This window comes from Canis lupus, chromosome 17 (genome assembly GCF_003254725.2).
Source record: "Canis lupus dingo isolate Sandy chromosome 17, ASM325472v2, whole genome shotgun sequence".
Taxonomy (NCBI): domain Eukaryota; kingdom Metazoa; phylum Chordata; class Mammalia; order Carnivora; family Canidae; genus Canis; species Canis lupus.
Genome location: NC_064259.1, coordinates 27,239,760 through 27,383,938, shown reverse-complemented (window position 1 = coordinate 27,383,938; position 144,179 = coordinate 27,239,760). Strand labels below are relative to the sequence as shown.

Below are 144,179 nucleotides of genomic sequence, written 5' to 3'. Positions count from 1 at the left end.
ATTATGGGGATATTATGGAAGCCTCCTTACATAAATGTGATCAATTATTAATTCCTTTCCAGCCTCTCTCCCCGCTCTGAAAGACAGGGAATGAAGATGAAAATTCCAAGCTTCTAATCATGGCTTATACTCTCTAGTGACCAGCACTCACCCAGGAGCCATTCAGGAGCCCACCTAGAGTCATCACATTAGATTAAAAGATATTCCTGGTTCTCTTATCACTTAGGAACTTACAAGGTTTATATGAGCTCTTCTCAGGGATAGAGTCAAAAACAAATAGAACAAGAGATGTTCCCTGTGTTTTTATCACTTAGGAAATTACAAGGATTTTATAGGAGCTCTGTGCCAGAAACTGAGGTCAGAGATCCATGGATATTTTTTATTATTTCACAGGGCTATGCAAATGATTTACTAATTTCAAGAGGCAACAGGCAGGCGGAAAAATAGGATTTATAGAACACAGACTTGGGCTTAATTCTTGGGTCAATCCCTACCAGTTTTGTGACATTGACAGTTTATTAACCTCTTTAAGCACTTGATCTCTCATCTATAAAATGGAGATTTTAATACATACTCTGCAAGGTATTTAAAAAATACAATGAAATGACCTAAGTACATAATACAATTCTTGGAACATAAAAGATTTTCAAAAATATGTTTAGTTCCCTATTCCCACTAATCATTTTATACATGATGCTTACAGTTTGTATGCTTCATCATCACGCAGTACAAGAATATCTCAGAATACCTTCAGTACTCTCACTGGGCTAAGTTAGATTATTTTGTTCATAATATGCCTGGAATTCTTTTCACATATGTAAAGATTTTAGAGTTGGCTGCTAACATGCTGTTAATGCTAGATCATAACTTTAAACTACTTAAAGAGAGAGTTTATGGACATGAAAGGAAAACTCATGGCAGGGCAATGGCAGAAGGTACCTGGAGGCTCAAAAACTCTGTGACAGCTTCCCCAACCCCCACCAAGCTGGGCAGCGAAGGCCTAATTCATCCATGCTTTGGGTCAGCTCTGGCACTAAGTATCCATGAAAAGGGACAGATACCAATGAGCAAAACTATCAATTGAATGTGAAGTCTCATGTTTCAGAACACAGACTGTTTTTAAGGCTTTGTTAGAAGGATGCTTCCTTAAATTTATGAAATGGCAAGAGAATTTGCTTCTTCTTAGCTTACTTAGTAAGAGTGTCCAAAATTTCTCTCCCTTAAACAACTATGAAGAATTTGTTGTTCTACTCTGTAGGTAAGAGAATTAGTAGCAAGCTGAGTGATTTAGATTCTAATGTAGAAAATTCAAGATTCAATTGTCAATCATAGTATTTGTTGAAACGCCAGCTGTTGCGAGATGGAAATGCTTAGTACTCTGTGACAGTGAATGCACTCCTAATATCACCAATGCTTTCTCTATCCTTCTCTTTCCTTCCCATCCTTCTGCTTTCCTTCTTTCCCTCAAACATGAGAGGAAACCATTGAGCAGATTCTGGAACACGGCAATAGTTCATGACCACCACTCCTCTCTTTCCACTTCAGCAGGATGGCTACACAGTCTTCATTCTCCCCACTTTCTTTTTTGTGCCTTCGTATTTTTTTCTGATACAGAAGGAACATAAATAAGAGTTTGCTTGACCCAGGAGAGAAATGCTCTGATTCCTACCATCCAGGGAGATTCCAAGAGATGTCCAGAAGAGAAGAGCTGCTTGATGCTACTAGATAGATGAGGCCATAGATAGCCTCAGAATTGCCAGAGTATAGTGAAGAGAACTTAGGGAGGTCCTGTGACCCCCATACATGCTATTTATGCCTTCTGACCCTCTTCCTTTGAGTGGGGCCAGGGAGTATGACTTGCTTCTGGCCATTGATACAGCAAAGGTGATGGAATGTCACTTTCATAATAACATAAGATTAAAACTAACATCTTGTTAAGAGACTCTTTGCCTTGCTGGCTGTGAAGAAGCAAGGGGCCATGTCTAAAGGCCTACTTTCAGTTGCTACAAGTAGCCTCCAAGATGACAGTCAGTAAAACTGTCCAACAGTCACAAGGACATGAATGCTATTAACAACCAAGTAAGCTTGGAAGTGGCTCCTTTTCTAGCTGAGCCTTGGCTTAGATTACAGCCCTGGCTGACAAATTGTGAGACTGGTAAACCCAAATAATGGGGCAAAACTCCTGATTTATGATGGAAAACTTGACATAATAAACATGTGTTGTTGTTTTAAGCCACAAATTTGTAGCAACACTACAGCAATATAATATAGAGAACGCAAATAGGAGGAAGTACTAAGACAGGGAGAAGAGACAAAAACGTCAGCTACAACTGGCTACCGAGAAGTAAGTAGGACCGAAGATATTTTGCAGGCAGTGATCCCTTGCAAGGCTCTGAAATGGAGTTTAGTGTGCAGGAAGTTCATTAGGAAGCACCCTTGGGATCAACACCTGTAGAAGGGAGGCAGAAGAACCAGTTAGTACAGAGGGAGAGATGGATTTGGGACACGGGAATAATCAACCAACCTGAGACACACTGGAACTGGAAAGGCCTTTCAGAGTTACCATTCACTGGATGAGATGTCTGAGGCTTTATATCCCCACAGTGAACTGTCACTGAATATGTGTAGCCCTAGGAAGGTCATAACCTTGAGTAATGTGGTATCATGTGAAAGCTATCTTCTGTAATCTCAGCAAGTGAGGCTACATGCCCTTCATTAAAGAGAGATCTGGGGCTGGCATCACCATATCCATTACAGATGTGCAACTGGATAGACTAGACTGGTGACCAAAGCCTAGGTTACTCTGTACCTTGCCAGAACCACAGAAGCTCCCTGTAAATCTGACACTGCTTTGAGAGTGGAGTGATCTCAAATTGATCATTAACTGTCTGTCACCAAGTTAGAATACAAAAATCAAAATAAAAACCAAATTGAGTTATAGAAAAATTGTCATATTCTCTGTTGTAAGAGCTATTATAATTATACCAAGAGCATAAGAATAGAGGTATGTTTCAAGTAGAAAAACCAAGGAAGATTTCATATATGAGAAGAAACTGATGGTACTCTCAAAAAAAATAGAGATTGAAAAAAAAATCTAATGAACAGACTAGTGCAAATGTACAGGCAGGGTTAGAGGGATAAATAAGGGATGGTAAAGCATTCTGGGGCCAACAAGAGCATGATGTCCCTACCTTTCTTAGATTGTTAGGGTCAAGGTCAGAGAAACATAACTGTAACTCAAACAAAGGGTTATTACAGTAGGGAACTTGTGGTTTTAGAAAGAGGATCATAGACACTGCCAAAACAAAACTCTTTATCTTTCCCTCTGCAGTCTCAGATCTGCCAATACCTCCCACTGGCTAACCCCGTGGGAAGCCAGAGGGCGGGATCCCTGAGTGGCTCAGTGGTTTAGTGCCTGCCTTCAGCCCAGGGCATGATCCTGGAGACCCGCGATCGAGTCCCATGTCCGCTCCCTGCGTGGAGCCTGCTTCTCCCTCTTCCTGTGTCTCTACCTCTCTCTCTCTCTCTCTCATTGTGTGTGTGTGTGTGTCTCATGAATAAATGAATAAAATCTTAAAAAAAAAAAAAAAGAAGAAGAAGAAGCCAGAGGGCAAGGAGTCCAGGAGATGCAGCCCAAAGTAGTTAGCCACCCAGCTCATTGAGCAGAAGAAAAGGTAGGTCTGGGAGTGCTAGAAAATTCCATCATGGGTGGGAAGTGAAGGTGAAAACCTTAAACTAAGGAAATAGGATGAATAAGGGAGAGAAATAGAAAATTCCAAAACCTGTTTAAACAACACTCAGTAGTCCAATGTGTTCAGAGTATAAGCACCCTAAGGTGGTAGTTTGAGATGGAACAGACTTGGTTCAGAAAGGAAGAATGGGGAAGGGATTGAAAGTATTCTGTCCAGAGGTTCTCATCAGGAAATTCAGCAGATCCTGGTTTTCCAGTAGACCCTGGCAAAATAGGAGAGCATTGATTCTGTGTTATAATCCAACAGTTTTATCCCCTGTATTTACTTTAAGGAGTCAGACTGGAGAATGTGTTTATGGGCTGGTGGTTTTTCTGGCTATGTAATAGTGAGTCATGTTATAACAAGTTTGTATTTATTTTCATCTGGCTATACCCATCAAGGTCTAGTTACTCAGTTGCTTCATTTTTTTCATTAGAGAACAGCCTGCTAAGATCCTTAATCATTGTTCTTGATCACTCTGATTTTCCCTCAGTGTTGAGGGACTGAAGAAGCCCTGTTAAATGGAATATGCCAGGTGCATTCACATCACTGTCACGTGGGAAAAATCTCTTGTGTGGTGTAAAATCACACAGGCATGTGTTGCAGCTAATTAATTGGATGACAACCAATCTCTCAAGTCTTTTCCAACATTATTGCTTTCCCGGCTTTTCACACCCATCATGTCAACACATGTTTCCCCAGTCTGTTAGCTTATCCTTTTGCTAGCAATCTAACACTAATTTACCAACAGATTGTTTAACCTTTCTTCATTCTTTTTGGTTGTTTTGCCTTCTTCGATATTTGTAACATCTCTTGGGGAAATATCTCCTTGGAATTCTATTGACATATAACTTCCTCCATCATCTGGAAGAATTTACCATTGCACAGCAAGTTACATTTTAAAATGGTTATATTTTTCTCCAGAAACATGCCATTTCATTTTTTTATAGTTTCCTCTCTTCAAGTTGGGAAATTACCTATATTGAGCAATTATTTGGTGCCAAGTACTCTACCAAACATAATGCTATGTGATTTCATTTGTTAAATTGCTCCTCATGATGACAGCATCTTATCACTCCTTTTCATGCAACATATGGTTCAAAGTGATCACGTAATTTGTACATCACATAACCAAAATGTTTCAGAGCTAGGTTTAGAGACTCAAGTCTCCTTGACACCAGAAACTATAACCTTTCCCTGTGCTCAAAGTACAAAGCCCTCTACCATTCTCCTTTGTTCTCAACAGGTGGCCAATATGGTTATTCTTAGAAAAATATAAAATCATATGAGCCACTAACTTTTCAATGTGGCTAAATTAGTGTTAACTCTTCCAAAAGTATTTACATTTTATGAGAAGTATTACGAAGAGAATTCCAAGAAATGACTCTAAGAATGGTTTTCAGGATTGCAATTGGCTGTAGCGGTTACTTTTGGATAAAGAAGTCTTTGGCAGCATTCAAAATTTAGTAGGCAGCTCTCTCAATCTCCCCTATTAGGCTAATTTGTTTCATCAGTAAGAGTTGACAAAGACTGATCATTTTGTTTTACACAGCAAGGTAACATTTTTACCTTCCTGAACAGGATATCATTCAGCTCTCAATTTTTCACCATTGTATTGATTGAATGCTGAAATTCAGTGCCGTGACCTACCAGCAGCAGCAGCAGCAGCCACAGTCCCATCTCCTTATACACACAGCAACATTTAACTTGAGAGGTTCTATATTGTAAAAATGCTTGGTTGTCTTCATGGAACCTTCAGAGGCTCAAGATTAAGACTGTGATTCTTAGCATCTTTGGCCTGGAAGAAACTCCCATTTACTGTAGAGATTTCTTTTCATATACCTCTAGCCAGGAACATCTCTACACTGGATAATGGTGCCTCATTGACCCTTTAGGGTCATCTGAACATCTGAAGATGTCCTTGGAGGGGACATATTTATTGGGAATCCCTTAGAAATTTTTTTTCTTTTTCTTTTGAGCTTCAGAACTTAAGTGATCCACTATGAAAGGAAAAAAAAAAAAAAAAGCCTCTCCATAGTGGATTCAAGGGAGAGTAGCTATCTATAATCAATCCATGAGACCAGCAGCCTATTCTATCCTGATCATTGGTTTCAACATCAACAATAGTAGAAAAGTGCTCAGTACATAGAAGGTGATGAAAATATATGAGCTAGATAAGCGAATTCTTAACATCTGTTGACTCTACTAGGATATATGAGATACTTTGCTAAAGGTTAAGGATGCGCATATCAAATAAGACAGCCTAACTGTTAAAACAGAGCTCATAGCTTAAAAGGGAAATACATAACTGAGTGAAGTACAAGGTTTATATCCATTAAGCATTCTAACAAACTTCATACTCTAAACACAATATGCATATTATAAAGCATATAAGGTCAGACTCTATCCATTAGTTGGCAACTGCTATGTGAAAGCATAGGCTTCATTTTCTATGAAAAAGAAATCAACAACAGAAGAGTGGAAAAAGATGAGGAAGAGAACTTTAGAAAGCACTGAGTAAGCTTATTATTAAAAAAAAAAAAAAACAAACCTCTGCGTTCTGTTTGGTCTGCTATATTTAAAACAAATTTGTTTGGAGTGTAACACACACACACACACACACACAAAACAGCAAGGGAAAATTACAATTGTACACTCTATGAATGATCGATCATAAAAAGAACAAAGCCAAGGACGCCTGGGTGGCTCAGGGGTTGAGCATCTGCCTTCCACTCAGGTTGTGATCCCAGAGTCCTGGGATCGAGTCCCACATCAGGCTCCCTGCATGGAGCCTGCTTCCCCCTCTGCCTGTGTCTCTGCCTCTCTCTCTCTGTGTCTCTCATGAATAAATAAATGAAGTCTTAAAAAAAAAAATCAAAGAAGAAAGCCATGTAACCATCACCCAGGTTAAGAATTAGAATATGACAAGCCCTGCAGAAGCACCCACTAATTCCTCCATCAGTATACACTCACTCTTTCTCAAAGGTAACCATTACCCTCACTGTGAATTAATTGTACCTCTTTTTGATCTTTATAGAAAGGACTTATGATCATGTACCCCTTTTTACCTGGCTTATTTTTTCCAACTTTTTTTTTTTGGTTTATGTTCATGTTGTTCATGTTGTTGCATTTATTGTTTTTGTTCCATACTATTCCAATGCATGAATATCCTATAATTTAGTTTTATTCTTCACTTGAAGAAGCATTTTTTTCCACTATTTTGGTTAATGCTATTATGAACATCCTCATATATGTCTTTTGGTGCATGAATGTGTGAAGTTTGTGTATACATGAGTGCATATATATAAAATATACTTAATAGTAAAAATGTTGGGTATTTAAATTTGTTTATCTACCTACTGATCTTTCCAAATTTAGTAGATAATAGCTAAGTTTTCCAAAATGTTTATAGCAACTGTCACTTTAAATAGCAATACTTAAAACTTTCTCATCATTTTTTCTATTGGGTAGAAATTCTCTTTAATATTACAGAATTATAAATAAAATATAAATTCCTTGTCAGTTATATGTGTAACAAATATATTCTCCATTTTGTGGTTTACATTTATATTATTTTAATGATGTTCTTTGATGAACAAAAGCTACTAATAGGAGTTATTTCAACTTATCTATCTTTTCTTCTATTATTAATGCCATATTGTTATTTATCACATCATTCTTATGTTTTTATGTTTAAGATGTGTTTTTTTTTTAATTTTTATTTATTTATGATAGTCACAGAGAGAGAGAGAGAGAGGCAGAGACACAGGCAGAGGGAGAAGCAGGCTCCATGCACCGGGAGCCCGACGTGGGATTCGATCCCGGGTCTCCAGGATCGTGCCCCGGGCCAAAGGCAGGCGCCAAACCGCTGCGCCACCCAGGGATCCCTAAGATGTGTTTTATATGAAGCACATTGGTATTTTTTCCACCAATATGCTTCATGATATTTCATAAGGATAAAATATAATCATTCTTATTATTATACTATTTAAATGGAGTTCCTAGCTCATTTATGTTAATGCAATTACCTATATAGATACATAGAACTTTCGTGTTGTTTACTTCCTTTCTGTCTCATGTATTTTGTTTTTGTCTATTTTTGCCTCTTTGCTTTTTAAAGTAATTTTGTTGTTTTATTTTTTCCTTCCATTAACTCATTAGTTACACATTTCATTTAGTGTTTGCCCTAGAGATTACCACTAATATCTATGATTTATTAACCTCTAATGAAATATACTATTGACACTCTCTACATTATACAAGGAACTTTGACTCTATTAATTATCATCTTGATTCTATGTTCCTACTGTCAAGTAATTTGTCTTATTATAAGCCTTAAAGAGTTTATTACTACTTTATACAATCAATATTCTTTTATATACTTACCATTTCAATTGCTCTTCATTAACTCATAAATGTCTAAGCATTCTTCATCTAAGATTATGTTCATTCTATTTGAAAAACATCTTCTCTGTTCTTTAGTGCAGGCAGGACATTTAAAAAATCTTTTTTTTTCTTTTGATCTAACAAATGTCTTTATCCTAACCTGCATTTTTGGAAGGATAATTTTTCTTGGCATAGAATTTTTTCTTCTACAGTTATTATATTGCCATCTTTTCAAAATATCATTAAAATATAATAATTGTTTTTCCTCTGATTGCCATTGTTTCTGCTGAAAAGTCATCTGTCAACCTTATTGTTGTTTCTTTGAAGAAAATGTGTTGTTTTTTTCCCCAACTGTTTTTGAAATTTTATTTTAGCAGTTTTTCTGTAATTAAATTTAGGATTGTTGTTGCTGTTTTGCAATCTTTTTTTTTTTTAAGATTTTATTTATTTATTCAGGAGAGACACACCCACAGAGAGAGAGAGAGAGAGAGGGAGGGAGGGAGAAAGAGAGAGAGAGAGAGAGAGGCAGAGACACAGGCAGAGGGAGAAGCAGGCTCCATGCAGGGAGCCAGATGTGGGACTCGATCCTGAGTCTCCAGGATCAGGCCCTGGGCTGAAGGCTGCACTAAACCGCTGAGCCACCCGGGCTGCCTGTTGTTTCGCAATATTGCTGTTTTGAAATTTGTTGGTAACTATCTCGTCGCTTCAACTCTACTCTCTCTTACTTTTTCATCATATACAAGGTATTTTCACTATAGTCCAAATATTATTTTGGGGGGCAGCCCCGGTGGCACAGCGGTTTAGCTCCGCCTGCAGCCCAGGGCGTGATCCTGGAGACCCAGGATCGAGTCCCACGTCGGGCTCTGTGCATGGAGCCTGCTTCTCCCTCTGCCTGTGTCTCTGCCTCTCATTCTCTCTCTGTGTCTCTCTGAATAAATAAATAAAATCTTAAAAAAAAAACAAATATTATTTTGGTAACTGTTTACTCTTTTTTTTCTAATAATGTTTTTAGCATTTATATATCTACCCCTTCTTCTGACCAACTAATTATCACTTTAGAAGTATCTAATATGGTATCAATCCTATGCATTATTATTTGTTTCAGTTATTGTATTATTTAGTTCTTGATTGTTGATTTTACATTTTCCAGCTTTATTGACATAAAAAACATATTGTATAAGTTTAAGGAATAAATGTGATTATTTGACTTTTTAATAGTTTCCATTTAGGTGATAAAAATCTAATTCTCAATTTTATTTAATTACTCAAGTATATTAATCATATAAAATCTTAAAGATGCTATAAATACCTCTATTATCTGGCTTTCTAGGTGTCAGTTTCTATAGTCTTTTTAAAATTTCCAGTTTAGAACCAGGCTGGTGTTCAATTGTATGCTTGATTACTTCTGACTAAGTACTAACTAAGCATTATACATGAAATATTATAGAACTATGTTAAGGCTCTCTACGATATTATCTTCTAAGTGGAGAATTTCGTTTTCTCCATGATATACAACTAAGTTAGAGAAAACCATCTCAATACAGAGACTACTAAGATTCAAAGTTTAGTTTCATCCCATAAGTGAAATGAGGGTTACTACTCCTACTCTTCCTCAATAGGTCTTAAACCTCACTTTCTATTCTCCTAATCCTGTACATATATAGAAAGTTCTGGTCAGTTCTTCAGGTTCTTAACCATCTTCAGTCAGCTCAAGGAAAGGAGTGGTACACGCTCTTCTTTCCCAGATATCTTCCAAACATATTCTCATGATCTTAGTATCACTATAATTCCCTCCACAATTTATTTACACTCAATCCAGGTTTTCTAGTTGTTCTCAGTAGGAGATTTGGTCTAAAACCCTATATTCCACCACTGCCAGAAGTGGAGTTCCATTGCCTTTGTTTTAGATTAATGAGAGGTTTATATTTATTTATTTTTATTTTATTTTATTTTTTTGAGAGGTTTATATTTAAATCACCTTTTTTACTTGTATCATTGTGAATATGTAACTCACCTGTGGTATGGATGGCCTGGTCGAACCTGGGGTGGCTAAAATAGAAAATCTCAACTCTTAGTCACCAGAGCCCAGATTTATGAAGCACAACATGCAGCAAGTAACTACCATCAAAGAAGTTTCTCAGTAAGAGTATGCTATTATAAAATATCTGAATAGTACACAGCCCAAAAGTTATACTTCATTTGATCTATGCCAAAATAATTCATAAACTTATAAAGTTGCAAAAGTTTTCCTGGTCAATCTTAGGAATTTCTCAGTATCAGATTCTTTCTAGGTCTTTTCAGAGCATATAGGCACTGGAGAAAGCCATGCCTTCAGTATGCTGTGTGTTTGTAAAACAGCAAAAGGAAACAAAAACAGACATAGCAGGAAGTTAAATGGATTAAACATTTGCCAACAGAACTCATCTTTGAACAGATAACAAAGAGAATGACACTTTCTATAAATAAATAATAGCAACAACAAATACTACAGTAATAACACACATTCATGGAGTGCTTCCTGTAAGCCGGAAACTTTAAGAACTTATGAATACCCCACATAATCTTCACAATGAGTTTATGAAAGAGCTGTTATTTATTTTACAAATAAAGGATGATGAAACCCAAATATTCCAAGTCCTTTGCCGAAAGTTCTACAGCTCATGAACTGCAGGCCCATGAGACCCTAGAGCTATGTTCCAAACTGCTATGCTCTAGAGTCTATTTTAATAAAGCAACAAGGCCACCAGAAGGTCATGTGGCAAATCATGAGACATTAGACAATGGAGACACAGAGCAGAAGAGTATTTGGATCAAATCCAGATTTTCACGGTCTTAGTGTCTCTTAATTAGAGCCAGACTTACCAGTAACTGCCTCTTACAGGCATATCACTTGTGTGTATGTGTTTGTGTGTATGTTTACCACTGATAAAGTGTTCATAGGCCATTTACTTATACAAATTCAGTTACTTTTCAGATAATACTTTTGTAGTTAAATATAGTGCTGTATGATGCAGACAATTTTTTCTGGTTCTACAGTTTATTAATAGGCAATCTCAGTTGAGTTATTTAACTTTTTCACTAAAAGTTAGTTTCCTCAGCTAAAACTATGAAGAGGATAATACTATTATTTCATGGATGTGATTATACTAAGATAAATCTTTCTATATCTGGCATATTGCAGGTACTCAATTAATATCCTGGGTATTGTTTTGCTTTTGAAACACATAGTTAAATTAATACCCCCATGTATAAATTAAGAAAGACATGGACTTTATGGACTCCACTTGTCTGTTTCCATTTCTTAGGTTCAAGACAAGTACCCAAGGCTGGGTACTTATGTAAATGATGGGGGGAGGTAGGACAGGCTGGTCGTTCAACTGAAAAAGCAGAGCCATGGGAGGAAGCACTTAAACAGTGTGGGAATCCAAAGTTTTAGCTAAGAAAATAATGTTAAGCACTTAGACCAAAGATCGCATACTGAATTTTGAAATGAGAAAAAAAAATTAGATCAGAAACTAAAGAACTGATATTAGAATGGGCTGTCAATCATGATAGCAATTGAAGCTGTTAAGAACTTGAAGTATGATCAAAAATATAATGTATATGTTTCTGTTTATTTGGCTCCAGGGAAATGAAATGAGGACAAGGCCTGGGAACTTCTACAGGCTTCTACAAGCAATTGTAAAGAACTTTATATCGAGACTGGGTAACCAGTGTTAAGCACTACCCCTTCCTGAGAGCTGTGAAATAGTGTCTATTTTTTTATTAATATACAGGTCATCAGCATTATTCTGTCTTTCCAAATTCCATGGTATTTTCCTTGTGAGATAACAACAATCTACACACTTTCCTGAATATTGGAAATCATCTAAATAGTTCTGTTTGACATAAGTAATCTGAATTTTAAATGTCTTATTTTTAAAATGAGTTAGGAATTTAATTAATATAATGTTCTACTTTAAAACACTCCTAGATATATGCTGAAATGTTTTGGAGATGTTCCCAATGACTTTCTCCCTGTAATACAGAACACACTAAACATCAGGATTCACGCCCTATAACTTCTACAACAGGATTTCAGCACCAGGGAGAGTTGTGTATTTCAGTAACTGTGTTCATGTTACTTTGGCATTTTGTTTTTTAGAAGCATGCTTTGGCCAGGAATGTAAACCCAACTGTTAATGTCTTAACCCAATTAGGTTTATTAATAAGGCATGTGACTTAATAACCAGCCATTAATAAAAGGAATCTAAAATAAGCAATATTTCCAATAAGAACAACAAAACTCTAGTGAACTGTCTAAACATTCTATGTGAGAGTATTTTTCACGGGATGGACCTTTTGGTTTGCCCCTATGTTTGGCATCTCTCCTTCTACTCACTAATGCTCTTATGTGCTCCACAGTTGTCTTTAGGAGCCTTAGCTAACATTTTATTTTTAGCTATTTTTTACACTGGATTGTTTTCAGTCAAGCTGGTTTGTTTTCAGTCAAACCAAGATATTCATGGTTTTCTGAAACCCTCTCAGTTCCTCTGCAGATACTTATTATCTATGTAAGCAACTGCTATGCTTCTTATTTGTCCATTTGACTTTTTGTTCCAATTAAGAGAATTTTGAAGTAGATCCGGCTATAGTTTTAACCCTAGTAAATATTCATGGTCTTGGCAAGATGTAGGCAATTTTTGGTATTCCATTCATAGTATAATGGGTCACTTCTTTGGATGCCTTAGCTTTTCTATAATCTGACAGGAAAAAATAATGGCTGTCAGGCAAGAATGATTTCTTATAACCAATACATATAATAAAAAGTGACATAAACTGATATAATGTAATCTATCTTGTATTTATTTTTTTTCTCATTGCTGTAAAGCCTCTATAATGAATGCCTGAACATGTAATATGTGTAATTTCCATTATAATGTATTGGCACCATATTATAGGTGACATTTTTAAAAAATAGTTTCTCTGCTTTTAGTTTGTGTTCAGTTCAAATAGTAAAAAGTCATTCCTTGATGTTTACTGCCATAGAGAGTTAAAGCAAGCGAAACATGTCATAAAAGATGTATACAATGTAAGCCTAGCTGTATATCATCATTGTGTCATTTGGTTTTCATGTTTAAGCCATTTACATGGATTACCAGGAACACATTTTAAAATGATGAAAACACTTGGAATATGGTACATGATTCACAATACATCTTTTGTGACCTAAACAAAAATTTTCTAATAGAAAAAAAAAAGGTTGACTTACAATATTAAGAAATAGTGTATGCTTTTATTTCTAGAATAAACTATTTTGTACTTTAACATATATTGACTTACTATCATGTGAATGTCAAAGCTGGGGTTCTATTTTTAATTTGCCAGACTATAGGCTTACATTTTGAGATGTTATATGTATTTAATATATTTTAGCTCATGTACATTGCTCCTCTTATTAATAATATTGGAATAACCCCCAGGATGTGGTTTCTGTGAGATGATTGTGCAACACTGGATAACAAGTGTTAGATACGATGCTATTCATGAGTTCTCATCTAGTGTTTAGTCCTTTTCAATGCAAACCCAGCAGCCTTTAGCAAGATACATTTCTGGCAATTTCCCAGAAGATGTCTCCCTATACCTCTGACTTTCCATTATAGACTTGCTGCTCTGGGCTGTCTTCCTAATTCTTACTCTCTCTGGCTTCCAGTTATTCTATTAGGCACTTGATTTGGGATTTTATAACACTCCTTATCTTTGATACCATCATATTCTTGTATTTCTATATCCTCCCTAGGAAATATTTCCTAAATGTCTACCAAGACTTTTAATGTCAGTCATGTTCTTCCAGTGTCTTACCGCTTAGACTAACTGCTGGCTAGAAAAAATGACTTAGCTATTTGACACTTAGAGCCATGCTACACAAAATATATGATTTCATAAGCTACAATCACCTAGGTATCCTTGAACAATGTTTTCATAGTCATTATACAGTGTAGGCTGGCTGTCTATGCCTACCTGTAGGGTCAGAATGTACCCATATGGGTTGCCATGGAGTGGAGAAAGACAACCAGAACAAAGGATATGGTCATTACTAATAAATGAAGGGTCATTACTAATAAATTTATGTCCAGAATTAATGTTCCAGATGGAAAGACCTAAGATTTAGAAATAAGGATTGCTTAGCAGGACCTACTAAAATAGGCTTCAAACCTGGAGGCTTTGAAGCTTAGAATCAGGAACAGCAAGTGGATAAGTATGGCCAATGAGGGAGTGAATCAAGTGTGAAATGAATCATGGGGTGAAGAAAGCAGATTCAGCCACATGCCTACAAATGGGGTAGCCCCTTTTGGGAAATTTATTTATAAGGCTCTAAAGGGCATGGGTAAGCTGTGTTTTTATAGAAGCAAAGATAAATCAAACCTTTGTTAAGCCTTTTCACAAGCTATACATCAGAACAACTGGGTACATGTCTCCTATCAGCTCTTTATCAGTATGCACAGGCCAGTTACTTAACGTCTTTAAGTTTTCATTTCCTCCTGGGTAATTGGAAACAACAAAATTTTTCCTATGTTCCTTGCAGTACCATTGTGAGGATCAAATAAAACAACAGAAGTCTAGGGCTTTGGGAGGGATCAAGAGGTTTTGTAAATATAAGCCACTATCATTACTCAAGCAAGATTATGACATCAAGAATTCCTTTTTGAGTTTACCCACCTTTGGAAGATATTGAGAGGCTGATACATGACTCCGCAGAATACAGCAATAACTTCTGAGAAATGTAAAGACCAACCTCAGGAAACAAAATCATTACTGTTCATTTACCTTTGCCAGTGTGGACAGAAAATCAATAAAGCTATGCATATAAAAGCCAAGTTTCCTGCTAATACTCCCAAGCAATGAGGAAATTGGGTTGAACAAATGACTATGTATGTCTTTTTCTTGTTCACAGTCTAATAATTAAGTTTTACTTTGATATTATGCAATATAGGTATATATATTATGTAATATATGTAATATAAGTATATATATTATATAATATAGGTATATATATAATCTATATACAAATTATGTTAAATGCATTTAAATTTCTTTTTTTAAATGATTTTATTTATTCATGAGAGACACAGAAGGGGAGAGAGAGAGAGAGAGGCAGAGACACAGGCAGAGGGAGAAGCATGCTCTAGGCAGGAAGCCCAATGTGGGACTCGATCTTGGGACTCCAGGATCATGCCCTGGGACGAAGGCAGGCACTAAACCGCTGAGCCACCCAGGCGTCCCATAAATTTATCTTTCAAATATTATCTGTCATATTTATATACAAAGTTTGGGTGTTATTTCATAAAACATAGTATCTTTTAAAAATATTTTTACTAACATTTATATATATATCGATAGAGTTTGAAAAATTTTCAAACCCCTTGTTAATATTTTCAAGTGCATTTAAGATCCAAGTGTTGGGAATTCCCTGGGTGGCTCAGCGGTTTGGCATCTGCCTTTGGCCCAGGGCATGACCCTGGAGTCCCGGGATCAAGTCCCACATCAGGCTTCCTGCATGGAGCCTGCTTCTCCTCTCTCTGTCTCTGCCTCTCTCTCTGTGTGTCTCTCATGAATAAATAAATAAAATCTTAAAAAAAAATCCAAGTATTATTTTTGGTATAGATGTGCAATATATCTTCAGTTGATATCAGTGTGTGGAGATATGTGTATGTATTAAGAAGTTTTAATTCAAGAGTACTTCAGCGCTTCATCTCCAGAGAGAAACAACGTACTTCAGCCCTTTCTTAGTTTCTTAATATAAAAAACAGAGATAATAATTGTTTACTTTTAAAGAATGAAAATCTCAGGTATGTTGTGGGTTAGAATAACTCATATCTTAGAAGACCTGAAACACCTGAGATCATGCCTAACTCTACCCCTGTTAAGGAACTTCCTGAAAGATAGAGCGGAGGTTTCATTTTTGTCTGTCCTAAGGTCTTGGTCTCAATGAGGAGGGATAAACAAGTTTGGGCCATATCTGAAATATACTTGGGGGAGCAGTGGGGCCCTGATGACAATCTAGGAGAATCAGTTTGGATAGCAGGTATGATTTGGAACCTTGTCTGAGCAGGGGAGCAGGTGAAGCCGATTGTGAGTCAACAGGCAGGGCCAAGCTGCAGACTTGGACAATATGATGTAAGAACTTTTTAGCTTTTCACTTGTGTCTCTCTATGTAGTCAATAGTATTAGTTCCTCTTTCTCACTTGCTAATTTTCCACTTATGTATTACCAAACCTTTGTCTTTAACTATGCATTGTTGAAAGATTACTCCTCTAGTAAGCTCTGCATTAGGAAACTACATTCCCTGTGTCCAGCTGTGTTTGTAAATACTGACTGGCAAGTGCCACTTGGAACTGATGAATACATTTACTGACTTTTCTTTAAACCACTGCTACTTTAACGGTATCTTTGAGGTTTTGCCAGAATGTCTCAAACCATGTGTCTACTTTTTGGACAATAGAAATCTATATGATATTACTTGTCTGACAGCTGATTCTTCATATACAAAACTGAAAATTGAGCCCTTTAAATATGCCACAAGATGCACTTCATTTATTTTATTCTATTGATTTTTAATCATTTTGTCTCTTTCATCTTTTTTGAAAATTTGGTTCCTCATAGCTAGCAGAGAAATAAAAGTAATAAGCATTCTTACTCACTAAAAACAAAATAATAGGCATTTTTTAAGCATTAAAACTTGAGACAGTGACAGAAGTAATGATTAAAGGGAGGTGTGTGTATGAGTGTGTGTGTATGTGTGTGTGATATTCCTAGAAATCTAGTTGGAGATTGTTAGAAGATTAGAAATTAAAGGAGGAATCGTTAGCATTATGTTTTGCTGCAAATAGCTCTTTTCCAATATAGGTTTTTTACCAGGCAATTTGGTTAGAGAGACTGTCCTATAGAGGTTAAATGCCCTTTTAAGTGAGAAAGAACTATCAGATAATCAAAATTAGTTGCTTCTCACTAAAATTACGTTGAAATTGTCATGGTTTTTGCCCAAATTGGTTCTTTTTTTCAAGCCCAAGATGTCTCATTTTAGGCATGTTATTTAGCCTCTCTGGGTTACATTGTCCTGAAAATAGGATATTAAGATTATCTAAGAGGACTAGATAATTTCTAATAACCTCTGTAGCTCTAAAATGTTACATTCTTTTACTGTTTATTAACCATTTTTTTACTGTGTTGTTAATGTGTGTAATAGATACTCACATGCACTCACACACACAGTGAGAAGGGATAGTGAGCTTGCAAGAATCAGTCCAATGAGGTAGGCATCAATGAGACTCACTTCCTGCTGAACTTCTATTAACTGCTTCTAATTATTTTACTTTTCTGTTAACTTGAACTTGTTTTTCCCTTTATTTATCTTTCTCTAGTGACTATATAAACTTGTATATAATTCTAAGATTTTCAGTTTGGTTATTCTTTATCTTTCATTAAAACAGTGAACATGAATAGTGTGAACTATAAACGACATTCACTTAGGTCAGTATCTTTTTCTCAAATATTTAGCATATAAAATAGTGATAGAGTTTATTTTTGTTCAAATTAATTTATTCTAAAATGACATTCCTATGATTTTGTTTGGCAGGATAAAACATTAATTATGATTTTGGACACTCTTACTTCAAATAGGATCTTGAGCCACAGTCTAGGTCAGAGGCAAAAAAAAAAAAAAAAAAAACCCTAGAAAAAAGGAAAAAAAATTATAGCACCCTTGCTGTCAGCACTTGATTTTTAGAAACAGTGAGAAAACACAGAGCAGGGGGTAGTTGGGACTGGGAAGGCAATAATCTGTCACTTCCTAGCTGAAAGGTGACTCTTTTAATGATGTATTTGTTAACTTACGTGACAGAGGCCATGGAGCCAAATCTGGTTGTAATGACATATTAGGCAGACTAATGGTCCACCTGGCTCCTTGCCCCTTGCTCCTTTTAAACCTGGCAGATGTGACTACTAAACCACTCTTTATGCTCAACCTCTACCCCATACATTGAAAAAATCTACTTGGGAAGCAGAGAATATTAAAAGCTTTACTGAAGTATTTATCCAAATTAGTGTCAAGTCAAACTTACTGTATTCTTGGTCTTGTAGTTGTTAGGTTCCTACTTTCTTGCCTCAGCAGCCCATTCTTAGATCCTACCTCCATTTCTAAGATTTTGACATTATTAGTGAATTTCATTGATAAGACCTCCTGGTGCCCTTTTTTTTTTTTTTTCCTGTATGTGCCTCTTTCCTGTTTAGATATATGTGCACATACCTCCACTAATTCTTTCCCTTTTGTACACGTTAAGCCTGTCAACTCAGAATTTACTACATCCTCAGCCCATGCTCGGATTGACAAGCCTGCATTGACTTTAGCTTATGATACTTCATTCATCGGTGTTCCTCTCTAGTCTCTAAAGAACTTTGGCTGTATTTATATCCCCAGAGTTCCAATTGACCCAACATCTCTGACAGGTCCCTGATTGGCTGATTCTTTCAACACTAAAGGAAACTAGCTATGTTACCAAAAAGTTGGACACTTGCAAGATATTAAAAAGGGATGAATAAATAAATAAATAAATAAATAAATAAATAAATAAATAAATAAAATGGGTAAAGAAACAGTAATCTCTCTTGAACGCTGGAAGTTTCCAAGAGCTGATATTTTCAGGATCTCCCTTCTTTTCTCTGTTGTCCCTTTCCTCTTCCATGATCTTTATGAACAGTCATGTCCTGATTTTCTTTCCTGATTTCAATGACTCCAACTCTTCTACTTACTCACTATATGCTTAAGCATGTTTCTCAAGCTCTGTGTGCTTCATGAGCTATAAAATACAATAAAATTCATTTCTGCCTTGTAAGGTTTCTGTGAGAGTTCAATAAATGAATTCAGGTAAAGTGTTTAGAAAGGTGCCTGGAACACGGCAATGCCTGGTGAGTGTTCAGCTGTTAATATAGGAGGGAGGCACACTTGCTTTTGCCATAGTAAAATATTTGGGTTTCAAATTCATTGAAACTCTTGGACACATTGTCTCTAATCATTGTTTAAGACAAGTCCCTGATTTAAATCTATTGTAATGTGGAAGCTCATAAAGACTAGATTTACATAGTTCAGTTTCAGAGTGGTATCACAATTAAAGAAACAGAATGGCTTAACCTCCCAAAGAGGTGGACAAGCCAATAGAGAATACCTAAAACAATGTGTCAAATGCACATTTTAAAATATTTTATGCTAATGCCTAGGCTGGAAGAAAAACAAAAGAAAATCTTTGAACTCTAGAAATGACTAGAAAGTCTGAATTCATAGAGGTAAGTAGGCCTTGAGTGCCATATCTGTCCATTTGTACTTGCTGATCCCCAGTGTTTCAAAGTTTGGGTCTTGACAGGTGTCACAGGAGATAGGAATAAAGCCAGTGTCCTTGAAAGGTGGGAATCACAAAAAGGGATATAAATGTATAACTTATAAAAAAAAATTCCTCACTGGCAGTCTAACCCTGCTACTAATTTTCATGAAAAATGCAAAATACAAAAGAATACTAATTACTATAAAGCTATTTATTTAAAGTAACTAAGCTCAATTTTGTAGGGATACATAAATATGCAGTAAAACTGTAAAGTAAACAAGGAAAAGATTAATTATTCAGGATGGTGGTTTCCTGCAAAGTATATGTATGTGGAATGTGATACAGGCAGGGCATATACTGAGTCTCAGTAGAATAGATACATCAAATGTTCTAGTTCTTAAACTGAGTAATCACTACACAGGTATTTGTTTCAATATCAGTGTTAACAATTTTTATTTTCACATGTTATACTTGTTCTCTTTATAAAATGATAATAAAAGAGCAAAATAAAGACCTATGTCCTAAAAACATAAAAAAATGTCAATATTGCTCAAATCCTTTCAATGGTTTTCAAAATTCTTAAAAGTAATAGTCCACAGCAACATGAACCCCACCTGCATGCCTGCATGAAATCACATTAATAATGGACAAAAAGCGGAAGAGGGATCAAAGATGTAGGGAGTTCCATTGGAAGCTGACCCAAAACTCACATCTATATTGTACTGCTCACTCTCCCATCTCTGATACCTAGATTCTCCCTGAACACCTATTTTGAAGATTATTTAAACTGATTTCAGAAAAAAAAAAAAAAAAAGAAGAACAATACTCTTGCTCTTTCCAAGGTGGAAGGTGGAGAGAGAATTGTCCTTGCAAATATAGGACTTATCATTTTAGCTTATGGGGGCTGTGATAAGACCATGAACATTCCCAGATAAATGACCATTTCATTCACCCAATATGGTCATTCATTCATGTATTTAATAAATGTTTACTAACCACCTGCCACATGTCAGATACTGTTATATATGCTAGAGATGAATTGGTAAACAAGACACAGTGCTGTCTATACATATTTTATAATCTAGTGGCTAAGATGGGCGAAAAGTAACAAGGGAAAACAAATCTATGAATACATATGTGTTTTTGGATGAAAAATAACCAGAGTAAGGGGATGCACACCACAGGGGAGAGCTATTGTAGATTTGCTGGCAAGGAAATTTTTTTTTTCCCTAAGGAAGAGATTTTTATACTGAAGCTTGAATTAAATGAGGGGACAATTTATATGTTCTAGACTGAATGAATACAAGTTATACATGCCCTAGGAGAGGAACTTGTTTAGCCTGTTCAAAAAGTAGTAAGAAAGCCAGTATTTCTGTAGGTGTATGGGCCAAGGGCAGAAAACCAGGCATAAGAAGTCATCATGGTCCTAGGGGCCAGATCCTGCAGGGCATTTTAGCATAAGGAAAGAACCCTAAAGTTTATTACATGTGTGATGAGAAGCCACTCAATAATTCTGAACAAGGAAGTTACAGATCATGTTCTCTATTTTGGAGGCTGATGTGTGGGGACTAACCTGAAGTTGTCTTGGTGAAGCAGCAGGGAGACTACTTTAGCAGCTACAGCAGAAGTCTAGGCAAGAAAGAACATACCTTGGGCAATGATGTAGCAATGGACTTGTCAGACTTATTCTGGTTTGGGATCTATTTTGCAGTTGGCACATATAAGATGTATTGCTATGGGATACAAGAAAAAGAGAGGAGGCAAGGACAATGGTGAGGTTCTGTCATGAGTATCAGGGTTAGTACTGGTGCAATTTGCTGAGAAAAGGAACATTCAAGGAGAAACAGGCTGAGCAGTAGGGGCGGGAGACCAGTTGTGACATGCAAATTCTGAGCTAGTGGAGCTATCACTACACAAGCCTGAAGTTCAGGGTAGAATCTGGGCTAGAGAGAGAATTGGGTGCATCCTGACAACTGAATTGTCCCACGAACCGGATCAGACCTGAGTGAGATCATCTAAAGAGGGAATATGAACACATAAGGGCACTGCTACATGCACAGGTCAGGAGAATGAGAGTGATACCACAGGAGAGACTAGAAATGAGTATATGTAGGTCAGACAAAAGCCAAGAGGGGGTAGGAGGCTGAAGCCAAGTGAAGAAGTCTCCAGATAATTCTATCATGTGAAAAACATCTTAACACTTAAGGGAGGTAAAGGCTGAGAATTGACCCCCAACTGTGACAAAGATAAAATCACTGGTGACCTGACAAATGGGTTTATGTTTCATACATGGACAAACACTTGAGTGGAACAAGATAGAGAAAAAGTGAGTTGGGAAAGTGAAGGCTGTGCTCTCTCAGTGAGCTCAGTGCAGCTGCTGCTGCTGCTGACCTGTGAGTGACTTGGGGCTAATGATGCATAGAAGGAAGAACTGCAGGAGCAACAGCTTGAATTAAGAAAAAGGGGCTGGGTACCAGGCACACGTGGAAGGGCTGGCCTTATACAGGAGTAGAAGTGTTCATCCACTGTGAAAGAAGGAATTTAGAGTCTTTGGGTACAGACATGGGCAGAGGTGTGATAGAGTGATGCAGAAATGTCTGATTGCTGCTATATTCTCAAATGAAAGAAAAATCACCTGGAAGAGAGACTAGATGAATAGGATGATGGGATTTGAAAGGAGAGGATAAGATATAAAATATATAGAGGGAGAAACACTAAATAGGGAAATACAGTACGATGGCTGGACTGTCTAAAAGTTCCACTTATGAATCATGGGCATACATTTAGAGTGAGATCAGTCAGCATGGCTCTGTGTTGTTCTTTTTGTCAGAGCTCTTAAGGGGCCAACTAAAGAGCTGAAACCGAATTTAACTAGAACCAGTATTTGCCAGGCAAGTGTGATGGAGAAAGAAAGGCAAGAGAGTTGAGTGACAACACAAAGAAAGGATTCCAGTGATGGAAAATGGGGCTTAATCTGGGAAAGGAAAGAAGTAAGGATGCTAAAGGAGCAGCAGATACTCAAAGGAAAGCCAAAAATCAGAGTGCCTTATTACTGCACTTACTGATAACTCACATTTGCAATTTTTATTTTGCACCTTTTGGAAATTTTTCACTCACGTAAGTGTCTTTTCTTCGAAAAAGAAAAAAAATGCCTTTAATTACTTCTCTTCATGTTTCCATATTCATTACATGTGTCTTCCCCCAAACTGGAAAGTAGCATAGTTTAAGCTTGTCAAGGAGTTTAGTGAAATCAGCCATGGCATTTGGGATAATATAAAGATTAAAATGGGATATTTGTATAGGGTACATGTGAAACTAAATGAGATTCTGACAATCCCAAATATGCATGAAAAATTGATGGTTAAGGTCATCCAAAAGGTAATTTTCATGAAGCTTTGAGGACCTGCTGGGAAATGATTTTTCTCAGGGAATAAGAAGCCAAGCAATGATAATTTGACTTACCTCCTGGAGTGCACAAAAAAATAAACTCTATGGCATGGCGTCTATATTTACTTATTTGGATTTGTCACTCAATTCATCCCTTTTGGACTGTTATCTGACAGTGAGGCATTGTAGACAAATATAATACCAAGAAATAAACAAAAGGGAAAATATCTGATAGAGCAGAACTACTTGTATATCACTGATACACTACCAACAGTGTATTACAACAGAGCCACAATGAACACCAGGGAATAAACAACACCTAGAAAGTGAGCACATACAAGATTTCCCTATAGGACTGCTAGAAATAATTGTTGGGTGTTGACTTTAAGGGAGCCTGAGGTAGGGGCATGAACTGGTACACCTGGGAAGAATTCAGATCTGCTGAAAAAAGCCTAATCAAGCTAGAGTGATGGTATGGGTGAAAGAGTGCTAGTTTACTTAAAAACAGGTATATCCATTCATTTGTATGTCATATGCTTTTTTGACCTGATAAAATGATTTACAAAGGAATAATCAGGGAAAGGAGGCCCTTAAGAGGTAGTAAGACACTGCTAATCTGTGAGATGGGCATCTATGCAAACATCCTCAGTAAGTGCCTCTGGTTTATAGATTCCATTCTAGAAAATGTCTGGTGAACTAAAAAGCCTTTAAAAAAAAGTCTGAAGTGAATTACAGAATTAGAATAAACTTCTAAGTGCACACTGTATCAATCTCATTTTTAAACAATTGTGGCTGATAAATATTCTTTTAATAATTTCTTTGGTGTGATTTCCTTTTTACAGGGCAGTCGGGTTATAGCAAAAGGAGACTTCTAAGGGAAGAAAGCACTGTTCTTTATGGTTTCCATGAACTATAAAGAGTTAATATAAGCAAAACGTGTTCTGGAGCTCACTTTTAGTACACGGACACATCACACATACACGCAAATGTATACATACTTCAAGCAAAACACATTGATTAAATAGGTGAACACAAATTTCATATTGCAATACCCAAAAATGACTCAGAAATAGTGTTCTTTACTATCATGTTCATGATGAGCATCTACAGGACCTCTCCCAACTCAGTAATTGCTCCAAACCATAGCTCCTTGAAGGCCAGTGAAACGACTCTCCATGTGTCAGCATACGATCCTTCCCAGGTTACATAAGATCCCGTAACAATGTATGGATGGCCTTTTTCAATATGATGGAATCAGGCAAAAGCTTCCAACCTGGCTGTGCTGAAGAGGAGGGTTGCCAGGCATATACAGAATGCCCAATTATATTCAAAGTTCACATAAATAATTTTTAGTACAAGTGTGTCCTGTACAATATTTGGGATATAATTATATTTTTAAAAATCTGATTCAAATGTAGCTGTGCAGACTGTATTTTTATTTGCTACATCTGTCAACTCTACCAAGAAGAGTTCGGGCAAATCCATACCTAAGAACCAACCAACCAAATGAGGGACATAAAGGAGGAAAACCCAAGACTTAGCCCACACTTAGGTCCATTCTCTACCAGCTACAAGTGGAAGTGGAACTTAAAGCTAAGCTTTTGCTAAGTACGTGTGGTTTGGTAGAACACCTTTCTCATGTGCATTTACTATTTTTTTGGCAAATTGGAGGGAGTAAAGAGTTGAACTGTCCACTGGAGTTTCATCTTTCCCAAGGCAGAAATCTTCAAAACAGATCAAGGATTGTCACCAATCAATATTGGTGAAAAATTTGGAGAGAGATTTGCAATACTGCTAAATATCTGATAATTTTATGATTAATAAAAAGGATAAAAAAAATAAAAAAATAAAAAAATAAAAAGGATGATGGAGGTTTTATGGAATTTGTATTTGTGTCCTCAGAATTCAACCAAATTACTGGTAGGCACTAAGAAATACCTGAATAATATAGGCATATTAATATCAATATCTCTTTAAGTTTTTAAACATTTAAATTTGTGTTTTATTTTTAACATTTTGCTATGTCTTCTAGCATCATTTAGGAGGTGAAAAAATAGCAAGAAGAAAACAATTTTCCCCCTTAGGAGTTCTTGATTTTTATGATTTTTTTTTATTATGATAGGAACAGAAAGAAAAGAACATGATTTTAACAAGCCAACCCAGTAACATACAAATGAGTGTCATTTCCTTCAAATAAAGGAAAAATGTAATGCATTTTAATAGTGTTCTCATTATTCAAAGCATTTTAGAACTCATGTAGAATCACCATAGGACCCCATCTGAAGTTCTTTTGATTAGTCTCAGCATTTTCTCCATTTAAGATTATAGTTCATTTAAGGAATGACTAGGTCATTTAGAATTATGTCTAGAAAATGGAGTGTTTAATCTAGCTTTGTTTGGTAAAAATAGTTTAAAAGAAATTATATTGACTAGGAATCTGACTTGAAGCAGCAATGTCAAGATACAGGTATATGATATCATTATTTTAAATGTGATACTAGTCAATGACCAACTTGAAGAAATGTGCATATATGATTTTCAAGGTGTTTCATACATAAATTAGTCTATAACTGTAAAAACAGATTTTGGCTGTCACTGAAGCAAGCACTTAAGTCAGAAATCACCTGGGAATCTTGAAAATCATCAGTGGAGGGCCACAGTGAGAGGGAGGCAATAAGATAGTTGACATGATACCTGTGTAGAAATAGCTCTTTATAAAAGAAATGTCACCTTCTCCCTGGCCTAGTGTCCCTGGTCTTTGGAGGTAAATGGTACTGGATGCCATGGTAACATCTAGAAGTGCCAACTGCTTATGATAGGCATAACAAATGTTTGCAATGTTTTCACAATAGAACTACAGGGTCTGAGGAGGAGAAACCTAACTACAGTTTTGCAAATCTAAAGAATTCATTAGTTGGGAGGAAAATCCCAAAGTGACAGATAGTGATTTATTAGCCAAACTCTGCAGAGTATTATTCTTAATCTGATGAGAAATATTGAACTAAACTATGAAGCTCAGTAGAGTTTCTGTTCTTGTTTAAAAAAAAAAAAAGGAAAAGGAAAGTTAGGAGATCTGTTTAAGAACAGTTTATGTGTTGAGGAGCCTGTAACCAAAGACTTTCCAATTTGAATAAAAATATTTCTATGAACTACTATTATTCTGACCTGATTTATTCGGAGGAGAGAACTTTTTCCCTAATAGACTATATTTTAAAGCAGTTTTGGTTTGCAGAAAAATCGCACAGGGAAAACACATACAGTTTCTCCATCATTAACATCTTGCATTAGTATATTTGTTACAACTGATGAATCCATAGTGATACATTATTACTAACTAACGTCCATAGTTTGCTTTAAGGTTTACTTTCTGTGTTGTGTAATTCTATGGATTTTGACAAACTCATAATGCCATGTATCAATCATTACAGTATACAGAATAGTTTCACTGTCCCCAAAATATACTGTGCTCCCTCTGTTCTCTCTCCCTCTCCCTCTGAACCCCTGGAAACCAGTGATCTTTTTACTGTCTCCATCCTTTTACCTTTTGCAGAATGTCATGTAGTTGGAATCATATAGTCTATGGACTTCACAAACTGGCTTCTTTCACTTAGCAGTATGCATTTAAGTCTCCTTTGCATCTTTGCATAGGCTTCCAGTTCACTCTCTTTTATTGCTGAGTAATATGCCATTCTCTGGATGTACTACAGTTTATCAATTTACCTACTGAAGGACATCATGGTTGCTCAAGAGGATGAACTACAAAATAATAATGATCTCTTTAGAACCATCATCTCAATAAATTATCTCTTGTTCTCTAACTTTTAATGTATTTCTTTCCTTGGATATCATCTTTTTTGTTAAGATTTTCATTTATATTTATTCATGAAAGACAGAGAAAGAGAGGCAGAGACATAGGCAGAGGGAGAAGCAGGCTCCCTGTGGGGAGCCTGATGCGGAACTCGATCCCAGGACCCCAGGATCACAACCTGAGCCAAAGGCAGACCCTCAACCACTAAGCCATCCAGGCATCCCTCTTGGATATCATCTTCATCTGGCTATACTTTGTAAGGAACTTTAATGGTCCAGAATATAAGTCTGAAACTTATTATAGTGTTGAGAAATTTTATTACATTCAGTTTCTGCCACACTCCCAGCATCTACCAAACTCAAAAACATAGTCGGCAAAGAAATGTTTCCCTGTTTCCTTCTTTATTTCTTAAATCAGCCTGACTTCCTCATCCTTGCCATTTCTCAGTTGGACTATCACTGATGTATTCTAATTGGTATTCTCACTCTGGCTTTGCCTTCTCCAAGCTATTCACCACACCTCTACTAGGACCTACCGAACATGATAATTATGACACTTCCTGGTGTAAAATTCTACAGAGATTTCCACTGCTTTCAGGATAAAATCTCAAGTTATAAACACAACATCATAGTCCTTTCTGACAGGGCCAATGACTCTTCACCATCTTATTATCCTTTGCTTCTGTAATTCCAAACTATATTTGGTTCTTCAACTAAGCTTCTTGTTTCTTTCACTTACTACTTCTGTTCTCTGAATATTTTCCCTCTCCCTTATCTCTTTACTTTCCAGCACTTATTACAAACACATATGTCTCCTCCACGAAGCACTCCTTGAAGCTCTCAGTGTTTTACACTGTACTGTAAAATTGTCTTTAACTTAGCTGTCATAGATCTAATTCCTTGAGAGAAGAATCTGTAAAATGTTTATACTTCCAGTGCCTGTCTATAAATTTGATCCCCATGCACAATCTTTCAAATACAGTTTCATGCTCCTGAAATTCTGTGTGGGAGCACAAGAGTTCACCAAAGCAACAAAGACAATAATTAGATACCTAATCAATGCAAACTATTTTACAGTTACAATACATTATAACTCAATGGAATTTATCCCAGAAACATAAACAGTCATGCACAGTTCACATTTATTTTTTCATTCAACTCTCACAACACCACCAGTCAAGTATGCATTGGCTGCCTGCGTCTTAAGTAAATTTTTACCTTTTGTCCCATAACAAGAAGCCCAAATGTCAGTTGTTTTACAATACCATAGTGACTTAAGCCATTAACAATACTATTGCTAAAATTTTTGGAACAGAAGAATTTACTCTACAGTCAATTCAGTATCCCCTTCCACTCAGAAAAATCTTTCTCAACTTGTTTTTCAACTTAATACACTGATCTCAGGATATATAATGAAAAGAGCTGAAATGCCTCAAAGTTAATGAAGAATACAGTAAGCATACTGCAGAATGAACATTTTTATGACTCATGCACAAAGCACTTGAGGCTAATTACTTTCAGACCAGCCAGTGAATGAAAAGTTGTCCTGAGAGAATACTTAGTTCTATGACCTATGGTGATCCCTCCTTATTCAGAATCTGTGGAGCTACCTCAGAGCTAGTTCTCTTAGGCTTTTCAACCATTGTGGCTCAGAGAGGAATCTAATGAATTAATTTTAAGTTTTCACTGAACCGTGTCCTTTCACTACCTGATCTTACAACATCCAAGGCCAGGACAGGGATGATATGAAAGTTAATTTTCTAGAACTGCCTGGTATGGTTTTTCACAGAGCTAAGGGCAGTCCCAGACCTGAACACTTTGGACCAATCAAAGAAAGCTAAGGGATTTCAAGTTCAGCTTCAGTCTAAAATCTCTGTTGTGGGGCCAACAGAAGACAAGAGAGTTAAGTGATTGACTTAATATCTTCTACAAGTGATGTTTGACTTCCCCTAACACACTCACATGCCTATATAAAGCTTTGTCTTTTTTTCTCCCTCAAAACTTGTTATGCACTGGCTGGCATTTTCTGTAAAGAGATAGCAAATTTGCAGGGCTAGCCTTTTCTTGACGTTTAATCACATTAATTTTCCAAGGAAAAAAATAAATGTGAGTTTGAGATTATAGCCTTATGTAATGATGGTACAAATTCATTTGTATCTTAATTTAATAGAGGTCATTAGTGTTAAAAACACCCATTTTTCCTTCTGTGTGGCAATTTTGTTGGTAAAAACTGCCTCAGATATTTTAAGTTTTGATTCTTGGTTTTAGAATACAGATAGGATCTGATGACAATGTTCATTAGCCATTACTGGGCAACTAATTTGTCTGATTACAATCCCTTCACCTCTATGAGCCCACTGAGGACATGTTTTGTTCTTTTTTCTGTCTACAGAAATCAATATGCTTGGCCTACAGTATGATAATAACATTAAATGTCATCAAAAAATGCCGCTAGAATTCAATTTCTGTGAAAGAGTATATATGAAAAGTGGAGAGTAGTGGCATCATAGTTAGACAAATGTTTGTTCTAACTCTTTGTGTGACTCAAACAGGAATTTAATCACTCTGAGCCTCAGATCCTTATCTGTGGAATGGGACTAATAATAGCTCACAGGGCTATTATGAATATTAAAGAACCTAATGTCCATACCCTCACCACTCAGTAACTCACAGGAGTTTTATATGTAAAGTTTCATTATAATGTTTATTTTTATGTTTTATGATCATTATTTACTATTCAGTAAATCAAATTCTGTGTGCATGTGAAAATTTATTTAAGGAAAGATTTTCCCTACAAAATACATAAATCAAAGTAAATAAATAAATAAATTTATTTATTTAGTGGTTTTCCTTACAAAATAAATAAATCAAAGTAAATAAATAAATACAGTATTTATTCAATGAAGGGTTTTCCCCACAATAAAACAAATCAAGTACAGTAATAATCTACATGTTGCAATAATCCAACTGGACATTTTATTGGACATTGATCAAATTACCCTCTTGAAAAAATTATCCTCTTTATATCTTAAAGGCTTACCTAGATCTTGTATGACTTTTTTGTCCCATGAGAAAAACTGAGTTTAATAAAAATAGTCCCAAATCTATATATACTTTTTGAAGAAATAAATGTCACATATTAGCACAAATAGAATTTAATGCTTACAGAACTTTGTCATGGTAACTCTGTAGTTGTGCCTCCTGGATATTAATACTGTTATTAAGAGTTTAAGAGGCATCTGATTATTAACCTTCTTCAAGTAAGGTTCTTCAATAAGAAACTTATCATTGTAGGTCAGCCCTACCCATCATTTCTACCACAAGAGATCATTAAAAAGACTGTAACATCTCCCTCTTTAAAGCTTATGCCAAATCATAGGTACAACACTTACTCTGTCCTAACTTCAATATGGTATCCACCCCAGCTCTTCTTAACCAATTGAATAAAAGAAAAACACAGACACACATAGACAAAGATACAGACACACAAACACAGTTATAAGAACAAAGTTGTAATACACAGGTTTGGTAATACTGCCTCGAGAAGGGGATAAAACAGCAATTAAAAAAATGCTTTTGAAACATGTCAAAATTTGTGTTGTCTTACTTGGAGAAGTAAACAGGAGGAAATTTAAGGTATCAAATGCTTATGTTAGAAAAAAAGGAAAGGTCTCAGTGACTTTAGTATCTAGTTAAGAAACTTGAGAGAAAGAGCTAATAAAATTCAAAGTGGAAGAAAGGAAATAATGCATAAAGAATATAAATTGATGAAAGAAAAAACTAGAAAATCCAAAAATATATAATATGAATAATACATTATAACTCAGTGGAATTTATCACAGAAACATAAATTTTTAGAAATCAATCATTGTCAGGGTCCCTGGGGTGGCACAGTCAGTTGAGTGGCTGACTCTTCAGCTCAGTTTGTGATCTTGGGGTCCTATAATCGAAGCCCGTGTCAGGCTCCACACTCATTGGAGAGTCTACTTGAGGATTTTTCTACCTCTCCCTCTGCCCCTCCCCACCCTCTCTCAAATAAATAAATCAATCTTTAAAAAAAATCAATCATTGTCATTTACCATATTAACAAATGAAAATTATAAAAACTATACAAACACCTCAATCAATGCATAAAAGGCATTTCAAAAAAGTCCAACATCTTTGTTTGAAAAAAAGTCTATCCATATTCTATCCTATCAAAAAAAAAACTATATTTATAGAATTTGGATAGACAAGGGAAAAATGCAGCAAAAGTGAGGGTGTTCTAAGGAAAGATATTCAAAGGAGCTAGGGAAGAGAATGTGCTAAGTAGAATATAGCTTATGTAGAAAAGAAAGATGTTTGGGTAAACTAACCCTGGAATGTGGCATGTCTAGCTACTTAACCAGAGGGCTTTCAATATAAGAGGCATCTCTTGGGGATCCCTGGGTGGCTCAGCGGTTTAGCACCTGCCTTTGGCCCAGGATGTGATCTTGGAGTCCCAGGATCGAGTCCCACATCAGGCTCCCTGCATAGAGCCTGCTTCTCCCTCGGCCTGTGTCTCTGCCTCTCTCTCTCTCTCTCTCTCTCTGTGTGTGTGTGTGTCTCTCATGAATAAATAAATAAAATCTTAAAAAAAAAAAAGAGGCATCTCTTGATGTATCTAAGCTCTAGTTGAATGATGAAAATACTGGATCAAAAGGCCCAGCCAGGAAATTGCTATTACAATGCAGTCATGTGGAGATGAGGAGGCAGAGCCTTCAAACTCTTTTCTTTAGACCTAAGACTCACTCTTTTCTGGATTAGTTAATGCTTTTATAATGTTTCATATTATCTCTATCCCTCCCAGCCAGACACAACCTAAAAGAAACTGGCTTCCTATGGGAAGAAGCAGATTTTGCTCAACAGAATCTCTAAAGCCATCCAGCTCACCTTCTCACCTAACTTTCCCTCAGACTTTGGGTTTTAGGCAATCTTTCAGTGAGATGCAAGTTCACATCTCTCTTTTTTCTTTTTTGATAAACAGTCCTGGCTAATTCCAGTCATCTAGTGGTTACAATAATACAATGATAAAATAATAACAACCCAGTCGATCAGACACTCTAGTTTGCCCAGGGTAGTCCTACTTTATCCTTCCTGGTCTAGCATTTGGTGGAGTCAAGCTTTTGTCCTGGATTTTTGCATTGTTTAATTAAGTATTACTGTCAATGGCTTTAAAATAAGCCAGGACAGGTTCGGGGTGGTGTCAGCTAGAGGTGTTTGAGGTAGAATTTTTATTTTAATGTGGTTAAATTTGAAATACAAATAGCAATGATTTGTCACTTTCACTGATCCCTTCAGATGAAATGTAACTTAGACTCCTTTCAAATGGTGCATGCAGAGAAATGACTGATAAAACTGAGTGCCCTGGGACAGAAGAGCTGTGGACAGTTAGCTCCTTCAATCTCAATGGTGGTAGGAGAGGCATTCACCTCTGCTACATCTGCTAGCTCCTTGGTTCACTAGCTAGAGATGCCATGGGCCATGCTACAGCTTGTGAAGTGCACAAAGCTGATTGGCCACAGATAGGCAAGATCAGGAGGCAACATGGGAAACAGGAGGTTAGAAGTATGTAAAATATGTGTAGAAAGTAGAGGCAGAGCAGTTTCAATAGAGCTCAGACAATAGCCTAAATGTTCTTGTTACTATATGAGACTATGTTTCATAATCTACAACATTAATTTTATTGTTTTGGAGATGCTTTTTATTTTGCAACAAATCCTTTCAGCAACAAAAAATATATACTTAGTAAAAATTTAGGTACTGAATTCCCTTTCTGATGAAAACTGATCATCATGTAATATGCGCAAGGCGTTTCTAGACCTCTATGTTCAGTGGAACGTATAGATCTGTATAGGGATTGTAGCAATATTATCGGCCACGTAAAAACCAGAAAATATTAACCTGCTTCAGAGCCATCAGCACCTATTTCAAAAGTTAGTGGATAATTTTAGAGGACTATATCCAAAGTTGACTTCTAAACATATGTGGCTACAGAAAGTGTGTTTATATAAAAGTCTGTGAAGTATGAATATACCAAATAATTGCTCTTCCAAATTAATGTTGTTCTTCAAGTTATTCTATGGACATGCAAAACGTAATAGTTTTCAATATGTTGATTCTATTAGCAAAAAACAATTTCACAGTTAAATTATGCCAGTTTTGTATCATTATCATCAGATACATGATAGAAAATTTATTAAAATATTTTATTCAATATATGAAATTAAAATTTTCTAAATTCATCCTCTTGAAGGTAAGACATCTGTAATTATGGTGGATGCTATAATTCAGTTTGAAAGCTCAACATTACAGATAAATCAATTTTCTTATAGTACCACATATAAATATTTTGGTGAATCAGAATATCATGGTGAAACAATGTTTTTACTATATTAAGAAATCCTTAACGCAGAAATTTATTTGGAACTTATTATGGTGCACACAATTATTATCATGTCCACACAATTTGTATTATTCTAATCAGTCAAGAAAGAATCTGAGGTTGTAAAGATATATATATCCTCTTTTAAAGTCATGGAACTGCAAGTTTTTTTGGACAAAGCAGATATTGAATAAGAAAATCTGCATCAGAGAATATGCACGTTGTCTCTTTGCTTCCTGTCATCCACAGAACTTTAGGATATGGGAAAAACTGAGTATTTGAAGAACTATTTTGCAAATTAACACAACTATCTTATACTATTATGGGATGTTTTCTGACAAGAGCGTTCTGTATTTTAACTGAAAGTTAATTTGAAATATTTAAATTTTTTTTTATTTATTTATGATAGTCACAGAGAGAGAGAAAGGCAGAGAGAGAAGCAGGCTCCATGCACCGGGAGCCCGACGTGGGATTCGATCCCAGGTCTCCAGGATCGTGCCCTGGGCCAAAGGCAGGCGCCAAACCGCTGCGCCACCCAGGGATCCCCTAATTTGAAATATTTAATGAAAGTACTCATGACTAGAGTGCCAAAAATCTTCAGTGTTTTAGTTAATTGCAGTTATTGAATTTTAAAAAGCTTGTAAACAGGGCAACATTGATATCTTTTGTCATAATATCAGGGAGGAACTAGCTCAAATTGCATATAAGATATAATTTTGAAAGTCTATAGTTTTCCACTGTAATATTTTGACTTTTAGAGCATCTATTTTAAACTGAAAAAAACTTATATTCTGTGGTGAAAATGAATAAAATTAACTTGACCATGATTTAGGAACATTTAATTTTGACATTCAAAAGAATTATAAATACAGATAATTTATTCAACAAGTTTTGTTTTGTTGAAATATTACAAAAAAAGAATGAATAGAGGCAAAAGAGAGTAAACTATGAAAATAATTGTGCTGAAATACTTATACATTGCAATATAAAAATTAGAATTGAAACTATGTTCCATTTAGCAAACTTTGCTCTGCCCTTACTGGAATCCCAGTATCACTAATGAAATCATTCTCAAAAGTTATGGAATATCAAAGAAATTGATTAAAATTATAAGCAATTTAAATGTATTAAACATAAAATGCAACTTTGAAAAAGACTTCAATTTTACAAAAAAATCATATTGCAAAAAATTTCCTTCAGAGAAATATAACATAGTATTAAAAATATATAAAGCTAAGGAACTAATTAAACATATGACTATGAACCAAGAATAATATTTTATTTATATAAATTTTTTGAAATGTTGCTTTAATGTTCATGTCTTTGTATGTGTGTGTGTGTGTGTGTGTGTGTATATATATATATATATATGCATACATATATGTTTATATTCTGGAAGCAATTTTAATTTTGAAATCTGTTTTTGAATAGGTCCACTTAGAGCTATGAATTAATTGGCCTATGAATTAATATTTCAAAACTTTTTATTTTACATTATTTTAGCACTTCCTTTATTCTCAAAGATATCTCAATTTAGTTGATAGGATCACCTCATAATCACAGATAATATTAGCTGCTCTACACCTTTAACATACATCCCCATAATCATCAACTTGCTATCTCTGTGAGGAGCATATTATCTTTACTGTTTTATAATGAGTATCCTGGGGAGCAGGGAGGTTAGGACCTGAGATCACACATCTAGTTAGTGGTTCGGTCTATCTGATTTCAAAGCTTTGGCTTTTAGACATTTGTTAAGAATAGAATTCTCACCATCTTACTAAAAGATCGTCTTTCAAAGACCCTTTGGTATTGTAATAATGAATTGGTATTCAAAATTAAAATACTTCAGTAAACAATTTCAACTTAAATGTATTATGATCCATTAAAAATGTTTCTAAAGCTTCCATTAATCGACTTACAAAATAATAAGTCATTAATGATAATAATTACATTAAGAGAAAAGATAAGCAACTGTTGACAAAATTAAAGTTAAAATATTGTAGTTGTACAGTTTTATTAAAGAACAAACCCCAGAATGTGTAAGATCTCCCAAAATGCTATTTTGCTGTATTCATTTCTAATCAATAGTTTTTATTTTGTTTAGCCATTGTGCCGTTTTAATTAGACATGTAAATACTGTAGAAGAAATCTTCAACACTTGTCTGACCATATTCAAGTAAATATTTTAACACAGTTTGATATTTTCCCTGAGAGAGTTAAAGCAATTTAAGAGTTTAATACTATCCATAAAGAAATATGTGTCTAACAAAAATGTCTGGATATTTATGAGTTTGGGTCTGAGATCAAAATAGAAAAATAAGGAGGTGCTTAGGTGGTTCAGTCGGTTAAACATCTGCCTTGGGCTCCCATCATTATGTCAGGGTCCTGGGACCCAACTCCACATTAGACTCTGTGTTCATTATGGAGTCTGCTTCTCCCTCTCCCTCTGTGATCTCTCACTCTCTCTCAAATAAATAAATAAAATCTTTTTTAAAAATGGTAAAATAAGAATGGTCCAGGAACTCACAATATTTTCCATTTCAAAGTATATAATATACTCCTAAAACTTCTTTAAAATGAGGATATTAAGGTTACTAAACCTATAAAATGTTGAACAGAGGATACAGTATTAATGTAAGAAACTGTGTTTTATGTTGTATGCTTTTCTAACTTTTTAAGTTATCCTCTTTTTTCTTTAAAGATATATAGAACTACACTCAAACCTCTGCTCCATCATTTGCTAGTTATATGCATAAGAATGTTTTACTCACCTTAGTATTCCAATGAATAGAATAATAATACCAACTCTACAAGGTTATTGTAAAGATTAATAGCATTTGGCACTTGCACACCACTCACGAAAGAGCTGTTGTTACTCTCATAATTGTACCTGCAGGATTTTATAATGACACTTGCTTAATAGGACAGAATTGTAGAAGTCCCCCAGATCAATCTTTAGACCAATGTAGAAATTTTTCCCACAGCATGCTTCTTTTTAAACATTTATTTTATTTTATTTTATTTATTTATTTATTTATTTATTTATTTATTTATTTATTTATTTATTTTTATCCATGATAGACACGGAAGAGAGAGAGAGAGGCAGAGACACAGGCAGAGGGAGAAGCAGGCTCCATGCCGGGAGCCCGACGCGGGACTCGATCCCGAGACTCCAGGACCGCGCCGTGGGCCAAAGGCAGGCGCCAAACCGCTGAGCCACCCAGGGATCCCCTCCCACAGCATGCTTCTAAGCAAAAATATATATATATATTAAGAGAAGTTGTCACATGGAAGGAGAAGGTTCTGTGTTGCTTGAGAGAGCAGAACTAGAAAGTTCTAGGAAAAGTTTCACCAAATATGATCCTATTTCAGCCAAATGAAGAATAATCTGACAACCAGAGCTGGCTAAAAGTGAATGGTGTTTTTTGGAAAATAGTGAGTTCCCTATCACAGCATGTATTCAAGTAGAAGCCATCTGGAATTTAGGGGAGGACTGTAAAGGGGATTTAAAGTTCTGTCATCAAAAGTGATACAACAAAGATGTTAGCGTGTTTCATTTTGGTTTTCTTTTCCTTCCTGAAACACATGGGCAAACTCACTAAATTGAATCTCCTGATTTAATTTCTGATGCAATGAAGTCCAAAGAGCTTCATAAGATAATGTAGCCCTTGCTTCTCCTTCTCCACACTTCTATCCTTTGGGGTTTTTTGGGGGGGGAGGGGAGTGGGTTTGTTTTTTTTTTTTCACTTTTATCCCTTGAATATCATTCCTTGAACATCCCACTCCTCTCATATGGAACTTTTAAAAATTCTCCAAGTAAATCAGACTTTTTGACACCTGTGTGTGTTTACTGGGGTTTCTCTACCTATATCCCCTTTTCCCTTCCTTTCCTGTTTACCCAGCAATATCCACTACTGCAACTCCACTGAAAGTTCAACTTAAATATGAAGACTTTCCTCACTCCTGACCAAAGAGAAATAAGTTTTGAGGAAAGGGACAGAAATTGAAGAAAACAAACAGTTCAGGAAAGGTAGTCAGAAGCACCATCTGGAGAAATAGCCCAAGTCAAACAATGCAGGAACAGTAACTTGTCCCATAGAGTCTAAGGGTTTGGGTGACCTATTTATTTAGTACCTGCAGTATCTAGCACAGTGCTTGACACATTAATTAAAAAGAAATCACTTTCAAGCTATCTCACCTTTAAAACAGGGGTGAGAAACTTCACAAGTTGTTTTTATTTTTATTATTTGTTTGTTGTGGAGATTAATTTTAATTAGTGTGAGTAAAGGAGAGACCTGAAGAAATGTAGTATTAGTGGTTGGGGTCCCTTTTGTCTCAGAAATAAATGTTTTGTTCTTGTAAACGTGAATTTGCCATTTAGTACAGGCATATTTCCTAAGAAATATTATTTTTTACTTTATCATATGTCTACCTGAATATATACACCAAGCTTTATCGAAGCAATTATTGGCCTGGACCAAAGGATCAGGCTTCCTTAAGTACCCAAGCCCCTGTTTCAGGAACACTGTGACTGTCAAGTCCAGTGAGAAGAGGGCTCTTTTAAGAAGTCACTTAGGCACAGAATCCAGGCTCCTTTGACTTCAGTCAAGTGTGTTTTGTACCAGGCATGGGTGTGTGCTTATAGAGCCTACTGGAATGGGGGAGCTATCTCCGGGCAAAAGCCAATATTAGAGGGAAAAATAATTTTCCCTCTACACTTCTAGATTATTGGCTAAGACCTCCAGTAAGAGCAAACAAACAAACAAAAACAAAACCATGAGATGAACAGAAGTTTAACAACATGTGTACTTCCTAGATTCATGAAAGATATCAAAAAAAAAAAAAAAAAAAAAGTAACTTCAGAAATGGCCCAAGCCATCACCTTTAATACGTTCTCCAGCTAAAGGCAAAAAGAAGATGTTGGGCAAGAGGAAGTCAATAATGGAATGTTATAAAAAAAAAAAAAAAAAAACCAGTAAAAAAGGGATATGGTTGTTCAGATTTAAGTCTGTTGCCTTTTCCATTGATAAGTTTCTAGAAACTTATTCATCCTCCTCTTCCTTATTCATCTTCCTCTTCCAGCTATCGAGGATACACCCATAGCAAAGGATTTCTCCTTGTAAATGTAAATGTCATTTTCAAAAGGGTATTTCTATCTAGTTTATAGAGCTTTCCCTACATCTGCTCTTTCTTAAATAATCAGCGTGCAATAATCCTTCTGCCAAAGAGACATATTTTGGGAGAAAATCCTGTTCCCCTTCAGAATGCTTTACTCTATTTACAATTCCTGAGTTGAGTTACACTGGCCATATGGGAGAATTATTTATTTTTTAAGTTAATATATAATTTTATTTTCTTTATAGATTAATTGATTTGCAAGGGGAAAAGAATTAAAACATTATTTTGAGGGAAGAACAGAGTTATTAGTATTTTACTCACTTCCTCATTCATTCATACAAATACCGAATGCCTTCCATAGACCAGGCCCTGGGTGAGTCATTGGAAAAAAAAACAGTGGAGAAGAAAACAGGACTCTTCCCTCCTGAGGTGCCCAACATAACAAGAGGGAGACATGCTCATCAACTTTGTTTACTTTATTCTTCTATTTATTCAAAAAAGAATTCACTGAGTGACTGCTAGTACTTTCTTTATACTAAACTCTATGGCCTACTCTTACTGTTCTTGGGTTAGGCTAGTAGAGAACTGAGAGATGCTGTCTGCCTAAATGAGCAGAATGGTTTCCTCTCATTTATTTAATGTTCTGTCATTGACGCATGTGTGTTGATTTTGTTTTCTAGGATGCAAAGGGGAAGGAACAAAAGCAGAGAAAGATTATGTTTTTATTTTACAGAATCAGCAGTTCCAGTCATGGAAATGCCCAGCTAGATATTTCACGTGATAACCCCTTACATGAGCCAGTCTGAACCAGAATGGAGCTGAAGACTTGCGCAGAAGCTCCCAAGGTATCCTAAGGTTGTCTTTAGCTCATTGTAATACTAAGATTTCCTTCTATCAGTGGAGTTTTCTGCCATTTTTTGAACATTCAGCATATGCACTAGCTCTTGACATGTTGGGCATGCACAGCTGAATCAAAATGCCTAAGTAATGGAATATGCATAAGTTCCTTAATATATATGCAAGTTCTCTGTCCCCAGTATCTAGAATAAAAACTTTCCATATTAACCCCATGGGGAGACAATGCTTTAGGAGCTCTTTCTATCTCCTTGAAAGAGGATGTTAACTTTCTCTATTTTGACCTTACTCTGTACTTTTTAATTAAGATCTTTCCAGTTTATCTTTTAATTCAGGCAAAAGACCCTGTGGGCAAAGTATCCTATGATGGGAACCAAAACTACCCCCTCACAAAATAACAATTGTCCTGAGCCACCAAGACCCCACACAATTGATACCAGTGCAATGATCAACCTGACCTTTACTGCCCAGCTGCATGTACCTACCCACCTTTGTCCCACATTTTCCTTATATAAACCTAGAAGTATTTTCAGCACTTTGGAGATAGCCTTTGGGACACTAATCCACTGTCTTTCAGTGTTGGCTTCATTGAAAAGCAATTTCTTTCCTATTTCACCACCACTTGTCTCTCTGCCTTTGGATTTTGTCAACGGCAAGTGGCTTTACCTCATCTGTCTGGTACCCCAGGAGCCAGGTGTCCTTATACTCTTGGGCCCCAGTTATATTCTTACTTATCACAGGTAAAAAAAAGTTTTTTGTTTCCAACATTTCCTTGAACTATGTTCAATTTAATGCACCTGATGGAGGCTGGAAGATGGTGGAATAGGAAGACTCTAATAGAAGGATGCAATTAGGTAACATAACAAGGTATGTGATGCAGAAATGATTCTAAGACTGGAAGAACAAACTCCACAACTAAAGGTAGTGAAGAGACCACATCAAAGCAGGTAGGAAGGGTGAGGATATGGTTTAGAAGTGAAACAATTAATGGCCTTCCAGTTGGGGAGGGAGCCAGTGGTGCAGAGAAAGGCAAAAAATAGACCATCACACAGGGGAGTCCACACAAGGAAGATGAATCCACATATAACATTTGGCAAGAGGGACCAAATTTCCTAAGTGCTTAGAAACCTGCTGATTCGCAGGACTTAAAGCCTGAGATTTTAAAAATCAGTGGACTCAGCTCTGAGAGAGCTCAGAGTGTATTAGGAAGTGGAGTCCCTGCCCTTAAAGCTATAGCATGGCAAATAGCCTGTGGAGATACAGCACAGAAACAGTAGTTTGAAAGATGCCTGGGGCACAGAGGAGGGAAAATGATTTACTCATCACAGAGTGAAGAGGCAGGGATCACAGAAAGACCCCTCCAGAAACAAAGGATCTGGTAGATGCTATTTTCTTCTCCCACCCCTCAGCATTAACAAATAGGCCACTTGTGAACATTAGCACAGCACAGACACTGGCTACTTGACTTGTTCACACCAAGCTCTAGCCCACCTATCTGCAGATCCGCCCTTTCCAGTCATTCACCTTAGTTCTGGTGCTGCAGGGCCCCTCCCCCAAAAGACAGTGCGAACCTCACTAACAGAGCATCTCCTCACCCTCACCCTTTTTTTGAGGCCTTTGTTCCCATGGTGGCTGAGGGTAGGCCACATTTCACAAGCAGACCAACACCACCTTGTTAAAGTGCACTTCACTGGGCCAGGGACCACACCCTGTCCACAACAAGCATAGAGAGCTTCTATGGACAACTGAACTAAAGGAAAGAGAGGCCAATACTCAACAGCAGGGAACAGGGCATCACACATGGGAGACATCCCCTAAAGCACCAGGTCCTGGGAATCTGGGGACACTGCACTACAGGGTACTGCAGGACCTCTTCTTTGAAAGGCCATTATCTTCAAGAGTGAGAGACATGGCTGATTTTACTAACACACAGAAACAGACAGAGAGTCAGACAAAATGAGGAGACAGAGGAAAATATCCCCCAAAAAATAACAGGTTGAAACCACAGCAAGGGACCTAAGTGAAACAGATATAAGAAATATGCCTTGATAGAGAATTTAAAGTAATGATCATAATTTATTTAATTTAATGTACCTCAAGAAGTGATCCCTTGAATTCATAACAGTATTACACAAGCATGGATTTTAATTCTACTCATGCTGCTTTAGGTTTGCTCCTTACCCAAACCTTTATACTCCACCAACCTTCATTTCATACCGTTCTCCTCACAATACTTTTGTCACACAGCTAACCATGTTTCAGTTCCTGATGAAGCCTTCAACACTCAGGAGCCTTGGGATTCTTCCCCTGATACTGTGCTGCTGAAATAAGCATCCTTCAACAAACAAAAATAATTTAAAAATAGCTTAAGAGTTTTTTCAATTGGGGTACAAGTCCTGCATCAGACCCCCTGCAGGGAGCCTGCTTCTCCCTCTGCCTATGTCTCTGCCTCTCTCTCTGTGTCTCTCATGAATAAATAAATAAAATCTTAAAAATAAAAGTTTATTGAATTTACAAGAACAGCAGAGGATTGATCCCTTGATAATTCATGGCAAAACTTAGAATCATTTTCTCCATCCCTTCATATACATATGAGCACTTGCACTCACAAACCCCAGGGATATTTATCTGCAAATTTCTCTTTTCTGTCAACCACAACTTTGTTCCATGTCCTCCTTACCCAGCCTATTCATGATGTGTCCTTTTCCCACATACTGACAGATGAATTATTTTGCTCTTTGCTGATGACTTGGCTTTTACAATGAAAGATAAATCGGAAGACTCTGGACTTCATCCCTCATCCATTCACTGTTACTGCCTGATAGTAGCCATGAAACCCAGCTTGAACTGGTGGGGTGAGGTAGCTGAGTGGAAAAGTACTGGGAGTCATTAGCAGAGGTCGGAGTTTGGTGAAGGTCATTTGGCTTTCTGTGTTTGCTAATTGGCACCCATGGTAGTTAAGCTCCTTCCTTCTTCCTTGCCACAGAGACTGGGGAAAGAGGCTTTTTCTTTCTTTCTTTCTTTCTTTCTTTCTTTCTTTCTTTCTTTCTTTCTTTCTTTCTTTTTTCTTTTGAGGCTTTATCTTTCTTGATTAGATTTCAAAAGGATGGTTCACAGTGTCTGAACATAATAGTCAATAAATGTTGAATTCATCAGTGGGTCCATTTCATTAGGGATGGCAATAATACTACCACCTAATATTGCTGAGGTCTATTTGGGTATTGCATCTAAAGAAGTCAGCTTAAGGCCAGATAATTTTGGGACAGCTTCCCTACCACCCCACCAAATATGCCACTGTGGTATCTGGAATATTTTGAGCTGTAGATACTTGAGACCTTGAGGGCTTAAGAGAAGTTTTTGCCCCTCCTTTAACTACAAGCAAGAATCTAAACTGGGGGCCTTTCCCAGACTGCTTATTAGCAGAGATAAATTTTATCCGACTCACCCAACTGTATGATAGGGCAAATATCTAATTACAAAATATGCTCTTTTTATTGCCCTATGAAGTACATTCCATTCCTTTCCTCTAAAATCCAAGACTCTGCCCCTTCTTCTTAGTTCAGAATAGCCATATGTACTCCATTTTGCCTGTCTTTGGAATTTCCAACTATGTGGATTCCCCAGTATATAGGCTTATTAAACTTGATTTTCTACTGTTAAATCTCTCTCATGTCAATTTGATTCTTAGTCCAGCTAGAAGGACCTTTGAGAGGACAGGATTTCTTGCTCCTCAACAGGCTAAAATACAGAAAGCACTTAGTAAAAGTTACATATATTTTGGCAGCAAAACCATCTTAAAAGAACAGTCGAAAGACTCCACCCACTTTATAATCTGTTCCCTTTCAAACAAGGGATTTAATAAGGATCACATTTTAAATTATCTTGAAAAGATCATTCAATATATTTCATTCAGTGAAAGAAATCGAAAGCCAAAATGTGTTATTATAGCAAGTGTTTATTAAAGTGGGTGGTGGATGATGGAAATCTAGATATTTCCAGAGGAAAAACACAACTGTTTCTCAAGAAAAGGCCAAAGAGCTTATTTTTAATTGAATTATAGGATTTGTAGCTAAGATTGAGGGCTGAGCTACAGACATGATTTATCTTCCATTTAGCAAAATGCCTGATTCATTAGCTCATGAAATGTTAATTACTCATTTATTTTAAATTAGTTTAAATATGAGCTCCCCATGGGCTGACAGTTGTCTAAATTCTACAGCAAGTATTAAAATATGCCATGTATACCCTGCAACATTCCCACCACACTGCTTAGTGAAGGCATTTAAAGATTCCTTTTACTAATTACCATTGGTCCTAAAGGAATTCTCCTGATGCAGTAGGAAGTGGTTTGTATGGCTAGAACTTTACTTTTATAAATACAATTAAAGGCACGCTTTATATTGATGCTGCTTCCATATCTGGTCTAATTGTCTACCACTGCCTTGTAATGTGGTCAATGTTAAAGTGGCAGTCAGCATAGTGGTTCTGAGCCCAGGTTCTAATTCCAGTTCTACCCTTCATGAGCAATGGGACATGGAGCAAGTACTAGCCTACATGTGACTCAGTTTCCTTCACCCTAAATAACAGATAATAATAGCACCAACCTCACAGAAGTATTGGAAGGGTTAAAAAGATACCTACCATTGTGCCTAGAATATACTGATTTTCCATAAGGTGTTCATTATTTCCTGCTCAAGGAATTCTGGCATGGAGTAGACCTGTTCTCCCACCCTGGAGCACTAAGCAACTGGATATAGGTTTGTTGGTTTAGTAGAGTCTTCCTTTGGGGGGAAGGCAGCTCATTAAAATGTAATGCTCTGATTCTTCTATCAAATGATGGGCTGTTGTGTTTACTTTGTGGTGTTCCTTCATTCCTTCCTAGAAAGTGTTTGATTTCCTTTCCGGAAGACGTGCTTATTATGTAGAATGACTTCCATTCATCTACTGTCTAAGCATAGGTCTCAGGAGCCAAGTCTTTGTCCTAATAGCTTCACTGAATTCTCTCCTGATTAACCCATGGTAAATGCTCCCTCCTACAAACTCCGGTTGTGGCCCATTATTTAAAGTGCATGTGTTTCTTAACTATGTCTGGCTAATGCCAGGTTTGTGTTGGTTTATTCTAAAGCTCCAATATTTGAAGTGCACATGCCTTGTCTCTCCAGCTGTACTGTGAGCTCCCTCAAAAATGGGACTGAGTAACACAGTTCTTACTTTATCAATTTACTTACACATAAGGCAATAAATAGTTTTACATAAATTCTCATGTGTGATCATGACATACATGTTTTTATTTGGGGATAGTATTTTTCTTTTTTCTCTTTTCTGTATGTCTTTCCCCTCTCATTTTCCTCTCTCCTTCACATGGATTATAGTAGGATACCTAGATACCTGTTCTTCATTTACAATTCAGTGTGAAATTCAGTGAAATCTTTGCATCAATGGACTCAATATTTCCTTCAATAGCCCCTCTCACAAATCAATGTAAAGTGAAACTGTTTATAGTTTTAACACGTTTCTTCATTTATTCATTCAACCCTCTATGAAAGTATACATCAAGTGATATATAATATAAATTAAAATGTCACATCATACATATTTTTCTGCATCTTGAATTTCTCTTAGCTGGTAACTCCTCTAACTTGTTCCATTTAATCTGATATATATTCCTTGGTGAGAGCAGAAGTCAGCCATTTTCCTGCTGAGAGGCATTCATTTGATTTCCATCTTTTTTGTCATGCCAACTATATACTGCGGTAAACATTCCTGTCCACCTGACCTCAAATACCAATGTTTTCCCTTTTATGGAAAAGATTTCCATGAATGAGCTTGATGTGTCAAAAGATTTTTGAAAATCAATTGTAATAGAGCCTGCCCAATTGTTTTTCCAAATTCTTATAATGCTTTATTTTCCATCAGTAACCTATGTGACATTCCTTACTCCATGGCCCCCTCATGAATAGATGTTACACTTTTTTTTTTTAATCAATTTCCTCTTCCTACCATCCTTTGTTATTCTTATGGTCACTCAATTTGTCTAAATGTGAGGATAGGAAAATCTTCCATTGCAATTATATTTCTAGTCCATTTTTGCATTTCTTTGTAATCTTTTGTTATTATGTTTATGAACTGCATATTGATGGCTAACATATTTTCTTAATAAACTGCACTTTTATATTATATTTCATATTTGTTTATCCTGTTTAGTGACTTTAAAACTTAAATTCCTAATAATCTGATACTGATTTTTCACTTTCTTTACTTTTTCCTGTTTTTAATATTTTGTTTCTTTGTCTGGTATCCCTTCAATTGTGTTCTTTAATTATTCATTTTAAATGTGTTTCTTAAAAATAGCTGATAGCTATATTTTGCTTTGTAAATTCACAATATATAAATAAAATCACTGATGTGGGTAGGAAAACAAAATGTGTTTAAAATATTGGTACCCACAAGCACATGATTCTAAAGGAGAAAGGTTTTATTATAGTTGTTGTTACTTTCTGGGTCAGCTCAAAAAGTCTTGTTTATTTTGGAAAATATACGTTAATGGGCAAAATGAAAAGGAAAGTAGAAGACTGCAAAAAAGAAAGATTTGGTGATATCACAAAAACTGAACAGCTTTCCTCCAGCTCACAGACCAAACTATCAAATTCCTACATCAACTTTCTGTGTGACCCTACAGACCCTACATCTGTGTACAAGATGTCCTTGGACTCTATGGTAGAGTGGCCAGATCTAGCAAAGAGAAATATGTTAAATTTGAATTTCAGATAAATAATGAATATTATTTTCTTAAGATTTATTTATTTATTTGTGATAGAGAGACCACGTGCAGGGGTGGGAGGGGAGAGTTTCAAGTAGACTCTGTCCTGAGTGTAGAGCCTGCAGTGAAGCTCAATCTCATAACCCTGAGATCATGACATGAACCAAGATCAAGAGATGGATGCTCAACCAACTGTACCACCCAGGCACTCCAACAATGAATACTTTTTTTTTTTTTTTTTTTTTTTTTTACTGTGTGTTCCATGCAATACTTGGGACATATTTAAACTAAAATAAAGAAAAAATTATGTATATTGCTTATGTGAAATTGAGATTGAACTGGGTGTTCTGTATTTTTATCAAGCAACCCTATTCTAAGGGAATCTCATTACAGGGCTTTCTTTATGGCTTTATCTAGGAGCCTCCAGTGCACTAGACAGTGAGTAGCACATCCTGGGAAGACCCTGGCACTCAGAGACTTGTAGAGAGTACCTCTTAGAGTGGGAAAACAATACCCTTTGGCATTGACCCTGTGTACATTTGGTCCCTGAAGCCCCACATGCTGAGAGGAACTAGCAACTGGACCACATCTTCCATGACTCTGAAAGCTAGAGAAATCAGAACAGGTAGGCTTCCTCCAGGTATTGCAGCTGCAAACTGGCAATATGCCTGACTCCATATCTGAGGCCAGGCCTCAGGGGAGAAGAAGCCAGTTGGAATTCTACAACTGGCATACGGTAACCATACCCTCTGACTATTATGCTTGAGCCCTAAAATGTTAAAAAAAAAAAAATAGAGACCTAACCACCCTCTTGGCACCTGAGAATGTCAGAACACACAGAACACATGTAAGGAAAAGCTGAAAATCCACACTTAAAGTAATAATAATAGAACTTAAAAAAATTAAAGTTCAGCACACCAATCCAATTTAACATAACTGTTCATAGTTTAACAAGTCAGTGGATGAACTAAAATTGGAAAGGACAGTGTTGAAAGCTATGTTAATGGCCTAGAAGGTAAAATAGGAGAAAAATACCTCAGAGTGGAGGCAAAGAATAGAGAGAAAAGAATAAAGAGGAAAAAAGAATTTAACATTGAATCATGAGAGCTGCTCAAGGAAAAAAAAGATGGAGGAGAGGCATTAACTATATCATAAGAGACAACCATACCCCTAAATCGAAGAAAGTGCTAAGTTCATAGATGCAAAGATTTCACTGAATTGTAGAGGAAAGGTACTTATCTAGGTATAACACTATTACCCATGCAAAAGAGACAGGGGTAACAATGACATTGCATACTTCATTTGCAGCACTGGAGGCTAGAAGTAGTGGACAGCATTATTATCTGTGGGCTGCTAGGAAAATCAGACTTGAGCTCTCAGGAGATTACATGAAGATTTCCAACTTATTTGGGTCTTTACCTTCATAAGTTTACAGGCCCAGACACCAGGACTTTGACTTGTGGGAGACCAGAATAAGTCACCCCAAAATACGCTTCTTTGGCATGAATATAATTTTGAGCTGATTATTTTGAAAAACAGCAGGCACAAGAGAAGCTCTGAAGATGAACTGAGTGTCCCTGTGTAAGGGAAATTTACATTTTGTAAAGGAAATATCCACTTGTAGGGGTGTTTCTCTCTCTGTACCAGGAAGAGAAGGATGACTCTCCATCACAGAAGATACCACTCAAATCTGCATAGCAACCTTTACTCTTGTTTGCTACACTTTTCTTGGTTTCCTTCTTACACCTTGCCTCCCTGTTCTTAGCTTAAAATATATGTGCCTAAGTTATAAACTTCCCTTTGAGCTACTCATGCCTGAATTACTCCCATGTATCTATGAGACATACATAGTAATACATTTCTGTTTATTTTACTCTTGTTAACCTGACTTTTGTTATAGAAACCCAGTAGAGAATCTAGAAGGGTCAAATCAAAAACGATTTTTTCTCCTCTACATATTCAACCAGGGACATCCACCTCTGTCTCCCTTAGTGCCTACAGATGAGACACCTGTTTCTCTTAGGGCCCTTTGTCTGGACCATTCTCTGGACTTCCAACTCAAACCAGAGATTTACTCTGTGCCTGCATGGAAGATACTTTATACATGACTTCTGTTTAAAATTTAGGAATGTCTCATCCTGTGATACCACCTATCCCAGCCAGCCTTAGTTATCCTCCATATCATCGCTGCATCCCAATGCTGCCCTATTCATTCTTTCCAATCTCTATGTGTTCCTATTCAGCTATTTTCTATTTTCATGATTAACTATTCACAGAATATTCCCTCCCCCTAGCTTTTGTTTGAGGATACTATTTCCCCAGAAGCTCTATTATGCTAAATGCTGCTATTTTCCAAAAATCTCTGGTTTGGGAGAGGATCAAAAACCTTGCTCCTCAGTGCTTTTCCAGTTCATTACACTTCTGCTCTCCTGTATCCATCCCCACTCCTCTGCCCACAGCCATCTGGCTATACTACCCATTTCTCCCACCTGGTCCCTTTCACATGCTGACCTCCTGGTCATTTCTCCCAAATTAGCTGAAAGCATTAGCATCTAGCTCACATTCCCTTCTAATGACTAAATATTTAAACCTATATGGTCATTTCTGTGAAAATATTTTATTCAATGTTTGTAATTTCTTAAGGTTTTCCAAAAGACATAGAACTATTTTAATTGTTTAGTACTCCATAAACTCAACAGAGAGAGCAAAGAAACCACACAGAGCCAATGTTTTAAGCATTATTGGGAGACAAGGAAATGCAACTTTATAATTACCTGTAAGCAGAGAAAAAAAAAAAAAACCCTAATGGCATGCTCACTACCAACTCTGTGCTGCAAATCTGTGGGTACAGAGAGCAGAAGAAGACCAGTAATTCTCCATGAGTAAGAATAGAAGAGAGTGAAAGACTGAGATTAAGCATAAGACAAAATCATTCAGAAAGAAAATGCTCAGCCATAAGTGATAACATATTGAACATATGTCAGAATGGTAGCTCACAGAACTGACTACAGGAAAGGAACTTGAAAGTGCATAGGACCAGGAGGGGCAGCCTCAAAGATGTCTTGCTTCTGAAACAGAATCAGACATATTAAGAAGGTGTAACCTTTAGAGACAAAACAGTAAGTACAAAAGAGTTTGGCAAAAATAAGGATCTTGCAGAAATGAAAGAGAAATATAATAGTCCACTCAAGGATGGGATTCATCCAACTAAAGATGAGATTCATCCAACTAAAGATGATTGAAAATGTTGACAAAGCAAGAAATGGTAACTTCCATGACTATTTCATACTTTCCTTCATGAGTATTTCATATAGTGTAGCAAAGGGTAAAGCCAGGATGAGGTTAGAGGCAGAATCAGAATGTGTGTATATATGTGTATGCACACATGTTGTGTGTACATGTTTATACACATCCATGTAGTTCCTAGTTCTGTCTGTCAAAAGATACATATATGGAGAAAGAAAGAACACATTATAAAGCAAATGGTAAAAATAGATAAATTTGGTTAAGAGATACATACATGTTTTCTTTGTGCTAGTCTTATTCATACAGGTCCAGTTTGAAATTATTTCCTAATAAAATTTCATACACATAAAAAGCAGTAAGTCTTTTAAGTTTACCAAAGACCTCAACTTCTAGAGGGAGAAGGAGTTAAAGTACATTTAAAAGCCTGATGGAGGGGAACCTGGGTGGATTAGTGGTTGGGCATCTGCCTTTGGCTCGGGTTGTAATCCTGGGGTCCTGGGTTTGAGTCCTGCATCAGGCTCCTCGCATGGAGCCTGCTTCTCCCTCTGCCTATGTTTCTGCCTCTCTCTGTGTGTCTCTCATGAATAAATAATTAAAATCTCTTTAAAAAATAGATATAAAAGCCTGACTGAGACACATGTGCTCCTATATGGCCTCTGATATTTGCACTGTAAAATGTTTGTAGGTCAACTTGAAGAAGATGATGGGAAATAACATCAGACATTATATGCTATTTGAGGACTTGGCTGATTGTAAGGTTTGTGTAAATGATTATAAGGAATGCTAAAAATTAAGGTTTTTGAAAACAGCTTCTTAATCAATATCTCTTTTGTCATCTATTTTGTTCAGTGTCAACAGTGACAACTCCAATTCTATGAAAAAGGTGACAGGGATGCAGAGCTAAAATTTCACTACTTTTCTGGCAGACATTAGAAGCTAGGTTTGAAAAAAAAAAAGTTTTCTTCAATATCTTACTCTGAGAGATGTATATGAAATGTCCTTGTGTCTGAAATCCTTTTTTAAAAAAAATCAGATAAATCAGAACTCGATTCGTTTATATGTTGACTGTTATTCTGTCAACTTTCCTTTTAATGATAAACAGTATTTTTTTTTTTTTGCAAAATACTAAATCCTTCAAAGATTCTTGAGGAAATATTTTAAAACCACTCAGCATACTATGTAGTCTCAGGGTAGCTTTTTCAGAGTTTTATATATACAAAAAGTTGTTCATTCTCAGATCTCTATGCCAAAATGTTCCTTACTTCTCAGAGCTGCAAGTGTGCTCTGTCATGTTAAAATAACTGGAATCATGTAATGGCTGAATAAGAGTTTTCCTTTGACAGCAATTTTACTTTCTGATATTTTTTTACTTTTTTTTTTTTTTTTTTTACTTTCTGATTAATCAACTTTTTATACTGCAGTGATTATAATTAGAATGGCCAGGCACAGTGTCACATATACACATGGATCAAATATAAAGACTCCTTTTCTAATTCTCCTGAGTTGTTCTTTACAACTGCTTTGATGTCATTTAGTGGTTCCTCTTATCTGATGTGTTTGAACTTCAAGATAACATTGACTTACGTGGTTCAGTACATCTAGTAATAAATCACTTTGGAGACACCATAATTCTAAAGGATCTTGAAGCAATGAAAGATTTCTACAGGGTAAGAAATGCTTTTTCTTTCTATTAAAGTGATATCACATGACTAAGATGCGCTCACTGACTTTCAATAACAAAGTTTATTATTTAGACACACATTTTAAAAATACTTTAAAACCAGCTTGTATAATCAGAGAGAAGCATGGTACTGCTCACACATGGTACTGCTCCTTAGACACATGCATTTCTAAGCCACTTCAGGAAGATAGTCTCCTATCCTAAATATTTCTCAAACTAGGCTTGCTGAAGCATCTATTGTATCAAACAAAAAGTTCAGTATAAACTTCCACAACAAGTAACTATTGAGCATTGTAACACTGGTCAGTAACTGTACGTTTAATTGCCTTAAAGGAGAATCCCAATTTACCTAATATCCTTTTGACTACTGAAGACTCAGAGAATAACCTCTGAGGATAAAGAGAAACCTATTTAACTCTCCTTAAATGAGGACAAACTAATGTGCTTATGGAAAGGCATCTCTGATGCAAGTTCAATACCACATGACCCCCTGTACTCCTACTTAACACCATATTTGGTTAAATTAACATCTCTCCTACAATTAAATGCTTTTCTTTTATTATGCATGTTGATTTTCTCTAGTCCCTCTGCAAATTCTAACAAATCAGCTCAATTTCTCCAGGTTTGGTTACACTCTCTCCCAGCTTCCTGGGGGGAAAGAAACCCTCCAGTGACAAGTCTACACTGAAATAAGATGTTCAGCCTTAATGATCCCCAAGTCTTCAAAGAAAGTCTATTCTAATGTGGAATCACTGAGAATGAAACCATTCCTTACAGTGAATTCCCTCACAAAAAAAAAAAAAAAAAAAAAAAAAAAAATCACCCCTTCTTGTTTTGACTTCCTTAAGGACAAATATCAGAACAGGGCCCAGACTACTGATACTTTACCTCTGCCTTTGTCAGTTCGGGTGACCATAAAAATGGTAGTCATAGACTTCAACAACAACGTGGACTAAAACTGATCAGCTTCTGTGATCTGAAATCCATTAATACATTTTTAGGACTAATGGACATAGATTACCTTGATCCCAGAGACTCAAAGCACCATTATTGCTCACTATAATAATTAGGGCTTAGGAAGACAGGTGGAGTGACTGCCAAACTCTAATTCTCTTCTATTTATGTTCAGAAACTGAGGAAATGACTATTGAGTGGGCCTGTGGAAAAACAAATGACCCAAGGTGGGAGGAAAAAGATTCCTGGGCAGTGGCCAAGGGCCTGACCATTTAGTTAGGTCATGAAAGGAAAAGAGGTGAAAGGTCAGAGACAAAGATGTCTGGGGTAGAGACATGTGAATTGGTATATGTGAATGAGCATCAAATGTCCAGATTTTTATAACACATATCAATCCATCAGAAAATATCCACTATGGAGACACCTGGGTGGCTCAATGGTTGAATAGGTCTGCCTTCAGCTCAGGATGTGATCCCAGAGTCCTGGGATCGAGTCCTGCATCGGGCTTCCCTCAGGGAGCCTGCTTCTCCCTCTGCCTATGTCTTTGCCTCTCATGAATAAATAAAGAAAAAAAAATGTTTTTACTTTAATAAAGAAAATCTTAAAAAAAAAAAAAGAAAAGAAAAAAAGAAAATATCCTCTACAGAGGAAGCACCAAACAATCAAATGACAGTGGCCATGTATACTAAGGCAGCTTGGATGCTAGGACACCTAGGAGAGATGAGACCTCTGACATTGGACTATAGCTTGAGGACAACCTGACAACCTTGCCAAACATTCCTTAGACTGCTCAGCAGTCAACAATGCTCACAATCTTTCTTCCTCTCCTTCCCTCAAGGTCAGACTTGCAGTATGGTCTAAAAGTTCTTCCTACTTTCTCGGGCTACTGTCATGGTTTCTCAAGCAGCTGCTTCAGCTAATAAAATGTTTGCATATTTAATCCTATCTTGGCATCAGCTCTTTGAGGATCTATTTCATCACAGTTATCCTTTTCTTTTGTGCTTCTCATCTCAATAAAAAAAAAAAAAACCTCTTTAATCTCTCCTACAATTAAATGCTTTTTTTTATTATGCATGTTGATTTTTTCTGGTCCCTTTGCAAATTCTAACAAATCAGCTCAATTTCTCCAGGTTTGGTTACACTCTCTCCCAGCTTCCTGGGGGGAAAGAAACCCTCCAGTGACAAGTCTACACCAGAGCTGGATATCATTTTCACCCCTTATTGAAAAAAATGACATAAAACTTTAACAAGATTTCTACTACTGCATGAGATCTTCAAATGTTTGTTTTTACTTTTTCCTCTTCATCCTTTCCATCTCCTTCATATTTTTTAACTTGCAAATTCCTGCCTTCATCTTTAAGTGATACCTTCCCAGTGAAAACAGTTGTGTCAGAAACATGAAATCAGGATTTTTGAGCAGCATACTTCATCCTGCTAATTATGTAAAAAAAAACCAGCAATGTGGCAAAAAGCAAGATAGGAAGAAAAAATTGTTTTTGTAGTCCTAGCTCCCCGCCCCATACCACCCTATTCCATTCCCTTCACTATCAATCCTTCTCATTGTTTTTTTTTTTTTTTGTAAACAATGTCACATTTGTTAATGTTAAAACAAAAAGATGCAGCTATGAGGTAGAAAGGCAAATTTTGAAAGAAAAGCTGAATTAAAGTTACTACATTTATTTCTGATATTTAAAGTATTTTGTTATCTCTGAACTTTCCAACGATCCTTAGTGGGGAAAGACAAACCCCAGATAAGCATACTTATTGGTGCAAAGAAAGCAATTCCAGTGAAGCTGATAAAAACCATTGTAGTCACCTGTTTTCTTCAAAGTTAGGTACTACAGGGTAGTGAGAGACCTATGGTGGTCTGCTAGAGCATGCACTTTGTTGAGAGGAATTTCAACAGTCAGAGAGTCCTTTGAAAAATCTTCTATTGAGAAAGATGGCAAACTGAAAGCTCCATTCGCTCAGCTTCTCTGTGAAATGTGCTGGACTGAGTTGCTTTCTGCTAATAGTGTGCTTGTTTTCACTAATGATGACAATTAATTATGGGTAACAGATGTTAACTATGAATCTGAAAGGCCATTCAGCATTTAATTTATTAAAAAGAAGCCATTTTCCTAAAAGCTAAATTCCCTACAATGTTCTGACTGTAAAAGAAAAAAGAGTTCAAGAGAACAAAAATGTAATAGAGAAGCAGGTGGAACACGACTATCTTGAAAATAGTAGTCTTATATAATTACATAAGTATACTGCTCGTAGTAGTCTTGTATTACTTTGAAATTATATTTTAGAGACATGTTTAATCTATGATCCAGCTAAGTTTACCTAACAATAAGTTGTATTAAGGTAAGCACCTATCACATTTTGTGTTTTTAGATTTTATTTATTTATTCATGAGGCACACAGAGACAGAGAGGGGCAGAAACACAAGCAGAGGGAGAAGCAGGCTCCATGCTGGAGCTGGATGTGGGACTCCATCCCAGGACTCCAGGATCACTTCCTGAGCTGAAGGCAGATGCTCAACCACTGAACCATCCAGACGTCCCTCCTACCACATTTTTAAAACAGCAAGTGATTTGTTTCTATTTGCTATTTTCTTAGAATGCTAAAACAATGTATTTTTTAAATTGGGATAAATTCTTTCAGTGCATCATTAGATACGGCAGGAGTGGCTCTGTTAGAGAAGACCGATATGAAGCTTCCCACTTCCCAAGGAAGCTTTCAGTTGAATGGTGGCTGTATTATATATCTCAGATCATAATAGACCACTATCGTGAGTCAACTATTTCAATAGATGAGGAGGATAAAAAAAATACATGTTTTGTTTAATCATATTATACATACTTAGTTTGTAAGTAAGATAGTAAGTTACAGAATAAGTAACAAACCTATGAAGAGGTTTCAAATGTAAGTTGGAGAAGGCAGGATCTATTTCTATTTATTTTATTCCCTTGAGTCCAAAATACTTTGTAAGGACTTTATAAATATTTTACATGGCCATCATGTCAAGTAATGAAAGAACTCAAGGTAGAGAATATGAAAATTCTCCTTTCAGTTTGTGAAGGAGTCTCAATTTTTCTGGTGTATTGTTAGTGTTTGGCAAGGGGTTTTTATTTTGTTGCTTTGTTTTTAATATTTGTTAATAATATTTATTTGTTAATAAAAATTACTTGGTATTCAGTTTGAGGAAAATCATAGAAATCCTGCCCAAAAGCTACCCTGACCAGCAGATTTTCCTCCAAATGTATCTTCTGGATTCTCAAGATGGATGTCATCTCATCCCTCTGTTCCAGGTTTGATAAAACTTTCCCTCAAGTATCAACCTTCCTTTCATCTGGGGAGTCATCCAGGTTGGTAGGCAACTACCACCAATGGTCCTCCTATCTCTCCACATTACCCTGTCCTCTGCACAAACTTTCACCAAAATTTCTTCAGATGACTATCATTCCTCTTTAATAACCAGGACAAAAAAAAAATAATAACCAGGACAGATTTAGTGACCTTTATTTATCCTTCCCAAGTCTGGAGTGACATGAATTGAATATGTCAGGCGTTAACCTGATATCTAAGGAGAAAGAGTGTTTTAACATAAGTTTAAAATATATTTTGGCAACTGATATATATTTTTTAGGCTTTTTATAGCCAGCGAATAAGTCTGAATTGTTCCACTTTGTTTTTTCTACCTAAATTTGTTACTTTTAATTCCTCTCATTGGCTTTCACAGAATAAGGAACAACATTTACATCCTTGGGGAAAGAAAATGAGGTAACAGGTACATAGTTTCTGTGAAAGTAAGTGTCACAGGATTTTACAATTTTTTAAATTATGAAATAACCTGCTGAATCATTCCTGCCTTTTAAAAAGGAGGGAGAAAAAGCATCCTAAAAGGCCAAAATTCATGGCAACACTTTTAAGAGTTGAATTATATGTAGTGCTAGGGAATTTTTAAATGTAGTATATAACTGGTGCTGATGCTGGTAAAATATATTATTTATTATAAGTAACTTAAGTCATAATGATGGATTCCTTCTGGTAGCAGGGAAGTTGTTCTATCAGTGTGCTCTTAGACTAATCCAAGCTACCTGCCAGTTTTATTCTGAGCCCAAATCCACCCTCATCCTTTCTCCCTGGACCTTCCCCATGCTTCTCTAATGATTCTGGAGTAAAAAAGGTTCTAATATGTTCCTTCACACATTTCCCCTAGAAGTATAGGGTTTTCTCTTCCTGTTTAATTATAATCCAACCACTATATTCACCTGGCCAACTCTCTCTTCCTCTATCCCCCCCTTTTTTTTTCTAGTCCAACTCAAACTTGAAGTCTTTCCCTAGCATTCCAGGTGGAACTACTCCTTCCTTCTATATTTTCCCATGGTTCTCTATTTTAACTTATGTAATATGCTTCAACAAGGTAGAGTAATTGTATATATGTCTTTTAAGGAAGAGCAAGCTTCTTGAGGCAAAACTATAGCCATTGCCTTTGCAAATGCCCTAAAGAGTAATATTTTCTTTTTGGAAGAGTTTTAGCCTATCAGAAATCTAGTTTAATCTGCCAGGAATACTCTAAAATGTTTCCCTGATAAATACTTTCCTTTTTTTTTTAATTGTATTTACTTATTTGAGAGCAAGAAAGCAGAGTGACGGTGTACACAAGGGCAGGGGAGGGGCACAGGAAGAGGGAGAAGCAGACTCCCTGCTGAGGGCTCCATCCCAAGACCCCCAGCCAAAGGCAGACACTTAATCAACTGAGCCACCTAGGCACCCTTGATAGATGCTTTCTACTCCTTGGCTTCCTACAGAGGATTCCTGTTAAGCAATTTCCTTAACATCTCTTTTACAGACACACATGCTATCCACAATTCAAAAGCCGCGTATGACTTTGTAATATTCATTCAGATTCATACATATGTCACTGAATGTTGAGTGACACTTTATAGGAATTGGCTGGTGAGATCCAAAGGCGGGAACAAAGAGGATCTAAGTATCTTCTATTCTAAAAGAAGCTGTAAACATCTTGGGCCAGACATCTCCTCTTGGATCTCCTGAATGTTAGCAGAACCTACTCTGCTAAACCTAGCCAACTCCACTGCACCTTTCTAGTCTCTATAAAGACAACTGGGAAGAGTAAGAGCAAGAATGACAACAATGGGGGATCCCTGGGTGGCTCAGCAGTTTAGCGCCTGCCTTTGGTCCAGGGCATGATCCTGGAGTCCCGGAATCAAGTCCCGCGTCGGGCTCCCTGCATGGAGCCTGCTTCTCCCTCTGCCTGTGTCTCTGCCTCTCTCTCTCTGTCTCTCATGAATAAATAAATAAAATCTTTAAAAAAAAATGACAACAATGCTACGTTTGAGGCTGAGAGGCTTTTGTTTTTCCCTCCCTTAGGAATAATATTTCTCTAAGTGAGAGGAGCTTCCAGAAGACCATCTGAGAGATTGAAACAGTGGCAGTAGGGAAAGACGAGAGAGCTTTGATATTCCTGGTTTGGGGGAGCAGGAAAGCTGTTTATACTTTACTCAACTGTCATAGTGTTATGGACTCAATGTTTATGTCCCTGACATATGTTGAAGACTGATGGAATTTGGAGGTGGGACCTTAGAGTGATAATTAGGTTTTGATGAGGTCATGGGGGGGGAGGGGACACTCATGATGAGATTAGTGTCCTTATAAGAAGAAGAAAAGTCAGAGCTCTCTTCCTCTCTCTTTTCCCCCTTTACTCTCTCCCCTGCTTCACTCTCTGTCATTTCAAGATATAGCAAGAAAGTGGGTGTCTGCAAGCCATGAAGAGAGTCCTCACTAGGGACTGAAGTAGCTAGCACCTTGATTTTGGAGTTCCCAGCCTCTCAAAATCTAAGAAATTTATATCCAGGGCCATGTGGATCTAAGGAACTTAGTTAGGTTTGATTCAACTAGCTATAAACTCTCCCAAGAGTCTTACCTGCCAGGCAAAGAGACCTCAAAAAATAATATAGATAGATAGATTGATAGATAGATAGATAGATAGATAGATAGATAGATAGATGATAGATAGATAGATAAAGACTGCATAGTATATAGTCATGAGTTGGAGTTGAAGTTAGGAATTGTGGTTGAAGAGACTGCATGCAAAAGGACAAAGCAGGGGTATCCATGTTTGGTCCAAAAATAGGTATCACAGATAAATAGACTGGAGAGACAATGTGGCCCCAGAAAAAGAGAAATGGAAAGAATAGTTACCTTGGTTCTTGACACTGTATTCCCCAGCATTCTTTGTACAAAATCAACTAGGTATCCAAAAGTGAATGAGCATTTAGATACCTATCATGTGGCTGTCAAAGAACTACCAGTGAAAGCCTGAGAAACAGAGAGAAACAACAAAAGAGGATTGAATCAGAGCAAGTTAAGTATGAAACAAAGCCCTTCCTCTATTCAGAAAGGAGCTAGTGACAGGGAAGGAGGAGAAGAAAGATTTTGTTACATCATACATTGGTCACTTGCTGAGTTGTGAAATTCTGACATTTTTCACTGTTATTGTGCTGGGGTTCCTAAAACCACCCTCAGGCTTAATTCATTAGGAAGAGTTACATAGGGATGTCTTTAATTTTATTAGTGACAACATGTATAAATTATTGCCAACCAGAGAAACTCACCTGAGCCTTGCGTCTGTCCAGTCATGGCTTTGGGGTCTGTCATGTGGACCTACCACTCTCATGACTGGCTTTAGCTACTCAACCTTCAGCTCCCCAGAGGTCAAACTATATTACAGCAAGGTCCAGGAACTCAGCATAGACAACATTCTTATCAGGCAAGATATTACAAGGCTCAGATGTTTTGTACCATGAATTAATCAAAAGCCAGTCTTTTCTTTGGAATATGCAGAATTTGAACAACGCAAGCCTGCTGAGATAATTCTTTACAGCACAATATAGCAAAATATCACATTTAACATCATCACCTATTGCATTATAAAAATTATTGACTATTAGGAATTTGTCAAGCTCTTACTGATATTTTAACCAGAATTTCAGTTTTTTCCCATGAAAGCTCAAATTTTATCATTACCAACTAATACTGTTCATTGTTTTCCTTGAAGTGATAGTTTCATTTTCTTCACTTTTTAAAGAGTATCTGTCAAATACCCAAGTCTAGATAATCAAAGTTTTTCTATTAGTTATTCTTCAAGGACAGAACATTGTATTCCGTGAAAAAAAAAGTGTCTAATTTGCCTGCAAACCAAACAATTCCACAATTACTTTTTCTCTATAGAGCATCATACTTTGGTTTGAATTAGAAGTACTTTATGCATACTTCTCATTTTATCACATAAAATTTTAATAAGATACGTATCCTAGGGTTGAACTTTAGTAAAATTAATTAGTTTCACTGCCTTATGTTCTTAAGTGAAATTGGCTTTTTTTTTTTCCTGTAAGTTCACAGCAGTGAAGAACCCAGTAATTACCAGTATAGTTAGTGCCACTGCCTTTACTCATTCTAAGGCACCAGCAGTTTTATCCACCATTGATTTTGCATAATTAGTGCAATGTTAACACAGTAAAAAAGGGTAAAAATATAATATTATTATGAAAATGGTTTTGACCTCCTAGATCTTCTAAAATTATCTAGGGACTCCAGGATTCAATGGATCATATATTAAGAACTACTGTTTAAGACTTAAATAATAACTTATTTTTGTCCTCCCTGATAAATTATCTTACAGCCTTAATCAACTCCTACCTGAAGATATGCTTTCAGTAGAACTTTCTTTAAAGTCCATAGAAGAATGATGTTTACTTTTGATTGTACCAGAAGTTTACTATTTCAAAGCATTGAGCCAACTGGCATGGGAGATTTCTGAAAGTTAAAGCTATAGAATATAAAACAATGGGAAAAAAATCTCTTTTGGATCAAAATAATTTTTATGCACATATGGCACATGCGAGGATGTAAGAAGCTAAGGGAAAGTGTCAGCACTATAATAAATATGAAAAGAATGACTATTTCTAGCATTATCAAATGCTATATTTTCTGGAACTTATAAACTAGTGTATGCTGTTAAGTCGTATAGATGAGTTCCAAAACTATGATCTAGAGTCTGGATTTCACTTCTCTTTTTTGATTCCTATTAAACTTTCATTTCTGATTTCTAAGAGTTAAAAATGTTTCTAATATTTTTTTTCTGTTTTTTCCTGCCTGCTTCTTTTTAATGAATCATATTTTGGACAGAAGCCATTTTCCTATTACACACAAATTCCCTTTTCCCAGCAAATGGGATTATATAAAGTTGATTGCATAATGCTGTTGTTTTCATGTGATGTAGAAAACATGACCAGTCTACTCCCATTGTGTTCATGTTGTCAGTTAATCCAAAGTAAATTATATAGGGCCACTAATCAAAAGCTAAGAAAAATATTTATCTCTTTGCAATTTCTTCCACTGTATATTTTTGGTTCTATAATTAAAATCTAGAACATTTTGCTCCAAAAATAGCATTTAGTAACATTATTTAAATTCCCATTTTAAAAATAGTCTGTATTTACAATGAGCATTTCTGATTATAAAAAATTAAAATATTTGTAGAGACTACTCTTTTATTTTAGCATGACCTTTATTAAATGGAAAGAAGCCTGACTATTTTCATTATCATCTCCTATAAATATTGTATCTCACAATAAATCCACTCTGTAAATGTTTAGTTACACATAAAAACTGTCTTATCTTTGTCTTCTTTGAAGACTGATATAAAATGACATGAAGATTCCCTTATTAGCAGAGACATGTTATATACTCAGTTTAAAATTTTAAAAGGAAACCTTAAATTCTCACCATTACAGGGTGTGGAAATGTAAGTGACTTTACTTGTTGGTATGTACTTCATTCCTAGAATAAGGACTTAGCCAAAAGAGGTTTCAATTTAGTAGAATAACAAGTGCATAAACAACTAGGGCAAAACATAACATCCAGAAAAAAGAGAGGACAAAAAAGTTTATAGGTGATACGTTCAGATGTGGGTCATCAGGAATGATTCCTCAATGAAAGTAGCATTTGAGTTGGGCCTTAAAGAAGGGGGAAAAAAAAGCAAGTGGATGGATGCTTAAAAGTAAAGCAAATGAGAAGAATGACCTAACATTAAAAGTGGAAGCAGAAATGTAGTTTAAGAGAGGAATCAACAATAAAATTTGTATAAAGCATAGAATGAGCAAATGTGTAAGAGGATGAGAAAGAAAAAGGAAAAAGGGGATCCCAAGACAACTCTGATCCCGGATAATGAGGAAATATTAGTGTCTTTTACATCAAACAAAACGAACATAAAACTAACAAGAAATAAGCAAACAAACAAGCAGAACAAATTTTAGATTGAAAGTTGTCCTGGTCTGGAAGAAAATTACTTCAGATTTGGATATGTATTTTTACCAATACTTCTTTTTTAAGATTTTATTTATTTGAGAGACAGAGAGAGCACAAGCAGGGGGACGAACAGAGGGAGAGGGAGAAGCAGACTCTCTGCTGAGCAGGGAACCAAACATGGGACTCAATCCCAGGACCCTGAAATTACTACCTGAGCTGAAGGCAGATGCTTAACTGACTGAGCCACCTAGGCGTCCCCTTATCTATGCTTCTTAACAGTTTGCCTATGCTCAATGGTCTTCAGAGTCTAATAATTGATTATATGAACTGAATATTAAAAGATAATATTATTCCTAACTAGATGAGCACAGGCTTTCAAATTAAAAACTGAGTCCCCAGTCTGCTTCTCTTTTCATTAAACACAACTCCTCCCCTTCCTCCCTACCTCTCTGTCTGGGATAGTTCATTGCTCATGATCTACAGACCTAATGTCTCCAGGGTGCCATCATTCTACAGCACCAGGGACTCTTAGGAGCCTTACGATGGGTTACCTCGGATGTAAATGCAGTATCTGAAATTCCATATTGCATTTTTTCGCTTGAGTTTGTACACCCGATTTGAGTTACTTGGGAGACAGCAAGCTGCATAAACCCATGACAAGTAACCCAGCAAAGACCCCTAGTTGGTTCCAAGACTGAATTCTAGCCACGCAGTCACATATGGAAAGAAGGAATGACAGCCAATGACAACACCACAAAATGTGCCTGTGAATCTTAGACAAATGGACCATGCAGTAAGCAAGCAATGGACTCACTTCAGGGGGTTTCTCAGCCTGAGGGAAGTAGAGTAAGTCCATCTCAAATAAACTGTTACTAAAAGAGGAGACAAGGTAAAAGGAAAGAAAATATCCTTTGTGACCTCTGGTGGGCTTTTATACAAAACCTAAATGTGAAGGGAAATGATTGAGTTCTGTGCAGGCTGCTTGCTCCAATTGTATGGCTGGTTGCTAATGTAATAAGTTTCCTGAGATATCAACATATTTGATAAAGGGGTTTTACATTTCTCTTTGTTAATATTCCTTGACTTTGTTCTGAACTGTTGTGTCACATTTATTGCAAATGGTTTCCACAATATTTTATTTCATTAAATCTTTAGGAAGTACTTTATTTACCCAGTGCTACCATTTCTTAGAGCTAAAAGCATTATCCTCAATAGTATTAGAACAGATTTTACCTTTGCTTTTAGAACTGAGTCCTAGAAAAGAATATAAACCAATAGTTTAATTTTATATTTCATGACATTGATTTTTAGGTGGAACAAGTTTGCTTTATTTAAACAACTGATTTGCTGAAAACTAATTAACAAGAGTTTGAGAAATATATAGTATTGTGATATTTAAATAGTTTGGTTATAAAGTAATTTTTACAGAGCTGTATTTGAACAGGCAATATAGTACCAACAATTATCTGTAATTATGCAGGTCCAATTGCAGAATAAAAGTTTCAATGTCACTAAGCACAATAAGGATAATTACTCTTCCATTATTCTGATGGGCATGTAATTAGCAACTTAAAAAAACTTTCACAGGGATGTAACGCCACAGTTTCAATAAAGACTTACAGTGTAAGCAGCTGGATTAATTGTATTGTATTTAAAACTGATCTTTTTCATTGTAGTTTTAAATCAAATACAAGCATTTTTTCAAACAAAGCCTGTTTTTCCTTTCTAAGCATTGGCAAAAGCTAGAGCATATACAGTATGCCATTGGACCTAATGGTTTGCCTTAGAAATCCTATCTTTGATACACAGCATGACATCTACTTTCCTGCGATTAAAAACCTCATCTTTAATATGTTGAAAAATAAACTGGAAAAAAGAAAAACATACGCTTTAAAAATTTTAAGTGTATTTAGACAAACATCAGTTCCAATCAAGTCCACGGGTAGGAGCTGGGGGCAAGGTTTTTATAGAAAGGACCCAGAGGCAGAACAAGGAAAATATTTGATTGGCTACAGCTTAATCAGTTGCATTATTTAGGAAAGCCTAGTTGGCTATTTGTGATTGGTTGTTCTTCTTGTGGTATTTGCAGTAATTGACTCTGGTATAGATTTCCACTGGCTTTATATAGTCTACCACAGAATTAAAGACTCCTTGTTTGCTTACGTTAACTTTTTTACAAATACTAAATAATATGACAAGTTTGTGGAAAGCTTGATCTTAAAGAACAATGTCCTTAATCTTTGTACCTGAATATTATTAATTATTTTGTTTCCACCAAAGGCATATATTTGAAGATATTTATAAAAAACAGGTTTAGTGAGCTTCTTTCTCCCTTACTTTCTGAGGCTACTACACAGTCAGATGTGAGTAAAGTTGGCATACTTTCTCAAATAGAAATACTATAATTTATTTAACTATTCCTTAATTGTTTGGATTGTAGATTCTTCCTATTTATCCATTTCTATAAATAATTGTATTAAATTTTGGCTTCAAAAATGAACATGCAAAATAACATTAAAGTGTATAAATGAACATGTCACAAATGTGCCATCTTAATCACATGGTTATCAAGATAAAAATAAATAAATAACAGAGGTATAGAGATGCATTATAAACATTTTCTAACTAAAAAGGCAAAATTATCTATATATATAATTAAATTATGTTATTTCAATCATTGAGGCTCATTTTATCTAGTCTTCTTTCTGAGATATTTGGAACATTTTGAATATTGCATTTCTTTGTAATCTGAACATTTGAAATTTGAGGTTTCTCATTATTGTATAACATTTACTCAAAAAGTCACAAAGTAACTTTATCAAATTTCCTAAATATTCTCTAACAATTGGATATCAAGTTTTCTTCGATGTTTCATGATACAAATAATGTGTTAAGTATCTTTAAAACATATACAGATAAAACTACATATTGATATTAATATATAGATATTATATAGATGTTAATGCAGGCAAATAAAGTATATATCAGTATAATATAGACATTTACATAGACATTTATACTTAAAATATAAATATACATGAAATATAAACAAATATATTTGTATCCTTTGCCCCAGTAATTCTTTTCTGGGACTATATCTCAAGTGTGTGTGTATGTGTATGTTGTGTGTATATATTTATTTCCCTTTCCCTTTGGAAAATATCTCCAATTAGTTTTCTAAAGAGTTGTACTAGTTAGTGTTATCTGAAGAGTATGAGATTTCCACTTTTATCCTGTCTTAGGCAACAGTGAAGATTTAAAAATAAATTTCCAATTTAGTAGCAGAAAATGGTTCTTTTTTGTGTATTAATATTCACTTGATTCTTAATAGTTACAGACTGGATGTTTTCACATGAATAAGAATTATTTTGTTTAATCATCTTTGTAAGCTTGGGCCTTGGTATATTTATTTGTGAATTTCTTAATATTCTTGTATAGATTTTCTGAGATATTTATATAAGAAAGACAGTAACACTGACATATAGTACACATAATCAATTGACTGCCTTCTAAATGATTTGTCTTTTATATGCCGAGTTCTTATATCATGCAGTCAAATCTATTAGTTTTAATTTTGAAAGTCTTTATTTTACTTCTAAACTTAGAAATTCATGCTGTCTCCAAAATTCTGCTAAAAATTTAACTGTTATCCTTTTGTATAATAGATCGAAGTATATGTATTTTTTGCTTATAGTCTCAGTTAAAAATCCAAATTTTTTCAAGTTGCTGACTTGTTTGTCCCAACACCACATGTCAAGGAAATGTAAATTTTAAATAAACACCAGTGCCTTGGTTGAATATTGCTTGTGTGCAAGTAACAAAAACATCTTAAACTTCATTAAGCAAATTCAGCCAACAGTAAATGGCTGAAAGTAGTGATTTAAGGGAAAGGATAAAGAGTAAAAGAGCATCTTTTGGAATTTAGGGTCAGTGAATGTAGTCAGATATCACAGTGATTGGAAAGAGAAATGAAAACACTGTCATGAACCAAAATAACTACCCTCTTCCACTTCTCTTTCTCTGTGGTTACATGTCTTCAACCTGTTCCTCAGAGCAGGTCGGCCTGATTCTTCTGCTCCATCTGTATTGTGCCCAAACCTGGCTACGCATGCCCCATGCTCAGGTTCAGTACCTGCGGTTAAATAACTCAACCTCTCTATTCCCTTGATTTCAGGCATGGTGGAACAACATCCTTTTAAAAGGCCCAAGTTGGGGCTCCTGGGTGGCTCAGTTGGTTGAGCATCTGCCTTCTGCTCAGGTCATGATGTGAGAATCCTGGGATCCAGCCCCATGTCAGGCTCTCTGCTCAGCTGGAAACCTGCTTCTTCCTCTGCCCCTCTCCCTGCTTGTGTTTGCTCTCTCTCTCTCTCTCTCGTTTTTCTTTTTTCAAATAAATAAATAAAATCTAAAAAAAAAAAAAAAAAAGGCCCCAGTTAATCCATTTATTTACTTCTGGCCCAATCAAAAACGGTTGAGGCCAGAGCAGCACATGAGTGCAGCTCTTACGGTGGGAGAACCTGAACCTGTCAGAGCAGAATGTAGGAGCAAGGCAGGTACCACACAATTTATCTATTACAACCACTGAGAAGATGATTAAGCCATGGTTTATACTGTTTTTGGGACAGTAACTAACAAGTAATGTTTATTATATATTAGGTGAACAAATCTACCATATAAAGCATACATATTTGTGTTCATTATTATTATTTCTCAGTTTATTATACAGATGTGTTATTTTAACAGGAATGCTAACTTCTGTCATCATTTATAATTTATCATATATTTAATTTTTATAAATTAAAGTCCATTTTAAATAAAACCACATGCATATTTAATAAGTGATCTCTAAGGTAATCTTTTGCTAAAATATTTTTTATTCTACATCTACACTTTGTCATCTTGCTACATGTTAAATTACTTTTTCTGAGGTAAGCAAACCAATACACTATATATTTTTTCTTTATTTTTATTATTATTTTTTAAATTTTATTTATTTATGATAGTCACAGAGAGAGAGAGAGAGAGGCAGAGACATAGGTAGAAGGAGAAGCAGGCTCCATGCAGGGAGCCTGATGTGGGATTCGATCCCGGGTCTCCAGGATCGCGCCCTGGGCCAAAGGCAGGTGCTAAACTGCTGTGCCACCCAGGGATCCCCCCATATTTTTTCTTTACTGCTGATTAGTCAAATATGTCCTATTAATTTTCACTAAAGTATCAAATTTAGTGTCTGTTATTTACATATTTTTCTTTCTTCTTTTTTGAATGATTTGGAGAAAGCTTTTCTATTTCTGCATGGAGAGACAGACCAAAAGTGAAATTTCCCAGTGGGTTTTTGAAAGTATGTATATTGTTCTGTCAATAAATATCAAAAGAACTGCCTGGGATTTATTCTAAGATGTGTAATATCAAACTTCCAAAGAATTCCATTAGAAAGATATAGAAAGACAATTAATTTGTTTTTATAGGATTGAAATATTTTAAGTAAAAAATATTTTAGTCTATAACCTCTTGATGTTTATTCCATAGTTATTCTCTAATGTAATGTATGATTTAAAACTTTTTCTTTTGTCTTTAAAAGTTTTTGCTGTAAATTATTTCTCCCTTCAAACACGCAGCTTTCTCTTAGAATAGGTAGGCACATTTTATCATACTGTACTAAAAACAGATTTGAGAAATGTTATTTCTACAAAAAACAATATGTTAGTGACTATAAAAAGAAAATCCTTCAAAAATACAGGTCTGGCCCTTTTGTTTATTGGTAATTTGAATGTTCCAGAAACATATTTCCATAACACACCATCACTGCACATGGAAAGAAACATTAGTCACCAACATGAACCCTTTCTGAGGGGTATCAAGATGCATTAAAATCCTTACAAAATACAAGAACAGTGGGGGTGATGGCATTATAGATTTTTTTTCCCTAGGTTAATCTAATACTGTTAATACACTTATGTCAATATATTACTTCCAGCCCATAAGCAATAAAGTTTTGAATTATTTATTCTGTTTAAATTTTTAAAACCTTCAATATGTTCACATTTCCTTTTTCTTTTTTCTTTCTTTTTCTGGGACCTGTGCTGATACTAAATAGTTTATGAATTTAGGAAATTAGAACCAGTATCCTCAGCTTTGTTTTTATTGGGCCTATACAAAATGAGTTAACTTGGGGCACCTGGGTGGCACAGTCTGTTAAGCATCCAGCTCTTGGTTTCTCTCAGGTTGTTATCTCAGTCAGGGTCATGAGATCAAGCCCTGCATCTGGCTCCTGGCTGAACATAGAGTCTGCTTAAGTCTCTCTCCCTCTGCCTCTGCCTCTGCCCTTCTCCCTCCCTCTCTCTAATAGATAAATCTGAAAATAAATAAATAAAAAGTTAAAAAAATAAAAAGCAAAATGAGTTAACCCATCCATATTGGTATTTGATAAAAGAGTATACAATAAAAAAAAAAAGAGTATACAATAATCCAGGAGCAAGAAACAGATTCTGGAGTGAAATAAAATTATTTGTTAATTGTAACAATGACAGCACCTACAATTGGCTGAGGGTAGTCCTTTAAGTCAGACTCTCTCAACAACATTAAGAACAGAATTTAAGAACTTAACTAATTAACTCTGTGTGAGCCAAAGATCTATACAAAGCTATTGGGAAACTCAAAGAGAATATGTGATCATCAGGAAATTCCAAACCACAAACTCCAGTGAGGGATGAACAGAAACAAGTGCATAAAACGAATGAGGCACCAAAGTCAGTATGTGCAAGTGGTCAGAAGTGCTGAAACCCTAGCTGTAAAGTAAATACAAACACACAGCCAAAGAATCTGTGGCAGAACTAATAAGGAGTCATTGAAAATTTGATAAACTCGACTACAGAAAGGCTGACTTTTGAAGTTAAAATTGCACAATAAACAAAATTGAGAACCAGAGACAAACCAAATAAATTACTTGCAACATATTTGTCAAAGTACCATTATTCTTAGTATACAATGTGCTGTTTAAATCAATAAGAAAAAGATGAACACCAAAGTAGTAAAATAGTCAAAGGCATAAAGAGAAAATTCATCCAAAAATGGGAAAAATAAATTTACATGGCAAATCAATACATGAAAACCTTCAATCTTAATACTCAAAGCAATACAGTTTATAAAACAATGAGTTTCAATGCTTTACTTCTCAAGTTTTAGAATGATTTAAAATATCTTAACATCCAATATTGATGGTCTTACAGGGAAACAGTTATATACTACTTTTAAGAGTGTTGATTTCTGAAAAGCTATTTGGTGATATATATCAAAATCCTCAGTGTAATTTACCATTTTTTTAAAGATTCCATTTATTTATTCATGAAAGACACAGAAAGAGAGGTAGAGACACAGGCAGAGGGAGAAGCAGGCTCCCTACTGGGATCCTGATGTGGGACTTGATCCTAGGATCCCAGGATCACAATCCTGAGCCAAAGGCAGACGTTCAACCACTGAGCTACCCAGGTGTCCCTGTAATTTACCATTTAAGTTCTAGGAATTTACTGGGAAAATTTCCACTGAAAAGTGCAAAGATTTACCTGTAAACTTGTTTGTTATTCTACCCATTCCTGATAATGGTAAAAAATTAGATCTATCCTAAATATTCAACATTAAATTATGACACATACATACAATGAAAAACAATATTAAAAATGATGCCCTAGATTAAGATGGAATGATGTTTCCATGGAATATATTATTGTGTTTATATCTGTGCCCAAAATTCCTTGTGCCTTTGAGCACAAAATTCTGGTAGAATCAGCACTTGTGAAAGTTTAGTGAGACTCAAAGCAAGTACAAGTACATATGTCTATGACTGAATAAAGAGGAGAACTAACTCTCAAAATGTCCATAATTTCCACTCAAACTAGAACACTCTTTAAACACAGAAAGAAGACAATGGTGTTTTAAGAAATACAAACAACCACACATCCCTCTCATATCCCTTCTTACTTATTTTACTCCTTGTATGAGCCAACTATTTATGCTAAAAATGATATGGAAGGAAAGGAAAAGATAGGGCAACTCATAGTCCCTTTCCTTTCAGTTCTTCCTTAGATATTAGTAAGCCAAAGGTAGAAAGTGTTGTTGGAATGTATGCATACCAAGAAGCAAAATAGAAGCAATTGAGTTTGGTTTATGCAGAGTTTCTACTATCGTGCTAACAATGAAATACATATATATGTACTAACTACAAAATAGGAACTGTATAATTTCAATGACTAGGCATAAGAGTTAAATGCTATTATATCTCTTTTAAAACTAGTCTTGCACAATATAAAGATGAATGCTAAAATTCATGCTAATAATTAAAAATTTTAATTTTTCCTTACTCATAAAGGCATTAAATAGAAAGTAAAAACACAATGACAGATCTAAAGACCACTGAAAATAGGAAAATGTTTTATATTTTAATATTTTTAAAAGATTTCTATTTATTTATTCATGAGAGACAGAGAGAGGGAGAGAGAGAGAGAGGCAGAGACATAGGCAGAGGGAGAAGCAGCCTCCATACAGGGAGCCTGATGTGGGACTTGATCCCGGGACCGGGACTCCAGGATCACACCCTGAGCCAAAGGCAGATGCCCAACCACTGAGCCACCCAGGTGTCCCTATATTTTAATATTTTTGATGGCAATTTTATCTGTTTATTGGACAAAGGGTCCCACATTTTAAAATTTCATTTGGCTCAACAAATTATGTAGCATTCCTGACTGGAAGAAGCTTTTGTTGTTTTTGTTTCTGTTTTTGTTTTTGTGTGTGTGTGTTTGTGTATCTATCTATCTATCTATCTAGATTTGTGTGTGTGTATGTGTGTGTGTGCGCTTTATAGTTTTTGCTCAGTTAGATTATGCTGCCAGGAAGTTTAAGACAGCCTATCAATGGCACTGGCTTCCTTTCGCTATAAGAAATTTAAAAAGGAGATCGTACACTAATACAGTTAAAGAACCACCTTTACCCATATAACCCCCCTTATTTTATAGGTAAAAAGCCTAGAGGAACTAAATGACTTCCAAATAGCAACCCAGTGCCTGAACAGAAATGAATACATAAGAGGTAGAAGGATCCCAGCCCTTTGAAAATGTTTATATTTTGAAGTATTCATTTATAGCAGTAAATGTAGAAGTGAAACAGCTGAATCTTATCTCAACTTTAAGTTAAAACAAAAAAAGAGTTCAATTTTCACCTTTCTATCCATTTTAACAATCTCTGTGCTAGTGAGAATTTATATTACTTTGTACAGCAGGATCAGCGATGCAACAAGGTAGTGGGGCTGGAAGTGGAGTGGAAGGGCTCAGGTCCACCCCAGGTTCATTCAGCTCTTGCCACTTCTGGTTCAAACTGTGTCACTCTCATCATGGTTTATCTGCCTGTGCTGTTCTGCAGCCTGCCTTCCACACCAAACCACCTTTGTTCTTCTGCCAGAAATAACTTCCGTAAGCGCAGATCACTCTCCTCTGCTCCTTGCCACAGACTGAGCTAGCATGAGTGAGAAGCTTCTGGATTGGGACTAAACTGGGCAGCTGCCTGGGAGAGGCTAAGAATCTGTTCACAAACCCAGGATTTGGAAGGAATCTCTCATCTCAATTCAGGAGGGACTTCTGTCTCAGTGAGGTGTACAATCTACCTCAAAGGAGTCAACAATGAGGAACTTCACTCATTTACATTTATACTTATGGCACTAAAGCATTTTCATTCAGCATCTTTTGCTCACAGGACAATTTGCAATTGCTTGCCTCCCAGTAGTTACAATTAGATGCTAATACACTGTGATAATGCTTTTCTTTGAGAGAGGTCACTTGTTGGCCCTCCTCCCATCTCTTTGCCTGTTTGTGACTTTCTGTTTATGCCTCAGGATTTAGTAACTCCAGTATCTTCAACTTCCTGCCTCTCTGCCAATCCACTAATTCATTTTACATATTTTTGCTATTTCTGCAGAGATAATATAAAATCCTAAGTTTACTTTTCTCCTTTTTCCTTTATCATTCCCATGGGCTTCACTGTAAAAAATCACTATCTTTCTGATTAGCCTCTCTATTCTATTCCCATCTCTCTTTTTCCTTCTTTTCGCCTTATTAATTTTTTTAAGTGATGAGGTTTTTTTCAGCACCAGATAGGAGCTTCTTATAGATGCTAAAAGAATATACCACTGTAAGTTCACAAATTCTTGACTCCCATGAGAAACTGTAGCCACAGAGGGATCACTGTGGTTTTAAGTTAGGTGTCATTTCTTTCAGACATAAAAGAACATCAAACGGAGGGAGAGAGAGGCAAGGCAGTAGAAGCAGAGAAACACCTGGAGCCAGTCTTGTTTGAGGAAAACAGAAATTCCAGAGGTGACATAGGAAGTATGAAATTACCTGGAAATCTTAGGCTCAGAATAGATACTGAGGCCTTTGCATGTGAAGCAAAAGATCTGGGGCTTATACTTTTGGAGATGAGAAACCAGCAATGATTTGTAAGAATACAAATTGTTAAGAGTTTTATTTGTTTGTTTTACAGTTTTGTTTATTTATTTATTTGAGAGAGAGAGAGAGACCAAGGAAGCACACAAGCAGGAGGGAGGGGTAGAGGGAGAGGGAGGAGCAGAGGGAGAGTGAGAAGCAGGTTCCCCACTGAGCAAGGAGCCCCACTACAATCTAGGACTCAATCCCAGGACCATGAGATCATGACCTGAGCCTAAGGCAGGTATTTAACAGACTGAGCCACCCAGGCACCCCTGTTAAGAGCTTTTGTTTCCTCCTGATCCAGGAATCTCAATCCTTATTTCTTACTAAAGATCTAGTTTCTCAATTATAAATTTTTGTATATGGGTGTTTTTAGTAACATTATCACCATGTTTAGGGAAGGAATTTGAAGGAAATATTTTGATCTATTCTCAACTTCTTGCTCTTTTAAGGGAAAAAATGCTCAATGAACAATTAGAGTTATATTAAAACCTTACTTGTATTCTGACTTGAATAAACCACTGTAAAAAGAATGAAGATGTATTTTCAAAGAAATCTGGGAAATGTGAATGTAGCCTGTACATGAGATGATACTGAGGAATTTTTATTGTTGTGATGTGTGATAATGGCAAAATTGTTATTTTTTAAAAAAAATCTCTATATCAGTTAGACATCATAATAAAGCTTTTAAATAAGAGGTAAGACACTTGATATCAAAGATATGCTTTAGGGCTCTGTAACTCCCTCCAAAGTTAAAACAGGAGAATCTATGAAATTGAAAAAAATTAATTATAGATCATTTGTTAGTATGATTGGCAGGGGTGCCTATTTTCTACTTTTATATGTTACATAATTTCCAAATGTAAAGTGAAAAAAATAAAACCAAATTCATCTGAAGTAATCAAGGAACTAAATACACAACAAAAATAAATTTTGGCAGCCAGATGAACAAGAAAAACTAGAAATTAAACTTATTTTTAAATGCTTTCTAAAGAGTTAAATAGAGACAGAGTTAGAGACAGATGTTCCAAAATCATTTAAAATGAAGAAAAAAGAAAGAAAGAAAGAAAGAAAGAAAGAAAGAAAGAAAGAAAGAAAGAAAGAAAAGACGATCTTTAAAGTCTCATAAAATTTATTCAGAATTAAGACCCTTGGCAAACATCAAAATAAGCATGATGTGTAGGAGATAATTAATTTCTAGAAGAATAGTCTTTGCTCTTCCCTCACACATTTTCCGAACCCAATCACATTTGATAAGAACCTTGTACTTATTTGCATAGAATCACTAAATGTTAGGCCAGGAGGGTGACTTAGAAATCACTCTTATCTCACCTGTGTTCTATGGGATATTATTTTGAGCTACCATTACAAATCGTCAAGCCCTCAAATTTCAAGGTGAGTAGTTTAACAATATACTCTAATTTCAAATTATGCAGGAGACTGATATTTGTTTTAGAAACCATGCCCTTCTCTGCAAAGCTAATAACCACTAATAATAACCAACAGTGTATACTTGAACACTTCCATCTAAGGAGCTGAAGTAATCACAAACTTCGTTTTGGCCTCAGACATTTCCAAATCATACAAATCTTAGAAATTGCATCACTACTCTACTACCAATCATTCCTATTATTCTACAAATTAATTATGAGTTTGCATATGCTACCTTAATACAAAATGCTTTTGACATATAATTTATTTCTTAGTAAAGGCCAACATCTATGCTGAATATATCTAGTGTCTAATGTGGAACTCTTAAGGAGCTGGCGAACTGCTGCCTGCTGGCCAAATCTGACCGACCATCTGTTTTTGTAGAGAAAGTTTTACTGGAACACAGCCACACATATTCACTTATCTGTTATCTCTGGCTGCTTTTACACTACAATGACAGAGTTGAGTAGTTAACAGAGATTGCAGGACCACAAGCCTAGTAGGTAGCATTCAACTTTCTCTAGGTAAAGTTTACTAAACCCTGGTTTGAAGCATGATTCTCAAAAGCCAATTAAGCCAATTTCACAATTTCACAGACAATTCCTTCCAAAACCACAATACAGAGATACAGATCAATCCTTGTTGAGCTGCATAGATGAGGATAATAATCATACTGATGTGCATTTAAAATGATGACTTTATTAATAAATTTTGCAGGTTTTTAGTTTTACTAAGTAAAATAGCGGCACCAACAAGTTAGCAAGTTAGCAACAATGATTATTTCTAGGAAAATATTTCTATTTGCCCATGATTTCCAGATTTCTACCACAACATTGGTGATAAGTCTAGAAAGACAAAAATAAGTGAGTTCCATAAATCCTTAAATTCTCAATCTGAAGCCTCCTCTATTGCCATAACTATTGTTTCTGAGTCCGAGAGAAAAAAGGAGAGAATAGGAATAGTTCTAAAGGGTATTGTTTATGTCTAGATGAGCAAAAGAACTTGATTTCTGAGATAAAAGCAGAAGAATCAATCTCTTTAACCCTTTTCTCCTGCCCTTATCACTCTTTATGAGCAGTCTTGAACATTATGCTTTGCTCACTGCAGTCCTCTTTAAAATCATATAGGGATACAAGAAAGTCTAAAAACAACTGAAGATATATTTGTCATGGATTTGTTTGCTCAAAGGAAATGGATAAAATCCAGTGATCACAAAATTTATGGTAGACAATTTTCAAATTTCAACCTTAAACTGCCTATGGGGTATGGGATTTCAATAGCATCATGGTGGTTATAAGAAACGTGACCAATGGAGATCCATGAAGGGTATGATTTAATTATAGTAAAGTTGAGTCTGTTTGGGTTTTGGTATTTTTTTTAGAAGACCTGTTATAAATATCTACTAAACTGGCTCTAAGTTACAAACCAAGATTTCCTCTAGAGATAAAGCATCAGTCAAATCTTGTGAAACAGAGTAAGATTCATGAAAGAAAGGTGTACAAATTCCTGATAAAAAGGTGTTTTGTTTTTTTTTAACTTTAAGGATGAGCCATGATGTCTTAAGCATGTCAACAGAACCTAATTCCAAATAGGACTTGTCTAATCAGTGAGTCAATTAATATTGAAGCCATAGTCAGTCATTAATGTTTCTGTAAATAAAAGAATCACAGAGTTCTGGTCATAGAAGTCTTTGGCGCTAACCAGGAAAAGAACCTATGCATTAATCTCATTCTAAATTTATATTTAGAGCCTAAGCACAACAATTATAATGATGGTATACCTCCTAAATCTTTTTTTGAAGAGATGTCTCAAAAACTATACATTATGTTTTCCTGTACTCGTGGCGATTTCCTTAACTAATACACTAAATATTCTTTTTACTACTGCAATGACTAGTTAAACTTTATGAAAAAATATACCCTGGATTTTGCCACTTCAATGCTTTTTACAAGGAAATATCAGTAGACAGTCAACATTTTTTTTTCCAGCAGAAGTAATGTGGATTTCCCAGATGTCCAGAAGTAATGTGGATTTCCCAGATGCCCAGAAACCTACTTTTATTTTGAAATGTGTTATAAAAATCAGGTTTTTTTTGCAAACAAGACATATTGATACATTTTTTAAAGTTTATCTATTGCCTAGTTTATATGGCAAATATATTCTAAATTTGCATAACATATCTAAACAGGGAACTGGTGACTATGGTACTAGCCAGAGGTATTTTATCTGTTTTGAAATAGAAAATTTTAATTTGGAGAAGTAATATTGAATTTTTATTAATTTTATTTTTTGAAAACATCTTTTGTTGGGAAAATATGTGTTTTTAATATACTGGAGATGTTGTGGCAATATATGCCTGCTGGATTTATTTCCTTTTAATCTGCATTTTACTACTAATAGTGATTGATGAAAGACTCTCTTAACAGGTGAAAGATGAGACAATAGTCAATAAAAGAGTTGGAGACAATAAAATCTGGAAACTTATCTTGTGCTCAACTAGCACAGTTTCAACAAGTGATATAAAGAGTGCTGGATATCTTTATGTATTTAAAAATTCAGTGGTGACAGTACTAATGGACTGTCAGCTAGCTGGAAATGTAGAGTCAAATCCTGGCAACAGGAATATGATAGAAGTGAGGGGCACAGAGTTAAGCCCATGGAGCCTATCTCATATGTCAGAGATAAGGTTTTATTTACTGTTGTACATTAAAAAAAAATGTTCAGAAACAACTTGGATTTGAGTTACAGATTGCTGAAGTCTACTTTTAAAAACAATTATCCTTGGAGCACCTGGGTGGCTCAGTCAGGCAGCCAATTCCTGATTTGGGCTCTGATCATTATCTCAGGGTTCTCAGATTGAGCCCTGAGTCAGGCTCTGTGCTCAGTGGGAATCTACTTCAGGATTTTCTCTCCTGTACCCTCCTCCTTGCTCACTCACACTCTCTTTCTAAAATAAATAAATAAACCTTAAAAAAACACACACACAATTATCATGATTAATAAAGCCTGCAGAAGTTTAGTGGGCAGGTAGACGTGTTAAAAGTATAAAGTTTATTTGTGTAATATTGTGAAATGAAAATATTTTTTCTCTTCCATTCTGTAGTTATGTTATATATGAATTATACAAAGACTTAGGCCAGTAATTCTTGAGAACTAACAAACTACAATTTGCTATACAATTAAAAACCATTATTTCAGAAATGAAGCAATCTAAAACTGGAGTGAATTTCATAAAGCCTTCTCTCATGGCAGAAGTATGATGTATATATTCTGCAAGGAGAAAGGAGAAATTTTATCTGAGGTTTGTAAGTGGCTATGGTTTTGCATGTGTTTAATTTTTGTGATTTTTGACCATTAGCATATCCCTATTTTGGCACTTATTACAATCAACAAAACAGTCAAATGACCACAACCTTCTAATAACTAATTGGATTGTTACAAATCATAGAAAGCATCAACTAATTTCACTATTAAGCAAAAGAGCAAATAGCAAAACTACCAGATTTTAAAAAATAAAAATATGCATATTTCATGATGGTAGCAGTATAAGATATTACTCAACTAATGCTAAGGTGTATCACATGAGTAAACATCAGTGATGCTGACAAGTTGTTATGCATCTACCTGCCAATCACCTGAGAATACTAGAGAAGAGAGTGCTGTAGGTAGACCTAACATTTGCCAATACCCTGAAATTTTCATTTTAACCACTTGTGTACAACTTTCCCTTTGCCAAAATATTCACCATCAATGCTAAGGAACTATGAAATTGATTGGATTAACACCTCCCTTTTCCTGCCTTTTTGGTGATAGTGTTAGTGGACTGTCAGCCGGCTGGAAATGAATAGTCAAATCCTGGCAGCAGAAATCTGAAGAAGAAGTGAGGAGCACAGAGTTAAGCCTATTAAGTTAGCTGTGTTTTTTTTGTTTTGTTTTGTTTTTGTTTTTGTTTTTTTTTAATTAATTGAGAAGTGAATGTAATGAGCTTTTGCTTAATTTGGGACATCCTCAATTTTTATCACCTGGATTGTATGTCTCATATTTGGTACACGCAAAAAATATCAGTGGAACAAAAGCAATTATGTTGGCACTTTAACTGTCTAAATATAACCCATTACTCTTACTATTTACCTGAAAAGGATGTGTTACAGGAAAAAGCCATTGATTAGCTCTAGAAATCTTCATTAAAGGAGTCAACACATTTTCAGTTCTTGTGTCAAAAGTAGAATTTCTTTAAGCTCTAACTACATTCTTTGGCAAAGCTTAGTAGGCAGATGCCAAGTCTACATCTGATTCCTATAACTGGAAAAAAAAAACATGGAAAAATACTGCTTTCATTTATCTTGATCAAATATTACTCGTTTTTTACAAAATAAAGTATAATCTCATGCAAAAGGAAAAGTAAAGGACATTGAGAGACTTGTTAGAAACTAGAATTTTAAATAAAAGTAGCTTTAACAACAGGGCACACTAATAAGGAGGATTTAGGACAAGACTCCAAATAACCATCACTGAAGATGTATGGAATGGATTTGATCACATCAAGTAAGTTCTGCTAGTGTAGGCTAATGAATTCACAGAGTATTGGATTTGGGATTGCTGAAAGCTAAGTGGCATAGGGGCTCCAAAGTGCAGGATATAGAAGAATTAAAGAATGTTTAGACTATAGAATTTAAGAATGGCATCAATTTAATAATAAGAATTCTGTCTGGGTGCAGGGTGACCATGTGATTATCAACCAAATAAAGTGAGTCAGTTTTTTCTGGGCAAAGTCTTACTCTCTCATTTCCAGAGATATATACATATTCATACATATATAATATGTAATATTATATACACATGAAAGATAAATTAATTGAGAAGTATATATACTTGAGATATATAAAGATAAAATTAATATATAAATATGTATATAAAAGATAAATTTCATTTGGGATTAGTCTGATATTTGGGGGCTTCACTGTCCCATGGGTATGCTGGGTCATAAATTATCTATACAATCCTGATAAAACACAAAAGTAGTCCTCAAATTATAAAGGACTCTACTCTCAGTGATCTAGTCAGGTTCCAAGCTGAGAGTGGAGGGCCATTTAGTGGTACTTTTCTAGAGTACTCAAATGAGCTTTTAATTATATCTTATTCTCACAAACATGACAACATCAGAAAAATGAGGCACAGCTTATTTAGTAATCTTGATTGGTTAAAGACATGGTAGTAGATGTTTTGCTACATTATTATTTTTTATATCTGGTACAACCACCTTTACAAGGAGAAGAAAATATGTTCTCCACCTGGGACTAATGCTAGAACCAAAAATTTACCGGGACTCAGACTTCAGCGTGAACTCAATTACAATTGTTCCCATATAGAACTATTCTCATCTTACCTACTTTTCTTTGTTTAGAGCAATTGGTTTTGAATTGGTTTTAAACTAATTATCTTTTAAAATATATTTCAATAATATAAAAGGGGTTCTGTCTGGCATTGAGATCCAGCAGTGTTATGGGCAGAATCATGGATTTATAACAGTATAGGCATTTGTTCCTACTCAGAGCCCTGCTTTGGAGATTCTTGAAAGTAGCAGTAACTTCAACATTATTGTCAAAAATATGTTCTCTAAGATCTCTCAAACAAAGAAGGATCAGAGTATTCTACATATCATGAGTAATTTGAAAACAGCAAGTTCAGGAATGGTAAATGTTAAGATCCATCATTAACTATTGTCTGGGGGTAGAGAGAGATTATCGATTAGACATGCCTACCCATTAACTTTCAACATTGTATTTCACGCATTTACTTCAACACTGTATTTTTTATTTACCAAACTTATTCCATAGTTAGAAGTGTTAATGTATTACGCCTCATTGAGTATAAAGAGCATCTACATGATATTTCAAAGTCTTTTTAAAAATTTACACTCTTGGGATCCCTGGGTGGCTCAGCGGTTTGGCACCTGCCTTTGGTGGAGGGTGCGATCCCGGGGTCCTGGGATCGAGTCCCACGTCAGGCTCCCTGCATGGAGACTGCTTCTCCCTCTGCCTGTGTCTCTGCCTCTCTCTCTCTCTTTCTCGCTCTCTCTCTTTCTCGCTCTCTCTCTTTCTGTGTCTCTCATGAATAAATAAATAAAACCTTAAAAATAAATTAAAATAAATTAAAATATACACCCTTACCTCTATCAAGCAATATTGTAGCCAAATACTAGGAGAGCAGCCTATGGATTGGACATTTTCCTTCTGTTCAGATTTACATTTTTAAAGATTAACAGCTTAGTTAAATTTATCATCCCAAGAAAGTCCTTACTAAGTATGAAGAATTGCTTAAAGCATAGAATGCTTAGTTATAAGAATAAAAATCTCTGTAGAACAGAAATTGAATGGAGAGGGTTTCTTTCCAATATCAGACTTCCAGAAAAACTTAATGATTGAAAATGGGGGATTTATATGGAAATCATTAGGATACTTTGAACTCAGGATTATGAAACTCCACAAATTTGTTCTTGTAAACTTCTAGCACAAGCCACTGTGATATATGATTTAAAGGTAAAAACTTTACTAATTTCTTAGACTTTTAAAGTTAGAAATTCACAATCATCAAACTGAATTTCTCTTGATTCAAAAATGCTTCCTGCCTATTTGAAAAAGAAGCATTTTTCCTCTTCTTGGCCACAGCTAACACTTTCTATTTTGGAGCATTCTAAGTAATTTAAAGTTGTTCCTCCTGTCGCTCCTAAACTCACCGTCTCTACTCTTGTCCACAGGAGTAATACAAAACTGGTGCTTTATCTCTTCCATATGACAATATAAATATTTAAGGCAATTCCCTCATTGTTTTCAATGTCATTTTGCATATCACATAAATTATAGAGACTTCCCCTTGTGATCACCATGTGAAGGCCACATACTAGTTGGTCAGTGTCCTTATTTACAAATTCTACATCATATTATTAGCCCAAAATAATCTTATGATTAACAAAACCACGATCAGTTTTTCATTTAAACTGTTACCATGGCAAGCCTTCGTTACTTTTCATTTGAGAAGCTATTTGAATGTGAACATTTGTATCTGTTACATTTAATTGTCATTACCTACCTTATCCACAGTCCCTGCTGAGCTGACTCTGGACCACGTGATTCCAATTCCTGACCACAATCAATTGCACCTACCCAAAAGCAGACTTCTTATTGAATATTCAAGGACAGGTCTCTGGTGACCTGTATTAAAAAGATGAAAAAAGCTGATTAGTCATTGCCAGAATTAAAACAGACAATATATCTCAGAGTATGATATGAATATCAATGGTACCATACAAAATTAGTTTAGGTGAGATATGTGTGTGTGTGTGTGTGTGTGTATGATTATATATGATTATATATATGATTATATATATGATTTAAACAAAGAATGTTAAACATGTTTGCTTATGTATGTATTAGTAAAAACAAGCACATCAAACCCATTATTTTATTCACAGTGATGGCTTGGACCAAGTTAAGAAAAAAAAAAGGTATCAATTTAAAGTTGGCTTAAGGAAAAAAATACTAATAAAAGAGCCCTAATAAAAATAATGAATGGAACCTATTTTGAAGCCAATTCCTTTTGAGATCAGCTTTATTACAAAATACATCTAGCCACCCTTCCCAACAATATACACATTCAGATTTTATAATCATGTGTTCCATATCTTTGGGCAATGAGATTTATAGAAAAAAAAAGGAAACTAACAATTATTGGTGCATATTTTCTTTAGACAAAGTCCCACTCCTTACAGATTAGCTACAGCGAAGCCTCCCCAATCTACCATCTGTTAAACTTCCTAATTTGATGTCTGTGTTACCATGGCTGTTTCTTTTTAATTCCCCTTTTTGGAGATTTAGAATCATGTGTATTTTGTTGACTCTCCAGGAGTCTATGAATATATGTGCATAGTTTCTGCAGTAGAGTGCTATTATTTTTTAATCAAACAAAAGATTGTAGTTGAAATTCTGTTATCACTATACAATTGATTTCTTCATATAAAGGAGATAGGTAAAGGTGAAGATAGAGCAGGGACACCTAGGTGGCTCAGCGGTTGAGTGTCTCTTGCCTGCCTCTGTCTCTTGTGAATAAATAAATAAAAAGAAAAGAAATAGCAAAAGACCTAGGAAGAAGAATCCTTGGTGAATCATGGACATCACAAAAGACATTAAAAACTCAGTCATGGGGACGCCTGGGTGGCTCAGTGATTGAGCATCTGCCTTCAGCTTACGGCATGATCCTGGAGACCCGGAATCAAGTCCCACATCGGGGTCCCTGCAGGGAACCTGCTTCTCCCTCTGCCTATGTCTCTGCCCCTCTCTGTGTCCTCTCGTGAATAAATAAATAAAAATCTTAAACAAAAAAAAACCTCAGTCATGGCCTCTTTAAAAAATGAAACTCCATCACCTTTCTGTGATGAGGAAATGTGGAACAAAGTAAAGAAATAGGCTTAGGATAAGGCATATGTGAAATTCAAATACAGCTCCACCAGTTACTACCTAAATGAACTGAAGTGTATCATTTGCCATTCTTGTCAATGAAATGCAGACCTGCATGTCAAGTGCCACAGGCAAAGTAAATCCATCCAGTAACTACTATCAACAACACTGTATTATTTTCAATTCAGAAAAACATTGATGTCAGATTTTGAGAATAAATTTTCATGAGTCATAGAAAGCATTATTTTTTACTAGCATTCCTTCTTAATAATCAGAAAGACAAAAACACTATTTAGTGGAATTCACTTTATGATAAAGCTTATGGATGCTCCAAAAGTTAGAGAATTCTAGGATGTTCTATTCCATTGTTTCCATATATAAAACCTTATAATCTGTATTATTAGTTTAATACTGAAGTTATTATTTCCATCTGAAAAAATATTATTTTTTAATTGGAAAAAGACTACTATTTTAAAAAGTCGTTACCCTGGTAAAAAGTTACTTTGATTAAAATGAGATTAATTAAAACTGTCGTAATTCTAATTGATGGGAATTCATAGTTACAAAATTATAAGGTACGTATATCTAAGGTAATCTTTCTGAGTATAATATAAAATTGGACTAGTTTTATTTCTCTCCAATTAAATCCAAACCTCTTTAGGGCATTTAGTTTAAGATATCTGAATGACAGTTGTTAGCTTTTTATTTTAATAATTTTCGCCATTAGTCTCTACCTATTATGCAATTTCAGAGTTAATGTCAATGAAATAATTTATACTCAAATGCACTTAAGAAGGGAAAATAATGCAGCAATAAAATTTTAATTTGTGTTCCTTATAGGCTAATACACAAGGAAAATTTGATAAAGAGAATGACAAGGAGTAAAATATGATATTGTTTTAAATATAGGAAGAGAACTGGATTTTTTTTTTTAAGGTTTCCTTCTAATTAGATATTGTCACTATAGTAGACGAGTTAAGTTTAGAGTGTGTCCCTCTGCAGAGTAGGAGTGTGAAATGGAAGCGCAATTTCAAGGGAGTGCAATATAATTAGAAAATCCTTGGTGAATCGTTGACATCAGGAAAGACATTAAAAATCCAGTCATGGCCCTTTTAAAAAATCAAACTCCATTAAATGGAAACCCTGAGAAAAATCAGTGAACTCAGTCACACAGGTAAAATAAGGAGATTGAAGTGGTCAATACTTCAGAGCCCTATGTGCTCAGCTATCTATGATTTGTTTTAGGAACAGTGACCCTGCAGATTGAAAGCCGGATACTGCTGCGTATATAGCTCCTTACTGTGTGGTATTTAACAAGGAGCTGCGCAACCAGAAGCCATGCTTGAAGATGGATTACTCCTCACACCATGCAGCTGGCTGACACTGCTCCTACAGAGTACATGCAGTATACATAGTACAGAGAATAGACTATCAACAGTATATAGAATCTAGTGCATAGAGTATCAGTAATTCAACCATGTGAAAACATAAACTGTTAAGTCATCTCAGATCATCCCACTTTTCTGTTTAAAATTCTTTGATGGTTTTGTTATCACTCAAAATAAAAGCCCAAGTTTTTCCAGTGATCTGCAATGCTACAATAGGTCCCTATCAGCTTCTCTGATCTCATCCCCTACCATTCTTCCCTTGATTGTTCTGTGTCAGCCACACTGGCATTATTCTGGAAACTCTAAAGAGGAGCTTGTGCCTTAGGACCTTTCCATGTGTTTTCCCTTTCACCTGGAATGTTCCTTTTCCCAAACAGCCATATGGCTTGCTCCCTTACCTCAGGCTCAAGTATAACCCAACCAGCTTGGCCACCTCACTAAAAATTAAGCAGCCCAATGGCCAGTTTCCTCCTTTCTTGCTTCACTTTTCTCCATGCCACTTCATGGCATTTATCACTTCTAACATACTGTATCTTTTACATATTTAATTTGGTCATTGAATGTCCTCCCCTCACCAGAATTAAAGCTCTATCATGGTCTAGATGCCTACAAGGGAAACTGGAATAAGGTAAGCCCTCAATAAATACTTGTCGAAAAGTAACTGAAGAATGAATGAATAAAAATATTCGTTTATCTTTTGGTCACATCTCTTGTTATAGGAAATGCAAAGAGTGCTTTTTTTTAATGTTCAGGATAACCAAGACATAGATTCTTTCTTCAAGATACTTGTGATCCAGTAGAAGAAACTAATTATCTTTATAAAAAACATTAATATAGAGAATGCTAAGTATTTGAAGGCTGATGAGGTCAACAAGACAGAAAAAAAAACATTGTATCCAGCTAAACAAATCAGGCAAGCTTCATGGAAGAGATGACATTTGAAATGGTTTTTAAAAATAAAAAGAATTCAAGTATGCCCATATAAAAGGATGGAGAGAATAGAAGACTATAAACAAAGGTTCAAGTCTATGTGGTCACTGAGCACAAGTAACATTAAACTTTACTGTTTAGCTGCAATATTAGACATATAAAGACAAACACAAAAGAAGACAAAAGGTACAAACTGAACATTCCCATCAAAGATGCATCATTTAATAATATTTATTGCTACAAGCTGGTACAGCCCCTCTGGAAAACAGTGTAGAGGTTCTTCAAGAAGTTAAAAATAAAGCTATACTATGATGCAGCAATTGCTCTATTGGCTATTTAACTCAAAGATACAGATGTAGTGAAATGATGGGACACCTGGACCCCAATGTTTCTAGCAGCAATGTCCACAATAGCCAAACTGTGGAAGGAGCCATGATGTCCTTCAACAGATGAACAGATAAAGAAGATGTGGTATGCATACAATGGAATATTACTCAGCCATCAGAAAGGATGAATACCTACTGTTTGCTTTGGTGTGGATAAAACTGGAGGGTATTATGCTGAGTGAAATAAGTCAGAAGGACAATCATCATATGGTTTCATTCATATGTGGAATATAAATATAGTGAAAGGGACTCCTAACTCTGGGAAACAAAGGGTTGCAGAAGGGGAGGTGGGGGGGCGGGGGATGGGGTGACTGGGTGAATGGGCACTTGATGGGATGAGCACTGGGTGTTATACAATATATTGGCAAATTGAATTTAAATAAAATATTTTAAAAAATGAAAAAACATAATATTTATTGCTACTTAAATATAATTGCTTTGATCCTTGCTTGGACCTTGGACTTCATTTTTATGCTATGTCTTATTTTTGAAGTTTTTCTTCTGGGAAAGATTTTGGCCCACCATAAAAGTAGAAAGTTTTCTGGGGCAGCTAGGGATTCCCCTTCTAGCTCTTCTTCTTCTTTTTTTTTTTTAATGTTTTATTTATTTATTCATGAGAGACACACACAGAGAGAGAACGAGACAGTCAGAGACACAGGCAGAGGGAGAAGCAAGCTCCATGCAGGGAGCCGGATGCAGGACTCAGTCCCGGGGGCCAGGATCACGCCCTGGGCCAAAGGCAGGCACTAAACCGCTGAGCCCCCGGGGCTGCCCGTGCTTCTCTTTCTTAGATCCTCTTTCTGCCTGGTGGAATCAAGGTGCCTAGCTGTGCCCTTCACCCTTAGATGCTCAAAATCCTACCACTATCAGGGCAGTTTGAGACAGATAAAAGTAGCACCAGAGAGATAATTTTGTAGGGAGCTGGTAACCAGAAGAAATTAGATCCAAACTACAAAATTTATGACCAACTCTGTTTGGATCATGCTTTAGGTGGTTTTAATTTTTATTTATCTTTTTTTAGATCTCCTTTACTTTTCTCTAAAGGGTTAATTATGTATTAATATCAAATTATTAGTATTATTTATTATATCTTAACTAGTTATAAAAATGAATTATTTAAAGGACTTATCTTTAAAATATTTCTTTTTTAAAGATTTTATTTATTTATTCATGAGATACACAGAGAGAGAGGCAGAGACATAGGGAGAGAGAGAAGCAGGCTCCCTGTGGGGACCTGATGCGGAACTAGATCCCAGGACCCAGGGATCACGCCCCAAGCTGAGAGTAGATGCTCAACCACTGAGCCACCCACGTGCCCCAAAATATTTCTATTTTTGCCCCTTACCTTTATTCCATAATCAGAGCTAAATTGGAATTCAACTTTTAAATTTTTCACTCCCCTTCACTCCTCTTCATTTTTCTTTTTGCTGTATCTCATCTGATCTTTTTAAAATCTTGTCAGCCGCAGGCCTTTTCCCTTGCTTTGAATCCTTTCTTAAGCCCTTAATGCATTGAAATGTCTTACTAGGAAACTTTTCATTTTTCCCTCCCCCACCCACCTTTTTACATATGTAACTTTGACCCTGTACATTTTTTCATTTCAGTAGTAATCTTATTTTTGCTACTCTCTTTTCCTCCCTTTACCTTTTAAGGATCTCGTGAAAAAGATTTTTTAATACAGGTTAACAAGAAGTTCAAATGCAAAGATGGAAACATTAATAAAAATCAGAACTGTGCATATATGTGGTAAGAGTCTTTCTTAGGTTTCCCCACACCACATCCCTATCTCTGTCTCATACCTCTACCCATCCTATACAGCAAGGAAGGAGAGTGTCCCCAAACATTCCCCTGGAAAAAATCAGGGAACTCATGATTTAATTTTCACAAGTGTTATAAGCAACCTTCCCTCCCCACCACACACACACACACACCCTCACACACTCAATGGTTAGTTTTCTTGGGCTACATTGCATGCGCATACTGTCCCATCCTACCTTTGAATGAAGAAAATTTATCTTCTAGTCAATGGTCTCTGATACAGATAGCCACTGTGCATATCTAGCAAATCATGTCAACATTTTTAATGCCATATGTTAGGAGGGGAGATCACATGTAAGATCATATCAGAGAAAAGACCTTTAAGTGCCTTACTCAGATGATGGACCCACTGGTGTTACAACTCCTAATGGATATCCAGGGAAGGAGGAACAGGAGAGATTCCACATCCAGATATCTTATACTAATTTTTAACTAGACTGCCTTTAGTGTGTTCTTACCCTCCTTTTGTCCTCACAATGAGGTTTATGGAAAATCCTCTATAAATAGCAAAATAAACTGTGGTCAGATGTGTCCCTTTCTATGTGGTGTCTTTCCCTTCATAGGGGCTCCCGTACAGCTCAGACCAGTCCAGAGGTTATAGGTGAGCAGAGCTGACCAACTCACTGAGACTCACAGGGCATAGTTCAGGCCTATCTTTTAAAGCCATGTTCCTGGGAAAATTCGGGAAATTATTCTGGGGAGACCTGATTTCTTAAAGGTGAGGTAATAAGAATTCAGATGGAAGTCATTTTGTCAATGTTTCTGATTTTATGCCATTTTGACCCAGTAGATCTCCTATTAGTTCTCTTTTCCCTGGTTGAGAGGTGTTGGCGGCATTTTCCCCAGATATCTGCACTTTCTTCTCAATTTCAAGATGATCTATCTCCTGCTTCAGCTTTCTGGCTGAGAATCTGATCTTCTTGCTACTCTCACTCACTGTCCCATTCTTGGTCATCCTTAATTTTTTTTTAAATTTTCTTACTGATAAGTCTCACTCTCCACTGACAAATTGGCCTAGAAAGACTTCACATATATACCACACCTGAAGAAAACTGAGCTAATGGTTCAGAAATACCAGTGTGGGAACAAAACCTTCATGGCAGTTGAAAAGTCAAATAATAGGACCTAAATGGCAGCTCTAGACATCTGCTAAGACCTGAAAGTGTTTGACCCATAATGACAGAATGCATATTTAAAAGTAATGTTCCTTATATTTTGATACACCTGAGGGGACTTCTTTGTTCTTTTTAACCATAGGTCTCTAAGGAAACTCATTTTGAAAAATTTGAGGACAATTGAGAGGGATTTCACATAGTTCTCTCAGCCTCTAACTTTAAGATCAAATGATTGGAAGAAGTATCAAGGAATTTACATAGACCAGACTCTAAGATTCTAAAAGATAGAATAAAGCCTCTTTTCCTCAAAGTGTCTAAAATAAGAGATTTCACGGCTCATTTCAAAAGATAGCTCTGAAGAAAGAGAGGAAGGAAATGGAGGGAGGCAGGAAGGAAAACCTAAAAGTTCTCTGTATTTTATTATGGAAGATTTTTAAGTTCAGACTTTTTTTCCTCACTTTAATTTCTCCATTATAGTTTCTAGAAGAAGCATATGAAATTATCAGGTACTAATATGGTACTAAAATGTATACTTCTTTGTTTTTATGTTAATTTTATATTTTATTCCCTCCCCCGTTATTAATCCACTTAATTTCTCCCTTCTCTGCCTTAATTTCCTTCCAAGCCCTATTCTACTATTTGAGAAAACCTGCATTTTTCATTCTTGCCTGTCAGAAGGATGAGCACCTCTCACCGTGCAATGTTGTTAAAAAATGATCTGTAACATCCCGTCCCCAGGATCACCTTTCAACATTCTCCCAGTACTTGGTGGTGGAGAAGCGGTTTGACCAGTGTCGCTGACAGACAGGTTATCAGTGTCAGGTTTCAGGAAGACTCCCCAGCCTCTGGCTTTGTCCTGCCCTGAGTGCTGCCCTGATTATTTCAGGCACTGCAGCCCTGCAGTGAAGCCCTACTCACCTCCAGGGTCCAAGTCTCTCTAAAGAGCTCTCTGAAGCCCAATATGGGCCTGTGCCAGGCAGGAGGTGATTTCATAGAAATCAGCCAAGATTTGTTTTGTTTCCTTTCATCACTTGACTTCTGGTTAAGCCTCTGGTGGGAAATTTTTGAGGTTGCCATCCGGTATCCATAGCTCGCGGAGGATAACCACACTTTGTAATTGGAAACTTCATCTCAGCTTTAGATTTAAAATTTAACACAAGAGAATGTCTCAAAGTCAGAAGCAAAAAAAAAAAAAAAAAAGAAAATGGGATATGGGGAATCTTTTGTCATTTACATATTCGCTCCCAACATATGGCAGTATCAGTAGATGCCAACTGCAGTCACTCTTAATTAAAAAATTAGATGGTAGATATACAGAAGTATGAAGGCTTTTCTCTAAGCTCTTTTACATTATTCAACTCTGTCCATATGTCCACCAAAGAAAAAAAATCACTTAAAAAAAAAAAAGGAAGAAGAATAAGAGAGGGACACAAAAAGCCCAAAGATTGGAAGATTTTGTTTTCTCTGACTTAATATTATATCAAAACTCTATACAGACAAATTTGTATAAAAGTTTGCAACCTGACAGGACAATGGTGATTTCAACTCACTGCATTAAAGTAAATATATGTAATTTCAAGACCTCTTCATTTTTAATCTGTGATAATTTGTGTATTGCTGGAATTATTTTCCTTTAATTGACTGTGGAAAAAAACTCCATTCACACACACAAAAATACATCATATTAAAAAGAATGTATAACCATTTTATAAAACAAACCACTTTCAATCATTTTTAGATGTATTTTTAAACAATTCATATGTTAATCTTAAGTCTGTTTAAATATATTGATTAAAACACAACCTCTAACCAGTAAGCATTTTCCCAGGATAGTTTAGATCAACTGTACTAGAAAATGAACACAGTATTTCAAATAAAACTCTACCAATTGAACAAAATTCTCAGTTCTCTGACTTATTCTATTCCTCTCTTGAATTAGAGTCTATGGGTACACTTGAAATTATTGGAGTTTTGTGATTCTGTTACCTGATGCCTTCCAAAAGTTCTGAGAAATTATTATCTTTGCAAATATTTCTTTTGCCTATGTTTCTTCCTTCTTTTCTAGGAATCCAAGTAAGTATATAATAAACTTTATTCCAGCCTGTGTCTCTCACACTTTATTTTGTGCTTCCTACATTTGCTTCTTTAGCTTCATACTGGATGGTTTCTTTTGACTTCTTTTCTTTTTCTTTTTTTTTTTTTAAGATTTCATTTATTTATTCATGAGAGACAGAGAGAAAGAGGTGCAGAGACACAGGCAGAGGGAGAAGGAGGCTCCATGCAAGGAGCGTGACTCAGGACTCGATTCCGGGTCTCCAGGATCACACCCTGGGCTGCAGGCTGCACTAAACCACTGGGCCACCTGGGCTGCCCCTTATTTTCTGATTCCTGAATTCTCTCTTCCTCTGTGTCTTGCAGATCTTTAAACAAACTTCCTGAACTCTTAATGTTGGCTACTGACTCATCAGGTAAGTGGCCAACTCTTGATTTCTGCTCAGGTTGTGATTTCAAGGTCCTGGGATCTGGCCACATCACACTCTACACTCAGTGGGGAGTCAGCTTGGGGATTCTCTTTCCCTCTCCCTCTCTTCACCCCCCTTCCCCTGCATGTGCAGGCTCTCTAATAAGTACATTTAAAAAAAATAAAAATTGTTATGCTACATAGTTTCCAAATCCTTGATAACATGTTTAGATTCAGCCTCTATTTTCATGAGCACAGTAAACATATTTTTCCCCAATTTGACCATAGTATTTCCACTATGTGACAGTTCTATGGTTCTTTGTCATCTGCCTTCTGTAGTGGTTTTCTTTTATGTTGTCTCTTCCCCATGTCCCTTATTATCTTTGTGTGTCAGGCATAGCATTTAAAAATTTGCTAGAAGTAATTTGAGGCTTAAATATTATCTTCCAGAGAGAATTTTCATTTACTTTCACAGTTGCCTGGAAGCACTAGCTTTCCTGGATCACCTAAATCTAATTCTTTTGGGTCATCTACATGAGTTGACACGGGGCAGCAATCTGTTCCAAGGTGGACAGATTCTCTCTCAATCGGCCTCCCTGACTTGGTTCTCAAATTTAAGTCACAGACATTTATCTAGGGACCGCACCTTTAGGGTGCCCTGAACTCTAATTTTTGTCCCTGAAGTCCTGAAACTCTGTCAAAGACTGCTCAGTTCCTCCTCTGGATTAGCAAACGCTCCTGGGCCAAATCAATTCCAAATTCTGGGCCCATCTCTCTCAATTCCTTCTTCTCTTATGTTGGTTCTATTATTCCTATCTTGTTAACTCTTTGATGCCTATAAAGTTGTTTTAGTTCATCTATATTTTTGAATTATAATCAGGAAGAGAATTGGTATGCACATACAACCACATTATTACTTCCACTGGGAATGAAGACAAGGTAGATCCACCGGAAATTTTTCCATCAATCCCAAGTCTGTCCCATCTATCCTGACACATAAATGATCTAATAGCTCTGTGCAATGACTTCCCTATATTTCAAAAAGGATAGAATTTTTGTCTTCTTTAGGAGAGAGAATGAATAAAATTAACTAAAACTGCAAGGTTGTGTATTAGGAACAGAAGAGCACCACAGAGAGAAATGTGATTTTTTTCCAAGTGAGAGAAATATCTTATGTGAAATAAAAGTATAAAATATTTCTCATCTTTTTGGAGTGCAATTTTCTAGCATTCTCTCCTTTTCTCAAATTCAGGTGATGACCTTGTCTCACATCTTGTCAAGAACACAGATGAAATCAGATACGAAGGCTTCCATGTTTCCTCTGTCTTATCACCCACCCTCCTGTATCTGTACCCACACGTCCAACCTTGTCATCTGCTGTTAAGCTGGATGAAGTGTCTCTGGTCCTGTCAAAAATCAACACATCCATTTGTATACTATATTCCCACCTCTCTTCCCTAAGAAGGACTTTTCTCCTAGAATTACTGCTCTCCCTTAATCATTGGTTTCCTTCTCTCCACTAGATCATTTCCACCAAGGCATTAAAATGTGTAACAGGACTAATATGTTCAATATAATTCAGAACTTTTTACTTTCCCTTTTTTAGTCCATGACTTTCTTCCTATTTGATCTTAGGAATCCTTCAGCCTAGAGAATAAATGAAGAGCTGAATTTCTTTACCTCCCATTTTTGTATAGTCAGAGCATAGAGAATTAAAATTTAAATAAACACAAAGAGGAAAAGAGAGGGGATGGGTACTCAAGTTTGCCTCTTTTTGGCTCCAGAGAGAGGAAGGGTGCTACTTGTGAGTATATGAATAGTCCTCTCTCTGGCTTTGATGCAAAATAGAATGCATTCGACATTGAGCAAGTGAGGATACCACCTACAAACAGTGGGAGCTCTGTGTTTATAACTCAAGAAAGAGACTAATTCTCTGAGTGGCTCTCAGAACTCAACCAAGACCTAGTTTTACTAGTGAGGAGGGTGCAGTGTTGCCAGGGAAAAGGTGACCTCGATGTTTAAATACTCAAACGTACCCTCAAGTATGTGGGTGCATGGATGCTGTGTAGTTCCAAGGGGCCTGCTTTGTCCCATAAAATGTGTTTGTAGCACTGGTTGGTGTCCAGCACTGGACCCGAGGGCAGGATACAGAACATAAGGTTTCTGGAGGAGAGTAGAAACAGAGAGAGCCAGGGAGAATCCTTGGGCTTTGAGTAAGGCAGAGAACCCACAAGAGTGAGCAAGTCATGAGTTACAGCAGCTACAGACACTAGCATGAAATTCCTGAAATAAGACATCAATCAGGACAGAAGAGGGGAACTTCATAGGATCTGAGTCTTTCCCTTCAGCACAGGGATGAGAAAGCTATGCCCTTGTCCCACACCCAGGAGAGAGAAGCTGTATTAGAGAAAAGGTGTAGGAGGCAACTTGAAAACCTGAATAGGTTTTCCTTAGAAATCCTTTTTAGGATAATTTAAATAATGAGACTGGATTAAACTTTAACCTGAAAGAATATTTAACTCTCTTTCCCCTCTAGCCAGCAGATGGCGGCTAATGAGAAGGCAGAAGTAGCAACAGACAAAAATTCCTTATTTTCTACACATCAAATCAGTGAGTGACATTGTAAGATTCTCTTTGTTTACCTAGCTTTAAAAAAATGAATTCCCTTAGCTTAGAACTCCAATTACCTCGTCAGCTACAACCCCCATTCCTTTCATCTCCAAATTTGTTGAACTAATTTTCTTCCTGCTGACACTATTTTCTTCTCCCTCTACTCTCTCTTTACCTCCTCTCTGATTGCTCATCTCTCATCACATCCTGAAAATTCTTATCAACATCACCAACGAGCTGCAAGTTGCCAAACAAGACCGATGGGCATTCCTCCGCCCTCACTTTACTGAACCTCTCAGCTCCCTTTGCCACAGGTGACCATTTCCACTGCAATTCTGGGATTCAGTATTCATTTATCTCTTCTACTCCCACTGGATGCCACTTTTCAATCCCTGTTGCTCAGTATTTAACCCAGTCATTTCACACCCTTCCTGTGTGACCCTCCCATCCCCCGCCTAGTAACTAAGTCCCTGGTATTTTACATATGATCTAGATGGTGCAATTTTCCATCTCACTAGATGGTGAGTTCCAGCACCACAGCCAACCTGACATCTTTGCCTCAACATTTATGAAGGATTCTGAAATCCTATTTTTTTTTAGGATTTTATGTATTTATTCATGATAAAGAATAGAGAGAGGCAGAGACACAGGCAGAGGGGGAAGCAGGCTCCCTGTGGGGAGTCTGATGCAGGACTCAATCCCAGGACCCCAGGATCACAACCTGAGCCAAAGGCAGATGCTCAACCACTGAGCCACCCAGGCATCCCAGATTCTGAAATTCTTGATACCTACTCCCCTAAATCCTTTCCCTCTGTCAGGATACAACACTGCAATTTAAACAAACATGTTAGGAATCTATAATAGACATTATGTATAACTGTGTTTTTCCCCTCACACCCTACATCCAACCCAACAGCAAATTCTATGGTTCTGCTTTTTCAAATCTGTACACTTACTACCATCTCCAAGACCACTTGTTCCCACCCAGACTGACCCATTAAGTACTGAACTGGTCTTTCTTCATAACCACTCTGTCCCATGTATAGGATAGCCACAGTAACTTGATGACATTTTCTTTTTCAAGTATTTATTTACAGGGAAGTAATAACAGCCATAGGAGCATTTGTTTGGTATTGAATAAATACAACATCTATTACAGAAGGCAGTTTGATTATCTTGGCCTCAGAGAGGAGGCCTCCTGTGCAGTAACCATAGGAAGTTTAACCTGTATGTGAGGATTGCATTTCCCCACAAGCAAATGCCTATGTAGAAAATCAGGCTCACATATGGATTATTTCTTAGAGGAAAGAAATTGAGAATAACTTTAAGCAATGGAATCCTCTGGAAATGGTATAGAGATTTAAAGGAGACACACAGCAGAAGGAGAAAAAAGAAAATGATAAAGTATATCATAAGCACCGTGAATGTTCAACAACTATGTACTGTTATTTATGATGAAAAGGCTTTCCAATGGGATCAATGCAATGCCTGCTACTGGCATTTTTCTCATTTTTCCAGAGTTGACAGAAATAAAGGAGACATTGAAAGAAAAGTTTGCATGGATTCTGTTGAGCTGAAGAGGGTAGATGGACATCTCTTTAGAAAAATGACAACAGCCTAGGTCATCCATCTCACAAATGTGTATCATTAATCCAACAGAGACAGTGAGAAAGAGCATGAATCAAACCAAATCTGAGGTAAAGTAGAAACAGTGCTGGGCTGGGAGTTACAGAATCTGAGTACTCAAGACAAATCTCTTATGAATAGCCAGTGTGACCTTGAGCAAGTCTTTGAGCCTCCAGTTGTTTATAAGGTAACTGTACTAGATCAACTTCAAGTTTCTTCTTGTTTGTATCTTCTAGAATTTATAAATCTAATCTCACTATTGGAAAACCAGTCTACCACTGACCATTGGTAGAATGGTCTTCACAAACAAATCAGGCACAGTGCCTTTAGACAGGTGGGGGAGCTAACCAGTGGAGTTGGTCCCTCAGGGAATATTCTGAATCACTTACTGACTGATTATATACCTTTAAAATTCCCATTTAGGAGGCATCTGATCCAGGTCATCATAGGTTGAAGGATTGAGCCCTCACTTTGAGCTCCTATATTAGGGAGGAGGCCATGTGAAAGATACTTTCTCTTTGTCCCTTACCCAGTGATCACTCTCTCTGTCTCTCTCTTACAAAATAAATAAATAAAACCTTCAACAAAATTTCTATTTAGTTACATGATTGTATGTTTTGGAACTTATCAGTGGACTTTTGCTTTAGGACAATAACAGGTCAATTCTTCATTGTAGAACAGTCTGAAATAAGATGTTGAAAAAGGTATTATGAACTATAAAATGTCTTAGGTATGTATGTTAAATATTAAGTCTCAGAGTATAGAAGTGTCAAATTCAATTTTTAAGTATATATCAAAATAAATAAAGATTGGCAATTTAAAAAGTACATGAGGTTATGGGATAGACTTGCTGTGGTTTAAAATAGATTTTTAAAAATCTTCGAGAAATTCACTATATTTAAAAAAAAAACAAACAACTTCAGCAATGTATTTTGATAACAGGTTAAACTGACACATATACCTCTGCTGGGTGATAGAGCTCCCTAAACAACTGAAATGTAGACCCTGGGAAAGTACATATTTCATGGAACACTTTGGAAGAAAGTAACTAAATAATTACCCCAGTTAGAGAAACATCACAGTGGCAGGTACATCATAACAAAAAAAAAAAAAAAAAATGGAGTTGTCTAGAAGAAGAAATTACCCTTTACCAAGGGAATCTCTTGAATGACAATATAAATACAAAAACTAAATTATTATTGACTTAGTACTTCCTACATTTCCCATTTCATCTTCACAGCAAATCTAGAAGTTATAAACATGACTCCCATTTTGCAGTTGAGAAACCTAAAGTTTAGAAAGATGGGATAATTTTCAATACTGACACAGGTGATAGGAAGCAGAACAAACAACACAACTCAGGTCCATCCAAATCCAAAGCTAATGTTGTTTCAGTCACTTTCAGCAATGTAAATGCCTGAAACATCATTATTCTTAGAAGAAAGTGTATAGGGAGAATCAAGTGAAGAATGGCTATGTCACAAAACACAAGTATTCATAAAGAAATACTTGAAGCAAAGTGATTTAGGATGACTTAAGAATGGAAACTCATTGCTTCTGTGGTATTGGAGTACCAGATTTCAACCTTTTTATCTGAATGAAAGAAGGCACTCATGTATAAACTTCAAATTACCAAGTAATCTAAGGAAATGGCTTGGGGTACATCTTGTATTTAATAAAAGCTTGGATGTATTTGATTTGAAATTTCAAACACTATCCACTTTATGAAAATGCAGCTTCATACATTTCATAAAAATGCCAAGTACTACTTTAAACAGACTTTTTTTTTTCTAAACCAGAAATTTGTTGAATTTATAATAATGTGTTTGGCTGGTGCACATACACGTTGTCAGTGGAAAAGAAAGACTTTAGGCACTTAATAAGAATTAATAAAATGTGACCAAAATTATCCATTGATAAGGGAAAATTGATTTATCACCATAAAGGAGATAGCTATCTTAACAGAATCTCAGTAGCAGTTTAGAATGGGGACAGAAAAATGGAGATATTTTTGAGGTTCAGAGGGGTTGGTTTAGGGCACGCTATTTAATTGTAATTGAGTAAGGTCCATGATCTAATAGTTTAGAATGGACAGACACAGCAAGTGAAGGTTTTAAGGAGAATATCAAAGAGAGCCTTCAGAAGCAGTCTTTCCATGCTAATTGAACACTCTAATGTTTATTTAAATGGGCTTCGAGGAGTTCCTAAAATGAATGATGTTTTTTGCTATGTTTATCTTCCCTAGCAAGATTTTACTGGAATAGTAACATCATATACTAATGTAAAAAGTTGTGTGGTTATAGATGGTTTCAGATCTAGAATCATGAAAATGGAAAACAATCTTTGTTGAGTATTTAATTTGGCCTAAGGAAGTGAATTCTGCATTATATTTGGTTTGTTATCAATCTCTGCATAGTTTTGGGAAAACTTTGCAAAGTATTTTTTCATGAAGTATAATTGAGAAATTCTCCTCACAGAGGTTCCCATTAAATTCTGTTCATTAATCTTAATGATTGCTGTTACTGACATTTTATGATATTTAAATACATGATTCTTTTGCTCTTCTCTTCTGAAAACATGGTCTCACAACACAGAAACAGGTCTTTCTATGCGCAAATACATAATTCATCTTTTTTTATTGTATCATTAAGACTAATAAAATTATTTCTTCTACTACTTAACTGGTAAAAAAAAAATAAAAATAAAAAAGAAAGAAAGAAAAGGCCTAATTTAATAAATTATACCAGATGGACTAGATAGACTTGCCTTCAGTTAATTTCCAACCTCAACTGAAAAATTAGGTTAAAAAGTTAACATGGCAAGAACTATAAAAGACAGATATTCAAACACAACAGAGATAAAGAAAAATGAACTATTTGTTCTTACAACTGTTGGTTTGCAGTTTGGCCCCTTACACAGAAGGCAAGGGAATTTACATACCAGGGTTGGTGTGAGTGGCTGAAAGGTGAATAGATCTCCACACCCACCCACCAGAATCTTCAAAGTTTATATAGAGGCCTAGTAGGAGTTTAGTCACGTACACCATGGAAGCTTCTCAACAACATATTCCTCTTTTAGGGCTGTATCCTTGAAAATGGCTCTCACTGTGGAAACAGTGAGCACAACATACATTCCAAGGAGAGGTGAGGGGGTGAGGAGCCTGTAACTGCTTGGTTCCAGCTCAAGAGTCAACTTGAGGTTATGTCTTCTTGATGACCTTCTCCAACAATTAATGATTCCAGTTAAGTGTCAAAAAAAGAAGTAGTATTTGAGTTAATTTTGAAGGAGGTAAAGGCATTCCTAAATGGGAGAATATAAAGGCTAAGGGATATAGGCTAAATTGGGGGCACATGGAATAAAACAGTTGAATGGAATGGGAAGTTGAGACTGATTAGAAGTTGCTCTCACCTTTCTCTTTCCAAACTTAGTTCCTTTTCTTGGTTAGAACAAGAGAATTTTTAAAAGAGCAATTCAGGGATGCCTGGGTGGCTCTGTCAGTTAAGCATCTGCCTTCGACTCAGGAGTCCTGGGATTGAGTCCTACATCAAGCTCCCTGCTGAGCTTCTACCTCTCCCTGTGCCTACCCTCTTTCCCTCATGCTTTCCCTCTCTCTCTCAAAATAAATACTCTTTTAAAAATTTTGAAAAAAAATAAAAATAAATAAAAATAAAAATTTTGTTAAAAAGAGCTATGCATTCCATTCCCCTAAGTTGTTGTAATGGCAATGGAACCCAAGCAAAACCCTAAATGTCTTTTCCCAACAGCATTTAACACAATTATTATTAAATAATTACATGTGAGTGATGCCTGTCTTCTCAGATGTGGCTCACATCTCCAGGGCCTAGTACAGTGCTAGGCTCATGGTGTGAATAAAATATTAAGTGGCTACATGAAACATATAAATAGTTAGGTTTGGCCTGCAATGGAGGCTTACATACGTTCTAAGAAAAATACCACTTTGGAAGATGGCCATATATACATATATATATACACATATATACTTCAGGTATATGTATATACGTGTATCAAGTTTATATGTACACATATATACATATACCTGAAGTATATATATATATACACACACACACATATACACCTAAAGTTTATACACATATACACACATACAAACATGTGCATATGCAAACATGCACATATGTGCACGTAGACATGTACAAGTATGAATATACATGTGTGTGCATGTATATATCTATATCTGATTTGAAATCTCAGGTCACTTTTCCAAAGCTAAAAACCACTCCTGATTATACCAGGCAAAAAAGCCACCCTGAGCCTTGTGAAACAGTATTTTTTATATATGTTTGTGTTAGCATAATATACACTTTGAGTTGCTTTTCTAATTTTACTTCCTAGCCCTTTACCTTTGTTGTTACTCTTATGAAATTTTTGTTTGTTTTATGTTTTGTTATTCTCTTTCCTCTGAGGCTAAGTGGCTCACATAAAGATGGAAACTGGCCTTTGCTTCAAAAGCCCAGCTCTCTACAAGAAATATGCTTATTCCACAAGGGACAAAGAAGTAATTAAGGAGAGAGAGAAGACTTTCATAGTAAATGCTAAGTGTCCACTCTTCTTTAATCTGGATGTCCTCTTATTGACCCTACTTGCCAATTATCCATCTGTGACCTTTCTATAGGTAAGAGGAGCTAACTAGAAATTTGACATATCTTCGAATCCTGTATCACTGGTAATCTTTGATTATGGTACTTCATTTCTCACTCATTAATCCGGTAGGAATCATTTCTATGATGCTAGACTGCTCCTTCCTTCCATACCCCTGGTAGCTCTCATCAATGTCTTCTGATGCTCTTCACCATTAGGTCAGGACAGAGGCATCCTCAGAAACTCCAACACAACACTGGCACTGGCTTTTAAAAAGAAATCTCTATGCCACTCTGATATTTTCCTTAGTGTTCTTGCCCTTTCTTGAGTAGAAAGGGTTTATAAGGACATCAACAAATGATAGGGATCTGATGGAATGAAGACCTCACCTCTGAGACCCATACGGGAAGCCACAGACCAGCAATGCTTACCTAACTAGCAGGGTTTGGTTAACAGGCTCCTTTATGACTTGTTCCAGGGCACTGGTCACCCCTCTCATTTACTTCTTTAAAGATAATAATAAACTGCAGTCTGGGTCCCATCTGTCAAGGAAAAAGCATGGCTGGATATAAAATAGGAAAAATTATAATAACCTAAGCAGATTCAAAATACACATAAAGCCATGTTGTCATACATTTGTTTAATCAGGAGAGTAACAAAAATGCTTTTGGAAGTCTGTAGTGTTCTGCGTTTTATAATAACATTACTGGAGAGTAGCATTTTTGCATTTGCGAAAATGTCTTGTCCTTCATTTTTATGTATCTCATTCATTAAAACTAAGGGTAAGTGTTATACAAATGCCCCATAAGTATGTCCATTGAATAATGTGTTTTTCTTTCACTCTAAGAAGAAGTACCAGCAATCTAGCCAGACAATTGGGCTAGCTGTGTCAGAATCACATGACCAGTCACAATCTAAAAATCAGTCAGATCCAACCATGTTGCTTCAGAAATAGCCTTTGTTTAGAGACAGAATATGGCAATTTGTTCCAGTCCAAAGTCAACTAAGAGAGACAATAAAAAGAACTCCTGCTGCTTTGGGAAAGTTATCTTTTTCAAGCGTTCTGCTGATGAATATGTATTTTTATACAGATTGCCCATGAACAGGGGGAATGGAGTAGACAGGTCAGCTCAGAGGGAGGGGCTTTCACTGTTTTATGTCAGTGAAGCACAGTGCAGGGCACAGTACAAGTTTATGTACCAAGGTCCCTGTCCTCCCTCAACAAGGGAGGCAGGCTTGAGCCCTTATATTCCTAATTGGGATATTTCTTGAATTCAATGGCATATATTTAGGAAAACATAAAAAAATAACTGGAAATGTGTCAATGAAGTCTCTTACAAATGAGAAGTTTTTAAAAAGATTTATTTGAGAGAGAGAGAGTGCATGCATGAGCAGGAGGAGGAGCAGAAGGAGAGGGACAAGCAGATTCCATGCTGAGTTTGGAGCCTGAGGCCGGTCTCGAACTCAAGACCCTGAGATCAAGACCTGAGCCAAAATCAAGAGTCAAATGCTTAACAGACTGAGCCACCCAGGCATCTTACAATGAGAGTTTTAACATTTAAGGGAAAAAAAAATCCAGAAAGTAACATCACTGAATACAACTTGATTGTACAGGCCATCAAAGGAAGATATGATTTCATTACAGATTGAATTCTTCAGTCAATTCCAACTGTGTTATTTACAGTCAGGCTTCATAAGATTAAATTGAGTTTTAGAGATCTTTATAAAGATAATATAGTCAAAGCTTGCTGACTTGAATGAAATTGTACTCATTTTTTTGACAGTGTAATTAATATAAAATTGAATTCTAATGATCTGTTAAAGCTATGGTTTCTTTTGACTTCCTAATTGTGATAGAGTTATTTAGCAGAGCAAGACTACTGTCATCTTCTCTGTTATCTTTAAACAACAACAACAACAAAAGTATTCTTTCAATTTATTCATACCAGAGCTAGGCTAGAATACCAGCTAATTATTATTCACTCTATTGAAAAAAAAATCTTATTAGGTGGTTCACATGAAAGAAGAAAAAAAAAACCTGCTAACCATTTATTTTCTAGAGGTTCATCCCTTGCTGATAACTGATCTTAACCAAAGGAATGCTTCTTTATAAAAGGGTCATAACTTGCCATATTATCTCCTTGACTGGCTTGCAGATGTCTCTTTCTGTTGTAGCAACTAAAATTCCTTCTGCTATGAGCCTTCTGATGCTGAATGGAAGCATTGTTTTCATATTGAATAAAATTCGGGCAGCCCCGGTGGTCCAGCGGTTTGGCACCGCCTTTGGCCCAGGGTGTGATCCTGGAGACCTGGGATCGAGTCCCGCATCAGGCTCCCTGCATGAAGCCTGCTTCCCTCTGCCTGTGTCTCTGCCTCTCTCTGTGTCTGTCATAAATAAATATCTTAAAAAAAAAAAAAAGATGGAATAAAATTCTGGGTGGGATCTTGGAGCTTTTCCAAGGAGACTTAAGCTCTCCTGCCTCATAGAAGTTCAAAGCAAATCTGATTTCCTGAGGTCAGTCCCACTTCTGAATACTCTGCCCCAACTACTTTGTTTTCAGACCTATTCTTATTGCTAGGGACTAGCCTTGCAAAAACGAGCTGCCTTTCAAAATTGGTGTGGGGATCATGAAGGATATACTCTTCATACTATCTTCATAGCTTTTCTGTAAATCTAAAATCATTCTAAAATAAAAAGATACTTTTTAAAAAGGCACTTTGACCTATCAACCAATGTATGGAAGTTATTTTGATCCCAGTACAAACAGACTATAAAATATAATAATTAATGGTAACTGGGGAAATATGAACATTGGCTAAATATTTGATTATATGAATTAACAATAACACTAATTATTAATAATTTAGGTGTCACAATTTTACCAAGGCTATGTTATTAAAGAATGTCTTTGACGTTTAGGATGCATATTGAAATAATTCAAGATACAATGATGTAATATAATATCTAGTAATTGCTTCAAGAAATCTGTTTGAGGATATGGAGAAGTAAGAAGAAAAAGATTGGCCATGTATTAATTCTTGTTGAAACAAGTGTTATATGCAGGTATTATTAGGAATTTTACACATATCTTGTTCAAGTTCCTAATTCTTCTAACATATAGACATACTAGAGCTGAAAAATCTAAGTGTCATAGTGATTATCTTTCTCTAAAACAAAACCACTTAGTAGTGGAACCAAGATTAGACTCCAGCTCTGTGGGTCTTTGAATACGGTGCTTCTTTCTTGAGAAAATAATTTGTAGGGAGAGTACTATATCAGAACCACAAGCTCCAGGCCATAGATGAGAGATACAAACCTTCCTGGATACTAAGAACTCACTCATAGGTAATACCTCTTTGCCACATCACACACTGCCTAAAACAAGGTGTGTCAGTTTGTGTTACCTCTCTGCAATAATGATGGCTTGCATGGCCCCAAACACATCAATTATATTATATTTAGTTCCTTTATTACCAAGTTGTTACCCTCAAAATGGTAAAGGACTGAAGACAGGGGTACATCATGAAGTCACTTGTTTTGCACATTCTCTGAAACCAATGTGTGATTAGAATAGGGAAGTAATAATGACAACAATGATGAGAGTAGCTACAGGACCATGTTCTACTGAGCTGACCACCCAGATGGAAGTACGGCAAGGGGCACACTCCCTGCATTGCATCCTCTAGGCAAAGCTAGAATTTATTGGAACTGGGGACAGATAAATCTCATAGTTTTAAGATAAAGCTTCAGAAAATTACCACATGGAAATATGTCAAGGGGGAAGTACTGACTGCATGGCACAAATCCTATGGTAAGTTTTGAAATGATCTTAAATTGATTCTTATGTTAATTATTATCTGAATGTACTTGTAGCTGGCACTGATTCAAGGATTCTACACAACTCACTCTATTTTGACATTAAATATCAATAGTGTTAGACATTAAATGTCAATAGTGTTAGAGATAATGAATGCCAAGGTACATATATCAAATAATTTTCATATTATTCTTTAATAATAATATTAAAAAGAATAGTCGAAAACCCTTATTTAATTCTTTTCCAGACACTGTGACTCAATGTGAGTGCCCTTAGTTTTACTATCACCCCTTAGAAACAAAATTATTGGCACCATTTTATAAACAAAGACAGTACACAGACGATAAAATTTTTTTGTGTAAGGTCAAGAAGGTATATCAGCCAAGATCATGACTTTTCCATGAGTTTTTTTTTTCTTTCCTGGTATTAAGGAACTGCTTCTACAGTTCCTGATATTGCTACTTTAAAAGATGACATTTACTTGGCAGAGATACCTCATCCTGCTCTGCCATCTAAATGGCATAGAGGGCATCATCTAGCACAGCTGCACTCTCTGGGCAATGATGTGACAATCCCAGCACTGTACTATAGGTAGATGAGTGGCCCTTAAGAAAATTCACTTGGTCAAGTTTTATTGTCTCCTGCTCTAGGATCAGAAGTCTTATCAGTTGTGGTTATAAGGAGAACTTTTGCCAAAAAGTTATCTAGGATGAGAGTAAGGAGAGCAGAGAGACAATCTGATATGCCCCTGAACAAGGCAAGTATTTCATCCATTTTTGTATAGGATTGGGCTAGGAATTATTTTAGCTTCTGAAACCAGTCGAGGCTTTTATAGGTGGCATACATATATACTTGTGTTCTGTGTGTGTGTGTGTGTAGGTGGGGAGATTAGCAGATTAGAGATGGCTGCCAATTCTCTGTCATTTCTCCCACCAAGAAATGGCCCCTATGTCACCTCCTCTTGATGAGTAGACTCTGTGACTGCTCTGATCAATGTAATACCCCACAAGTGATGCTCTCCTAGTTTCCAGGCTGAGGTCAGTTCTACTTCCTGTTTTCTGAAACAATTGCTCTGGGAGAAGCCCAACCACCATGTAAGAAGTCTAGAGACACATGAAGAGGCCTGAGAAGATGAGATGGGGAAAAAGACAGAGAAAGAGACCAAGGTGCCAGGCCTGTGAGTGATAAAGACCACTCAGCCAAGTTCTTCCAGAATTCCTAGACCCACAACATTGTGAGCAACATAAGATGATTGTTTTAGCAACTAGGTTTTGGGGTAATTTGCTTTGGAACAATAGAGGACTCAATATACTAAAAATCATCAGATCTGTTTCAAAAAGGTAGACTTTTCTATAATAATTATCAAACAAATCCAATCAAGGAAAAATAGGTTTAAAGGAAAGAGGTGAGCAACCTTTTTCAAAATGGAAACATCTCATTTGTTTTTATTCAGAAGACTAAAGAGTCTATGATGGGCATTTTTCAACATATTAGATTAGTAAAGTAAGGAATAAATCTCTCCTATAGGAAAAACAGATTATTTGCTTGAGAGACTTGGAAGAGAATTGGAACATAAGAGAAATTTCAGTTCTGGCAACAATTCAGATATACGAGTGAAAATAATAAATGTTTCAAAGATACAGAATATCTGTCCTCCAGGAGGCAAAAAAGAAAAAAAAAAGTAGGGCCCAGGGACACCTGGGTGGCTCAGTGGTTGAGTGTCTGCCTTTGGCTCAGGGCATGATCCCGGGGTGCCAGTATCAAATCCTGCATTAGACTCCCTGCATGAAGCCTGCTTCTCTTCTCCCTTTGCCTATGTCTCTGCCCCTCTGTGTGTGTGTGTCTCATGAATAAATAAATAAAATCTTTTTTAAAAAGTAGGACCCAAAAATGTACAGATTTTTTCCACATTCTTTGATATTTACCAAATGCCAATGTTAAGCTCACTTTGGCTAATGGCAGTGCACTGAACGCATGAATTTACTTTTGCTTCCTTTCGACAGCTCTATTAAAAAAAGAGTAAATTTTCCCAAATGTCATAATCCCACAATAAAAGGCAACAAAATAGGAAAGGAGACAAGACCAAAAAAAATTTGAAACCTGGAAAATAGAATCTGAAACAGATTTAGCAGACAGAAAGACAGACACATGCTCTACATTGGGGATTCCCCACAAAAAAAAAATTGAAGGCACCAACTGTATTTGCAGCAGTGAATGAAGACAAGGCTGAAAACAGACTCTTCAAGATGTAGTTAGTCCTGTTCCTCTACATAATACCCTCTTTTCTACCATGTTATAAAACTACAAAGTTTATTCTTTACAGAAGTTACTATCTTAGGGCTGGGGGAGAGGTTGAAGGAGGGACACCATACTAACAACAGAGTGATAAGAGAACTTACACATACTTAGTCCTGAGACTCTGATCTAACTCCACTTCTTCACTCAGCTTTCAGATATGGCAGCTAGGTCTCTTCTCTCTAGACAAGAAACTGGAAGGTCCTTCTTCAGGGAATCTGACCAATTCCAGGAGAGTAACCTGAAGTTACTGACAGCAGAGACTCCTCAAAGAACAGCCCTTTCAAATCACACTAAAGCAAAGCTCAGAGTGGATACACACACAGATTTCCAATTATTTTCATGGTACCTACTCTTAATTCTGGGCAAACAAACCTAGGTTCCCCACGTTCAAACTACCTGAAAAAATTTCTAATATAAAAGGTAGAGAACAAATTAAACAAAATAAGCAACTTAAAAAAAAAAAAAAGAATATGCAGAGAAAACAGAAAAAGTTATACTGGTATCCTCAGAGAGATAAGAGAAGTAATTGCTTTCATGAATCAAGAACAGAAATTCTATTTTGAGAGAGAAATTAAGCAAAGGCATTCTCTTTAGATGAGATCAGGGAAGAAGAGTGGGGCAGAGAGAACCAGGGAGGCCTTGTTAAACTGGGTGATTAGGAATTCCAGAAACTGTAGATTAATGGCTGGGGGTAGCCAGATCCCATCCTCTACACCCTGCTACCCCACGGCAGGGCCAATGAAGGAACAGTAGTTGTGTGGCAGGATAGGAAATGAAATGGAATCAAAGATGAAACCCAAAATAGGCAACATATTCCTACAAAGGGAGTAGATACTGCAGAACATGGAAACAATCTAAAAGGGAAGAGGACTCCACAGCCTCTGAGTGGGGGTGAGTGCAAAATAATACCTATTGAATCATTAAGAGATTAAAAGGGTTTTGTTAATATAAGTACTTGAGAATCTCAGAAATAACAGCAAATATCTTATAAAAACCCTTCTAGAAGGGAGAGAGCTGAGGGAGAAGTAAAACAGTAGCTAGGAAGGCAAACCAAATTGATGAGGGTGACGTAGAAGAGCCAGGATGTAAAGGTTTAGATTCTAGGAAGGATTCAAAGAGAGCAGATGGCAAAAACTGCTATAACAAGGTATCAGTACAACTTCTCAAGGTGAGCACATCATTTTTAAAAGCAAAGCCTGATGCACTCTGGGAAATCCCAAAGGACAGAAAACTGCAGAGCCAGAATTCTCTCTGATTCTGAAGTTCACAGAGGGCCATAACTTAACCATAGAGAAGGGAGCCCTGCAGCTTTCTCAGTAAGCACACGAAAGATTGCCTATTCACTCAAGATTGAATTAATCTCTTGACAGTTCAAAAGAAATAGTTCTCAAGAGATGGAAGTCCATTTGGGTAGGGACAATATTCGTGTGTGACACATTTACTAACAGATCCCTGACCGGTTGGATTATTAGAAGCTGTGCTGGCTTATATCAACATCACAAAGCATTCCTCACACCCATTTCACCATTACAAGTTATTCTGGTTTGATCTTGGGCCTTCTCTCAGTTTCCTCATCTGTAAGATGGGGACAATAGAACACTCATGGATATTCTGTGAAGATAAACATAAAACATTTAGAATAAGTCTGGCACATGGTAAGCATTCCATGTTTGCCCACATTGTCATGATCAATATTCTCCTATTACATAGTGATATAATCTACTTTGGGCCTTTGTCAACCTCAATGTGTAAAAAGATCAGAGTCATGTAATAAAGGAAAAGTATAAACCTGTAAACCCACGAGAAACCCAGGGGTAGGTTATGAACCTAAAAGAGACTGGGTTTTACCTCTGTTTCTCATTATCTGAAATAGCACCTGACACTCACACGAGAGTCAGTGAACCCATATTAAATGAGAAACTAAGAATTATCATTACTAGAGAAGCAATTCAAACCTCATGTCCGATAATTAATGTTCTAATACTGCCAGTTTCCTTATAATTATTACATACGGTAGGGAATAATTTTCGACATTACTTTTTTCTTTTCTGCACAAATAAGCTACAAACACATTTTCCTCATACAAAATTTAATGTGTTGTTTCAGAAAACTCTTAAATGTACATAATTACAATTTTAAAAATTAAAATTATGTTGTTCTTAATATTAGTATGCAAGATAGTACTTACTCTAAGGCTAAGGAAAATAATCATAGTTTAGGTAATTTAAAAAATGAAGCAATGAAAATTTTACAATTATATTCTCATTCAATACTATCTTTTTCTTTTGGGAGATAGAAAAATATGTATCTGCCAACAGCTCTCTTAAGTGAACAATATATGACATGAAAATAGAATGTGCTATTCTTCTGATTAGTGACCAAACATATTGCAATAGTTCATACTGTATCAAAGAAGATGTAAATCCACTAATGTCCATTCTCAGAGTAATATTATAAGTAACTGGTTCTGGCTGGATATTGACCAACAAGAAAGCACGTTAACTATCAAATATCTGACCCCCGTTTTTGTACAAATACATGTTTAATACCACCTTAAAGAAAAAGTGTATTTATATATTTTTTTAAAAGTGTATTTATAAAATGAGCAAGTATATTTGATGTTCTTTTCCTATAGCAAACAATAAATAAGTCTCCAAGCCTTTCAAAGTTTTGTGAAGAACTGCAAAATATTCAATTGTCCTTCTAGATCACCATCCCAAGGAAACTTAATGGGCTAGAGTGAGTCCTTAATCATTTGGAATAACAAAAAATACAGTGCTAGGATTAGAATGGCATAAAACATATGTTGTGTAGAAATGCAATATGTGGGATCCCTGGGTGGCGCAGCGGTTTGGCGCCTGCCTTTGGCCCAGGGCGCGATCCTGGAGACCCGGGATCGAATCCCACGTCGGGCTCCCAGTGCATGGAGCCTGCTTCTCCCTCTGCCTATGTCTCTGCCTCTCTCTCTCTCTCTCTCTCTGTGTGACTATCATAAATAAATAAATAAATTTATAAAAAAAAAAAAAAAAAAAAAAAGAAATGCAATATGTTCATTATTTCATTGATTTTATTTCCCTCATAGAAAAAATAAAACACTTTCCATAGGTCTCTGTCAGCTAGATTATTAATTTTTGTTTTAAATTCTGGGATAGTTTCCACTAGTCTTAAAAATGCTTGCCTTTGCCTCTGCATATTCCCTGGGAAGAGGGATAAGAATTTTTTTTTTCCTTATAGAACTTCCTTGACATTATACTTAGCAGAGGTGATTTTTCCTATCAAGTTCTTTGTTGTTCCTTCATCACATGCTTTCTTCAGATACTCTGTGTTTACATTTTTCCTTTTCAATTGTGTGGAGCCCAGTGGTATCACAGAGCTACAGGAAATCTTTCCATTGCTACCTCATTTTCAATTATTTTTATTTAATCTCAGAGTCAGAAAGTTTTCTCATTGAAAAACACTTCTCATTTTTAGTGGGAGCTGTTACAGACTGGTGAACACATTTAAATGTAGGTAATGCTGAGGAGGATTCCACTTCATTTTCTGTATTTCTTGCAGTAGTAATACATCTCAGGATTCCTTAGGTCTCCTCTGTTTATGATGTGATAGGAGAATACTTCAGGCTTTTTCTGCAGGATCCCCCCAACACCACCAATGGATTGGAGAAAAGAATTCAGCAGCAGGGGGCTCTACAGGCAAGGCCTCACATTATACAAGAGGGAACAGGAAATGCATACTGCATCCTATGAAATGCTGTCACCCACTTCCTCTGATTTCTGGTGTGAGAAATGCCAAAAGGTTTGACCTTGACTTTCTCCCACGATCTACATGGCAGAGTTAAGCATGGTTGGGCTGTCAGGGCACAAAGGTGGTAGAAAGATCAGCAGGAGGCTCCAAATGACTTCAAAGGGTCCTCAGTGCTAAAAGCGAGGCTAAGTCTGTTTCAAAATATAAGTCTAATTTGTAACCTCATTTAGATCTAGAAAGACCATTATCCATAAAGAGCAGTGCAACTTAAGAAATCAGGATTTTCTCTGTGCTGTTTTTCTGCTCTTTCAATGAAATGAAAGTATTCAATGAATAATTAACCTTGACTGGGCTTAAGCAAAAAGAAATAGGACATGCTGATGCTTCTGTTAACACCAGGTTCCCACTCCTCCTAACCAATAATCAGGGCTATTAACATTCTTTTGTGTGAAGGGTGGTGGTTTTACATTTATTGAGAAATATTAAAACTAGTAACTGAAAAATTAGGTGAAATTAGATGCCTAACCTAAGGACCATTCCAAGAATAGCTAACTGGAAAATAGGAACTACTCTAGATTAGAAAACAATAAAACTATAAGGAGAGAAATATTTTGAGTAAAGCTTGGAAAAGTATTTCAAGCTACAATTATCATAATGGACAGACACAAAGCAAGGGAAATAGATCAGATCCAGTCATCTTTCTAAAAGCCAAGATGGCTAATTTTTTTTAAGATTTATTTATTTATTTATTTATTTATTTATTTATTTATTTATTTATTTTAGACAGAGAGAGAGAGAGAGAGAGAGAGAGAGAGGCAGAGACACAGGCAGAGGGAGAAGCAGGCTCCATGCCTGACGAGGGACTCGATTCCGGGACTCAAGCCAGGCGCCAAACCGCTGAGCCACCCAGGGATCCCCCAAGATGGCTAATTTAGTGCTGACATATGAGACACTTAGGAGGAATCAAGTTGCCATCAGATTTAGCTACAAAAACTGGGTTTGTTAGCTCTGCCATTTAGCACCTCTTGGGTTAATTTTTCTTTCCAATAAAGTGGAAATAATGGACATATCTTGCCAGAATTTTTGTGAAGATTTAAAAAATATTTTTAAAGCACCCTATGAATTGCACAAATATGCAGAGCCAGGAATACAGTGTTTACTGATAGGATAAATGACAAACACAAACCTTATATCTGTAGTTACTTGTAACCTGATGACAATCACAGGTAAAAGAGCATTAAATTATGTACTATTCATTATTACTTGTAGCCCAATGACAATCACAGGTAGAAAAACACTAAATTATGTACTACTCATATCTGTTTCTGGCTTAATTTCACATGTATAATGATTACCCTTTAGAAAAACCCAAGTTTTTAGATCATTCTTTCTGTTTTGTACTCTTTCCTGTACATACTACATCACATACCAAAGCAGAACAAGTGTGAATGCAAAACCAGTGTCTTGAAGTTCAACTCCAGATCTACCACCTTATATTTCTGTGATGTCAAGCCAAATAACTTCTTTGAAGTTGAAATTTTTCATCTGAGAAATATAACCATGTATACCTCACAAGGTTGTGAAGTTCTAACTTACGGCTTCTGTAAAGTACCCAGAAGAGTATTTGGCACAGCCATAGGTTCTTTAGTATCTATTTTTAAAATGATTTCCAGATCCCTTCACTGATCTTACACAGAATATTTCCAGGTATGAGTAGTTTGAGATAGAATGGATTTTTTTTTTTTTTAGATTTTATTTATTTATTCTCTAGAAACACACAGAGAGAGAGATTGGCAGAGACACAGGTAGAGGGAAAAGCAGGCTCCATGCAGGGAGCCTGATATGGGACTGGATCCCAGGTCTCCAGGATCACACCCTGGGCTGAATTCAGGCTGCACTAAACCACTGAGCCACCCGGGCTGCTCTAAGATAGAGTGGATTCTAACCTCAAAGTATCCTCAGGCAAACTATCAGAGCCAACTCATTCCCTCCAAAATTGACTTTCAAGATCTTTCCTTCTTTAACAACTCTTCTGCTTACTTGTGATCAAAGAAATTATTACTCTGTCGCTCACAGTCCAGAGGAGCCAGAAAGAGAACTCCATTTAAAAGTCACATCTGAACCACTGTCCATTCCTCAACACATAGATTGCCTTTCTCAGCTGGATTCCATTCCATTCCTTCTATTAGCCATTGGTGACCATCCTATCACCCAGGAACACTCTCTTCATTATTGTCTCTTAGTTGCACTTTCAGTGCTCCCTTTCCCCTCTACACCTACAGAAAGCATATTGTTGAAGGTTAAAGTCAAGTTCTATCTGTTCCCATGAAGCCTTCTTGGTTACTTGGCCCCATGTTGACTCTTCTGACTCTGAATTCTTAACAGTGCTTATTTCCTGTACCAATAACTTTGTACTTCCCTCACATAATAATTTAACCATAATTATTCAGGGCAGAGTTGTAGATTTTATGCACTTTATCTTCTGAGATGGTCTAAAATTGTGCTGTGGATAGGATCCTCTATTTTCTGAGTCATATAAATGAATCAGACACAAAAACATATTTTATTGAAAACATCCCAAAGCACTGTAAGTTCAACAATGATAATTTTGTTCTCTGTGCCAATGCTCATATTTCATTATCCCAGGGAGACAAATTAATTACATTTCCTTTTTTTATTATGCATTTTTCCCCACTTAGCCACAAGGTGGTCTTTAGTTGCTTTGCTAGCCACTATGATGGTTATAAAAAACGTCAGCAAGTGCTGGCAGGAATCCACATGCTGAAGAGGCCAAAGGATCAGATATAGCTCCTTGCTGGCAATTGTACAAATACTCTTACCATCCACAATATTTATTCTGTTTTCTAAAACGAGACTTCTCTCATTCCCAAGACTGTAAATCTAACCATTATTTTCCCTAAAACAAAGTACCACTAAACAAGAAGGGAAAAAATGCAGTAATGAGAAGATGAAATGATAAGTGCATGAAATTTTCAGCATCATCTAGGTCAAGATACGGACAAATTCTAGAAGTGACAGAAGGCAGAGTCAGTATGTAATGGGTAAAAAAAATGTAGGCTTACACCTGACAATCACTGTCTTTTGGACAATTTTTGAAAATCATGGGCTCTTCCTAAATATATGAAACTATCATGAAGATGGTTTTGTCAAAATAGATTATTTCCCCCTCATAGGCAAAACCCTTTGTCACCATTGCACTGCCAGATTTCTTGGACTTCATTACCTGTCTATAAAAGGCAGAGCCATTACCTAGTTAGGGTAACGGGAACTACAAGAAGCCACACCAAGTTCTGTGTGTAGAAGTGGCTCTGTCTGTGAAGGTTCTCCCAAGTATCAGACATAGTAGTATCCAGATTATATTACACCAGCAGGGAAAAGAGTTTCTCTAACATAATCATTAAATATTTCTGATCTTTCCCACAACTTCTGCTCAGTCTCCAGTTACAAAAGGAATTACTCAGGCAAGTTTCATAAAAATGATATTGTTATTAAGAAAAGAGTTGAAGATTAAAGAAGTGTTAAATGGTAGAAAGATCCTAAGTCATTTCACCAGCATTTTTTGGCAAAGTGGGATGGATCATCCCTAAGAACTTCCTACATGATAGGACACAAAATTTAACAGCTCCATGTTTATATCCTGGAGTTGGGGGGAAGAGGGGAGTCCTTCTGACATTTGCTGAGTACCTGAAGAATTGTCACCCACTGCAATCTTCTAGATAAACATTCTAAAGAAAGAGCCTTCCCACAAAAAACAATTTCCTTAACCTCAAGCTACAGAGGAGTTTTACCTTTAGTTGCCTTATTTCAACTACAGAGAAAACTTGCAGTTTCTAGATTATTCCAGGGCTTCTGACTTGTCTGTCAATTCTCATAGCCAGTATTGCACTTCCACCTCCCACAGTCCAAATCAGGAGTGATAAGTTATTATGAAAGGCAACTTAGTGCTAGGGGGAGATGACAACCAGCTGTCCTCAATGCACAAACAACATGTAGTCCAAAGCCAAGCATTTGAAATTTTAAAATTACAAAATCTCTGGAATAAACAGTAAAGGAAGGCCTCAATTTATGTTCATAAGCTTCATTTCCAATAAGTTCAAAATTCTGAAAAGGTGAACAGATCTATAGAATGGACTTTTGTCATTTTGCTTAAGATACATGAAATATTTTAAATTATTGATTATAGGAACAAGAAGTTTCTTGATATATATCTCCCAAGTAAGCTTGTGAATAAGTGTTCTAAAAGCTATTTTTTTTTTCCCATGGGCAAAATTAGAGATGTCATTCAGCCAAAGATGTTAAGGGATTTGATGGTAATTCAGCCACAGAACTCCCTTTCACTGAACATATACTCTGAAACTGCATTTCTGAAAAGTGAGCCAGACAAGAAGATATTCATTCTCATCTGGGTATCTGTGATAATGATGACTATGCAGCAAAGAAAGTCTGGGAGATGCTTTGATGTCTGTGAGACAAGAAGAAGATTTGAAATAGATAAGAGGTAGGGGAAAAGCAGCTCAGTAATGATTTAAAATTAAGAGGAAACTGATGGTCATGTGGGAAGTTCTCAGCAGGGCCCAGGGAACAAGAATGTAAAAAATCTGCCCCTAAATCTGCTGCTTAAAACAGTTAATTTGTGGTTGTGATTACTATTAAATTATCATCATCCTGTTACCACTTTTATTATTTTTATTTATTTGAGAGAGAGAGAGAGCACAGAGGGAGAGTGAGAGAGACAAGCCAACTCCCCAATGAACAGAGAGCCAGATGTGGGACCCTATCCCAGGACCCTGAGATTAGGGCCAGAGCCACAGGCAGATGCTTAAGGGACTGAGTCATCCAAGTACCCCCATTACTACTACTTTTGAGGCAGGAATTTATGGTTTCTTTCTAGAAATAAGGTAGGAATTCTATCTGACATGTACCTCAGGTGATAACTTTGGCACCTGTATGTGTAGTTGGCTAGTCTGGGTGCACTATCTAAGTGCCACAGCAGTATACTAGGAAACACAGGTGTTCCCAGTCCTGATAGATTTCATATTAACTAGAGAAATAGAGCCCTTTCAGATTCTGGGTTTTTTGTTTGTTTTTTGTTTTTTACTTACATGGGAATTTTAACAAACAAGGAAGTAAATGTTAACAGAAGAAATGGTAGGGTAAAAAAATTCATCTGATAATGGGTCTATGAGCATTTCTAATTCCCTATTTGGGATATCAATTAGTCATGTTATTAAATGCCTATTTTTAGTGTGAATAGGTTTTTATACTCAAATATGTAAATTATATAGTCAAATACATAACAAACCTAGGCTAAACCTAGGGTTAAATTCAGCTCATCCTTTCTGGTCACTCTCACCAAAAGACACTCACTATGAGTTCCCTAGTTGGTGGGGCTTAGGAAGATTTTTAGAGATCTAAATAAGCATAGTGGAATTTTTCAATTTCACTTGCTCACAGCCAGATAGACACAATCATAAAATAATATGTAAGATACTAAATAGCACTGACAAAAATAGAAGGAAAAATATATACAGATGTTTACTTTAAGAAGTGAACAGTAAAAGAAATAATTCAGGTTTCCAACTAAGTAATCATCAAGAGAAAACTGCCATACCATTGAGATTTTACAAAGGACAACACAAAATGTGTTGAGAGATAATAATAGAAATTAAGCTATACGAAGCAAAGATATTCTTTAGAATGAAGGGAAAATAATGTGCTCCAATGGTCTTTAGGAACAATTCAAATAAAGCCCTGTGATTTGAGAAAAGAATAGAAAGAAAACAAGTAAAAGGCCTCAATTTTCTCCCAGTCCCTTTTTCCCATTTGGACAATATAGTTTGCATCATGGACCATCACAGTATCTATCCCTGTTTAAATAGGAGTGCTTGCAATAAAAAACAAAAACAAAAAAGGAGCATCCTAATCTCTTCATTTGCTAAATTATTTAAAATTATATCAGTTGATCAACTTTAATTTCACTTTCTCATTTTTTCAAGAATTTGATATCAAATATATTTGTATTTTAATGACAATCCCATTTGAAATATGCATAATTTAGCCAAGTAAAATTTTAAGTCCAGAATCAAATTTTATTTCTATAAAACAAGGGCCTTTATAGAGCTGTTGAAAGAGTCAGAGATAATATATGCTGCCAGACATGTTATACGTGTCTGATAATGGTTAGTTCCCACATATTACTCATGTGTGAACATTTTTTTATGAGAGTTCTAAACATATTGTCCTCAATATTCATCAGGTTCTTTTAAAGGTCTGAGGCAAAATAAAAATAGTTTTCAAAATGCTAAGTTACCTACCTTGCTATTCTAGGTCCTTAAAAATAGTTAATAGTTTGGTTTTGAGCACTATTATGTACAAATTTGTTTTAGGTCCTTAAAAATAGTTAATAGCTTGGTTTTGAGCACTATTATGTACAAATTTGTTTTAGGTCCTTAAAAATAGTTAATAGCTTGGTTTTGAGCACTATTATGTACAAATTTGTTTTGGGAAGCTCACAATATTTCTCACTCCAATCATATCATTTAAGACTAAAAGCATTGAAGATGAAAACAATATTTTTCAGGTAAATGTACAAGTTATAATCAATTTTTCAAGAAAAGGCAATGTTCATAGTAGGAGTAAGCACAAGTTAAAGTAATTTTGTAGAGCAAAAAAATAAAAAGAAAGTCAACTAATTTCAACAAATATTTACTAGGCAAAAAGGCAGCTAGAAGTTAGAAGTGTACATAAAGTGTTCTGCTATATATTTCAAGGAGGGACCCTTTCTTATCTGCCCTTGGGGCCAGTGCTAATCAACATTTGGTCAGCAGATAAGAAGCAGACATTATCATGTTTGTAGAGGTCACAAAACAAAAAACTCTTTGGAGAGTCTACAGAACTAAGAAGATCCAAGGTGAGAAGAAGTGTGTTATAAATTTCTGTGAATATGTGATTTCCTTCCCTGAACACCTGGTAAAATAGCATAGTCCACATACTTACATAGAAACAGTCATGACGATTAAATGGAAGACTGAAAATACCAAGTGTTCTCTAAGACATAGAACAACTGGAAACCTCTTATATTGCTGGTAGGAACACAAATTAATAAAAACCATTGTGGAAAAAATGCTTTATAGTATATGTAAAACAACTCTAATCCTGCATATACATACCCAACAGAAATGAGTAGTTATAGCCACCAAAAGCATGTATAAGAACATTTATAGTAGCTTTATTTATAAGAGCACAAAATTGAAAGCAGCTCAAATGTTCATTAAAAGTCAGATGGACAAATAATGTGTATTTTTTTTCATAGAATAGCATATTACACTGCAATGAAAAAGAACCAGTGATGGAAGTAGCATGGATATGGATATATCTAATAGACCAATGCAGTCAAAGAAGCCAAGTCTTAAAAAGTATATACCACATGATTCCATTTATATGGGAGTCAAAAACAGACAAAGTGATCTATGGTAACAGAAGTCAAGACAGTATATCCTTAGAATACTCTTGGACAGAGGTTGACTGGGAAGGGGAATAAAGTATTTTTCTAGTGATAGAAATGCTATATATTGATCTGGGTGTTATTTGCAATAATATATGAATATGTTAAAAATATATACGAAAGCTTTGTGTATGTATGTATATGACTGTGGTAAAAAGGAATGGTAACTAGGAAAATTAGCTAATGAGTGATCAAATGTATATAAAAAAAATATCTAAATCCTATTGTGCCAATCAGCAATGACCAATATTTTAGTCCTTACATATTGTCTATTTGTGGTGTCCATTCCTCCCCAGATAGTCATCTTTTAAAGACATATGACTGAAATGTCATGCTATAACTGCGAGCCTAGCACAAAGCTGGACAGGCACACTTAGATGTTCAAATCATGTTCTTAATAATCACAACAATGCCCCCTGTCAATTACTATTCTATACCTAGCAAAATAATCAATCTTCCAAAACATCAACTCTATGAAGTATTGTTCTTTATTCCCAGTCTACATATGAGGAAACTGAGATTCAAAGATCTGTCCTGAATAGTAAGTGGAAGATCAGGAACTCAAATGCTGTATGCAAATCCCATGTCCTCTGCCACAGACACTTCATTGTCACAGTACATGGATAATAAAACATTTGCTTAAACTGCCCAGAAGGTCTAGAAAGCTGAGATTTTCATCATCATGGCTCTGTCCTGCATGATTCACTTTGGTGCTTCTGCCAAAATCAGAGGCCATCCATATCAAACAAAATGTCCACAGTTCTATAGGGAACATGTCTTGAGGCCTTACTAAGAGCCAGTGTCTATACTGTTTATAGAGTTGGTCCATAGTTCCACAACCTCCTAAGTGGTCTGCTATCACTTCCCAGGTTACCCTCATACTAAGTCAGTCAGCTGAATATGCTCAGGACTCTTCGTTATTCCCTTAGTGTCATATGTCATCTCCTTTCCAATTATTATTAAATTTATAACGCTAGGGATAGTTTTGACTTATCTAATGCCCCCTTATTCCAAACATTTCTTAATGACCTCTTGCTTTGAACATTTCTTAATCTACTCATAAAAATTCCAAATTTGATTTTTTTAATCACATATAGAAAGACAATTCAAGGTCTCTTAGATAGCTATTGACTATATTTGTACTATGACCCAAGTGTATTTGTGCTTTGATGACAGTGTGGTACCAATCCATGTCCAGAGAGAGAGAGAGAGAGAGAGAGAGCCTCTTTGGAAAAAATTCATGGTCTTATTTTACCAACTGTATTGCAGAACACTGTCAGCCTACAAGTTTTTGACAGTTCTGTATCCTTTTCTCACCTAATTCTACTTGACAGCCAAAAGTAGATGACATTTATAGAACATCAGCACATTTTTAGGTGGCATGGGCAGTTCTTTCCTATGATGATCTGTCAGATTTAATTCACAAATAGGTAGAATGCCCTTTAGTATTGGCAAATTCATATTCATCTTTCACTTTCCGAGGACAGTTTTAAAATGAGGTGTCTCATAGGAGCCTTATATCCCATAAAGTGTCCTGGATTAAACCCTTCCTAGAAGGCTGAATCCAGTTGTGAGTGCCTTTAATTTGAGAAAAGAGAGATTAGCTCCCAATGGAGGTAAAATAAGGAAAGCCTTGAGTAATGCAATGAAAGCTTTTGGAGGAACATGGAAGTCACTACAGATCTACAAGAAACCTTTCTGGGTTTCAAATGGATTCCAAAATGTATTTTACCACCTTAAAACCATAGCTTCAGTTTGCTCATCTGCAAATGTATTCAACTGTGTGGTACAAAGACTGACAGTAATGCAAAATTAGATCTCTTTACCTGAGAGGAGTTTCCTCAACTTAGACCCAACATGTCTTCAATCCTTATGTTCCTGTGTTATTCTCTGCAGACAGAGAAGCCCAGGGGATAACTGATACAGCTTCTGATAGCAGCCATTTGTGAGCTGAACTATACAAACCATCTTATAAGAAGCTGTTCTGACTGAAATGCCATTTAGGGTCCTTGCTTTGTGTAGTTTATTTTTCTAACACTGGGACTAGACATGAACTACTCTATCACACAGAAAACCACATTTTTCTTTGAACTATGGAATTTAGGTGATTTTGTTTCTCAAAGAGATATTACAGAATCATTTTCCTCTGTAGATAATCTAAGTTCTCACTAAAATCTCAGAAGACTTTTTTCCCAGTCAGGAAACCTGATGGCAGTTCTAAATTCTCTGGTTTTACTGGTCTCAAATTCCCTAGAAGACGGTTTTCTTACTCTCTATGGTTACTGTCTGTGCCTTAATGAAAAAGGATGAAAGAGCTTACTGCAGATATTTATAAATATTCAAGTAGTAATTTGGGGGTTTGTTTTGTGACACATTGTATCTAACTATGGAGTCCTAGCACTGCCACTTAGATGTATAACCTTAAAAAGATCAAGAGGCTCCCAATGCCCCATTTCTGTCTTTTGAGAAATGGACAAAACGTTAATAATAATAGTATCTATTTTATAGGATTATTAGATACTATTATTACTAACGTTTTGTCCATTTCTCAAAAGACAGAATGGCTGCCATTTAGCAAGCATTTAATAAATTCCAGCAACATATTTAACAAGAAATGCATTTAAAATACTTAGCAACTGGTTTTATTCATCTTAAGTGTTTAATATAGGGAATATCATGTAGTTTTGTTTTTCTTTACTTTGCTCCCAACACTAATAGACTCTTAACTTCAGAGGTATTGAAGATCTGACATACAGTAGACACCAAATAAGTTTTTAAGTTAATGATGTAAAAGAAGTGAAAGGACATTTTATTTCAGCTGTTCAAATGTAAAGGCTTTATGATGTCAATGGTTTAAAAAGACTTCTATACTTAATAGTAATGCACGCAATAGAAAGTATCTGCCAGATAGCAAAAGGAACACTTCCCTCAGAAAGTGACAACTAAATAGAAAATTCATGGTTCTCAGCATTTTGTGAGATAGTGCTTAGAAAGTCTTCATTCCAGTAATTTCAGGACTACAAAACCTAGGTATTTTCAAACAAAATATGACAAAGCCTATGTATACTTTGTCAGTTCAAAGGTTAAGACAGCACAGCTGAATTAAAGAATGCACGTGAAGACATCCTATTCTGAAATACATTAACCCTATTGCCAACAAAGTGTTGTAGGTGAGCATTTTCATCAAGACTAACCAAAGGTATCATCATATGAAATTGTCTGATTTATATAAAATTGTTGATAATGATATATACCTATCATTTTCTTTTTAAATGACAGATGCTTGCAGTAAATCTCCTTAGAGTAGCAAACTTACTTTATTTTTTTCCACTGAACTTCAGATGAGACCTCAATTAATATTGTTTTATTCAATGGCCATTCTAACAACTAAAGTTGTGTTCAAAAGGTATACTCTGAAGGTCCTGTCTTCTCAATTCTAATTTTGAGTCTGTAGCTTTACTAGATATCAAGCTCTAGTAGTTTTATATAATTAAATCTATACTGATGAATAGAAAACCTAAAACAAAATGGTTTATAATGGGATATATATTTACCTGAATACTATATTACGTAAGAAAAAAGACAGTATTATCCTTCCTTAACTAATGCCTCCCACCATTATTCCCACTGGCATTCATTCCAGTCCAATATCCATTTTACGAGAGATTGATTTCAGTGGTATCATGATTTCAGTGGTATCATATATATTATCAATTGTTCTGACAACAGCTTTGTAATCCTATAGTCAACATTAGATCTCTTTCACATACTTACCAAATGCTTTCATGAGAATATTCACTATCTATAATGACAAAGCCTAAGTGATGATTTTGTCTTTGATCTCCTTTTATTGTATTTTTTCCCCTCTAAAGGGATTTGTGGAGCTTTTCTTCTCAAGATTTAATTAGTCCAGCTTTTCCTATTTGAGCTATCAGAATTTCTACTGGTAATAGTATTTCCTCCAAAAGATACAGGTCAGCCTCTTTTAGCATTATTCAGAGTGTACACATTTGTTTCAATTACATGTATGAGCTATGTATGTGACTTCACTGACATTTGGTCAGACAACGTGCACTACAGAAGCAAGACTTGCTGGTTGCCCTATGATCATATAATCTTTCATCTCCCTTACTACATGGCAAAAATAATTATCCATTTCTTAAAAGAACTTCTCTAATAGCAATTAATGGTATTTTCTGAGCATTTGCTAGTAGTGACTTTTTGTTAAACTAACTTGCTTTTATCTGCTTACCTTTCTTCCCACTGAATATAAACAAACCTCAAGGACAGTTACTGGCAGGCAAGTCTGTTTATCAGAAAAGGAAAGAAAAAATATTTTTAATCTTAATTCAATTCAATATGTATTTATTAGGCACCCATATCATGCCATGTGCTGAGCCAGGAATCAAGGAAAGAATTTGTTCCTTTCCTTAGGACATTTAGCAGGTGAGACTAGCATGTAAAAATGAAAACCCTGTAACATAATAAGTACTGAAATATAATCGTAAGAATCATTTTAGTATGAAAAACATGGGTTCTGAAAGGACTCACTCAGAACTCTATTGTCTGGGTTTGAATCCCAGCTCTAGTTCTTTTGACCTGTATGCCTTTGAGCAAGTAACTTAAACTCTTTGTGCCTCATATTTCTAACCTGTAAAATAAGGATAACACTGGTGTCTATCATGGTGTCATTATAAGTTAATAATTATACTAAATATAAATTGGTTAATATTTACAAGGTGCTTATTATAGTGTTTTGCACATACTGGAAGCTATCTAAATGCTTGCTGAACAAAATAATGGAGAGTTAACTGATGGTTGAGGGGCTGAGAGAAAAGCTGATCCTAGTAGGAGTTCAGGAAGAATACGTGAGAGACCTGGTATTATTTAATAGAGGTCTTTAAGGATGAATCCAGTTTTCCAGAAGGAAAATAAGGAGAAAACATAAATAATAACACATGGGTACGTCAAGTCCTTAGATTTAGTAAAGGGCTAGTATGATCCTACAAATGGAAGAAAAACCTTCATTAAAAAGAGTGACTATGGGGTGCCAGGGTGGCTCATTTGGTTAAGTGTCTCCCTTTAGCTCAGGTCATGATCCCAGGGTCCTGGGATCCAGCCCCACATCCAGCTCCCTGCTCAGCAAAGAGTTTGCTTCTCCTTAATAGTGGTGGGAAAAGCAAACTCACCCTGCCTGCACTCACTTGCACTCTCTCTAATAAGTAAATAAAATCTAAAAAAAGAAAAAAAAGTGACTAGGAGGAATCTGGACAGGAGGCATGAAAACAAGTTATGAAGGAGCAAGTTATGCCTAGGCAATGGAGAGTTTCTAAACTTATGAGTCATATGATGAGAATGGCATTTTAGAAAAGTAATTTTGATTACAGAAATTGAATTGAAACAAGAGACTAAAAGTATGATCGTTAATTAAGAGACCACAGTCTGGGAGGGGATGGACCTCCTGTGCCAGAAAAACAAGACTTCTTTAATGGAGGAGGAGGAGCTAAACATGGCCCTCAACTCTTCAGAGACTGAGCCTTTCTTGTAATGAAATGTTCAATCTCCTCCTGGAGATAAATTAGCATACCCTATAAAATGCATAAGTAATTTTCTGTTAAATGCTAATAGTTTGGGATCCCTTCTGGAAAACTACTCATCTAGCTAATGGTCATTCAAGAATGATGACATTGAACCAAGTACTCTTTTTTTCTTGTATCTAGTCTAACTACCAATATCTGGTCATTCTTTTTTTCCTTTAGTTAAGATGTCCAAACTACGGGGATTCTGAACTAATCTTCTTAGGCTTCCTTCCATAGAGGAAGCTTGAAATAAAATTTGGCACATGCTGGTCATCTAATTAGCAGGAAAAAATTAAAGCACAAATTTGGAGTCAAACTATGCCATTGGTTGGGAAATTCTGAGCTGAAAGAACTTGTAGGATATCCAGGTAGAGGGTAGGAAAATTGGAGTGTACCCTATGTGGAAGACCTACCCCATGTATTTACTTATCTTCAATCTTAGCACAATCCTGCAATCAATATCATTCTCATTCTACAGATGTAAATACTGAAATACAGTTACAAAACTTGCCCAAAACTATTTTACTAGTAAGTTGCAGAGAGGATATTCAGATCCAGATCGTATTCCCCTTGATGTCAAGGTCTGTACAAACTCCACTCTGCCAAATTCACTCTGGTGTCCAGTGATTAGGAATCATTATATATTGTCTTAAATGTAGATGTCAACAATTTATGATGAAAATTATTCATGTCACTATTAAATATAATACTAAAAGATTTAGTCCATTCTCAAGTCAAATTTTAAAGTCTGAGCATATGGTGGGTATAGATCAAAATGATTAAGAACACAGCTTTAGCCTCAGGCAGACCCAGGCTTAAATCCTCGCCTTTAGAAAGCTTATTGGGCCTTAGTATCCTTATCTATAAAATGAAGAGTAATCTCTCCAAGTAGTAATCTGGAGTAATTTCACAAGAGTACTGTATTTAATCACAGGATATTTGCCAAAAATTTTTCACAGTATATGGCAAATAATAAATCAAGTAGCTCCTACCACTATTAAAATTACTTATAATGACTTGGCTCAGAAATATCTCTACAAGGACATATACACAGGATTACAGTGAAAATCAAAAGCAAATGACTTACAACAAGTTAATTTAACTTCTGAACAGATGCCCAATAAATACCAGGTTAGTTTACATTTTCTCTCATTCCAACCCAAAATCTAGAGTTAGCCCATGAAACAATCAATTATGTTATACTGTGATGTTACTGAGGATCTACAGGTAAAAGATACACTCTGCCTTCAAGGTATTTATAGTCTAGTGGTACAGAGAACATAAATAAGGACTGTGGTAATGTGATGAGGCAGTTATTTGATTACTATCAGCTCACCTCTGCTGCAGAGTCATTCAGACTGGTCAGGTTAGTTATCAGTAGGTTGATGTAGAAATTCATTTTGAAGCAGGATTAACTTCTGAGTCTGAAACCCAGAATGAGATAGATATGAATCTCAGATTATCCTTCATGTTGACCCCAGGGTTAGGTCATTTTACTACAGATGTGGAGCATCTGCTCAGGACATGAATGTTAAGTTCAGTGGACTCTGGGTCAGGTCTAAGGAACAGAATTACCTGACACCAGCTAATTTGAATTGGGAGACCAAATATTGAAAGGCTAAGAGGATGTTTTGAGCCACATCAATAAACATCTACTGAGCATGTTCTTTTTTCAGCCCTGTGCTAGCAATAGGTTAGATCAAAAAGGAGAGCAGCCCCTCAATTCCTACCCTCAAATGATTTGTAATCCAGAAGAGAATATACATAAAAAGAAAATGAAGTCCCAATCACAATATATTCAGTATCTACCATGGCCTGGACATCTTATATTTGTTATCCCCTACAACCCTAATACAAATCATGTGAAGTAGATAGTACTAGTTCCATTTTACAGATGAGAAAAATGTGTAGAGAGATTAGGACTTGCGTTTTAGTTCATACCAGTAAGTTTATAAAAGGGGGGAGTAATTCCAGATCTGTTAACTCTTAATATTACACAAGCTGTCTGCTATCTTTTGCTTCTCTCTAGACATCTATGGAACTCAATTTCTTGTCATCAGAATACAGACGCTGAACTAGACTCAGTGGCTGAGATTTAGAATTACCTGAAGTTTTTATGAAGAAACAGATGCTGGGACCCTACCCTGGAGATTCTATTTCATCAGATGTAAATTAGTAAAATTCCCCAGAACTGGCATTTTACAAGTGGCTCCAGATGATGCCCACACAACTAGTCTAAACAATAAATACTTAGGAATCAGTGAAAAAGTACCACAAGCATCCTACAAAACTGTCCAGGGACCAGAAGCATCACCTTCACTTGGAAGTTGATCGGGAATGCAGAAATGCAGATGTACTAAGGCAGACTACCTATTTTAATGATGATTCTTTTACAGTTAAGTTGTATAGTCCTCACTCTAAAACCTATAGAGATCCTCAAAAGAAAAAAAAAGTTAAAAGTGAACAAAAACCTCCTAATTGATAAAAAACTAATGGAGAAAGCAGTACTAACGTTAGATAGGATTTGGATTAGCAGATGGGAAGGGGAAAAGCATGTGGAATTTAGGAGAATAGTAACACTAAAAACACAGAATGGACCTAAACTCAGAGATTCACAGGCGGGTAGATAAATTTGAAAGGAAATTTTTATATTCAACCTCTCCTGCAGAATCCAGCCTAAATGCCTTTGGCAAGTCTCCTGTTCTTCAGATCCTTATCTGTGGAATAAGAATATAAAATGAAATTCCTGATTCTGCTTCCAACACTGCAGGCATGGTTGGAGTCTCCCATTGGTGACCCATTTTCAAGGGAAAGTGGTTCTTTAGAGACCACTTCCTTGCCATGCCCAAGCAGTCTGATATGCTGTGGAATAGCAGAGATGGTTTCAGCAACACTAAATGAAAACCTAATTTCCCTTCTAATTTTGGCACAGAAAGAGCCTCTGCCAACATTGCTGACTGGCTACGAAATGATGGCTGGTGTCAGCTCAACTGATAGGGGCAGGAGGGCAACAGAACACACCATATGAGAAGGCACTAACCTCTGTTCCTTGGCCTGGATGCAGTAAAGCTAAGACAGGAATCAGCTGAAACACTCTCCTGGTGGGTGGAAGCACAGACAGCAACAAGCCAGCATCTTGGTAAAGAGCAGGAGCACCTGCACACAATGAAGTCCAGGTGCCACCCCCAGGAAAGGGGTAGGGGACTTGGAGTAATGATCCTAAGGCCAGAGGGCAGAGGTGCAAACAAAAGGCTACCCTCTGAAAGTTCAATAGGTTCACAAGGAGCCCCCCATCCAAACAGGATGCCCACAGGTGGGGGTGAGGGGTGGGACACATCTAGGCTCTACACTAGGAGGGACAGTAGCTTCCTCTCTGCAGTGGAATCCCGAAGGGTGCAGAGCGGCAGGTAGGGCTCAAGCACAGGTAGTGTGGGCTCGCTTCAGTGCCCTCTTCAGGAGGACCTGCAGCTGGAACTTCTCTCCACACACCCAAAACACTGACTGCCTTTTCACGTCGTTCAGTTACTTTTCCACATTCTTTTTGTATAACAAATAAATGGTTTTGTATGTTTTTTAAATCCTTGGGCATAAGTTGACTCATGTCAATTAATCAAATATCACCTGAATTTAATGTGAAAAGAATCCTGTTTGCCAATGGTTACAACTTGTGGGGTCTTTTATAAAGAGAGAGATGCTGAGGTTAAAATCTAGAAGCACCAATCCAATGCTCTTCTAGAGGTGGACACATAGATATTTTGAACACAGCGAAGTGTCATTAAGAAGTGTATTTTAACCACAGTGTACAGAAGCAGTAACGATTGAAGAGTTGTGATGTACAGAGAGACAAAAGGGGGACAACTGAGGTAGCTTCTATTTTGTCGGTAGCTGTGCACAAAATAATCAGCTCCCAGACTTATATAAATTAGTTCTGCTCTTCCCTTTCTAAACTCCCCAGAGTTGGTAGTATCCCATCGGCTCCTCGGTTTGCTCTTAAATTGTCACTAGAACTTTGGCTCAGAATTACAACCTAATTACAACATAGACATTTGGGGATACTTTTATGTTAAGAATTTGTGCAAATTTAACAAAGGGAAGCAGATGAATTGAAGCAAGGAAAACCACATGAGAAACATAATGTAGATTCAGAGATAAAAAACATTAGGCAATATTCCCGACTTTTTCTCCTTTAGCATGAAGTGTTTATCAAGGCTGCACACTGCAATAATGGTGACTAATGTTGCATGGTATAATGGGAAATGATTGAGTGATATATTAGAGCAGCAGCTACACATCTGAGTGTGTACTTAACAGCTTGGCGATTTTAATACATGCCATAATTACAGATACTAAGCTGGCAGGTTTAGCTAAAAATGGTTAAGAAAGTAATCACTGAAATAAAATGCAACATGGTTAAATCTTTTTAATCTCAATACTACATTCCCCTATTAACACCCAAAATGACTCTGCTGCTCTTCAGCAAAATTATTTCCATGCAGAATTTTACTTAGACCACATAACAATTCTATAGGCATTCTTTTCATTAAAGAACAAAACATTAAGTTCCTTTTACTGGTGGAGCAAACACAGCACTCACATTGGCTTTTTCCACTCGATGTCTTGGAGACGATATGACTGTCACCATAAACCCTAATCTGTGCAGCAATATAAATGAGGCTTCACATAGCTTTTATATCCCAGGTCCTATAAAGTAATTGTGTTCTTTTACTGTATAAGGTGAAAGAAAGCCTTTTTCTTCCTTGCAGGGCATCGCTGCACTCATTTTAAACCAATCCTCACTCCTCACTAATCTGTGACAAAGAGGCAGGCATTGGTTTCTTAATTTTAATACCCTGCAAACAATACAGTCTAGTGAAAACAAATTTATTCCAGAAAGTAGAACTTACAGTAAATATCTACTAAACTAATTACATTTACTTAACAATTTTCATTATAAAATTGACATGCAGTATTTGGCAAATATTTCAAACCTAAAAGTGGTTTTAAAATGTCTCAAAAAAAATAAATAAAATGTCTCAAAAAAAAGTCTCAAAAATACAATAATGCTTTAAGATAAATATATAAAATTTTCTGAAAATAGTTATTGATAAAAATACAGTGATAGTATTAAAATATTTAAAACAGTACTGTATTTCTCCAAAAGTTAAAAGTGTAAATATCAGATACGCACATATAAAATAGCTCCAATCTGTGACTGTATACTCATCCTCCCTTCCCTAGCCATCATTTCTCCAGGATTGTAGCAATTGCCTAAAGCTTCAGTAATTTGCTATGATTTTTCACATACTTTGAAGCTGCTTCGATGGCACCAATTCTACTTTTAAGATATATTTTTCCTTTGGCTCCCTTTTCATTGACCACATTTAAACTTTCCAGATAACTCTATCTGATAATAATAGTTGAAATTCATAATTTCCTAGTTGAAATAAATGACCAAGTCTATAACATAGTCCAGGAAAATATTTATATGATTAATTAATATGCAGACATTTTAATGAATAGACTTTAGTCTATCTCTTGACTACATTAAAATTACAACCATTCAAAATACACACTAGTTTTAATACACATTTTTGTTTTTAACATCTGAAAGATAGGTATGATTCTATATATCTAAAGGTCAACATATTCAATTCTCATTAAGAACCTATAAGGAACCTACATAAACATTTAATTGTCTACCACCTGGTTAATACCTTGAAAATATTAGTAGCAAAAATATGAGTAACCTAAATTCATAATAAAATTTTTAATCTATGTTTTGTTTATAAAGGGTTGGCAAATCAAAGAAATATGTAAATTGCAGAAAGTATTTTATCACTTTTGGACTTTGCTGATAATTATCTTCACTTACCTATGAAAAAAAGAAAAGAAATGCATCCAGGACCGTAGCTAATAGCAGAAGCAGAAATAAGATCAAGATAGAGATAAAATACCTCTGAATTCTGGAAGGAGATGCTACTGCTCAGGGTTAAATAGGTAACAGTTGGCAAGTTACCTAAGCTTGGGACTCTTTTATTTATTAGACTGTAGGAAAAATATTATTCAATGTTAAAGAAGCTAAATAGTGATACCCTAGTATTTGAAACTGATCTCATTAGAAGGAAGAATTAGTCTCTTCAATTAAGCTAATCTAATCTTTTAAATTGATCAAAATGATTCCCAGCAGAGCACACGCTAAATGATTACTTGCTTATTGATAACAAGAACTGTAGCTAGAACCTTAGAGACTATCTTTTCACATTAGCTCCATTTAAGCTTTATTGAGTCCGTCGAAATGCTTGCACAAGATACAAAGGGAGAGAGGTAATTGAGATATTACATATTTTGTAGAAGCTATTTTTAGAACTGAGTCAGTTATAAGAAGTATTATATTACTTCATGAGCATTCGAGGAGAAGCTACTGGTTAGAGCAGTACAGTTTATTAAAATTTTTCCCAATAACATACCTTTAGCAGAAGAAAAAATAAATCTTTAATTCCAAGGGTGTTCAGTTGAAGTGTGAAACACCTAACCAAAAGTACAGACTGACTTTGAGTTTTGATGTTTGATCATAAAAACCCATTAGCATTCTATAATTCATCTTTGTATTTTAATATAAGTAGACATATTAGTCCAGGTCCTCTGAGAAGCATATGCCAAAACATGATTAAACATGCAAGAGATTTATTAGGAGAAATGCCTGGGAAGGGAAATGGGAAGGGACCTGAGGGAGGCCAGGAGAGCAGTCAGATCACGTGCTCCTCTTGCTCTTGTGAAGGAGAGAGGGAAGGGAGGGAGATTGAGTAAAAGTCTTAGAACAGTGCAGTTCATGAAAGCTAGTAGAAGTCCTTAATCCGAATCATCTTTCAGAAAAGTCTTCCACTTCCCAGGAAAGGGCCTGCTTTATCTCTGCCCTGCATAGTCATTGACTGGGAATAGTCCAAAGGAAATGTGAGATACAGGCTCACTGGAAGACTATGACCTAATCATAAGATTATAGAATGCATCCCCTCCCCCTGGACTTTACCAAGGCTTCTGTATAATAACAGAGGTTTCCATCTGACAGAAGCAGAAGGTATGGATTCTATTTAAAAAGAAATCTTCAGGGAAACCCAAAGACAACAAGGGAGAAAAAAGAGTGCTTGGGTGGCACAGTTGGTTAAGCATCTGACTCTTGGTTTCAGCTCAGGTCATGATCTCAGAGTTGTGAGATTAAGCCTCAACATCATGGCCCACACTTAGTCCAAGTCTGCTTGAAATTCTCTCTCCCTCTGTCCTTCTGTCTCATGCGTTCTCTCTCAAAAATAAATAAATCTTAAAAAAAAAAAGAAAAAGAAATTGAAACCTTCTATATTTACACATTTAAGACATTAAAGATAGCCAAATTCCTAGCCAGATTAACATAAACCCTCCCACAAAAGGCCTGTTTACCTCAGTTACTATTATTCAATATATCCTGCCTGGCTTTTAACAAAACAGTAGAAGCTATTCTAAAAATTAAAAAAAAAAAAAGGGATCCCTGGGTGGCGCAGCAGTTTAGTGCCTGCCTTTGGCCCAGGGCGCGATCCTGGAGACTCAGGATCGAATCCCACGTCGGGCTCCCAGTGCATGGAGCCTGCTTCTCCCTCTGCCTATGTCTCTGTCTCTCTTTCTGTCTCTCTATCATAAATAAATTTTAAAAAATTAAAAGTAAATAAATAAAAGTTAAAAAAAAAAAAAAACTGTGCTTGGGACTCCTGGGTGGTTCGGCAGTTGAGCATCTGCCTTTGGCTCAGGTCATGATCTTGGAGTCCTGGGATAGAGTCCTACATTAGGCTCCCCTTGGCGAGCCTGCTTCTCCTTCTGCCTATATCTCTGCCTCTCTCTCTGTCTCTCATGAATAAGTACATAAAATCCTTAGAGGGAAAAAGAAGGAAGAGGAGGGGAGGGGAGGGGACGGGAGGGGAGGGGACGGGAGGGGAGGGGAGCGGAAGCGAAAGAAGAGAAGAGGAAAAGAACTATGTGAAGAGACAGAGAAGAAACAAAAAATTCAGATATGATAGAGGTTTTGAAATTTATTAGGCCACGTATTTAAAATAACCATGATTAATATGCAAGAGCTCTAACAGAAAGAGTGGAGATCACGCAAGAAAAGTTGGGTAATGTAAGCAGAGATTGAAACTCTGAATCAAAAGGAAATTAACAACATTGTAGTGAAATGAAAAATTATTGTGATGGGCTCACCAGTAGACTGGACATAGCCAAGGAAAGAAACAATGAGCTTGAATGTATGTCAACTGAAACTTCCCAAACTGGTTTTAATGCATATTTCCAAACTGTCCCCCAAAGTGGTTGTATCAATTCACATTTTTCATTAGCAGAATGTATATGTGCAATTCCTTATACTTTCACTCAAACTGGGTATCCATACTTAAAAAAAATAAATTATTGACTACCTAGGCATTCTGTTCCTGATGGCTTGGTGCCTAAAGTACATATGATAAAGGTTTGTCATTTTATCCAGATTGATGATAAATATTGAATAGGATTGGATTTATTATAGTACCCTAAAGCAGGATATTTCAAATTTTTTTCTGTTATTTAAAATAAGAAATAGGGGCGCCTGGGTGGCTCAGTGGTTTGGTACCTGCCTTCGGCCCAGTGCATGATCCTGAAGACCCAGTATCAAGTCCCGCGTCGGGCTCCCTGCATGGAGCCTACTTCTCCCTCTGCTTATGTCTCTGCCTCTCTCTGTGTCTCTCATGAATAAATAAATAAAATCTTTAAAAATAAATAAAATAAGAAATATATTTTACTATGTGATAGAGAAAGCATACACAGACACACACAAACCTTAAACAAGGGTTATATAAAATAGACTTACTATGTGTCTGACATTCTGGTGTTTTCTACTTTAATCTCATCTTCTCATCTAAGCTATTTAAAAAATTATTTTTGAGCCCACCTCAATTAATTATATCACATATTAATTGAGGAAAAATACAAGTGACTTCTCCCCAGTTTTAACTTTTCTGAGCTATCATGTGCACTCAATAAAATAGAATTTTAAGTGTACTGTTTAACAATTAAGTTTTGACAAATGTATGTGCTGAATAACCACCTCCCCAATCAAGATAGAGAACATCTGTCACCTCTTTGCAATCAATACGCAAACTCATCTCGGTACCAAGCAACCACTGATCTAATTCAATCACCATAAATTAGGTTTGACTGCTTTAGATCTTTGTACAATTGGAACCACAGAGTCTGAACAGTTTTGTATCTAACTTCTTTCACTCAACATGATATCTGTAAGATTTATCCATGAATATCGGCAGCCTATTCATTTTATTTGCTGAATATTATTTCAGTGTATGAAAACAGCACATCTTGCTTATCCATTCACCTGTTGAGACACATTCTCCCCTCCTCAGTCTTTGGTTATTATGAATAAAGGTGCTGTAAAAATTTATGTATCTTTTTGTGGGTGTATGTTTTAATTTATTTTGGATAATTACTTAGGAATGATACTGCTAGATTGTAGGGAAGTCTAATTTTTTTCATATTTGATGCCTTGGCATCTTTGCCCCAAATCAACTGACCATAGCATGTGGGTCTATTTCTATATCCTCTGTTCTATTCCCCTTATCTATTTAAAAAATATTTATTCCTATACCATATTTAAATACTGTAGCTTTTTAATAAGTGATCTCCAACACTGTTTTCCTTTTCCATAGCTGTTTGGCTATTCTAGGTTCTTTGTATTTCTATATAGGATGTAAAGTCAGCTTGTCAATTTCTACCAAAAAGTCTGCTGGGATTTTGAATGCAATTGCATTGAAATGTCAAAAGATGATGAGACTACACTCAATATCTGAAATAAAAAGACAATGATACATTTATTTTAAAAATTTAGAAAAACTATTTTTCTAATCTTCTCAAGTTTATCAAATATTAAACCCCAAGTGTATTAGTTACTAGGGCTGCTGAAAGAAAGAGAAAAGAAAGAAAATAAGAAAGAAAGAAAGAAAGAAAGAAAGAAAGAAAGAAAGAAAGAAAGAAGAAAAAGGAAAAGAAAAGAAAAGAAAAAAGAAAAGAAAAGAAAAGAAAAGAAAAAAAAGAAAAGAAAAAATCACAACTATCTGGGATTGTTAAAAGCATAGGAATTTATTGTGTCACAGTTCTCAAAGCTAAAGTCTGAAATCAAGGGATCAGTAAATCCATGCTCCCTTTGCGATTTGCTAGAATCCTTTCTTGCCTCTTCCTAGTTTCTGGAGGCAGCCACCAGCAGTCCTGAGCATTCTCTGGCTTGTAGCTATGTACCTTCAATCTTTCTCCCTCATCACTTGGCATTCATTCCTGTGTGTCTATCTCCATGTCACTGATCCACTGAACTAGTGCAAACCAGTTCTGGTGGCCACTTGTTATCATGGCTGAGGAATAAAGTCTTTCTCTAACATTATAGAAACTTTTCTCAGAATTTATAAATTTGGAGAAAATAATTTTAACAATATTGAATATTTATCCAGGAATGTGGATATATAAAATTATTTAAGTGTTCTTTAATTTCTCTCAGTAATGTTTTACATACTCTCTGGATTTTATTCCAAGAAGTAATTCATCAAGGCCAATTTCTCCCCAATACCCCTTAAGTCATTTAACAAAATCCTAAATCCATTTACATGTGCATGTGTCATTCTATATATTTCTATTTTATCCAGAATAATGTCTTGAGAAACTACAAAAATAATTCGAGAAATCTCATATGAAGTAGAAACTTCAGGGAGTCAAAGGACAGGTATCAGTTATATAGTAAATAGCCAACTATAGATGTTAATTGATGAAAGGGAAGGCAAGGACAGATATTTCAAATGTATCCCATACCTTCAAGCCTATTCCATATCTGTATTTTGTTACTTATTTAGATAATAGCAAAAAGTTTAAATCATTAAGTTGAAATTCATATATTTCTTCCCCAATCCTCATCTGGAAGTAATAATAAATAAAGTAATAAGTCATCTAACTGCAAGAAATAATAGAAGCCAAGTTTTGCATAACATTCCCAGAATAATGCAAATGATACTGAATGCTTCTTTCTCTTCAAAATGCCAATTCTGCTTTTATATTTAATTTGAAGCATTTTAATGCTAGAAAAGGGCATTTGGAATTTTCTACTCAAATATATCTTGTTGAATTTCTTTAGTTAATATAATTTAACAAAATACAGGTCATTCATTTCAGTTGAGGGGAAAGCCTAGGCAGTGATCATTACTCATTCCATACTTATATGATAAACTACTCAGTTCTAATTGTGGTAACAATTGACTATTTGCAATGTAAGAATACTTATAAGTGCATGGAGATCTAACTCGAATTTAACTGTAGCCAACAAATATGAGCTGAATAATTTTACTGTAATTTTGTTTCCTTTTTTCACTTTGATCACTGTGATGCTCAGAATATAACTCATAATTGCATACATCTTTCAGAACAATGGTATCCAAACTATTTAAACCCATACTTTGGTTTACAAAAAATACCAATCCTTTCATATAAAGCATAGTTAATTATTTAAGCATATATATGTATATAATATATTTAATATATATTTATGTTTTTGTATTTTTGTATGTGCATATTTATACACATATGCACATAAATTTTGGACATTATAATACAGACACAAAAATAGAAAACTAGGACAGAATAAGTATGTAAATCACAACTTCAGTATTTTCTTCCCATACTCTAATGGATTGTCTTATATATATATCTCATTGTGGACATTATTGCTTGAGAGGATGATTGTTATTAGCAGATAAAAGTCAACACATAGTCAAGACGCTGGTTAACTAAGAAAATTTGGGCTAATGGTTTCAGCAGGCATCAGAATCACCCACAGAACTTGTCAAAACACAGATAGTTTAGCTCTATCCTCAGTACTTCTGATGCTATCATTATGAATTAAATATGTTGTACTAATTTCCTGTGGTTGCTGAAACACAACAGCACAAATTAATTGTCTTAATACAGTGTAAAGAATCTATATCTTAAACAACATAGGTTTATTATCCCGCAGTTCTGTAACACTGGTTTCACTGATCTAAATAAAATCAGGGTGTCAGCAGGGTTACATTCTTTCTGGACACTCTAGGGAAGAATCCATTCTCTTGCCTTTTTCCAGCATCTAGAGGTTGCCTGCATTCCTTGTTTCATGACCACATTCCTCCATCTTCAAAGCTGGCAACATATGGCTGAATCATTTTTATGCATTCATTTCTCTGGTTGTTTCTCTTTGGCATTTCTTTTTCCATTTATACAGATCTTTGTGATTATATTGGGCCCACTTGGATGATCCAGGCTTATCTCTCCATCTCAAGGTCAGCTAGCTAGTAACCTAATTCTACCTGCAACCTTCAGATTATTTCTAAAAGCAGTTTTTCATATCCAATGTTTGGCATGCAATAAAAAATAATGAGATACCCAATGCTGTGGGACAACATGAATGAGAGTCAGGGAAACAACAGAAAATAGAAACAGACTTCTAGAGGATTGAGATATTGCAGTTATGAAAAAGATTTTAAAATAAATATACCTGGAGCAGCCCAGGTGGCTCAGCGGTTTAGTGCCACCTTCAGCCCAGGGCCTGATCTTGGAGACCAGGGATTGAGTCCCACATCAGGCTCCCTGAATGGAGCCTGCTTCTCCCTCTGCCTGTGTCTCTGCTTCTCTCTCTCTCTCTCTCTCTCTCTCTCTGTGTCTCATTAATAAATAAAATCTTTAAAAAAATAAAATAAATAAAATAAAATAGCTATACTTGTATATCCAAGGAGAGAAAGAACAAGATAGGAAATTTTAGTAGATCACTGGGAACTATTTTAAAAAGGAAGACAACATAATTTAAAAAGAAAAAAAGGAAAAAAAAAAGAAAAAAGGATATTTTGGAACTGAAAATTATATAAAAATTAAGAATTCAATAGATGTGATTAAAAGTAGGCTAACAACAACTGAAGATATTATTAGTGAAATACTATATAGGAAAGAAAAAGACATCCAGAACGAAAAACAGAGACACAAATGAAAATTACAAAAGAAAAGATTGGAGACCAAAAGGATACAGTGACAAATCTTAATTTAGTGTAATTAAGTTTCTATAAGGAAAGAAATGAGAAAATGGAACAGAAGGGATATTTAAATGATAAATTATTTTTTTTCAATTATAAAATATATCAAGCTAGAGATTCAGGAAGACTTGTGAACCCAATCAAAACTAAAACAAATGTGTAATATACTATGAGACATGAGGTAAGAATGATAGTGAGTCTCAGAAAAGGTCTTTCAATTGAGCTAATACTGAAGCAGGGATCTAAATAAAGAACAGTGAAGCAGTAGATTAGTAGTTGGGCAGACCTTTCCACATAAGAAAGACTGTAAGAGTATATTTGAGGATCACAAGGCAGGGAAGTGTCTCCAAAACAGTGCAAGAGAAGTAGAAAACACTAGTCGGGCCAGAGATACAGGTTATCTCTGGTCTTTGGATTTATTTTGTTAGAATGGTGAGGATGGAGAAGAGTTATTGGAAGATTTTGTGCAGGAGAGTGCCATGAAGTGATTTAAAAGAATATTTTTGGCTGCTGTTAGAATGGACCATAGGAAATACTCAAAGGGGGAAGGAAGAGTTAAAGACTTGCAGGAGTCCTTGTGTGAGATGCTGGTGGTTTGCACTGGAGAACTATTGATGTGCATGGTGAGAGGATTGGGTATATACCTCAACTCTGCTAAGGGTTAATATATAGAATATTTTGATGAAATGTTTGTATCACTCCTAAAAGATACATTTAAAACATATAAATGGAATTAAAGTGAGAAAGCTTAGGGGCAACTTGAATAAAATCTTATTAAAGTGAACTACAGGAGTTCTAAAAATGTTATTTTACTTGAGTGGCTTCAGATTATTCATTTTGTTTAGTAAAGAACAATAGATCACCTCTTCAGACATGAAACACCAATCTGTTTAATTTGAAATATATTTCAATGGTACATTTCCAATATAGCAGTTGCGTTGAATTATGATCTATTCTAAATTAGTCAATATGAGAAGTTTCACTGCATTACAAGATTTTTCTCAACAACAACAACATTAAAAAGGTGTTTTGAAGATACTGAGTTTCTCATTCTATGAACTCTAGAAATATTGGTCTAGCTCCAGAATGAATGTGTGTTATTGTTGGTGAACTCTCTTTTAAGCTAGAAAATGAGTCCTGGAGGATGTTTTCATAGAGCTACTCTTTTTAAAGTAATAAAATCACCAGGTGTCTGTCTTTGTGTGATATGACATTTTTTTCTCCAATCACATCATTACTCCAGATACTCTTGGAGTTACATTCCAGTTTAAAATGAACATTGGGTGAGTCTACACTCATGTTCCAGGTCTGGCAGGAGAATCACCATCCAGGCTGTAATTAAATTTCAGTGAATTGCTGCAGTGAGAGATTATTGAAGCAAACAAGTGAACAGCAGTTAAGTAGTTTCCTTCAAATGATGAAATTACATACATAACTATTAAAGTACATAATCCTAGGATTAACCTCTAACTTTGAGATTCACTTACTCTGTCTCTCACCTCAGTGTCTTACTTCATTTTCAAATACAAGCATTTTTAAAAATGATTTTTAAATGGAACTTTTGAGTTCATTATTAAATCTAATTTTAATCCTGTAACAAGATTAATTAACTGATGGAGAATTCAGTTCTTAGGATTCAAAAATAAATTATTGGAAGTTGTTTTCAATAAGAAGGATTAAAAGGTGGGATCTATGAATCTACAGTATGCCTGAATGAGTACAGGAATGGGCTTTTTAAAAAATACGAAATGGAGAAAGCATTGTTAAATAATCATTCCATTGTGGGGAAAGCTTTACAGTTGTAAAGATACACCAAATAGGTTTGTTTGGCTTTGATATTTTTTGGAGGTATTTTTGTTGCCAATGCTGACTTATAAAAGTAATATCTGGAAATACCAGGTCCATTTCCTTGAGCTATATCATCTCCTCACTCTCTGAGATAATCATTGCTAATAGTTTAATACACATTTTTTCACGGTATATATATATATATATATATATATATATATATATATATATATATATATATAGTTGGGCATGTGATATAAATGTGTTCTTTTCTATCTATCTCAGAAAGGAGAATCAAAAACAGTTCTCATTTACATGGAATGGATAATAGTATACATTTACATTTCTGCTGTAGGGCTACGTTAATTCTCCCACCCTTAGTAATAACATAATTGTCAAGAACTGTGAAAAGTCTGAGATTTTACCCTATTTGCAATCTAACAAGTTAGTCTGCAACTTTTATGGATGCTGGCAGGGGACAGGAGACTCCTGATTCAAAGTCAGATGATTTTATTGCTCACAGCATAGTAAGCTGCACATGACTTGTGTTTGCATTGGTTTTCCTTGTTTTCCAAGTACCATGAGTAAGGTGTGGAATGGCCTAGATAGACCTATACATGCAGTGGGTTTATGTCATGGTGGAGGTACTCTGACCTTTTATCAAACAATGTTCCCAAATGTTTCCCCAGAGTGAGACATAATCTTTATTATACTGGAAAGTAAAAAAAAAGTTGTCTTTAGTTCTAAAGAGAGACACCATCTCTACCTCTATTTCTAAGGTTGTTCACTATACAAACATCCTTGAAAAGAGGACCAGGTTGTTTTTAACATGTATCATGAACATTTTTCATGTCAGGGCATGATTTATGCTATTTATTTGAAGTGTATGTAATACTCCATTGAATCAGTATATTGGGGTGTATGTGGGGGTGTGTGCATGTGTGTTACAAGAAGTTAAGACATTGCCCAAGATCTCAGTATTCAGAATAACTGAGTCCTGATGCCAAAGCTCATATCTTTAAAATTATGCTACAAATCCTCCCACATTTCATTTGTTAGTTAATTTCTCAATTAAAAAGAAAACAAAGAAAAGCTCCATTGAAAATAGACATGTTGTTTTGCATATTTCTAATTCTTTCCTTTGGATAAATCTCTATAAGCAGAGTTGTCAAGGTAAAGGTTGTTTCAATTCCGATAGTTATTGGAAAAGAAAGACTCCTATCAATGTTATATTTGAGTTCCTATTTCTCTAAACTATGGCTGAGTCTCAGAATTACTGATCTTATTAATTTTGACAACTTGATAGATGCTTAATTAAAAGAATATAAGCTTCTTTTTAAAATTTTAATGCTTTATTTGTGTATCTTTCTTTTTTAAAGAAAGCTATGGATTTGAGAATGCTTGTCTTTATTCTTATTAAATTGTAAAAATCCTAAGGAAAAATCACAATACTTTGTCCCATAGATTGCAAATATATTTTAAAGATTATTGCTTCTCTTTAAAAATTTTGGTGACTTTTTTTACAGATAGTATTTAAGTATAAGAGAGACATTTACCCGTGACTGTTTAAAAATTTGTCTTTTGACCATGGCATTCTACTTAGAAAGTCTGTAGTCCAGAATTGCTGAAATATTCTTCTCCTTATTCATCTTGTCATAATTTTATTTTTGATGTTAAATTTTAGCCCATAAACTATTTTAATGTGTATATAATAAGTACTCCCCCCACACCAAATGAAGAATTAATTGTCCCAAGATTTAATGAAGAATCTATAAGTGTAACTTTCATTAGTTTCTAATTCTCACCTATATGCTTTTTTTCCCTCTATGTATCATCAATTTTATTTTTGTATTACATATTTGATTTCAAAATTCTTTCTCCAACTGCACCGCACTTCAAATAATTAATCAGCAATTACATGGACTTAGCCCTAAGTGGATATAATTTCATTTCTAAGCCTTAAGTATAAATCCATAGTCCACATTGCTTCTATAAAATATTTCTCCTTCTTTCTTTGATTCATTATATGATTCACTTCTTATTTGGTTTGATTTAAATCTTAAGCATTTCTTTTCAAGATTCCTGTATTGGTATTATACCTTCTGAGTCCCTAAATGACTGATACAGTTTTTCTTTTCTCTCAAAATGAAGAATAGTTTAAATATGCCAAAATTCCTAAATTGTGCTTCTCTAAATACTACTGTTCAATGAGATATTAACATGTTTCAGAAGGGAGGGAGACATTATTGTCATATAAATTTGAGAAAAAGAGAGTTAAGAAATTAAAACTAGTTTGTTGATTTTTTTTAATTTGGTATTATTGCAGAATTTCTCAGAGCTCGTAGTAAATGTGCTGTCCACTTAATAGATATAATATATATTTCTAAAATGTAATCATTCACACATGCCCTTTAATAACAAATACATAACAAGATCTCATGAAAAATAATTGGAATAGTCTGGAAAATACCAGAGTATGGAATTCTAGATACTCTATTCATGAGTATCTAGAATCATAAATTCTTATGGAGAATTTCCTATCAAAATGTCAGGAAAATTAAAATTCTTTGCTTAATCCTACCAATCTGTTAATGAGTTGGGCTCCAATCTTTGTATTGGACCTATCCTTTTCTCTCTGTATCATACCCTTCCATTCATTCATTCATTCATTCATTCACTTATTCATCCATATTTAATTAGTGCCCACTGTGTTTTAGGAACTCTTTTGGACTTTAGAATAAAGTAGTGAACAAATTAGAAAAAACATCTTGTGGAGGTTGGTGAGGGGCAGTGGGGAGACAGAAAATAAATTAATTAAATACAATTTATCATGAAGAAATAATGGCTATACTATAAAACAGAAAAGGGGCACAGGATGTGTGTGTGTGTGTGTGTGTGTGTGTGTGTGTATGGGGGTGAGTTTTCACAGGGTTCCATTTAAATTTTAAATTCGAAAATATTTTGCTGAGAATGTCATGTTTCATTCAAGGGTATAAATGAGCTGAGGGAGCAAGCCATCTAGTTATCTAGATGAACACTGGCATGAAGAACTTCAGGCAGAAAAAACACGGAATTATTTTTTATTCCTTTATGGGTTTGTAACAGCAAACTGGCAATTCAAGCAACACCTTTTTCAAGAAGATAAGTAATTCCTTTAATCAGAAGGACATTTGTCACAAAAAATATGTACATGTCAGCTATAGGAAGGTTTCAGCTACAGTAAGTGACTCTGCCCTCACTGAGAATTCCTTTTTCTATCAGAGTTGCAAATTTTTTTTTTCCAGTTGCAGTGTCTGCCCTTTGAGAAGTATCCAGCAAACAATCTGAATCTGTCGTTGGAGCACTGCTGATCAAGTGACCCACATTCTTTTTCAGACAGGAACCTCTGATTTCTTCATGTGACACATTTTTGTATTTTCTAAGAAATAGAAGCTACTATTCAAAATGTTAACTTACCTGTACTACTGTAAATGGTTCGTAGGACAAATGCTACAATGATCTTTCAATCTCCAGCCAATGGAGAGAGGTGGCTACTGGCAAAACACCAGTCTGTTGGAAAAGTTAGGGTTATATACTCTCTCTGAAACGTGGTTAACATCAAAGTGAAATAAGTCAGTCAGAGAAAGACAAATATGATCTCACTCATATGTGAAGTTTAAGAAACAAAGTAGATGAACATAGGGGAAGGAAAGGAAAAATAAGATAAAAACAGAGAGGGAGGTAAACCATAAGAGACAACTGTAGAGAACAAACTGAGGGAGGTAGAGGTGAAGAATGAGATTAGTGGGTGATAGGCATTAAAGAGGGCACTCGTTGTGAACAACACTGGGTATTATATGTAAGTAATGAATCACTAAATCTACTCCTGAAACTAATACTGCACTATATGTTAACTAACTTGAATTTAAATAAAAAATATCATAAGCACCACAGAATCCAGAGATTGAGACTGCATGTTGTTATTCATGAATAGGAAATTCAGAGGAGCAAAAGTATGTATTCTTCATCATCTTCACATATTTTCATTTGGCTTATCACTTGGCTTATTTTTTTTTAAATTTTTTTTTATTTATTTTTATTTATTTATGAATAGTCACAGAGAGAGAGAGAGAGAGAGGCAGAGACACAGGCAGAGGGAGAAGCAGGCTCCATGCACCGGGAGCCCGACGTGGGATTCGATCCCGGGTCTCCAGGATCGCGCCCTGGGCCAAAGGCAGGCGCCAAACCGCTGCGCCACCCAGGGATCCCTCACTTGGCTTATTATTTTGGTTTTAGAACCTAAATTAGTACTGTAAAGGGGATAACAGAAGTGTCCTTTGTGTTTGAAATTTAAAATGCTGTTTGTATATGCGTAATGTCAAAGAGAGAGAAGCATTTGAATATGAATTCTAGAATAAAGAGCTAAGTTCTTCTTTTTTAAAAATTTTATTTATTTATTCATGAGACACAGAGAGAGAGACAAGGACATAGGTGAGGGAGAAGGAAGCTCCCTGCAGGAAGCCCGACGCAGAACTAGATTCCAGGACCCTGGGATCACGCCCTGAGCCAAAGGCATTGACACTCAACCACTGAGCCGCCCAGATACCCCTAAGTTCTTCTTTCATGATCATTTTGAAGAAGTACTAATAAATTTGATAATTTAGTATTGAAGATAATTCCAAAAGGAAACTAAATTATCTTAATGTGATTTTTCGTTCTCCCACTCAAGAAATTATTTTCCTTATCAGTTTTATTAAGGAGTAATATATGCAATAAATTTATTCATTTGGAGTGTATAATTTGGTAAGTCTTGTCAATTGTAGATACCAATGAAACCATCACCACGTGATGGAGCAGAATATCCCCAGTGCCCTCAGAAGATCCCTCATGTCCTTTTGCAGTTGCTTTCCTCCTTCCAGCCCTGACCTCAGGTAACCACTGATCTGCTTTGTGTCAATTTTAGATTAATTTGAATCTTGTATACCTTTAATTACTGAATATTTACTCTGTTTTTCTTTTGTTCCTTTCACTCACCAGAATGTTTTTGCAAGTCATCCATGATATCAAGAGTTCATTACTTTTCACTGGCAAATAGTATTTTAATTCTCTGTGTATATAACATTCTGTTTATCTGCTGGTAAATGTTTGTATTATTTCTAGTTTTTGGCAATTTCAAATAATGCTGCCATGAACATTCATGAGTCATTTCTCCTGAGACCAGATCAATTTGATTCATTTATAGGATTTAAACTTCACAAATTGAACTACCTGCTTATGTTGCAGAGCTATTTCTGTTAACACTACAAGTTTAAAAATTTCTCAGCTCCATGTGACAGGAAAAACTTTGCATGTGAAGTTGATGATAAAACTTTGCAATGGAATTTCTTCACTGAGTGAAATTTGAAATTATCAAAGAAGAAAGTAGAACTTCAATGTTTTCACCACATTAATAAAAATAAATTATCTAAGAGACAGCAATGGGCAAAGAGGCTGAATTTCTATCCATCACAGAAAAGAAAAGAGGTATATAATATGCATGGCGCCTGTATTATACAAGTTGTATCAACCCTTCAGGGGAACACAGAGATGCAAACTCTGGAATAGCTAAATATCAGCCACATAGGTCATCTGTCATGCTGATAAGGATTATAACAACACCGTCTTTATCAATAAAATGAGATGAAGACTACAAGAAGTTTCCTTGTAGAGAGATGATAGGGAAAGGTGTTTTTAGGGAAATGTAGATGAGCAGCCAATGAGGATATTGTTTAATCTATATAAGCAGAAGAATTCAAGAATGAGTCAACAGTTGTACAAAATAGTAAGATCAGCTGTCCTAATGAAAAGTCACTAATCACAGTCAGTGCCTCTAGAAGAGGAAACAAATATCTCCCTTCTGTGAACTAGAAAATGCTGGTCTCTGTAGCAGTGAGTAGGAAAATGGGACAACCTTTGAGGACAAAGCAAAATGATGTTTAGTCTGGATACTCAAGGTAATTAGACACCAGACCCATGATTCCTAAGCAGTTAATGATGAAAGCATCAGCTAGGAGGAGATTTCTCAGTGGTGAATGACTCAAGACTTCCTTTTATAGAGCAGTGGGAATTCTCAAGCCATACTTCTATCTTGGTTTCTTCTACATTCCCTTTGAATTTTGAGAAATTAGGAATGAACATACGCACAAAGAACTTTCTGCTGAGAATGGAAATAGCAGAGATCGACAGTTGTCTCCTCACATCTCTTCTCCACTTCTTCCTCATAGAAATAGAATTATCTATTTTAGCTATGACATGGCCAACCAGAGCTAAATTCTGGGCAATAGGTTGTTAGCAGAAATGAACTGTGGAATTTCTAACTTATGTCCTAAAAGAAAGGGCATACCTTTTTCACACTCTGCTTCCATCCTGTTGCTTGGAACATGAACATGGTCACACTGCCTCCTGAACCATGGTATAAGACAGACATACAGGAAAGATAAAATAACAGAGCCCTTACATAACTACATGTAACATAGCCTTTATACCAATCTGTTACACGAGAGTATAAAATACTTCTGTTTAGCTTAAATCACTGTTTTAGGTTGTATTACATGCAGCTGAAATAACATCCTAAGTAAAATAATACATAAACTTTTAAGTTTGGTACATTATCTGCAATTTCCTGTATTTTCTATAGTAATCAAATATCTGTCCCAAAGGTTCTTAAGTACAAAAATGAAAGCAAGGTAAGCAGGTAAGACCCTTTCCATATAAAAGATTTTTTCTGAGGAATACTGAAAGGAATGTATAACTATAAATTACTAATGGAAGACCTTGCTGGAAAGATAAAGCTGACAACAGTGGAAATATGGGAACTGTGGAACACAACCATGATTGCTTTGCTTTCTGATGTTTTACTCTATATTATAGGGTTTGGGTATATATAAGGCCCAGAAAAATGATAGTGGCATGTACCATCACTATGTTGATTAGCATTGAGTTGATCCTAGACAAATTAACAGCTGCAAATCTTTAAAGAGATCTCATTCAGGAGGTACCTCAGGGGGTTCAGTCAGTTAAGCATCTGACTCCTTATTTCAGCTCAGGTCATGATCCCAGGGTTGAGTTGGAGCCCTAAGTCAGGCTCCATGCCCAGTGGGAGTCTGCTGGAGGTTTTCTCTCGTCCTCTGCCCACCGCCCAACTCTCTCTCTCTCTCTCTCTCTCTTTCTCAAATAAATAAATTTGTCTCTGTCAAATAAATAAAAGGATCTCATTCAGGTTTATTTTTATGTACACCTTTTTTTGGCATACTCATTAAAGACATCTGAACAAAAATGGATACAAAACAATCGTTGTCTGTCTCTTGCAATTGCTGAGTTAGAGTCATGAGTTTTTGATACTGACTAGTACATTGTAGAGTCAGCTTCTCACAATAATGAACACTTGACATTAAATAGTGCTAAAAGCTGAGCAGGAAAGGGTTAGATACCGAGTCACAATTTAGAGTTTTCTTTCTAGAAGGTGTCTATATTTGAATGTCTGAGAAATTTTGATTAGAGTTTTCCCAAGTTGCATTTTGACACCAAGAAGGTGTTTATTAAACACCTGATCCCTGACCTGTTTTATTACTAGTACCATTGCTGTTACTTCTAGCACATAACCTGGGGGTTGACAGGTCAAGAGAGAAAAGGAAAAGGAAAAGGCAGAAGGAAGGAAAGAGGAGAAAATGGGATAATACATATTTTCCTTGATTTACGAAGAGGTTACATCTCATAAACCCATTGTAAATTGAAAATAGCTTTCTTTAAAAGATTTTATTTATTTATTCATAATAGACATAGAGAGAGAGAGAAAGCCAGAGACACAGGCAGAGGAAGAAGCAGGCTCCATGCCAGGAGCCCGATGTGGGACTCGATCCCGGGACTCCAGGATCACGCCCTGGGCCAAAGGCAGGCGCTGAACTGGTGAACCACCCAGGGATCCCCCATAAATTGAAAATATCTTAAGCCAAAATGTATTTAATACACGTAATGTACCAAGCATTATAGCTGAGCC

General features: G+C 35.9%; 1 long non-coding RNA gene across 2 annotated transcripts; it reads right to left on the bottom strand.

The window, feature by feature from the left end:
- Positions 1 to 54,060: 54,060 nt before the first annotated feature.
- Positions 54,061 to 125,737, bottom strand: LOC112664537 (uncharacterized). Of its 2 annotated transcripts, XR_007402862.1 has the most exons (8): positions 124,315 to 125,736; positions 122,611 to 122,698; positions 119,948 to 120,001; positions 98,742 to 98,852; positions 79,996 to 80,117; positions 77,038 to 77,208; positions 57,899 to 58,015; positions 54,061 to 54,236 (listed from the first exon to the last, which is right to left on the bottom strand). It is a non-coding gene; the product is annotated as an uncharacterized LOC112664537 (long non-coding RNA). The 2 variants fall into 2 exon arrangements; XR_007402863.1 differs by lacking the exon at positions 77,038 to 77,208 and having other exon boundaries at positions 124,315 to 125,737.
- Between the last annotated feature and the right edge of the window lie 18,442 nt (positions 125,738 to 144,179).